Here is a 144,179-nt window from a genome sequence, read left to right on the forward strand (position 1 = left end):
TAAGGCCATCATCTGAAGGCAACTAAAGACCTAAACTGGCATCCTCTTCCCACCCAGAGGTGGCCTTAACTTAAAACAAGATGTTATGACACAACAAAACTAAAAATCTGCATTGCAGCTACACTGCATATGATTTCAAGAGCAAAAAGAGAGCTTAGATATACAGCCCAGGCAACACGCTCACATTGCAACACTTCTGAGAGTTATGACTTCAGGGTACAGGATACAAGGCATTCTCCACCACAGTCCATCTCTGCATGGGAGCAGTGAGAAAACAACATCAAGCATACATTTCATCTGTAACAATCTACATATGTAAAGTGCAGAACTCAAAAATCAAGTAGGCACATATTCTGTTTGACAGAAAAGGAAACAGGATTTACCCTCTATTCTGTGATCCTGGATGGAGTTTAAAAACTGGTGAATAATCATGATGTAGGTTAGCAGTCCCATTTCCAATTAGTCCATTCATTGTGCTGTAAAAAGAGAAAATAAAAGAAGGAATTCCTTTTTATTTCTACACATACATAGTGGCTCTTTTCATCATCATCAAAGTACCTTCATCAAAGCTTTCCATATCCCCCAACAGCACCTCACAGCAGAACACACCTCTGAAAGAAAAATACGTGTATTTCACTTATTCACTATTCATACAGTCACTTTTGATGGCAGCCAAGTCCTAGTGCCTTTCTCTTCGCTGGGCCTGTCATTTGTAGCAGTAAAATAAACCAGTACTTTCCATCTAGCTCTGCAGTAGTGCTAGGCATGTAGTAATTCCCTCAAATGATTTTAATTTTACTGGAGTGATTCCAGTGAGTGCAGAAATGCACTCTTGGATATGTACATCACCTGTTTGCTGAGTGAGAGGCAGAGGAGCTGTCACTGTACAGGAAGAAAGGAGAAACGCCATGCCCACCTCCAAAACCCCCCTATGCTGGAGCATTGCTCCCATAGTTTCTGGCTTTTCTAATCATAGAAAAGTCACCTTCAGAAGACAGGTCTCTTCTTTGCTGCCTTGAGTTTGAATAATCTCTGTCCTCTGCATTTCAAGGAGAGCACTGGTTTTCAAATCAAAATGTAAGGAATTGTGCGTTGAGTTTCCAAAGACATTCAGATAAAGGTAGGGGTAAGAATTTTGGAAATATTTTTTCCTTTCTGGTGTCCAAATTTTTGGCAAGACATTTCTCAAACTATTCTTCATCAATGAGAGATGAAAGAAAGCCACAAACAAACTTTCTGTTATGAATTTGTAAAGCAGGTTGAGGTACTCTATTTTCTGATCTAGCAAATCTAGCATATGTGATACTAACAGCCAAGTTTCCAACTGAAGAGAAGTTCTGGGTTTTTGATGGACTCAGTATCTTACTGTGAAATCATGAAATGTAGAGGGAAGACTAACAAATTGGAATGGCAGAAAAACAGACATGAATTTGGTTCATAGCTGTGTCAGAAGTTGCTCTATCCCTCACCGGCTGGTGCATACAGGTTGACCCATTTGGGTACGAAAGGAGGAGAAAAAGGCAGAAAGGAAATGTTTTGAGTTTCCTACTTGAGTTTCCTACTTGTAAGTAAGTGTTAAGTGGAAGAGCCCACCTGGCCTCCTCCTGAACCTACACCAGGAGGCCAGGGCAGGTGGTGACATTTACTGGGGGATCTCCTTAACACAGAACGCATATTGAAATTATGTCATGGCCAACTTTCAACCTTTTTTCCACTAATCTAAATAAATAAGCCCCACATGAAGGTTATTCCCTGCAGAAGAGTTCTGTCCTCTTTTTGTATAATTACTACTTACTGTAACACGCAGGTGTTGAGACACAGGTCTTCCTCTGCCCTCTGAGAGAGCCTTTCCATTGCTTCTGGCCTGAGCTCTTCCAGCACAGACCCCTCTATCCCATTATTATTTTTTTTTTAAACAAGAAGACTATTGTCTGCCATTTTAGAAGAGGGCAGTGCCTTCCTCCCTCTTCACCCTCATGAATCCCACTGCTGGCACACAGCTGTGTCCCAGTACCGTGGAAATTGGCTGAGTGTTTGCAGCAATGCTTCCTCAACAGAAAGCACAGAAAACAGCCATGTGCCCTCGAATAGACAACGCTTAACAGTTAAAACACTGCTTATCAGAATGGGGACTGCTCAGGCTTGCAGACACTGATCAAGGACATCACTGGGTGGATAAGGGAAAAAATGATTTCTGAGAATAAAAGAAATTTTGGAAGCGATTCCTTTCTTTGAAGCATATCTCAAAACAAAGGTTACAAACCTTGAACTGCTGGATCTCCCCAGCCATTTTTGGACTAGCTGCACTCAGATCTAGAAATGATCATGTTCTTTAGCACACCTTGATTTAATGACCAAAATCCATCAGTTTCTGGCTTTGTTCAGGAACATCAAGATTTGCTCATCTTGGGATTCTTTACTAGATGACAAGTAGCAGCTTGAGGTGTCCCAGGCACATCTCAGATTTAGAGTCAGTTTTTCAGCTTGACTACATTTTTGCTAACACACGGATTTACTGGAGGACAGATGTCATAAGGGAAGGCAGAGGTCTGGATGCTCCAGGAGTGCTGAAGCCAAAAAGGGAAACTGCAGAGTGTCTGTGTCTACGCTGCTGTGCGGTAGCTGAGCAAAGGTCATGTTTCTTTTTAAGCATCTTAATAATATCCTATCCTGGTTTAAGAGCCTAAATCCCTAAATGGATTGAGGATGTTTGCCTTTCAGGTGACCTGCATTTCACTGATGCTTTTTTTCCTGGCGGTATACTAGACAGTATGCATGTGACAAGACTGTGCCAAGCCCATGTCTCTGCCTATGTCTGTTCACTAACACTTGCAGTGCAAGCTCATGAAAAATTGAACTATAAGCCAAAGGATCCTCTAATTTTGCTAGGATTCTGGCAAAGGTCCTGCCTGGGGCACAAATGGACCAGAGAAAGTACTGATTGCTGAGGACAGGCAGGTGGGCTGTAGAAGGATAGTGGGGAAAGTAATTCTCAAGGCACAGGATCCACAGGTGAGAGACATAAACACAGGTTGTCTGTGAGCCACAGAGGCTTAGAAAATATTTGGGGGTTAGAATAGAAAGGTCCCCAGGACATGGCACTGAGCATCCAGGGAGGGATATTTTTAGTTTAGCTATGTTTTGTTATTACTGAAAATGAACAGAAAGTCTTTTTTTTTTTTAATCTCTGTTATTCCACTAACTGAAAAAGAGCCTGTAGGTGTTTTACTGTATTGCTATGGACACTGTTTCCAAAGACATAGTGGCAGGCTGCGAGCTGGGCTCACTTCTCCAGGTTAGCAGGGAAGTCAAACAGAGCAGGGAGGATGCAGTAGGGAAAACAAAGGTGAGTGACTCGGTAACTGCTCTGCAATCGAAAATGAGAACAATTTCCAAACACCAAACTGTGTTCGCATTTCCTTTCCTCCCAATTGCAGCTTTTAGGCTGCAGAACGGGTTTCGTATGGAGCAACAGTGGCATCTAGCGACCACAGCTAGGTGACCGTGCATTTATATTAACTCAGAAAGACCCGAGGCAGCCCGAGGCCGGAGGAGTTTGCCTCTCCCACTACAGCAAAAGTGGCTCACAGGCATGAATGGAGCAAAGGCCTTCTGGCTGGGAAGGAAATCGGTGACTCGGCACTGGCTGGAGGTGATGGAGAACGTGTCAGCCAACATTGAGGCTTCTTCCCTCTGCCAAGCAGACAAAGGCCTGTCTGTTCCCTCTGGAGAAAGGCCTCTTATCCCTGGGTGCTGGGGCCAGGCAGTGGGCACTGTTGTTGTAGCTGGGTGAAAATTTTGTAGTGCAGGGAAAACAGTGCAAAAAAATTATCCAAGAGAGTTTAGGATAAACTAGGATGAACTCCAGTTCAGAGGGCACGTTGTGTCGTGTAACTGACCGGCAACGGAGAACAACTTTACATAAGCACTCAGCATTTTCCAGAAATCATGTCATTAGGAGAGTAAGGAAAACTGCAATTGCGAGCCCCAGTCTTGAAACAACTGAATGAGTTTCACTTACTTTTCAGGTGCAAACAGGAAAGTGACAGAGGTGTATCTGCAGCCTGTCCTAGGAGTCCTGTTTGACTCCCATGTGAGTGGTTTTCATGGGACAACTGGAGTTCAGGCAGAAGATGCACCTTAGAGCTCACATAGGAGTTGACATCTACTGTTTCAGACTCAAGCTCTCTGCTGTTTATTATTCCTTTCATTCCTGGCTTCTGTGTTTGTGTTGTTTCATGTGAAGGAAGAAGTTTTGCTGCTGCAGCGTTGCCTGCAATCCTCACTGTGCATTCAGCTACCCAGGACAGCACAGCACAGCACTCATTTACTGCAGATTTTCTCATCAGCCCCACCCTGGCCAACCATCACCACTCAACGTGCTGTGCACAGCCCAGGCACTCAGGTGGCTGCAGGCTAAGGATCTGCCCCAGAAGGGCAGCCTCTGGCTGCACCATGATATGAGCTGTAGTCTGAGCACATGGGCAAGCCAGCTCTGCACCATGGAGCTTCAGTTAGCATGTCAGGCTTCACCCACAGCGAAGCATTCACTACCATCTAGCAGCAGCCTTGCACAGCCATCTGCTAGCAACATCTGTGAGCTCAGTCTCGGGACAGTGCAATCCCAGCCATGCTCTCCACAGAGCTGGTTCACATCCAGCTGGCTCGGGACACAGACCAGGAGGCAAGAGTGCCTGCAGAAACAGCTCAGGTATTGCCCTGGCTGGGATTCAAGCATCCACTCCCTTTTTTAGTGGCTTGCCCTGCCAAGGGAGCCTCAGCAAACTCCATCCAGCTGCTCCTCAGTTATCATCTCCCCTCTGCTGGCAGGCTGAGGACAGTGGCTGGGCTACAACATGGGTGGGCGCCATCAGCACAGATCAGCTCCTGGCAGACTTCAGGCAGGCCAGAGCTCCCTGTGAGCGCACTGAGGGGGAGAGGGGCACACAGCTGACCTGATCCTTCCATGTGTTGTCTGTAAACTAAATGTTTAAAAGCACAGGCATCCAGCTTGCCACACACCTTGTTTGTGCTCTTATCCCAATTGACATGCATTACCTCCCACATCCCTGTTACTACTGCCTATCCTTCCTGCTTATTTGTGGTAAGCCAGCATGGTTCAGTATGGTTTTATCAAAGAAAGACTTTAAAAGTTTTGTGGCTCTTGTTAAACCTGCGGTGAGCCAGTAACTGCTGCATGCTGTGTGTAGGATTAAGCACAGCAGAAGCTGCATCATGCAGACTGAAGGCATGTGGGCCAGACCACTGACCAGCCTGAAACACTATTAACCCTAGGTGGCATCCAATTCTGCACCCTAAAGCATGTTAAAAGAACCTCTCATTAGAACTGAGGACGAAGATGTGCTGTAGCTTTCCTTTGCCGCATTTAAGATCACTCAAATTCCAGACAGTACAAACCATGAAGTCTTCAGAAGATGACTATCAAGAAGATCCTCTTCATGCACAGCTTTTCCTACAGGGTTCTGGCTGGATTCATCCTTCCCACACCTTCTCTAGGATGCCTACCACTAAACAAGGTGATACTCAGAGGTTTCAGTCTCTAGGTGCTCGAGAAGCCCACCATCCCTCCAGCTCCAGTTGACTGACAACACTTGGGCTGAACATGCTCATTCATGGGGCAATTCTGCACTTCTTAAAGCATTTGTGGACACCGTGACAACTGCCTGCTTTGATTTTCCACCAATAAAAAATGTGAAAAATGGGAGCAAACAAAGCAACAACAAGGACAGTGATCCATTAGGATGAATTTTTGACAATCCTCCCAAGACAGCTGCATCCACAGACCTTATTTGATTAAGGGAATCTTTAGAGAAAAAATAACTGGAAACTTCTCTGGAGTTTCCTGGCTCTCTGGACCTCTTTTTAATGTTTCTCCTCAGTACCAAATGCTTTTGCTGTGTGCTCAGCAGACAGATTTTAGGTAGGTCAAACATCCTTTGGGGTACCAAACAACTCAGTATTGCTAGTTATGGGAACCAAGAAAACCGAATGTCATTTTAGACAAAATTCCCTGCTGCAAACAGCACTCAACCAATACACACAGTTGCTTTGCCTCAATTCTAACAGTCCAAGTAAAGCCCAGGTCCCTCAAATCACAGTCATTGTTGATTAGGTCTGAATCAGCAGAATTAGTATTTTATTGATGTTTCTTTCCCCAGACCATCATCTATGCAAAGCTTGCTAATTTTCCATTACTTAATCACATCTTAATGTGTCAAAAATTCATGCACATACTAGTGACATTTTGGCATTTTTCTTTTTCAGAATGACATTCCTTTTATTTTTCACTGGTTCCATACACAGCCGCATGATCTGCCACCGCTACGAAAAAATGGGGAGAATGATTCACAGTACAATTTTGAAAAGAAGTGCATTTCTTTTAAATCAAGGCAGAAACAGTTCTCATTACAGTCCACTGATTAGTGACTAAATTCTACGTTATTTTAAGTTTACTTAATGCTACAAATAATCATTATCGACAATACTACTTAACCTGAAATAAGGCAGGGGCAAGATTTGATCTATAACTGTTTAAAATTCATAATGTTTGTACTTGTATACTATCCTATATTCATACACCTGTATAAAATACAACAGTGAAATAAATCTGTCCCCACAACAATAAACAGGGTATATCGTACAGCTAAAATTGTTATCACATCCTAAAAGTCATGGGATACATTAATAAGTAGACAATCATATGGTAATTTGCAAATTTAACAAGGAATGAGGATGAGGAAATAGATACAATGGGATTGATTTGTCATTACTGTCTTTACCTCAGCTTAAAGTCAGGATAGTTTCACATCATGAGGAACTTGGAAGTACTGATGTCACAAATCAGAGTCAATGCATACAGTACAGCAGAGCTGTAATCTTTTAAGAGCAACCTGATTTGCTGGAGTTTGCTTTGATTTTGCAACCCCAAAGCTGAATGATCCACATTTAGTTTCTTTGCCTACCTGCTTACATTTATATATACACATATAAATGTTGTTTGTCTCATGGTATTTATCTGCTTTGCAAAACTTTAGTGGGGGACATGTATCAAAAGTCAGGCTTCTGAGAAAACATTCTAAGCAACTGGCAGGGACTAACTGAGAAGTAAATATTCAGCTTACAACTTAGCCATTGGTGTTTCTCAACAAGCCAGAACCATGCAGGGAACTCCTGGCAGTCCAAAGGGTCCAATCCACTAACATAGTGGCTGATAGTGCTGGATTTTAATGACAAGTGGCACCCCAAGTATCTTACTACTCTATTTCTAGAATTTTGACTTCTAAACTACTTTGGAACATTCATGTATTTTACCTACTGCTAAGCAGGCAAATATGATTTAATTACAAAACTGGTTGTAATCTAGGTAATAGTTTTACATCCACTAAAGCCAAGATGTGTCATAACATTCAACACAACTATACATATAGTTGTACCTCATACCTAATTTTGCAGCGCTGCAACTCCCCAGCCATTATATGCAAAAGAAAAGGAGCAAACCAGTGTTGTGGAAGGACTTATGTCTGCTATTCTCACACTCACTGATTTACATTCATATTAAAAACATTATCAGCAGAGGACTGCCATGGGAAGAGAAGCATGACATGCAATTGGAGAACGGTTGAAGCCACGTGGTTCAGTATAAACACATGTCCATGTTCAACAACAGAAGTGATACTTTTGATTGCGAGGGCTGCTTGTGCTTTTGTTAGTTGTGGCTTCTCCAGTTACTCAGCGTGATGAAGAAGTCTAACCAGGAGGCTGCATAACAGGTTTAAAAACTGCATTATGGTTTTGCTGCACCAGGCAGACAGTTTGTCCTCACAGGTTTGAAAGAAACAAGAGGCAGCCGTTGAGGCCTATGGGTTAAAGGCAGCTGGTGATTTTAGTATGCTTCACGCCCCAAATCAATGTTTATTTTACCACAGAAACATTGAAATCAGCAACAGGGTTCCAAAGTGCATCTTCACTAATATATCCCATAGCAACACGGGAGCACAGTTTTCAAAGACACAAAATTATACATCTGGTAGCCACTTTTGTCCTCATTAGGTAAAGATTAGGAACTTTGTGGGACACGCATACACACAAACATAATAAAATAAAATTTAAAAAAGCAATACAAATTTTGTTGCTGTCAGAAATAGAAAGTGCCATGCGGTACATCATCGCTTCCTGGTCCCGTTGTTAGCACTGGCTGACTTACTGAAACTTCTGCTCATCTGGGGAAAGTGAACAGTTGGTGTTCTTTCGGTGGGGCCATACAGCCCTAAATTCCTGGCTGTAGCTGACTTTCGAAGAGGCTTAACACTGGGGAAAGGATTGAAGACTTGTGGCTTTGAATTACCAGGCTGGGGAGATTTAGCCAGGTTTCCACTGTCTGTGGATGAAGCAGACGACTCAGATGAATGTGGCTGGCAGGACTGACTGGATGTTGACTCAGCATCACTTTTGTTATCTGAGGTGAGTTCCAGCGTTTCCAGTTTTAGCTGAACCACTGTCACGTCTGTATTGCTGCCCGTAGAGACTGCATCAGCAGACTGCTGGTCAGCTCTACGAGTAGTCCTGTCATCCAAGCTACCTCCTCCTCCAAAATCAGAATGTTTGGAAGTGTCCTCCTTTGCACCAGGACAATTTGTTTTACAGCTCTCACTCTGCTCATCTATAAGTCCTATGGTATCCCCATAGCCCAGCTGGCCTTTAGCCCTAGCAATATTCTTTCGATGAACTCGTATGTGAGTGCGCCACGGAGAGTTTAGTTTTGATTTAAGATCTTCTTGGGGAATGGGAGACATCTTCCCTGTAGCATGACTTGGAATGTGGATAACAGCATTCTTGAGAGATTTGTTACTTGATTTCAGCTTCTTTCCTAAAAGGAGGTGGTTAATCACTGGGGAATGGTTTACCTGAGAAGGGAGGAGGCTGGTAACTGGCCCTTTGTCTGAAAGAAAGTGTTTGAAAGAAGCACAGTATTGTTAAATTAATGCCAAAACAAAATGTTCCAAGGATCTATCAGCAAAGACAATTTTTAGCCTTTCTTGAAGTATAGCAAAGGTTTGTAGGACTGACTTCAAGTAAAATCACTGAATTCCTCTTACAATTTAGAGTCAAAAACAAAGCTATTCTCCCTCCATTCCATTCCCTCTCCATCCTTACTAAGTCCTAAGCCAGGAAAACCATGAGAATAAGTCATAACAAATACAGTTCCTCCATTTGTGAAATTGTGCTGTAACTGAAGCTGGCTTCTGATATCTGCACCCCCCTCCTTCATTTCTATTCCAGCTTTAAGAGGCAATTCAGTCCCTACATGAATTCAGTCATCTAAGCTCCTCCATAAGGCTTGAGTAAATACAGAATGAACCAATATATTTTTAATAGATAAAACCACACCAACTTATTATTATATCCTCTAATTCAAATCACAGCAGTAAATTCATAATTAGGTAATTAGGTGACAGTTTGATTAACCCTCAAACCCAGCCCTGCAATATGATTAGAAGAATTAGAACTGTTACTGTATTGGTTTGATTTTTTATTCTTTTTTTTTGGCAGTCCTTGGGAATCAACATCTTACTGTTTGCACTGTTTTGGCACAGCTACTGCCTTTATTGAAAGCAGATATATTGCAACTATTGAAAAGAATTTCCTTCAAAAAAGATGCTAACGTTAATGAAAGTAGCAGCTCCTACAAAAAAGTTTAGCCAGTGGGAGAGGAATAAAAGTGCAGTGACCCATCTGCAGTGACCCATCTGCATGTTTCAATGCTGACTTGGAAAGATGACTTCCAATAAGGAGCTTGTACACCTTCAGTTGCTCTGTTCAGACTAATCTCCAGATCACTGAATCCCAACTGGAGAAACAGATTCTGTAAAACAGATTGCTAAATAATAAACTAACATCCAGCCCGAATTTGAGAGCAATATCATTAGGGCTAAATAAACTGTCAGCTACAATGGAACATTTGAACCTGCCATGCCCTGATGATCTCAGGGGTATAGGAAGCTATGTACCAGCTATGAATCTATCTGCTGCTTGATCCAAAGTGTACTCATCTCCTTTTATCATTTTTTCCAGTGCATCAGTATGTCAACTCCAAGAACGCCAAAGATTTAAACTTTTGAATCAGAGAGATCAGCACAGTGCACCCAGACAGCAACAACGCTTTTAAATACCATTGTTCAGCTGGTCCCTGGGACTTAAAAATATCCCAGGGTCATCATCTTCAGATCCTGACAAAAGAAGAAACATCATCACCTTCTCATTTGCATTTTGTATGTATTAAGTTACAACTACTCTGCTATTAATGTCGCAAGTCAATCTTTCATTTTCGCTATTTGGCTAAAAGTAAAAGAGCGTTATTGGTCTTGCCTCCTATTATGAGACTGGCTTGTAAAAATCAGTAACTGAGTATGTTTTGATGTATTACCTGCTCTGATATACACATGGTGAACCTGCTGTTGCTGTTTCTTCTTTATCCTGGAATACTGCTTTTTCAGTGCATTGATATCCGTGGTCATACGCTCCATCATCATGCTGTTAAAAGCAGCGTGATACTCGCTTCGGCAAGACTCTATTGCTCCAGGACTAAGTTCTGCAATGTTACTGGAGCCCAGACTTTGTTCTTCATTCTGATCTGCATGGAGTGGGAAGAAAGTGGAGACAAGGAGTTAATTGGTATACTTAAGAGTTCTGCAGATTATCAGCAAGGCAAGACTATGGCTGATTCCTATTCTCTTATTTAACTGTAGTCTTTAATCAAAGTTGTTACAATACACATGTTTAATAAAGCTGCAGTATTTTTTAACAAATATATATTTCTAGAGCTAATCCTTAAGAATAGTAAGGATTTGGTGGGAGGCAGGGGGAGGAGTGCATGTTTTAAGAATACAACATCAATTAACAAAGTAGTGTAAAGTTACGATCATGGCTTTCCAATAACCCCGAAGTACACCAAGCCATTTCTAAAGTAATATTAAAAAAAAAGTATTCTTAAAAATACTCAGCTGGTCAAAGATGAGGCTAAAACTGCAAATCATAAAATGTGTTATAGTTGAAGAGGCATGAGGTTAAACAAATGGCCTAAGTGATACTAGCAAGAAGCATCAAGAAACGGTTATAGCACCACAGGGGATAAGCTGACAGTAGCAACCAGAGCAGCTGAGGAGCTGGGCAACTTCTGAGCTTCTCTGATATGCAACCACAGAACAAAAGAAGCAGTGCAACTTATTTTCACAGCTGTTTCTGATGCACCACCAAACTGGAACTCTGGGGTCAAGGGGATAATCCTTTTTCAAGGGATGTTTGTTTGTCTTTGGTTTAGTTTGCAATAGCAGTTTGATGTTCTGACTAAGTGCTAGCTTGAAGTAGCAGGTGGAGACCTATATGCCCTTAAGAAAGAAAAAAAGAAGAAAAAAAGACACCACAAAAATCAACAGGGAAAACTTCAGCATAAGATTCTTGTTCAATCCACAAGAACAATGATGGGTAATCATATAACTGTGTCTTCTACATCACTCTGTTTCCCTCTTTATTCATACACATTTCATTCTTTTAAACTATAGCCCCTCACAAGGTATCATAATGTCACCATCAAACACCACTTCATAAAGGCTGCTGCAAGTTAAGAAATATTATGTTCTTCTCATTGTGTTTTTCTCTTGTATCAGAATTTTGTTCTGCTTTGAGTGTTTGCAAATCTGAACATTTGTGTCCAAAAAATTATTTCAGTTGAAGGATTTGAAAAAATAGCATTTTGTCAGAACACCCTAAACCATATCCAATCTTTTTTTCTTAAATTGAATATACCCAAAATACACCCAAGAATATACTAGGCAACAAGCTGGCTGGGCTCATGACAGCTTTAATCTAGAGCTGCTGGGAGACCTCTGTACCAATGCACACAGAGTAGAAAATAACCAGGAGGAGCTGGAAACCATGAAGCACTTGGAAAATTATGATTTTATTGCTATCACAGAAACATGGTGAGATGATTCACATAACTGGAATACCACCACTGAGGGCTATAAGCTTTTTAGAAGGGATAGACAAGGTAGGAGGAGCGAGGGAGTTACTCTCTGTGTTAAAAAAGTGGATAGAATGCTCCCTCAGAGAAACAGTCAGGAACAGGTTGAGAGCCTGTGGGATACGACTAGGGGCAGAACCAATAAAGGAATAATATTGTATAATATTGTATATATGCAGCCTCTGAAATTGACTTTCAGTGCATCTTCATGGACTGCAGAAGAAGTGGTTTGTCATCTGCTGTAATCCCTATATGAATTAAAAATACCATTTTCACAGCAGCTTTCACAGTTGAACATACAAGTGATTTCTGCAGGGTCATGCAGATTTAACTCCATTTTTCAAAATTAACAAGAACGTTTTTACCTTTCATCTGTTTCTGGTACTTTTGGAGCTCCGGTGCCAAAAAGCCACTTAATGGTCCAAGACAGCCAATTGCATTGGCAATGGAGTCTTCATCATCTAGATCATTCTCTTCATCACTGTCTCTGGTTCTGCCCAGCCTTCTGACAAAGGAGAATATAAGGGAAAAAGGAAAAAGACATTCTTAAACATGATTACTACTAAACATCTTTATTTTCTTTAGGTGCATATAAGGGAAGATGTAATTTCAATATCTGACAACGATCCACTGTAAGAAGTGCATTTCAAACTCACCCTGAAAGTGAAGTTGACTTTACTGTCGCAGGGAAAGGAGTAATGTTGTAAGTGTATTTCTCCCTTAATTCTGCCAGTTGTGGGAAGGGAAACTGAGCCATGGTATAAACAGTCTAAGGGGAAAGAATATGCAGCTTTTACAATCATTCCTTTAATCAACAGTCCTACAAAAGATTTGTCCATGAACAGACTTTCATAGACACGCAGAATTAAACACTGTGCCATGAAAAAAATGCAAATAGTCTACTTTTATAATTTAGTTGATATTTCCTGTAAGAAAAATAAGATTCACTAGAAAAGCACATAGTTTAGAGTTTTAAAAGCATCTAAGGTAATGCTAGATATACAGACTTCTTAAAAATCTGCTGTACTAATTTAATATTATTATCAGTCCTCTCCTTGGCAGCACACCTGCAGCACTGAGGCATCAGGCATCTTCCAGAAGAACTATGCTTCTGCTTAAGTATTCAACAAAGCACTGACACTGTTGCAGATAGGCATGAGCAGCCCCAGCTTAATGGAGAGTGTTAATGGATCCCTTACATCACCTGAGTTATAGACTAACAGGAAGAACCCAATATTCTCCAGCTAACATTAAAAAAAAAAAAAAAAAAGAGATTTCTCCTGTCATTAAAAAAAGTGCCACCGCAACTCTCTGTATGCAAAATTGCAATGTGTAACCATTAGAACAAGACCACAAAAAGCTCTTACTAAATTTTATTTACTTCAATACTCAGAGTTAAATATGATCAATAGCTGCAAATGAACTTACTTTCAGCATTAATTTTGCTTTAGGCCATTTTGTAATAAGACAGTGTGTGTCAGCAACCAACCTGGCATGAAGACAGATCATACTCATTGCAATATCACTGCTGATTTGGTTCTATCTAATTTAGTAGCCCTTTTCTCCTTACTTTTGCACTGAAAAAAAAAAAACTTGAAACATCATTTCTCAGAGTTTCTTTGAAAAAATTAAGAGTTTTTCACAAGTTAATGTCTACTGACAGACAGCAGCATAAAAATTTCTCCTCAGCCATGGCAGGAAATCTTCCCTTTTCTTGCTCCTGTGCTAGTAAGTCACGGGCATTTTCATTTAAAAGCAAATGGCCTCAATTAACATGAAAGGAAATTGTGAACAATTTCTATTTAATTGATTCACAGACAGTGCTTTGTCTGTGCTAAATACATTAAGAAAACTGCAAACATGAATTCTGAACTGTCCCTGATTTAAAAAAGGGGAAAAAAAAATCTCCGGTGGCAATGATTTTAGCAATGAGAAGCAGGAAGGGTAATCCTGGCTAGATCACACAGGCCAATAGTACAGGTCAACAGGCTTCTGTGTGTAAGGAACTCTGTATTTTGAGCCCCGCAAAGCTTCTGAGGCAAGGAGAATGCCTTCAGAAACCCAGAGCACGAACTGAAGCTTCGTCACTCAGTGAAACTGAAACACTACTGTGAAAGACAAATATCCTCCAGGGCCTGAATGGTGATATGCTGGCAGTCTACCAGATGGGGGAATTTTATGATCTGGAGAAAGACCAGGCCCAACCACCTCCGGCCCAACATGTCTGCCTGTTTGTTTGATCTCCATCACACTTCACCGTGTTTTTGCCCATATGTCTCAACTCTCTCCCTTCATAGAGAAGGAGGTACGTCTGGAATTTATTTCTACTCTTTGTGTCAACAGCCTTTTCAGGTAACTTCTTCCATATGCTATTTACCCTTCATGTGAACAGTCAGCCTGAACTCTCCATTTACTCCTCACACCTACTGTTTTCGATTATGCTTCCAGCTTTTCCATGTCTCCAATGCGTCTTTTCCAGGTCCTGTGCAATTTCTCTCTTTTGCACACATTTTTTGCTTAATTACTTGCTGTCAGATTCTAACTAGGAGCTTCACTTGCTACCTACGAGATCCACAAACAGATTTTATGCTGGTGCACATTCAAAAATTTTTGTCAATCAGCACCTGTGATCTCACAGCAATGCCTCAACGAATCTTGCTTCTAGTTTGCACACAGATTTGGATGCTATGTGATTAATTCTGGTGAAACTGGGCCAGTGGGAAATGGCCTACAATACAAAGCATTATGAGTTTGGCTGCACGGTCTTATTTATGGCAATGAGGGACAGATTCTGGGAACACTTAAAGAGGTGAGAAAAACACCTTCCCTTCTCATCTCAAACCTCACACCTTACTCTAAAACTGCAGTCAGCTATGCTCTCAGCAGAATGCCATACAAAAGGTGACAGGCCTGTGGCTTCCAGAGGAGGGAAGAAGTTCTGCTTTTGCAAGATAGCTCACAAAGTCTTGATTCAAGAGTTGCTCCACAATGATTTAAGGTTTCTCTCTCTTTTCACTAGGAAAACAAAACAAAAAGCAAAAACAAACTCAAAAACAGACTAAGCTGCTGCTTGCAGACTCCAGCAAAAAGTTACCAGTGAATTATCATCAAATGCAGGTAACTGCAGGAGATGGTCCAAAACACTGGGCTAACAGAGAGGGATTAACCTATTCCCTTCCACCGCGGTAAACACACAGGTATACCTCTCCTTTTTCTGTTTTCTTTTCATCTCTACAGTGGAATGTTTCTAAACCTACAAACTGAACTAATTTAGCTGCTTGTAAAAACGCTTATTTTATGGGAAGGCATGAAACCCTTTACCCAAATAAACGCACATTGTTTAAAGAATCTGCAGACACCTGGCATACAGTCTTTTATCTCCTTGCAAGAGCTAAAGTTTATCAATAGGCCAATAAAATGACATTACTGAATACTGTATTTGCTTAACTGCTAGTCCTAAATACATATGCAGCCTAGCACCTGGAGTGTGCAGCACTTACCCTAAATTCACCTAAACTGCTCAGTCTGAAAAAGGAGGAAGCTGTTGGATTCCTTGCTCCTCCAATCACTCCAAGCTCTCCTCAGCTTGAAGGAGAAGAGCTAGAACTCTTTCAATGTAAGGGCCAAATATGCAAAAGCTTATCTAATTTAAAAATCTGCTCTATCAACTCTTGCTCCTGAAGCATCAGCCATACCTTCCTCTTCTAGCTCCAAAAGGCAATAGGTCTATAGAGCAGGACTTGTTTCCTAGTGGTCTAGAAGTGCCAGCTATTTTTCAGAGGCTTAAGTAAGCCTGGACAAGTAGTTAAAATACAAGTGAAAGCATCATGCAACTTTAAAGAAAAGGGAGATGATCACCACTAGCAACCTGTACTGAAATGTATAGAAAAGACAGAGTAGAATATTAATCCTTCCCCATGGCAGGATATTAATCCCTCAGCCACCTTGTAAAAAGTATCAGATGTAAGTAAAACCATCACTCTGATTCCGATTAGGAAAAAAAAATAACATTTTGAAAACAAAGCAGCCTAAATGCTCATCTTTGGCTTACTTGTCTAGAAAATCTTAAAGCAATTTATAAAAGTAATATTTTCAAGCAGTTTATCTCCTTTCATTAATGAACTGGTTCATATTTCTCTACTTTTTTCTCCAAAGCAGAAAAAAAAAACACCAAAACTATTCAAACGCAGCAGTCAGGCACGTGGTGGGACTCATATCCCCTCACTGCAAATACTTACACTGCCTACTTTTCTCCTCTAAAGGTAAAGATAATCTGGAGAGAATTTCTCTGACGAAAAGAACTACACTGTCAGTGCCTGCCTTCAACTCTATGAATGCTATCTAAACTGTAGTATGGTTTCTTCTACTCAGAGGACATACACAAAATAGGCATGCTGCCCTCCTCACATGTCTTCATTATCCATACTACCCTATAAGGAACCATAACACCTATATTAAACCATACAAGTACTTCTGACCAGTTGCACTTCATTTTTGAAGCAGAACAAAGCTATGGTAGTTGCCTTTCCCACTCCTAGAGCTCCCTCATCAGACAAAACAACTAAAAGTCTGAAAGCAATTCTTTGCTTCAGAACAGTACTTTATTAGACTATGGAAGTGTCTACTAACTTTGCTTGCAGAAATATTATCATGTATATTATAAAAAATATGCAAGCTCAAATCAATACAATCTTTATCTGCAATACTCAAGTCCCTTTCCTTTCCCAGAACAAAGCAGATATTTGTTCTTATCCAATGACATAAGTGTAAGAATTCAATGAGCGTAGTTATCTACAAATGTCTTTGTTTATAGTTCATTGACTGCCCTTCAAGGCAATTTTTTTTTAAATCATGAAGGACTCTTCTTCTCTTTCTCACTTGATAAATGCTCGTCTCCCACTACGCCTGCAGAATGAAAAGGACTCAGTGTAATAAATAACTGGCCAAAACAAAAACAAAATAAAAGAACATCCTAAAAATTATGACTACAAAGAGATTCTACATCTTGCTTGCATAGATTCAATTGCACACAGTATCACACCAAACTTTCAGCTCTCAACATACACATACTCTTTATCAAGTGGAGTCTAGTGCTTTTCTGTTTTTAATGTGTAAGATTTTCAGCTTTAACTGCAGGTCATCTGCATTTATCTTAAATTTTTATTCTTGAGAGAGTTTATGTTCCTGCAGTATCTGAATAGAAAATGTAATTCTTTAAAAATCAGCACCTGAAGGATGATTGGAGAATGCAGAACATTATACCACAATTACTCACCTGCATGAGTTCGTTGCTGTCAATCAGACTGTCTTCCAGCATCTCCTGGGTTAGCTTGCCCATGGTACTGTAAAACTCATCTGCAGTTTCACAACACTCTATTTGCCTGTGTCAGAATAAATGTTGTTTTATCTCATTTTTTTATTACCTATAATTATTTGCCTCCAAACCAAAGCTGAATTTTCTGTAATCATAAAACATGCACTTCCATGAGTCACATTAATTCTTACATTTATTGCAGTTCCCCCTACACTTCCAAATAACAAAACTACACACCACTATATGATGTCTGCCTAAGCTATACACATTCACGCATTCAGACAGGTTATTCACTCTGCTTCTTTCAGTTATAAAACTTGAGAAATAATAAATCCTGAGCCCTTATTCATCAGGACCAAAAATAAGAGTGCCTCTTGCTAAATTAATCTTGTAACATTCTGCTTGCTTGCATGAAAACAAGACTGGGGCGATTATCTTGCGCACATACACCTACATGTCGGTCAGTTTAACTGACTGCATTACAAAGCCATTATATAATATTTTATTTAAGGGTTAGAGTGGTCTGATCCAGATAGAAAAGCTTTTAAAGGCCTCATCTTCGGACCTCTAAGAATTAAAAATTAATCTCATTCTCACCAGTTCTTGTAAGAACCCATTTGACCTCCAAACAGCATACCCAGTAAAGACAGAGACAGGGACACAAAACAGAATAACGAACCACTGATTAGATAGATCAACCTCATCGTTCCTTTGCCCTTGCAACTATTTCCATTCAAAGATATCAATGTTTTGTAAAAATAAGTTCAAGTCGCCTTCAAGGGGAAAATAAATACTATCTTCATCTTGTAAATGAGAAGCCTATAGGTTGGAAAGACTCATGAAATTCTGCAAAGTCTGGAAGAAAAAAAAATTAATCCATATTTTCTTAATGTTATTTAAGTGTCTAAGAGCTAAACCCACGTTAATATTTCCTTCCTAAAAATATCCCAGAAGGAAAGAAATCGCCAGTCATCTGCTGCACCAAATCACTAGCTCTGATACCTTTACAAACAGAATGGATCTCCAGTTGGAATAAAAATCATAGTCCGAAAATCACTTTTGCTAAGATCATTATTTCAAAAAAATACACTGAATGTGCTATTTATTTATCCAAGCTTACATCATGAATTTGAAAAGAGATTTTAAAATATAGGCTGGAAAATTAAACTGTGTTTCTTCTCTGGATTTCACCAGAACAGAGAGAACTGCTTTATCTAAAACTACTCTTTGACGTTTAAAAGACCTGTGATTCTTTCCACATAGCTGTAATGCAGAAAAACAAATTCACAGCAACAACAAAATCCAAAAATGTGTAAAGGTAGACAAGGATATATCCTTTCTTCATGGCCTTCTCCATACTGCATTTTAAAGTTTGGGATTTTACGTGCTCATGTCACCAATTTAAATCTGTTGAAATGGTTGTGTCTGAAAACACTGATGAAAAAAACAGGTACAGACAGAAAGCTTCCAGCATTAGGCATTTCTAGTCATCTAATGGCATCCTTCCTATGGCTCTTAGTAAATTGGGAAAAGCAGGTGGCCTCATGATCCTGTCTCCTAACTATGGAAAGATGGGATCACAATTTTTTTGTTGAATAACTGCTTGTGGCAGAGCAGGATTTTTCTGTTGCACCTAGACCCCAAATGGACAAAAATGAGGAACTCTCCATCTGGATAATGTGACTGTTGAGCATTTGCCAATTCATCTCCCATTTCAGTGGTGGCCACTCTTCTGAGTCAGCCACTGCAACAGCTGAGTTTTCTCAGAATACCTTTTCCTTTGATAGGCATTAATTCATTTGATCTTTCACAATAGTAAGGCTTTCTTCTTCCCATTTGCTCAACAAGCAGCTCCAGGTCATTTCTGTTTATTTACACATTCATGGTACAAGTTTCTGGTTTGATTACAAGAAGCTTTATTGTTTTCACCCTATTTTTTATTTCATATCAATTATGAGAGCTATCTTATAGGCACTGCATACTTGTTTTTACAAATCATACGTATTATCTGTTTGCTACTTGGAACACTGAAAGAACTGAACATACTGTAGCCTTCCATGTAGAATACAGCTGCTGGGATGATAAAAAACTTTTTTCATGAGGACTAGAAGAAGCAGCTTCCCTTGATCTATCTTGGAGGGGAGGGGGAGATCTACATTAGGGAACAGTCATTTAACAGTTCAGCTGCTACCAAAGTCTTGATTTATATTAGCTGAATGATTAAGTAGTGAAAAATGATAGAAATAACGGGAACATAGGCAATTACCACAAACTTACTGCCTGTCTTTACTAACAATTTCAACCTCTTGTGGCTTCCACATAACTTCTTTGCTGCCCTTATTTTTAAACTGTGCATTCCTCAAGTCTCTTTTCATCAAAACAGAAGTGTGGCTGAACCTTTTAAGAGAAGTACTTCTCACCTCATTTTCAAGTCTAGAAAAATAGTTGTGAAAAGTATGAAGACTATGAGACTATGACTATTGTCACTGGTCCCACTTTTTCAATTCCCCATTCTACTTTCAGCAAAGAACAAAATCACATTCCTCTCGCAGAAAAAATACAGCGCCCCATCTTTACCTGCTCATCTTATTTGATATGATTAATCACAAAATTACTGAACGTCAGGTCTGTTCAGCTTCTGTGACCCACCTTCTTCTGTATCTCTCATTATCACTCCACTACTCTTTTTCTGTTGAGTGCTCCAAAAACTGTCCTGGGACCACACTCCTATTTCCCCTATACAATAACTTAAGGTATAAAATACAATTAGCTTATTCTTTTGGCTGTATTCTTTTAGGTGGTTTCCTGTTCATTTTTTATAAAGTGTGTTTAATTTTTTCTTTGATTACATTTTACACTAAAAATCTTCAAAGCAATGACTCCCTTTTATTTTTTATCATGTTATGAGTTGGAACATTTGTAGCTACAGCTGGTAAGTACATAGAGAACCAACCCACCTTTTATCTAAAGGTTTGGTACCAAGTAATAAAGGACAATGGGACTACATACAGCTTAATTCTAATGCAAATTATTTGTAAACGTTTCTTTCATGAACAGATCAAAAGAAATGTCTTGGGTAATTATGATGCTAATTACAGTTTCCATTAAAGATGAGTTGTATTAAACATTCCCCTGCAATGCTAGTAGCCTACAGTGTTAATATATTCCAAAAGAAGAAAAAACAAATCAAACATCCAAGTACAGAGATGAACATAAACCTCAGAGGTTCAGTCTGAAGGGAAAAAAAAAAAAAGAAAAAGGAAGTGAAGCACTGATAAACATCTCAAGAAAAAATGATGCAATTGATGAAGAAGTTTTCAGTTGAACTAACATCTGCTTGTCCTGTGTGAGTTCACACCTCCTGCTGAAGATGGTGACAGAACTCTCATTTCTCCAGGAGCACTGTGCACTTTTTGTAATGCAAACTTCTGCCACAACAACAGCCTCTGCTGAGAACTAATCTTTTATATTTCATTCTATGTAGTGATAGAAATGGACAAATATAACAATAATAATAGAAATACAAATTAACAATAATGGCAATTTTGCTAGACCGTGCTTAAAAGCAGAGAATCTCAATAAAATGTCTTTGCAGGCATTCAGAGAGAAGAACCACATTACACAAAATGATTCTCTTAGTAACCCTCAGCTGTTTTCTTACCCGTAGCCAATGGGCTTAAGTGAAAAAAATGAAGAGTAACATCTCCAGCTAGTCATCCTCAAATTGCTCTGTACTTCTTTTCCCAGAATGTTTATTAACTCCCTCTGATGTCTATGCGCTGAAAAGTCCAACTAATATTTCAGCACACCATAAAGACATTATATGTGCACAATACAAACATCAGGAGACATTTGCTGCAAGAAGGCTCAGCTCATTATTGTACCCATTCTTTTGGCATCATGACAATATTCTCTAGTATACAGTTTCTCGGAAAAGCCAGAGAAGAACATTGCTTCTGCTTTGAAAAAGATGTACATTCTCCTGGAAGACTGAGAATATGCTCTTCAGAACAACATATAAATTATTTACATTGATCAAAGCAAAAGAAAAATCAGACTAACATGACCACTTACTCTCCTAGCTTTGCCCAGATAGCCAGAGCTACTCTCAGTATAATTTCAGAGCCTTCAAAGAATACTGAATCCCAGATCTTCAGAACTGTATGGTTAGGCAGGCAAGTGGCAAAGAGGGTCAGAAACCACTGCATGGTGAAGACATTTGTAAGAGGGGGTTCATAGCCTCCTGAAATATAAAAACATAAATGCTTTAAGTCCTTTGTAATTGCTATTGTTTTACATGATGTATGAACTGCATACTGAAATTCACCTGTCATTCTAGTAAGCCCTGTTACTGGGCAAAAGTTTCTTAGCATGGAGCTAAAGAGAAGCTGAGAAAAAGAAAAATGAAAAAAATGACATATATAGTCACCATTCATTTTGCTGTGTTGCCAGAAGCTCTAAGCATCACCACCCGCTTTGAAAAACACCACTAAACATCTTTTCTTAACATCAGAAAGATTGCTTTTCCTTCTCTATAACTACATAAGCTAAAAGCCTTCCATTTAAAAAAATGCAGTTGTATTTCTGCAGAAACTAATGACATCAGCAGTCTTCAGTCCTGATGCACTGACAACTTAGAAGAAGAAACTGTTAACACATTCAGTTTTCCTTTTGGCTTGTTAACAGCTTCCTACAGGATTTAGCAGCCTGACAAAGCTGTAGCTTTATTTTCTTATTATTCTCAGAGAGCAATTTGTGCATCCTAGTATCAACTGAATTCCATGATTCACAGAGGCTGCTGTCTGTGAAAATACTTTTGAACAGCAAATGCTTACTTGACACACTTTCTTAGTTTTCATACAGTCTGCGCTGTCATGAGTTTATCTGTATGTAGCATGGTGGTACATTTTAGAAAAGATGAAGCCTGGGTGCACTTAGCTTCCAGGTGGGCGATGGGGGTGAGGAGGAAACTCTCATGAATGAAACAGCTGTATTTTGATTAAAAAAAAAAAAAAAAAAAAAAAAAAAGTTGTCTGGAGGAAATGCTATACAACAAAAATTCACAGTGCAAAGCCAGTTTTCAGGTAGTAATTCAGGAAGTAGCTCAGTTTTGTATCTGCATATTGCTAAGCATCCAGGTGAAGGCATATTAACCAGTTGCCATCTGCTCTTGCATCACAACTCTTCTCAGAACAGCTCTGTAAATTCGAGCAAGTAAAAGCAGCAAGCAGTTAGACACATATTATGAGCTGAGGAAAGAAACACTTTTTCCACGTATCTTTTATACTAAGTTGTTCATTGGAGGGGTGGCACTCCATATGTTCCATATGACATAAACTGTCAACATGTTTATGTTATGTTTGCAGTTGTGGGGCCAAACGATTTCCCTCATCTTTCCTGGGAGACAATATATTTTAAGCATATCAATAACAGAAACGATCATCTTTCACTCCCAACAATGCAAAATGCATATTTGCTGAACAATATATTCAGGAAAACGCTTCAAAGACCATTTTCAGACCTGTGCTTAAATGAAACAATAAGAAGGAAATGAGTAGCATTTTCCACTGAACCTACCTCCACTTTCTCTGTTAGCAGCTCTTTGCAGGGTGTCTAAGTGTTGGGACAGTTCAGGAAGGTTCATTCGTAAAAGATCTCGGAAAACAGCCATATCCACAGAGAGAGCACGGAGATTATTGACAAAATAACTATCAGGAAGCACCTTATCAATTAGGTAAATCATGATCTGTAAGAAGGTAAATACAATCACGTAGGACTTACTCCTAGAAAATAAGTTTCAATAACAGAAAAGAGATATAAAATTCTAAATTCTGTTCACAAAACTATAGGTTAGAGCCAATGTCAATACATGCCTCTGGCATCTCCATTAAAATGGGGAGTAATCGTCGTTGTAAGCATTCACAGGTATTCTAAATTGCCATCAGCAATCCAGACGCAAAGGCTAAGACAGCCTCTTGAAGCTGCTCAGATTTTATGAACCATTAATGACTGAAATCAATTTCATGATAAGCTATGCCCAAATTGGAAGCATCACTCAAATCAAAGGCAACTTTTTGCACTTTTGATGCTAGAGGTGTTTATGAGATTTTCCAAATTGCTGAAAAGTTCCATTATCCCTTTTCTGGTTGTTAACTGTCACAACTAGAATACTCGTCTTCTAAAGAATCTTCTTTTGCTTCTCCAAAATGCAAGATAATGTTCTTTTAAAGCATTCCTCACACATCTCACTGTGATGTGTTAGTGCATGCTGCACTTCATCTTGTCATTTTAAGAGGTGCTAAAGTAAGCAGCACAAGACAGTTTAAAGAGACATATGTTTCAAGTAAGATAGCTTAACGACATGGGTAAAAATGCATTAACTGGATGCTGTCGAGCTTCTGAGAATGAACAAATGGAGCAAATAAATATAAAACACCTTCTGTACATTAGCAGCCCAACAGGAGACTCTGAACTTCAGGATCTTAGACTATTTCAAATGTCTGCTCTACTAACTGCATTAAGAGATTCTGCATGTGGTCACACTGTATGCTCCAACTCTCCACTACTCATTGCCTCTCCAGAGAGTTCTCAATCCTTGCTAGCTCCCAAGCCTCGTCCAGAGCTACTCTTTCTCTCTCATGCCTTCTTGCAAACAGGTATCTTTCCTCTTTAGCTTATGCTACTATTTAAAATGACAAAAGCTGCACCTTTCACATCAAACCCCTTCTTCTTCTTGAGAAATTCCAGCCTTACAAAGCACACATACGGAACATGGAGAAGAAATAACTTTGTTTTCCATTCTCATTTTTGCCAGATAAGACTCATTTTGTAGTGCCAACACACCTCAGTGATTTAACTCTTCATGGCCCTCTAGGGCCATTCCATTACTTCTTCAGCAATAGGAGCCTGACACAGCTCATGGTAAGAGATGACACAAAAATAACACAGAGTTCCAAGTAACCAATTTGAAAATCATAATCATAAAAATAGGGTCATCACGTTTCCTATACCATCATAACATGTCCTAGGAGCTTCTGGATTGTATAAGATAGATGGAAAATAATAGTTGAAAGTACTGAAAAAAATTGTAGCACAAATTATTCAGAGGAAATTTTACTCTGACAAATACAGTATTTTCTTACTATTATAAGTAGCTCTCTGGAGTGGTCTAGAATGGAATTTTAAAAAGTCTAATAAATAAACCACTGTCGGGGCTATTTATTTTCATTTTATGTATTTATTTTGTGTGTTTCTACAATTAGCTTTAAAATGCAGCAGGTTTCTTAACTGCCATGTACGAGGTTGATAACAGAAACTGGAAGTTTCAGCTAAACACAGGGGTTGTGTAAAGTCAGTAGCAGTGTCATCTTTTATTTATTTATGGTCAAGCTCTCATTTGTTTTTTGAATATAGTGTGTTTTTGTTAAACAGTAATAACATTCAAACTGTCCACCTTTAGTTCAGACAAGATGATAAACAATCCAGAGATAAAGATCAATCTACTTTAAATCTTGCTCTTTTTGGCTGTTTATAAAGTTCACGCATTCATTTATTCTTAAGTTCACTAAGTAAAAGCAATCCTCAACACTGCAACAAAAGATTCTACTCACTTTCAATGCATCTCCCTCATTGCCTTCCATCACTTCCAGAATGAGTGCAGCTAAGATGTTAAAGCCCTGACAATAGCCAACAGATTTATTCCATCTGGCATAAGCCAGCAAAACTCGTTTTAATACCACTCGATCTTGCTCTGCCTCCTGGCCACAGTAAGAACTGCAACCGGTTCGGTGAAGGTCCTTGAAAGGATAAAAAAGAAGGAAAGGACAGACAGAAAAAAAAAAAAAAAAAAAAAAAAAGATGTTTATTTCCCTCCTTCCATTAGTTTTCCTGCCTGCCCCAGTTTTCCCTTCACGTCCACCCTCCAAACACATGCTCCTGAAGTTGATGAGCTTGTTTCTTTTTTAATCTGTAAACCTTAAGCTTGCTTAGCCTGTTTCTCTTCAGTAGGGTCACAAGTAAATAAGTTATCTAGAAAATGCTCACAGGAAGTTGTCACAGAAAATATCAGAAGATATCTGTGTTTCAAAGAGGCAAAATATATCAGCTCTGTAATTCCTTTTTAAGTCTTCCTCCACAGAATGGTGTTTTCTCTTGATTTTAAGGATTTTCAAAGACATCAGAAAAATGTATTCTGTGCATATTAAACAAAGGCACATGGGAAAAGTATTATTTTTTTTTTTCTATCTCAAAATCCTTTCATTGCATGGGGCAACCACTACAATGTGAAGAGGCTGAGCAGAATATCACAATTTGTTAATATTGCACAATACGGAACAAAGGATTCGAGTAGATGCTTGTGTGCAACCGCCACTAGCAGCAGCTAGCAGTTTGAAGCTAGATGCAAAACTTCTAGCAAGCATCTGCCTTCCATTTCAAGACGTTTGTTCTAGAAACCATTCAAATTTTTTACTGGGAAGTGCCTGACATTACCATTAAATTTGTGAATAATTTATGCTAGGAAACGAGTACAGACAAAATCCAGTTTTTAAACTGACCAAACAAAACAAGAGGAACTGTTTTTCTTTAAATCAAAATATAAAATAAATTCCAGCTGATTAAGTTTTCAGGACAAAACAAAGAAAGAGAAGTGTCCTTGAGAATTTAATTTAAATTATTTGTGAAAGGCAAAAGGCACTACAATGTTTTGTGTTTCATGAGTAAGATCTAACGCCTTATATTACCAAGTACAGATGACAATAATAACCAGGAACACAAGGTACTTTGTTCCATGTCCTTTAATTAAGATGATTATAGAAAATAAAGAACATCTCCTAGGTAAACAGACCAACATCTACATCACCACAGCATTATAAATCACTTAAGCTCTCCCTCAAAAATGCCCTTCGTTTTACATATAAATTAACAACCAGCTGAGAAATGTGCATAGAAAGATGCTCAATTGCTTTACTAGAAAACATAATATTGTTTAACCCCAGTAATATTTGTGTTTATTTTCAAAATCTGTATTGTAGGAACAAAACCTTACAACCATCTCCATTAGTCTGGTATGTCTCATAATTATTTTTTTTCTTTAATAGAAATTGAGGAAAACAGTTTCATTAGCTTTTTTTTTTTTTTTTTTTTTTTTTCCCCTTCAGTTAATGCTAACCAGATCAATGCAAAAGAAGGATCAAGGAAGCAGGAGAAATAACTTTTGTGGATCAAGGAGGATTTTCCCATATGCATTGGAAAGAACAAAATTTATCCAAACTCTATCTTAAATGTATATAATCGCTTTTCATTTAAAAAAATAAAATAACAGTAAGTTGTCTACCTTTACTATCTGGATGCCCATAGAGTCATCATCTGGATTACTTCTTTCATTGAATGTGAAACGCATTGTTTTATCCCAGTCAATGGCTATACTGTGCAAGTACTGATCAGCAAGGGTCAGCCAAACCTAGGAAGTCAACATAATGCATTATTTCTCAGATAAAAGATAAGCACCATGCGATGAACCTGACCAGCTTCAGCCAGCTGCAATCTGCTGTTAAGACTTGATGTATACAGGAGAAAACTATATTTAAAACAATTTTTTGCATAATTAAAGTAATACCTTGCTCCCGAAAGCAGAAAGGAGGAAAATGGTATTAAGTATCCAAACCTATGAACTGTTTACAAAGTTGCAAGTCCATTGTCAGAAACCAAGAGCCCTTCCAAGTGGAAGCCCATCTAATAGTCCTATCAGCTTTTCTAATCTTACAACCAGCAGGGAGTTCTACAAAGGATAAAACAGCTGCAGGCTTTCCTCTAACTCCACCATGGATCCATCTCCTGGAAACACAAACATGAGAAATCCAGTAGTGCTCCCTCTCCTGGAGGTCTCAACTTTCCAGAAGGAGCAGTTCCCAGTAGGAAGCCTTTGGAACTAATCTGAAATAAATAATACTTGGATCAGTATAAGTTAATGTTGAAAAAGGACTAAACTATTGGCACAACAGGGAGTTCTGAAAACAGACATTGCCCACTTTTAAAACCTGTTAATTACCAAAACAGATTATGTATGTGCACTTAAGACAAATTGTAGACCTTCATTAAACATTTGAGAAGTTCTTGAATCATAAATATACATGACAGATCATACAATGGCAACAAGTAACAATAAAGGATTTTTATTTTCAGGAAACTGAAAGAAATCATGAAAGCAAATGGGTCAAGTTTTATACCAGCTGTTAACTCCCTCAAGTGACAAAAGTAATTCAAACACTTCCCACAGATATAAACACTTAGATAATTGCAGGGGGAAGGAATTTGTAGACAGCTCACAGAATCTCAGATTTTCCACATTTAAACATGCCATCCCACGCTTCTGAAAAGCCACCCATGTAGAGGATTAATGTTTCTCCGTCTCCCAGCAGCATTTGGCACTGTTAATTTCTTACTGATGTTGTTCGACTGGATTGTCTATTTCTGCCAGCTCTGGACAACAGATGTCACATGCCATAGCGGTAATCCAGATGTAACCCTGCCCCTTCCACTGACAGCAAAGGAAGCAATCAGCATGCTGCCAAAACAACAAATATTTCCGTAATCTTGGTATCAATATCACTGGAAAACCAAGGAATAGCAGTGAAAAGCGCAGGCTGTACAGAGGTCTCCATCTCTGGAGCTATTCACAAGCTGTCAGGACACGGTCCTAGGCAACCTATTCTAGGTAGCCCTTGAGGAGGTGGTTGAACTAAATGACCTTCAAAGGTCCCTGTCTACCTCAGCCATTATGTGATTCAGTGCACCACCAAAAAAAAAAAAAAAAAAAAAAGCTGAAATGGCAGTTCTAGTACGCTTATTGAAGTGTGGGAGCAGAACTTTTCGGGAAACAGAAAGCTTATTAAGATGACATAGTTATTCACTGGAGCTGTAGATTAAAAATAGAGAATGGCAGTGGTGTTAGGATAACAATAACACAGTCTCAAGCTTCCTTCCCCGTTTTGCAATTTGGAAACACAGCAAGAAGGAAACGGGAAAGAAAATTACCTGATGCATCAAAAATATATGGAGCCAGGTAGGTGTTTTAAAAAGCTTTAAAAATAGTCTGTTGAGTAAAACTACATTTTCAAAGCTGAGATTGCAAGCTTCATTTAGTTTTTAAGAAAGTAAATACATAAACATGTATTTGTAGGCTAGGTAAGTTCAAATTCTGCTGAATTCTGCAATAAAACACGTTGAGCATAATCCCACTGGGCCCTTTCCTCCACCATCAAGTGCAATTTCCCTGCAATGGTGTACTCTACCATTCCACATCACTCCTGACTCTTAACTTCCCTTTTTAAGGGACCTGCCTTTACCCCATCAAATGTATCCAAGAACATTTCTTCCAGCATTTCCAGCACTAGCGTCTATCAACCTCACCTTCGTAAGCATGACAGCCTACAACTCTGACAAGAGTTGCTCTACTTTTAGTTGATCTTCAGCTGCTGAGGCAGCTTCACCAATTCAGATCCTTGTGACTGACAAATTGAAACAATATCACCTGCACTGCAGTAAGTTTTCTGAGCCTCAAGCAGAAAGAACCTGACTGGTGTAAATACCATCTTTACCTGTTTCCTCGGTCTTTCCAGATGCCACATGAAGTTACCACTTAAGAAGGTAAACTCGGTAAAATCCCAGTAAAATTCACACTTAAAATTTCCAGTGTTAAAAAACAGTAACAGTAATAGTGATGTTGTTCATCCTGTTTATCTTTCATGTGAAACTGAAACTCAAAGGTGATGTGTTGAACACTGCATGCAGGTCTACCTACCTTTCGCCGCCATTCTTTTGGTATGCCTGTCGGCAACCTGGCCACTGCTTTGAGTGCATCATGCCACTAAAAGCAAAAAAAAAAACAAAAACAAAAAATAAAAATCCAGGTAAAAATTCACCATTAGCTTAATGCAAAAATGTGGCAACATCTAAAATACTGCAGACACACATTCATTTCATTTTACTGTATGCTTTTCAGAGTTCTACTGTTTAATCAATTTATTGGGAAAATACAGATTAATTACTGAATAATATAACAACACTATAATATTATAGGTCACAAAGATGTAAGAAATCTCTGGGGAAAAAAAAAAGAACAAAGAAAACCTATTGCACCTTCCAAATACTATTTCTATATTCCAAACACTATCTTCATGCAGTAGTAAATAATAAATAAAAAAAAATAGTAGTAAAAAAAAATATGCTGATACGATGACAGATGCATTTTTGAACTAGGGAAGTACTTTAACCAAGGTGAGTCTGGTACTCCATAAGCCCAGATAATAATTAATCAAATTACCTGCTGAAAACCATTTTGACCTAAAGATGGCTCAAGAGTAAATTTCAATTTTGTATCAACTCCTAGAAACAAAAAGGAAAAACAGTTATGATCATAATTTTCATTTAGATCAGAAATAAAACTGGTTCAAATAAGATCACAGAACTTCAACTACTTGTGTTGAATAATCATATTTTAACCTGTTCCTGTGATTTACTGTCTTCACAGGGGATTCAAGGCATATGTCAAAAAGCATACAGAGAAAATGTTTTTTTGAGTGACATGTCCTCTTCAAATTAATGTTTTAGTTCATCACAATTCATTATGCTAAAAATGACATTGTTTGTTATTTTTACAACCATACCAGGACATCGCAAACTACCATATGAACCTTTATATCATCCATAGGAGCAGATTATGAAAGTTGTTGTACAGAATATTAGCAGATATGACTTAGAATCATAGAATCATAGAATCACCAAGGTTGGAAAAGACCTAAAAGATCATCCAGTCCAACCGTTCACCTGTTACCAATAGCTCCCACTAAACCATGTCCCTCAACACAACATCCATCCTTTCCTTGAACACCCCCAGGGTCGGTGACTCCACCACCTCCCTGGGCAGTCCGTTCCAGTGCCTGACCACCCTTTCTGAAAAGTAATACTTCCTAATCTGAAAAGTAACACTTCCTTAAAGTATTTGAAGTACAAATACTTGAAGTACAATATTACACGAAATATTAGGATCTCAAATTTGGCCTACACTGCAGCCTGACTATGGCCCCTCCTATGCCAGGACACGAAGAACAGCGACACCGGTTGTGCTCCGCTCTGCTCGGCTCCGCCATTCCTGGGTTCTTCCAATGCCGCTGTCCAGAGCCCCGGTGCTGAACACGGCGCCGCACCGTGCCCCATCTATTCAACTTTCTTACGTACAGAATGAAGCCTTCGTTTTCCCTCCATAACTTCAATCATGCATTTCTCCATACTTAAATATTACATACAGATCACAGTTTTCCTAGAATATCAATCCTAACATTTTTTACATACATATTTTAATAGTCTTTAAAAAAAAAAAAATCACTAATTTGCTAGGTTTTATGTAAATAAAATCCATGCTAATCAACTCTCCAGTAACACTCAGTGCTTTGAAGGACTAAGCCCGAGTCTGTAAAAACCTAAACTGCAGTGACATCTGCTAGTTCTGGAATATTAAATGTCTTTCAGCATTTGCATACTGACATGTGGAAACAGAGATAAGTAAATTAAAATGTGGCAATAAGCAACTTGAAAACCTTAATATCTATATATAAAGACAAAATACAGAGAGACAAAGCTTTCTCCCTGAAGGCTACTTTTTTTTTTTTTTTTTTTTTTTTTTGTAAAAAAGGAAATTCACACACACACACACACACACAAATGTCACTTAGTATTGCTGAGACCTGGGGACTGAGGCTTTGGTTTCTGTGCTTTAGATTTAAAAAACATGCCTGTCAGATTTAGAAAAATAAAAGATTCAGCATAAAACAAATGTTTTGAAAAATATTCAAGTATTAACAGATATTCCTGGAAGCAAGTGTTTATTAGTATTCTACCCCATAAATCCGGTGCTCAGCAGGGACTCCTAATACATAAATCTTTTCATAATAATTCAGAACAGTGTAACAATGCTAGTAACCTACTAAGATGAAATTGTATCACATTTGCTGGAGATGTGAAAAAGGGATTCTCATTCCCTAGCAATTTTGTGGTATCAGAGAAGCCTACTACACACAAAAAGACATTGTGATCAAGAACTCCTTTTGTTAAGGTAACAGCATGTTATCTAACATTACCTGGAATCAAAGAAGCAGTAGTCTTCTAAAATAATCATGTATTCATTTCCAACTCAACAGCCACATCTTAATCTCTTCACAGTTTTCTGAGATAAAGATCTCAGTAACAACTTATCTCTTTGTCTTAAAATCTTTTTAAAGAAAAATGCAACCAGAAACACAGGCAAGTGTCTTGACTCCGTGAGGCCAGCAAACCATAGCTGACAATTAGGACAGGTGTGAAATTACTAGAAATTAGACTAACATTGTGGTAAAACTAGACTAGACTATGGGCTAGCTCTTCTGCAGCATGACAAGGACCTATTGGTCAGGACATGTACTATAACTACAGTATTACTTCATGAAGCCGTGAAGTCTGTGGCCCCTTATTTGTTCCCAGTTGCCAGACAGAAATATTCTCCAAATCAAACGATATGATGTTTTGGTGACAGAGAAGAAGCAAGAAGCATGGGGAGTGAGCCACAGAACATTCAGGGACGGTTCATCACACCTGTTCATTTTAAAGAATTCGTATTTCCTAAAATCAGAAAATTATAATTTTTGTTCAATTAAAAAAAAAACAATCAGCAAGTAACAGATAAAGAAGCTGTAATATGAACAGTACAATCTTTTTTCCTAATGATTTCAAAGGCAAAAGAGATTGGAAAAACAACCCAGCCTGGAGCTTCTGAGGGTACATGCAGGAATGCAGCCAGCCAGGTGGCAGCAGCACCTCACTGCCTGTTACATGCTTCTCTGCATGTGCAATTTCTGCACCCTTCAATGAATTTGTCCCTGGACTTCAGAGCTTCCCCAAGGAGATGAACTGTTATCCTTATTTTATCTTCTCTTGGTTCCTCAAACCTTCCTATCTCCATCCTTTCCCTTCTAACAAGTTTTCCACCCTTGCATGTAATTCTCCTCTTGTCGTCAGTCGTGTCACCCATTTCACCTTGCCTACTCTTGCCCTAGAAAAAGGCCCAAGATGTCCAGAACTCTTCCCACAGTCCTTTCTCCCACAAACGTCCATTGTATGCTACATCTTACCACTGACCACCTTTACCTCTGCATTCAGTTGTCTTCTTCCCACAAACCTAAATTCCCCAATACCTTCTTCCCTCCTCAGCTCCCCACATCTACCCAACCCTGCCACCCTCTGCACCCATTTTCACTGGTTTTGCCCCTTTTTGCCCACCTTTTATGTCTGGGCTACATTTTTCACCATTGTGTAACATAAGCACACCTTTTGCAAGAAAGATTCTTGATCCCTTGAAGCTTTATGGGAACTTTTCTTACCAGATCCTCCACATGGACAGCCTGGCTGAAATGTAACCTGCATGCAGCTCCTGGGGACTGTAAGCACCAGAAGTACAACACAGCCCTTCTTTCTAATCAAACCAGACAGCCTAATAGCGTAATTTGGCATACTACATACTACCTCTGCAAATGACACCTCATACCTAAAAAAAATTAACCCATGTAGGCAGGAATGTGTTGGGAATATATTTGAATTAACTAACTCCACAAATACAAGCATATGTATGATTATAAGTATGATTGTTTGGCATCAATTAAATTACTGAAGGGTAGAAGAATGCCAGAATATGGCCTGTTTTATGTCCTTGTAACCTGGTCACCAGAAACAACTGCAAAAATTGTATTTGGAGAGTAATTTAAAAAAAAAAAAAACAAACTACATACACATTTTTACAACACCCACAAAACACAAGAAAAAGCAGAAATCAGGCCTATTAGCTTTCCCATATAAAATACACTATGAAACCCCATAACAAAAGGCTGAGAGAAAGAAGATTTATACCCAAATCTCAGGCCTCCCACTGCATGACCAAAGTGGAGCATACAACCATGTAATAAGCCACGTAATAAGGAGCTAAAGAAAGCACCCAGCCAAGTACTTGGATGAAGGAACCAAATCCTTGCTCCCCAGCTCCATGAAACAAAAGGATAGAGCCAAAGTCTGAGAATTTTTCAGCAATACTAAAACAGAAAAAACGTACAAAGACGATCCGTTCTGATGCAACCTAAAGAGCCATAGCTTCAAACTCACCAAGCACATAATTGTAGATTTTTGCCTGTACTTAAGAGGAGATGTTGAAACTCCTTGAACGGAAAACAAATAAATATTTTACAAGAAAACAAACGAGGAAAAGGGCTCTGAGCAGCTTTCTGTACAGTGGGATACCAAATCTGGGGACAAAAATGGCAACATAAACTACCACCTTATTGTTCCTTGCTGTTTCAGAAATAGCAAGATTCTTAGTCTTACCCTGTAATTTTTCTCTAAACATATATTTTTACCTGCAAAACCAGAAATAGCAGCCAGAGCTGCCATTAGAGCTCACTGGGATTCATGAAAGCACATCCAACAACTGGAGACCGCATAAACTTCTCACTACAAATATAAAGTGTACACAGATACTAAGAAAACCTGAACAAAATTTAACTAAGTTTATTTATTTTATTTTTTTTTAAGGCTCATTAGGCTCCCTGTTTCCATCACTCTAGGGAAGCGTGCATCCCGAATGACGTCACTGTATTTACCCACATTGAACAGCACAATGAATTAGCCTTAGGACTACAGCATTTGTGGTTGAGCTTTTGATTGCGTCCCCACAGGAGCATAAGTAACAGTGTCACTGTACAGATGTCGTTACCTGGAAGGCAGGGGTCTATGAGGGCTACAGGTAAGAAATCCCTTCAGTAACAGAAATGCCACAAATTTTTAACAGAATGTGTTTAGGATCTTATTAGTTACAGCTCCAGAAACGAATCTCAAACACAGAAGCAGTCAGCACTACACGATTCCAAAAGCAGCCTTGCACACAAGTGCCTGACACACAATGGGAAAATGACCCCTACGTATTGCTGTGCATTGCTATAGGTTTTTCCCAGGCTTACACATTTTCTGTAGGCCTAAGATCAGTCAAGAAATAACAATGCTTTTGCGACATTTAACAGCTTGACATTAGAAACCGAATCTAGATTTCCAGTACTTCACAGAAACTCAATGATCCACCATTCTGAAGACGAGCAACCACAATCTAGCCCTCGGCAAAGATCACCCCTTAGCGTTTCTGCTGAGCGCCCGTCCCCCTGGAGCACGTCCCTACCCCGCGGCCGACCACGGGAGCTCACGGGACGCCGGCGCTGATGTAAGCTGCAGAGCCGCAGCTGCGCGTCCCTCGGATGTGAGCGCAGCCGGCAGCGCGCCGCAGACAAAGGCCGGGAGGCTCGGGGAGCCGGCAGCGGGCGAGCGACGCTGGGCTTCGTCACATAGGGAAGGAAAGTGCCCGAGGTGGTGCGGGGCAGGAGGAGGAGGCGCGGGGCGAGCCTCAGCCCGCGACAGCCTCGCAGGCCCGAGCCCCGAGGAGCACCGCGAAGGCGGATCCCGAAGGCGCCCGGCCCGACCCCGCCTCGCCGCGCCCCGCACCCCGCGCGGACCCGGGCGGCCATTTGCCGCGGTCCGATGCCGCCTCCACCCCGCGCCGCGCCTACCCGCGGCCCCCATCGCGTCCGGCTGCGTCCTCCCGGCCCGGCCCGGCTCGACCCGGCCGCCTGCCCGCCCCCGCCAAGCGGCTTACGGGATTACGGCCGCGGCTCCGCTGCAATACCTGGCTCCAAGGTGCAGAGCAAGCGCGGCGCCGTGCGGGAGATGCAGCTCCGCTTCTTGAGGACGTTGCTGAGGATGGTGCCCACGCCGCCTCCCGAGCTCTGCCGCTTGAGGCATCGCCCGCCGCGCCGCAGCGAGCCCGTCAGCCGCTCCTGCCGCATGGTGCCCGCGGCTCAGCGAGCTGCCCCGGGGCTGCGGGCCGGTGGCATGGCGCGGGGGGCGGGCGGCAGCGGCTCTGCGAGCTAGCGGGGGTCTGCAGTGCGGGCAGAGGAGCGGAGGTGCAGGGAGAGAAAGAGGGAGGACGAGCAGAGGAGAGGGGAAAAAAAGAAGGTGGGGAAAAAAAAGAGAGTTGCTCCCGCCCACAATCCTAGCATCAGAGCCTGAAAACCTCCTCCAGCACCACCTGGATGCAGCAGCTCCTCACAGACATAAAGGGCGGCCCCTCTCCGGCACGGGGAGCAGCGCGGAGACACTGACTGACATCCAGGACAGGCGGAGCGGGGCCGGGCAGGAATGGCGCGGCGCTCCCGACCCCACGGCGCGCTGTCCAGCACGCACGCTTTCAGCATCCCCAAGTAAAAACAGCCGTTTGTATGATCCCAAATTACAGCCTCACGTCCCACCAGATACACTTCAAAAAGGAAGCTATTCAACAGCGTGAATAGGTGCATTTTCAAGAGCTTTCACTTGACTCAAAAGCTTCTTAAAATGTTTTGATACTAAATTTCAAGCTCTTCGTTTGATTGACAGGCAAGGGGAAGCGTTCAAAATGCTGACAGCTTTTATCACCTAAGGCAGTTGGTGCTCCAGCTGAGAGACGTATGATGGAGTTGGACTTCATGTTCCCTGTGGGTCCCTTCCAGCTGAGGTTATTCTACAATTATGACTATGTCACATGAGTCAGGCTCAAAGACCAAGCTGCCCAAAGTCTGAACCCAACTGTCCATCACTGCAGCTCTGGAACAGCAACTTGCTCCTTTTATTAAACATGTCTGCCAGGTGCAACATGGAAACGGGCAACAGATAAGCAGTAAAGCCAACTGCATAAAGGATACCCCAACAAAACAAAACAAAAAAGCTGTTTTTAAAAATCAGTTATAGCTAATCTAGAAGTTAGAGCTATATCTAGAAGCTACTTTTATTTTTGCAGAGTAGTGTGAATTTGTTCATGCCTCTTTAAATATCTGGTTTGGTTCTGCAGAGAAGTCACTACATTCGAGCTGCCAGCTTGCACTCTGAACAGATAATTAAGTCTGTGTGTCGGTGGTTCTTTTTTTAACAAAGGTGACACTTCCCTGCTGATGTAGATGATGCAAATCACTTTATTTCAGTGCCAGCTGGAGATGATTTAGTGGTTAAAGCATAAAATTTGAAACGAATTAATCTCACTAGGTATACAGATTGTACCAGTGGGACCACAGCAGAAGTACTTACATACAGAAATAACCACATAATCTGGTATTTTTCTCTTCTTCCTTGGCACCATATGCAAGTAGTACCACATCTTCTTTGATCATTCCAACACTGGCTAGCTCAATGCTACCAACCAATGGCCAAAGTCAAAGTTTCAGGACATGATTAAGGGTATCCATACTCAGTCATCTCACCAAATCGGTGATAACAATATCTTACCTCCAATTGTTAAACAACTGCAAGTCAGCTCTAAGAAAGACATCAATGCTTAAATGATGAAGATAACCAGCTGCTTTGGTACAACCAAAGTAAGAGTACAGAGTTCTTGTTACTGTAGTTTCTCCTACTTGTCATCTTGTTGCTGCGTGAAAACCCAGAAACAAACAGGACAGTAATTCTGTGACTCAGAATGGCCACCTTCTCAAGGACCAGCACACCACTAAGGGCACTTGCCCACATGGCAGCCAATTAATCCAACATTACTCTTAAGAAAAATGCAAAAATGAACTTTAAGAGACAAAATGAAAAAGCCAAGACATACTAATGGGTTTGATGACTCATTGGATCATCAGCTCAAATGGATTTCAGAGATAGGGCTAAGCCTCCCATTATGTATATACATACATATTTTAAGGACAGGAGTGGAGCTTCTAGAAAAATAGATGGCATCTTTTTTAACACTGATCAGGCAAAACCTCTGATTTGGCAGTTGCAAGCATTCTCTGTCCCACTCCCTGGAATTGCAGACATCTAATCATGACACTGCATGCACAGCTTGTATAAGTTTGCCATGGTCACCATTAAGTTGTAAATAGTCTTCAACAACATGGAAATTTCAAAGCGCAGAGAGAATAAAGCTCACAGACAAATCACCAGCTCCAAGCTGGGGTAAAAGCAACAATTTAAAACCAAAGATATCGCCAGTCACCATTAATCTACATTGCTACACAAAGTCATAAAAGGCTGGCCACATTAACAAGTTCTTAGCTACATTACCAGCAAGCCAGATGGCGTTCAGAAATGATTAATAAATAAATAAATTCAAGAGCCTTGGCTAGTCCAGTTACTTCACCTCTACATACTTCATGATTATCAATCTGAGCCTTTACTTTTCCCCTTTACTACTTCTTTTTTATTTGTAGTTCATTTATTCCCTCCCACACAACACAGTCACTTTCTGAAAAACCTTTCCTCCTCATTTTGTATGTCTTTGCAGTCTCATCACCACCTGCTAACCATGCCTTTATAAACCCTGAGGATATCTCATAAGAAATCCTCCATGACAAGTATAACTTGCTCAGTTCCCACAGTCTGCCTTCTGGTGAATTGTCCTATGACTACCATAAGGTTTTGACATTGAAGAACCAACTCTGCTCTATTTACCTTACTCCTCACCATTCACCATCCCACTTCCCTTCTGTCTGCACTGGGATAATGAGTTCAAGATGCAGCTAGAAAGGGAGAATAAACATCAGCAGTGACAGAATGGGGCTGCAGAGCAATCTTGCAATTAAAGAGAAGGATATATCCTTTTGCACAGAGCTTTAGCTACTCAAATCCAGAACTCAGGCATACTTCACTGGTTCTTGTACAACATGCACAAAGAAGACTAAACATAACCAAAAGACTAAAGGTCATAAGCCATTTTCAGCTGGGTCATTGTTATTTCATGCGTTTCATATCCCTCCCTTTATTTCATATGAAAGCATAAAGACCTTTCATAATTCTCATTTGCACCACATCTCTGTAAAAGGTTAAACAGTTAAAGTCTGGGGAGAAAGCTTGTTTGCCATGCTTTGGGATACCTGTGTTAGCAAAATATTTAACCAGCAACTTTTATTTTATAGGAAAATTGTATAGAATGTCATGCTTTTTTAAATGTGATGAAAATCCTTTTAGTACCTATACAAGTATTTACACAGATGTGTTTAAAAGCAGGAGGTGGTAGAACTGTACTGCATATATACATGAGAAGAAAGGCAAGTTCAAGGAAAGTTCCAGTTTAAGCCATCAAAACAAGAGGCAGGAAGGTTTAAGAATGCCCTGCATTGTATACAATGTCAAACAGCAGGTACTAGAATACCTTCCTAACCTCTAAGTGGAATTACATTTCCCACTAAGTTAAATATTAAGCCTCAAATGTGACTTATGCTAAGACCTTTTCTCTCAACAATTTTATGCATTATTCAGTCATCACAGTTAAAAAAGCAGTTCAAAAATTTTTATACTATACTTCATCTCAAAACATTTTAGAAACTATGTTTAGGCAGCATCACTGCATTAGCTGCCCGTACAACGATTACTAGATGGCATGTACATATCAATAATATAATGGAAAATACGTATTACAATAACAGGTAAAAGCTATCTCATTAACCTGATGATAGGCCAATTGCCTGCGAAGGCATTATTATTACACAGAATTCTGTAACAGTCCACAAAATATAACCGTAAAATGTAATTCCATTACCATTTGGCTTCAAATAGCTGAAAGAGTAAATCAAGAAATTTGGAATCCATACCAACACACATTATGATGTGCACTCTAATTCATCATGAACTTCAAAGAGAAAAAAACAACACTTTCGAATTGTAGTGTCTAGGAGAAAACATGTGGAGTGAAATGAAATGCACCCACTTTTGAAGGATAACAGAATAAGACAGTTTGAGTTCTCCTAGGAAGCAAAACTATTTTAAATACACTTATTCCATTAAACCATCTTCTCCACTGGAGCACAACATTTCTATCCTATCCAATTCTACAGGAGTTCTATTATTAAACAACCATCCTGCCAAAAACAGTATGTTTTTGCTCTATCCTAAAAGCCACTCTCATCTAATATAGGCTCTTGAACCAAGCTGAAGTTAATACTTTAACAATGCCATGACAGCTTCACATTATGATGTAAAACAAGCATAATTCATCTGACAACTTGAGAAGAGGCTTTTGGCTAGCTGAATCTCTGGCACTAAAGGGGCATGGGTGCTACAGCAGTGCTGTGTCCTTGAACACGAGCTCCTGCCAGGCGGCCTAGCCCTTCTCTCACCCCAGCCTGCATCTTCAGCATCACCTCTTGCACTGGCAGTACTGCTATGCAGGCTCTTTTTTGGATTTCCTACCTCAGACAGCACAGGCAAGCAGATGCTTTGATGTACCAGCTGGCTGCAACTGCTGTGTGGACAACCAAGCACAACAGAGCCTGCAGGACTGCTTTGCATGGCCACAGTTGCACAAGCATGGGAAAAAGGAGCCTATGGGTAGAGGAGGACAGATTCATTTTACAATCACAGGAAACATGTTGTAAACACAAGAAAAAAAAAAAAGATTTTGGACTAACTGTCAGTTCTGTTACTAAGCCAATCTCTGTTCTCATACAAGTCAAGCAGGGTTATCTGCTTTGGACAAGGGATAATGCTGGAGTCTGAAAAAAAATAGAAGTTTTGCTATTGTCTTTGTGTCTAGTGAAGTTCACCTTGTGTACTTTCCCTAGGTTGAGCTCAGGAAAATAATTCAGTGTGTTGACACACCATTGTCAACACAGCATTAATATTTTAAGGTTTTCCATTCATTAGTACTTGGAAGGTAAATGTGACAAAAGAGTCCAGGACCTCGTTTTGTCCTATATTAGATATCATAGAAAGAAAAGAAGAAAAAAAAAAAAGAGTGAGAGCCAATCCTTGCTACAAAGGTATTCAGTGCAAATATAAACTACTCAACGGACAGGAAATAATATCTATCATTTTCAGAAATGGAAAATCAAGACTTAAACGATTAGTCTCAGGAAGCGTGCAGCAGAACTGAGAAACATATCCCAACATGCTCAGTTCTAGCCCAGGGCTACCTCTTCCTTTACACTGCACACACCCTTCTTGTTTTTCCCTACAAAAACTGACAGCTTAAAGAGTAAATACTCTTTAACAGTGCCTTATTTTGAAGGAAGCCCTTAACACAGCCCACTTGTTCTTGGAGAAATTAAGGCAAAGTAGAGGGAATCTCAGGAATTCTTAGTACAGAGCTCACTGGCAACAGGGCTTTGTTTATAGCTGTCTGAAAGAGAATATTGCCTGCATGTCGTTTAGCTGTATTTACCGAGGACTGAGTTAGAGAACATAATTAAAATAGCACCATTTACTACAGTGTGTATTTGGAAATTAATCCACAAGACTCCTGTGGTAAGAAGCTCACAGAAGTATAAACACTACAGGGTCCTTAAGCTTAGTATAATTGGGACTGGGCCAGGAAATAACTTCAGATCCAAGATTACTAACTATGATACTTGGTATTTTTTCTTGGTCATTCTCCTGCTTTCCCCAGTCCACACTATCCACTCTTGCCTTCCACACTACATGTGTATACTAGGGCATGAAAGGCAAAGGCAAAGAGAAGGTCCCTTCAATATAGCCAGCTCTCCCTACATCACCTACCCACAAATGTGTGTTGTAATTTATCTTTTTGGAGTGAGGGACATTTACACCAGAAAGTTTATTCACAAGTTGAATCATATTTATCACACACTGCTTCTTGAAATTTTTGGCAGATAAGTATGCCTGGGAGGTATGCCAAACTTTTGCATCAATGAAAAGACCTCAAAAATCATCTGTCTTTAATGAAGACACCTGCAAATCAGTTGTGGAAGCAGTTGCTAGCAGAATGGGATGGAGCTGTGATGACCAGTTTCCTACGTAGAGAGGCACCACACTCCTAGGCAGTCAGTCAGTGCAGCTAAGACTTCCTGAAGGCCCCTTGCTTCCCATACTGTTCTCAAAGTAGCACAAACAATGCTTATGCAGTTGGATCACGTGTGTGAGAATGTGGAAGCCCTCAAAAGTATCACAGGCTGCTAAACCAAAAGTACGGAGACACTTGTAACCCTCTTGAACCCATCCATAGCATCTCCCCATTTGTAAAGATGTAGTTATTTCTACAAAAATGGAGCAGCAGAAAGACCTGGCAGCCGTGCAGTACCAGGACTCACTAAGGCAAACAACAGAACTGCACATTTATGTCTCCCCAGACCCACACAAAGACACCACTTTCCTGAGTCCTTTAAAACCCGTCCCCAAAACACAATCACACTGAAAGCTAGGAATTACGTTAATATTCAAATGCTATAACAAATTATTAACTCTTCTCACCATGTCACCAGCTCTCACAATCACATTATTTAAAAAGTTCATTTTCTGCAGCATCTGCAGTTTCTAGACAAAACCATTTTTGAGGACGGAAAAATTACATTTGCTGATAACACAGCAACACTGTGCACATAATGACAACAACCCATGCCAATGGGTTAGGTACAAAGAGTGACCAAACTCATTCCAGGCCCACCAATGGGAAATGCCTGTTCCCAGAGTTTAACACAAGAGATCTGAAAGAATTTCTGAAAAGCAGAAACCAAATTATGCTTTGTAAACATCATACGCCACAGACCAAAGGCACCTCAAATATATTCAGAAAGAAAAAAAAAAAAAAAAAAGATTACCTAATGTTACCAACTTGATGTGATTTGAAAACCTTTACCTTAACATAGTGTGCTGTGGCTGCTCTGACAGGACAAGGCAGAGATTTAACTCAGAATTGTCCTTATAGGAAACAAAAAGACTTTTGAATATATGGTTGCTTGATCACAGGACAGTAATAACTTAATTCCCCTTATTAAGCCAGTAATAGAGGGCAACATACTTGCACAACTGAGTAAGCCTGACTCTAACTCCGTAAAGCTATTTCTACTCACCACAGCACCCATAAATTCTAATTCTGGTCTGCAGCACTGTATTAGAGTAGGTGCTGTACAATCACAGAAAGACAGTCTGCCTGCTTTAAAAGAAAGAAATAAAAGAAAACACAGTAGCATAATACAGAGAGACAGTAAGATTATATTGGTAAGCATAATGGATAGTAGCAGTAGTCAGAATATAAGAGATGCTATTGCATTTCTGTAGGCTTCACAGTAGAAATGAGTAACAAAGGAAAAACCTGAAGGAGGACAACAAGGTGGCACGAGGTCAATAAGAGGGCCAAGGGATTACATTTTAATCAACTTCAAGGTGGATAAACACCTATAAGAAAACCCCAACACATGGGGAAATTTAGAAGGTGCTTGTTTTAAAATGCTAAGTGAAGGATGAAGGATGAAGGTGTGACAAAACCTGGAACAGTGAACAGGAAATGACAAATAAGTGACAATACTAGGTTGCAAAGAGTTTTGTATGTTAAAGCAATGAAAGCAAGATGATAACTATATTTTTGAAGACTTTAAGAGAAGCAGAAGCACATAGCACACATAGAAACACCTATGCACCAATACTAAAATACAAATGTGTCAATCTCAAACTGAAGTCTTCAGTTAACTCTTTGTATATATCATGTCTTCTAAAAGGGCTTAAGTATACTCATTAAAAAGAGTTTGGGAAGCGTTCAGTGTCCCAAATGCTTCCAACTGGCTCTTAATCAGAGAGAAGTGATAAGTCAGCAATATGGATCTTTTCATGTTGTGAAATACAAGGAAAGGGGAGGGGGAATTGTGAACAACAGCATTCAAGTTTATTTTTTCCTAATTAGGTGCAACTACATGAATTCATTCTGAAGTCAACACTGCCATTTGAGGAACAGAGCGACCAGTACTGTCCTGATGAAGGACAGAAAGAAATCCGTAGCGAGGCAAAGAGCAAAAGTCAATTTATTTCACTCATCTCATTTATGCACTGGTTATAACAGTAAAGCAGATCACATGCAGTTACATTAAGCAGATATTTGCATTTCATGAGCAAGGTTAAAGACATATCATGCAGGCATTGCTATAGTAACAACGCATTTTAACTGCAGTAGTAAACAGCATAAAGTCTCATGTTAGCCGGTGGAATAAAAATCACAGCAATGCCTTTGTGCCCAATAAAATATATATGGAGCACATTTTAGCTAGAATGTCACAGCAGATGCCTTTTTTGTCAGAGAAATTATCTGCTTCTACTGAAACATAATACTATTTTCATAAGGGAAACACTAAGAAAAATCACTGAAGAGGCCTACCTAAAAGTATTGCTGATAAATGTAAGAACTAAGAAATGTTCCCTTACTTTTCCAAATGATGGAAAGCAAATGCATGTCTTGGACAGTATACACAGCATACAGTATACCCCAGAATCCCACTTCAAAGTCACATGATCGTTTAAAAAAAACTAATCACCAAATAAGCAGAAAATATTAATGTAATACAGTAAAAAGAATACAAAAAAAAAATCATTTTGACAGTTTTTGTTTGTAGTCATGTTTAAATATTTACAGAACAGAGTTCACAGTATATTGCAGGCTCTCAGGTCTCAAACGGGGGCGCTCTTGCCTTATTAGAATTTGATTATTTGCTTAGCATCTAACATAGAAATTGAATATCACAGTATGAATTGCCAACTTGATTGATTTCAACTGCTATTTCAGAAAAAGCAAGATTTTAATCTTCCAAACAAAAATAATGAGAGCAAAACCAGTATGTCTCCAAGAAAAGATTTGTTCACAAAAAGAACACTTTCAAAGATCTTTGACTGTAAAGTGACTACCTAAGCTAGAAAAAAGACTAAGCAAAAAATGCCTTTGCTTTGGGCTGTGAAGCACTGTGGAGATAGAGCCATGTTTATATATAAAGTTTTTAGATAACATTTCTTATCTGCAGTAATGCTAAGGACCTGCATCAAAGACCAAGCTCGAAATGTGCAAGGTATTCCGTATATAGTTAGCAAAAAAGACACACTGTCCCCAGCTGCCCCTACTTTCTAGCAAGGATCCTCCCTTTCACAGCATGTGGCCTCCATGGATGGAGTTTCAGTAGAGAGGAATGGAAACAAAACCCTTTCTGGGGTTGCAGAGGAAAATGTTCACTCCAACAGAAGCTAATGGATTTAGTAGGACCACAAATCTTGATCAGTCAGAATGGAAGTCATCCAGCACTCAAGACCTTTGATTGCATATACATCAGTTGCTGCTTGCAGATGCCACTAGTCCTCTAAGAAATGTAAATGTTCCCATTACATTTTGTTTATAAATGAAACTACTGCAAGCTTTCAGACCACATAATTCCCTTCTCCATCTACCACGTGGGCCATAACTTCACAGAGAACTTCTGCAACTGCCAATAAAGGAAGTGACTAACATAAAACAAAAGAACTTCAAACTAACTTTGCGTGTCCCACTCTTATTATAAATTTGTTTTCCAGGAGGGCCTCTCACCATTTGTTTGTTCAGAGACCAGCTCATTAAATTCCTGACTTCACTGGGCTTCTCTAGGTATTACCACAGATCTTTAGAACTAATTCCTCAAATTAATATTCTCTTAAAAAAAAAATAATAATAAAATCAGCTATATATACTGATTACCTACCCACTCTGACTTCCTTCAGTGGATAACTATTTCTCCTTCAGGAACTAAGGCCCACTGTTGCTGTCAGTGATGACTAGTTGAGGCTAGAAACCAGCAGCAACATATTGAAAATAAATCCTTCAAACTGCTACCTATCAATGATGCCTAATGCAAGCCAAGAACCACAAACTGTACATGCTTTGTATTTTGGCAACATGTACTGTATGGATGACAAGGAAAGCATTACATTGATTGGTACCAAGTTGTTACAATTTTAGAGAGGCATATAAACTTATAAGTGATTTAATTGCTAATAAAACATAATAGAAGGTTTCAAATTTTAAAAGGTTTCAGATAATACTAATAATTTTTTCTTCTTTTACAAAGGTGTTACAGTAAGATGATGTAACAAGGGGATGTAACAGACTTCACTTCTCTGGCAAATTTCAAGTGTATACAAAGAGCACTCATCCACTGCCCAGCAAGTCAAATTCAGCTTATTACTAACTTCAAGGAGCAAAACATTTTAAATATGAGGAAATCTCCAGAGTAGCATAGAATTATAACCAGGAGTATTGATCTGAAAGGACTAAATTCACAGCCCACTTTTTTAACACCTCATTTTTAAATTCAAGCTTATCTCACAGAACTGCAAAAAACATAGCTGCTAGGATTGTCTGATGCTTCAAAAATCAGTCTATTCCTAGCACTAATTATCCCAAGCAGCTGTTATCCTCCATTTGATCTACAATATCCAGGAAATCTCTTCTTCAAAGACTAACTCAACTGAAGAACTTTTTGTGTGTGATATTCAGAGATAAAATTCACTTATACTGCTTAAACGCTATGCACTCTGTTGAACATTTTCAATGAAGCTCCATTAACCTTCCTGAAAATTCACAATAATTTCCAAAATAAATAAATAAATACCATTTCATTAGGAGAAAGAAGAATGAAGAACAGCAAGGTTAACAGTACTAAAGTATAATCCCTAGAAGAATTAAAAAGTAGGTACTGCTAAACTAGACAACTGTGAAAGACTATGCACACAATCTAACTGCACAGCTTTCTCTCAGGGTATTTCCAGCAAAAGATTAAGGATTGTATCATTTGAACTATAGTTAGGTAACTGACACAGCCACCCATCCTGTGAGCTCACGTATACAAACAAACCCATACATCTTGAACGCTCGAAGTTTCCCATGTCAGGTGTTTTCACTACTTGCAGGTGCAAGAGTAGATCTGTGATCAGATCAGAAGTGTCCAAAGGAGGTATGAATCATGACTGCTGGCTATCTCCATCACGTGCTCCCAGCATGCGTCATCCCTTCTCACATGGCCTTTTGCAGCACTGGTTGTACAGCCAGCTTCCTCTCAAATTCCCCTTTAAAGCTGTGAATTCCTAGTATCCCAGATATCCTGGACACAGCAAAGCTCATGCCTACTTTTAGTTCTGCTGTTGCCTGTGTTACACAGAGCTGTGGGCTGAGCCCTTTGCTGGGCCAGGGCACACGCTCCATTCCTTCCAGCCCTGCCTGGCACTCCCCTGCCCCAGGCAGGCTGCCTGGGTTGGAACGACGAGCTCAGCTTCACACTGATCCTGTGCGGAAGTCAGCATCTCAGCTCATTTAACCACAACATACTCACTGTGACTTTAATAAAAACCTTGCTTTTCCAGTTCTTCAGGGAACTGTGAGGCCAATCAAACTTCACTGCAGATGAAGAATCCATCTCAACACACAGAGAGAACAATGTTGCCTGACAGAGTTGTTCCTAATGTCACGATCGACTGACTAGGGACTGCAGATGATGAACAGGCAGTTCTGACTGTTGTCAGCAAACAACAGCATCCTTCCTTTGGCTGACTGAACAATCTCCTTAGTTTGAGCTGATCCAGTACCACCTCTCTCAGTTATAGCTGTACTGAAGAAATAAGATGTCACTGATGTGAGAACCACTTTGTTCAGACAAATTCATATATAGCTACTACCAGAGCATTACTTGATAAGGAATCCAAAAAAAAGAAATTCAGCTGCAATAATCTATCAGATTAGTCTACATTTCTAATACTCAGCAAGCATTTTATGTAACAAGTACTATCCAATACATCAACTTCTCATGGCACAGCTGTTGTGAAAAACAGTTCAGCGCACTCAAAATTCTATGTGCATAACAAAACTAATCCCAGGAGGTCTGCTATCGCTTTGCAACAGGAACAGGGCTACAGCTACACAGAAGAATATGGAAAAGGCAGCAATCAACCTTAGTTGTATGCACATACAAAATAAATACATTCTCAGATGTAGCACTAAGTCAAGCTTTTCTTTGCTGTCACAGCTGCTAACACAATGACAAAGAATATTAATATCCTGTAAGAAACACTGTATGACAAGAATGTGTCAGTGATCCTGCAATCTATGCATTTACATACAGAGCAGTCTGCACTTCTGATTGCAAAATGGGCCTACATTCAGCAGCAAAATTATTGTTTACAGAAAGATGCACTGAATTCACTCATCATATCTATAATATGCAATGAAGTATTTATTCTGGTAATATATACTGTAGCCACATTCAGCTGTTAACAACCCATCAGGTTTCTGCATCACACAAAAACGTTGTAGGGCTATTTTAATGCAGTTGGGTACGATGGTGAAAGCATCAACCACTGCTTGGATGGTGACTATTTATAGGGTGATAGCAGCAGAGATCAACTATGAGACTGTACTATGTGACACTGTACACACAGATCAATTTGACATCACTTTACCCCCACCTCAGAAGTCTGTCATTTCCCAAGGCAAGTATTCAAAATGAAGAGAAGAAAGCATGCAGATATATGGCTCTAAAGTTTGCAGGCCCCACAGCCTATACAGAAGGGGGATGTCATGGTTGTTTGACCAGGTTTTACCGCACTCCATCGGGTGAAGGCTGGTTATCTCCTAAACTATGAGAGCTGGTAACTCCTAAACCATGCCTGGTACAATATACCATCAATCCAAAGTGCCCGAAAGTGTATAAGCCTAGAACTTGACCAGATGCCCAAGGTTCATAACAAAAGCAATCCTCCTGGATCCTGCCAAAGCAGCAGTCAAGACAGTTTTCTTAGCTAAACTCTGAAGGAGCCCACAGTAAAAGCCCTTTCTGAGAAGTGTGCAGATTTTAGCCAATGACAGAACATAGGATAATAAAACATCAACAGGGACATATTTTGAATGCAGGCAAGACATTTCAGTATTGAGAGCTAGGGGCAAAAAGGTATAGTGAGGAATACCAGACACAGAAAAAGTAAGGATCTATATGCTCTCCAAAGAGACAGGAGGAAAACATATGGCTTAAGAATAAGTGTTAACTGTTCAGCTCCTAATCCAACTTGGTAACCTCAGTGCTGAGCAGCCAGAGTGAACTGCAGAGATGGCTGAATGTATATTCCCAGGAAAATCTCCAGTAAAAAGCTGGTTGGAAACATTAATGGAAAACTACCACAAAATGCCAGCTCATGAAGAGCAAAGTCCTTCATGACAGAGTACTGTATTTGGGAAAATAACAAAACAAAACAAAACCAAAAAACCATCATATTTCTAAATGCTAAAAACATAATTTCATTTTGACTCTTTTTGAAATTAAATGCTGTAATGTCTAAAAAATGGCTCATTACATAACATGAAATGAGAAAAGGCAAGGACTGTCAAAATCTCAACAAAGCATTTCAGCTCAAAATGTAAGCTTTCAGAATTTTGCTTCATAAGCAGTTGACTTTGTGAGTGGGTGTTTCATTTCATGTTGGAACAAGATACTTTTTGTTGCTGCATTCTAAAAGTGGAATTTCACCTAAAGTGAGGATTCCAGATTGTGTACTGCACTAAGTATTATTTTTTGCCATCTTCTGAATTTGATATTCTGCAAATGTACAGACCATTGGAACTTTTGAGTTGGGATATGATGAAATCAGAGGGTAAATCCATCCTCTCACTTTTTAGAGAAAAACAACAACAAGATGATTTCCTTTTTAGCAGTAGAAAAGGAAAGAACTTCTTCATCTCAGGAGTCAGTAAACTGAAATTAATCCCAAAGTGGCCTTCTAAGGGATGCCAACTCTGTACAGTCACGATTTGCTAAGCCTGGCAAATATTCCAGTCAGATTCCTTACAATCTAGAACTCATATTACAGCTTTGTTTTTACAGTGGAGAATATCAGCATTAGAAGATGGCAGTCAGCTTTTTACAAATTACTGCAGATTAGCCAAACAAGGGCTTCTGCAGACTCACACCAGCACAGATCAACCTGAAGAACTGGCCGGAGACAACAAAGTGGGATAGTCTGTCCCCACAGTGCTTACCAACACCGCCGTTACCAGATGATCAAAGATGTCAACATTCATTGCCTACCTCAATTCTGCAAAAGATCTGTACTATGTATGCACATCCCATCAACAACACAAATACACGGTAAGTCTGGTAACTTAGTTGATAGTTCTCTAGAATAAGAAACATAGCATGACAAACAGTGGCACAGCACAGCACTGAGCCAGAATATTCATAGAATCATAACATTCATTTGCAGCTCAGTTAGACTGCTTCCTCTTGCATTGCTTCCCTCAGTTTCAGCACCCTGGCTGTGCAGTTCACCAAATACCAGTTCCCAGATCCTATTCTCATCAAAATGAAGTAATCATGTAATTCGCTACCTAAAAAGTCCCCAGGATTATTCAGGTTCTGATTATTTGTCACCCTTTAACACAGAGCTAGCACCTTTTTTGTGTTGATAGTTTAAGTAGCTGCATTCAGTACTAAGATAGCAAGCTCCCAATAGTATTTAAAAATCACAATCACTGGCCTTGTAACAGTGAACATCCTGTTCAGTATTCCACACTGCTGGTACTGTGTATGAAATCACTCACCCTTCTATCTCACAGACTCACTAACAGTTACCTAGAATACATAATCTAATGTTCATTATCAAATACTAAATATGACATACAACTACTTACAAAAACATTTTGCCATGACCTGGTGCATACTAATATAGACATTGTTCACAAGTAATGCTTCTCAGACCAGGCTCCTGTTGCACTGGATTCTGTTGCTCTCAGATTTGACAAAATCTTGGCTGGCTAAAGATGAATGAAATGTGATAATCAAGTGCCATTTAATTTCACAGCAGCATATTCACCATTATTAGATCCTTCTAAGGATTCTCACAGCTACCAACCTCAACAAGCCAAGCTCCAGCATCCTGAAATACAGGTTCTCTCCTGTCCCATTACTTCACTTTCTACAAACAGGACATAGATCAGATTATGAAATCTTTACTAATCTTTACTTCAGCCCACTTCCATACCTTGAGTCATAAGTAGCATAGAGCATCTTTGCTCTATAGCACACAGGTAACAGTTTGTTGACAATCACAACAGTTAAAAATCAATAAAAATATTCAATTTATTTACTGCAGCAAATATGTAATGCTCCAATAGGGAAACTGACTGTAAAGAAAATTCAGCCTACACTTAGCAACAAGGACATGATTCAGCAGAGGGTTGTTAGAGTTAAGGCAGTATGGTTGGGTTGCGGTTGGACTTAATGATCTTTAAGGTCTTTTCCAACCTGAACAATTCTATGATTCTTTGATTCTACGAATTTAACAAACACCTGGAAACAATCATCACATCTTTAGGATCATTATCCTGTTTCTTTCCCATTTCTCTTTCCCCACCAAAAAGCTTCCCATGGGGAAGGGATGAAGTAGAATTAAATTAAAAACAATTCATTAGGAAAAACAAGAAGCAACCACAGCATTTCTTAAAGTATCAAATTCATTAACATCCATGAAGGATTGAGACTGGTAATGTAAGTACACAAACATTGACGAGGTGCAGAGATAGACTAATTTGAGGATGACTCATGTGAAATGAGACTCCGCAAGAAGTAAACCTCTTATTTTAAGTGTATCAAAGGAGGAATGTATTTTTGATAGATGAATTAAATAGCTATTGCTATAAAAAAGGAAATCCATCTGGCTTCAAACATCGGAGCTACTGAGTTAAATTTAAAATTAGTCAGATTGCAACAGGAAATCTAAAGAAGAGTTGGAGATGAACACAGAAAGCACACAGCCTGTCTTTTAATTGCAAATGGAAATTGCAATACTAATACTTTTGATTTTTAATACAGAACACTCTCCTCTTTAATATACATTTTAGATACTAAAGTGAGGAACAACTCACAACTAACCAACTCATACTACTACAGTCTCAGACAAGGCTTTGTCAGTATCCTCTAAGTGAGATTCCTACCCTGTAAGAAGAGCTCATTGTAGAGTGACCATAACACACTCTCAGCAAAGAGTTCATAGCCTGGCCATCTCCCAGAGAATGCAGAGGGTACATCACTGAGGCCAGGTAACAACAGTTTGCACTACTTTCTATTGAGGCTTTCTATTGAGGTAAGATGCACTCAAAGAGATCAGAGCATTGCTACTAAGTACGTACATAAAACTCTGAATTTATAGACTCCAAAACACTCAGCTCTCATTATCGGGAGCTTCTCAATAATCTCCACAGCCACATCGGAACTAACTATCAGTTCTAATTAAGATATAATTTGTCACTATTTTTTCCAACTGCTTCCCATATGAAACCTAAAACTTTCCTTGTAATGTACATTTATTTGCCTCTTGTGAAGCTCTTACGTTCATGTTTAAGGAAATGATACAAAAGCTTCCAACCTGCAAAACCCAAAGAGACGCACCTCAATCTCTGTGTGAAATAAAATATGCTGTCTCCCCCTGCTGGCTCTGCATTAAATCAAACCACTCGGAGGGAAGGGCAGAACAAAAAGCAAATATTTAGTGCCATCCTAGAGAATTCTGTATTGGAGCCAATATTGAACAGCAGAATAATAACAATCTTCAAGCTCAGTTTCTAAGTACAACAACAGAGTACACTGTGAGACACAGTTAAAGTTATTATAGGTATCATAGCACTAAACAAACTCTTAGTGAAAGATTCTTTTGAAAATATCTCTTCATCAAAAATACAAGAGAATATTAATGCACGTTGTGTTAATACAACTTCAGTTTTGTATTGAACCAGATTTAAGCATCTGGATGTTATCCTAAGGTTAATTTGACTGATGTTCTACCTCTACACAGAGATTTCACTATGTCAAGACAAAAAATATACGTGACAGCAGTGTTAACAAACAACAAAACTCTACGTAAATCAATCAAAGCATCACTATATTATTACAAACACTGCAATGTCAGAATTAATGACACCACAGGTCAAAGATTCTTTTTTTCTTGGTCACTAAAAATATTATTTAGAGAAAAAAAATATTTAGCAACTTCTCCTTAGTTATTTGAGAAAAATTTAAAGGGTTTAGGCCAGCAGAAATACTCACATTTTGGGGTGGGACGGAGGTGAACTTTTTTTTTTTCAAATGTTCCATCATGTGAATTGTTTTTTTCAAAGGTGACAGGGAAAAAGTAGATCTTTTCTCTCTTAGCTTAACAGTTTTGTTGAGATTTTAGTACTTTACACACTCAGCAACTGCACTTGTCACCTGTCTAAGCTATTACCTTCTCCTATGCTCTCATTTCTGCCACCCTCTGAGAAAATGGAAATGCGGAAGTGCTACGAAAAGAAAACAGGAATTATCTTTCAGATGGATCAGCTCTCTAGTCTGGTTCACCACATACCACACAGTGGTTCCTGCCTATTACAATGCAGGAAGACAGTTCAGAGGGAAGAATAAAAGGTTGGGAGGAAGAAAACCAGTTGTGCCTGCAGTTGGACAGCTGCTGATCACCTAACAGCTCAAAGGCACAACTACTGGAAACTTGTACACCTATTCCAAAACAAATGTAGCCATAGCAAGTCATTCAAAAAAACTCCAGTGGCTTTGGATCAGATCTTTACATAAGAAATAACTAAGTTTTGGCTGTCTTGGGATACACAAGTCTGGATTTTCTGAGCCACAAGCGAAAGTTAACAAAAAGTTTAACAAAAATCTGCATGCCCATGGACTGATGTTAGACAATAAACTGTTACCTTAACGTTTCAGCTGCTATCTCAAGTATTGCTGGCAAATTAATGGAAAGGGGTATTATGTTTAAAACACAAGTACAAAAGTCTCTGAAAATTGTAAAAACTCATTCGTATTTAGGATGAAATCCCACATCCCTCTGACTCAAAAAGTTTCTAACCATACAAATGAAATCAGGATGTTCACACCTTCAGAATTCACAGTCAGCCCTCTAAATACTTAAATGCATGCAAAATGAAAATACTCTTATTTAAAAGCAGGCTATAGCGTATGCTTAATGTTGAAAACACAATTATCAAGCTGATGTTGATGAAGAAAAATAACAGGTGAGAAGTAGAAATACACCTGAAGTAGTACATGTCAGCCAAGATCTTTCATGCTATGCTTTAAGTCAACCAGAGGAATGTTTATAAATGCTTAAAAATGAATAGACCTGTAACTAAATTACGTTAGCACATGCTACTACAATGAGATTCTTTTAATAATATTTTACATGCACCTCAAAGCTCCTACCAGGCATCTCTGTGAAGTGACCATGCTTTATTTACTGTACCTGAACATTTCTGTACCTGTCACGCTGCATGTTAATAAAAAAATAAGACAGGAAACAGGTTATTTTCACATGTCCACTCTGAAGGCATATTTTCTATCTATTTTGACACATAACATTACATTTTTTCATTTTAGCAGCACTCATAAAAGCATTTCAGCATGCCTTTAGATGACAATTTTGCCAAGCCTCAAAAAAGGTTTCACTGTGTTGGAAGAAAAGGCTAAGCAATTAAAGATCAGCATTTCTCCCCTTTCCCACCTGTTCCCTCTGACACCTCCAAACACACATGTGCTGATAAAGATGTCTGGGGAAAGTAGGTTTGTTTATACTAATGCTCCTCATCTTGAATCAACTCAATAGAAAGGAGTAGCACTCACTACTAACAAAATGCTGAGAAGACCGTTGCATTTGCCATCTGTAGCTACACAAAGCTGTAGCTACAACAGCCTATCCAGTCAACAGCTCAAATCAAACTGTGCTTTGCCAGGTGCCACAGACACCACTGGAAGCCAGCCGTGTAAGAAACAGCACAGTCTGGCTTCATGATTTTAAATCAAAGGCAAGGGCTTAATTGAAATACTGCCCACGTTAATGAAATACACTACTTACACTAATACACATGCAAACAGAACAGCACTTACGTCGTTTCTGGGAAACTGCCTGTAAACAAGCGGTGACAATGTCGCAGTTCTTCTGGACTTTATGCACAAGCCTGTCTTTCAGCTTCAGAAGATGAAGTAACTTCGCGGATTGAACAGAAATTCTGTAATTCAGTTCCCGTTTTATAGCTGTCAATTCATCCACATCTGCCAATAAACAGAGAAAATAACCTCAATCCAGGCCAAAACATACATAAGAAGCCTATTGTAGTTGACATGCAAAGTTACTTGCCCCCAAGGCATTTACAAATGCAAATTTCCCATATACTGGAAGATCTATTGAAGGGGACCATCCCTGATTACAAACATTTTCAAGATCTGAGCCACAGTCTCCAACGTTCATTCAAACTGAAGTACCTCAATTAGTTGTGCAGTGTATTAGCAACCATATTGTGATAAATCGGAACCTTCATGACAGATGCAGCAGAATACATCTCGATTAGCACAATCAGGGGGTACGTTTTATATATAGAACACTGCCTGGGAAAAACATGCAAAAGGAATAAGTAACTGGCAATAGACAAAGGAAAATGTTCAAGAACACTGCCTGCAAAGCTAGGGATGCAACTCCAGGATGAGCTCTAAGTGGAAAATTATTTCCACTAAAAGGCAAATGATGTTGCTTCAGTCAGGGCCTTCACTATTTCCACCGGTTTCAGTGGCACCAGAGCTCCCAGCTCACCAAAATGACTCAGTTTACTTCTAGTGCTCCTGCTGACACTTGTGCAGCGAGCTTTAGAGATGTGGGAGAGAGTTTTGGGATTCTCTCCTCTGCGCATCCCACCAGTGAAAGTCTGGGTTTTGCCTACCACATGCTGACCTCTTCAGCTCTTTGCTACAGAACAGCCTGGTGAAATTTGCTACTGCTGTCCTGACAGCTTTCTTCCTGAGAGTGTTCTCAAACCCTATTGTTTTCAGTCCAACCACACCTCTCAAAGCTGAAAGAAAAATCAATCAAAAAAAATCCGTAGCGCAGTAATCTGATCCAGCGAGCAAAAAGTTGATGCCTTCAGGAAAAGCTACTATTAGTGGGATGGTGATTGGCTCATACAGCAAAACCTTCCTCAAAACTCTAAAGAGCTTAAAAAAAGGACAAAGTAGGCTGAAATGCTAACCAGTTGTGGGATGGGAGAGAACGAGGTATGGCAGCAAGGGCAGATGCTGGCAAAAACAACTCCGTATTCTGCAGCAGGCAGCCCATCCAGATCGGTCCCTGCTGCTCAATCAGTACCTCCCATCTCTGGGATTGGGCAAAGTGATTTCATGCAACATCGTACCAGGGAATAAAATTAAACTGTATTCCTACTGACATGGACAGTCACCACAAAAGCAGTGAGGTGAATTTTAGCCTTTCTTGTTCACTCCAGTTAGCTGTTCCTGTAAAAACCATTAATTACTGTTGCAGCAAAAGTCCTAAGTTCTAGTTCTGGGACATACATTCCCCATGGGACATACAGAACACGAGCCCATATCCTGTAACATCGGGCTGAATACCATCATCTCGTTAGGAAGCCAAACAAGGAAGCAAAAAGCTGTTTGCACAGCCTGAGAAACTGGCATGTCTATTCACCTCCTGGTTTCTGTCCTTGACAGAAACAAGGATATCCTGACATCAAGAGACAAGAGATCTTTGTATGGTCCTCTTCACCAGGCTGGCTTGCGGCTGCAAGTCCCACTCTTCAGGAAGCATTCACTGTCACAGCTACAGGGGCATTGTGAGCCCCTTGACAGCTTCATTTTGGTTCGTTTTTATTTTGAATTCATTTTGCTTTCCTTGGAGACAAGTTTACCTGCACAGTAAGCTGAAAACCGCAAAGCTGATGAGAATGACAAGAGCCTGAAAACACGGCCAGCTTTCACGGAGGAAGGAGGGAAAGAACAACAACGGATGACACCCGTTCCACCTGCCGCAGGTGAGCCCGCCCCGTCCCTCAGGCCCGGACGCAGCGAACCCCGTGCCGAGCGCTGCACCGAGTGGAGGGGAGCGGCCCGTACCTTTCAGCCGCAGGTACTCGGCGCGGCTCGGCCGCTGCTGCCGCAGCTCCCGCAGGACGCGGGGAGGGGCGGCCACCTCGGCGGCGCTGTAGAGCTCGGTGAGCAGCCCGCTGACCAGCGACGAGGTGCGGCTGGAGCGGCCGCTGCCTGGCACCTCCTCGTCCTCCTCGTCTTCCTCTTCGGCTAGGCTGTCCGCGCTGCTGCCCGCCCGGCCGCCCGCGCCTCGCTCCCCCGCCTCCATCTTCCGCGCCCGCTCGGCGGCGCCGAGTTCCGGGCTCGGCTCGTTCCACGGCCGGCCGGAGGTGGCGGGGGGAGTCCGGGCTCCGGGGCGTTCCCCGCGGGCAGGAGCGACGCGAGGCCCTCCCCGCGCACCTCGCGGCGTGGTAGAGCCCGCGGCCGGGGCCGCACCTGCGGGCATCACCTACCGCCGGGGGAAGGCGCGGGCAGGGCGGGGGGGGTGAGGAGCTGGGTGGTGAAATGCAGCGGTTGGCAAAAGTGGTATTCAGAATAAAAAGCTGCGCTGTTTGTTACGGCAGGTGTTAAGCTGTGCAAAGGTATAAAACTATTAGGGAGCGTTCAAAGGAGGGTGCGGAGATGGAGAAGGGTCCGTGCGACGGGCGGCTGAGGTTCCTCGGTGCGCTCAGCGTGGAGCAGAGGGGAGGGCTGATGGCTGATGGCTGCAGCTCCTCGCAGGGCTGAGCTTTGCTCTATGTGACAGAGGCGGGGCCCGAGGGAACGGCATGGAGTTGTGTCAGGGGAGGGGCAGCTGGGGGCTGGGGACAGGGTCTGCACCAGAGGGTGGCGGGTGTGGAACGGGCTGAACAGGGCAGTGGGCGCGGCGCCGAGTTGAAGGTGGGTGTGAACAATGCTCTCAGGCGCAGGGTTCGGTTGCAGGTGACGCCGCGCGGAGCTGCAATCGGAATCGATGACCCCGGCGGATCCCCCCAGCTCACGCAAGACGCCCCGCACACCAACCGGCGCCGCTGTGGGCGAGGCGCAGAGCCGCCGCACCGCCCCCGGCCCGCCCTGCAGGGCGGGGCGCTGGGCAGCACCTCCCGCCCACGTGACACCGCTCCCCCCGCTCGCCCTGGTCATATGCCGGGGGCGGGGCAGGCCCGCGCTCTGCTGCCGGGGCTGCGCTGTCGGCCGCTCCGCGACGCCGGGGTCTGAGCGACGTCGACGCATTCCGTCCGTCCGTCCGTCCCTCCGCCCGCGCGCCCCCGTCGCCGCACCATGTCCCGCTCCGCGCTGGCGGCGCTGGCCCGCGGGCTGGTGCTGGCCGCGCTGCTGGTGCTGAGCCCGGCGCGGGCGGCTCGGCAGAGGCCCAACGTGGTGCTCATCCTCACTGACGACCAGGACGTCTTCCTGGGCGGCATGGTACGGCCGGCCGGCGGGCGGGGTGGGCGCCGCGGCGCTGCCGAGGGGACGCGGGGATCGGGGCGGGAGGCCTCGGGGCCGTGGGCAGAGCCGGGCGGAGCCGCGCTGAGGGCCTGCGATGCCGTGCGGCCCCACGAGTGGGACGCGTTGCGGTGGGCAGCTTCCGCAGAGCCGCCGGCGGAGCTCGTCGTGGCGAGGCCCGGAGCGGGGCAGCGTGTGACCGCGCTGTGTGAGGCTGCTCGCCGCTCTGCCGCTTCGCGTGGTGTCCTCGCGTGTGCAGCTGACTGCTCGGTGCCTCTCTTGCAGACCCCCATGAAGAAGACCAATGCCCTCATTGCGCAGATGGGAGTCACCTTTTTAAACGCGGTAAGTGTTTGCCTTAACGCCTTGAGGTCCGAGGTGTGAGTGTGTAGTTCGTGTTTTCGGTTTCAGAGCCTGTGAAAGTGCACGCTTTGCGTGTTGTTTTAATCCTGATTCAACGCCTACCTAGTTTTAGGTCTCAGAATCGAGCTCAAGGTCAGAGGCTGAGGGGCAGTTTTCACTTCCTAAAACCATTCGGGCTGACTTCCTCAGACTGCGCAGTAAAGCTGCCTGGTCTGTTTCTTCTGTTTCTTACTGTGAGCTGAGAAATGTTAGAAGAAGCCACTTGCTGCTTTCTGTATGTTGAAATCCCACTTGGCTCTTTTTGTGTTCTAATATGTTGTCAGCTGAAATAAGAGCGTGAATCAACTGGTGAGCACAGTGTTTGAATGGGTGCTTGCTGCTGCTTATCTGTACTGTGCAAGTATGGGATTGGAGAGACCAAAAGGCAGTTTCACCCACAGCATTTCGCTTGTGGAAATACTTAAGGTGTCCTTCTTTGTGTCCCATAAAGTGTGTGTTTTGTTAATTTTTAAAGCCAGTGAGCTCTTCAATCAACCTGTTATCTGGTATTTTAAAACTGCAAGTTTTAAGGAAAAATGTTTTTCAGTATCAATCCCGTCTCTTTTGTTCCTGTTCTTTCTAGTATGTTCCCAGTGCACTTTGCTGTCCCAGTCGTGCGAGCATTTTAACAGGGAAATATCCTCATAACCACCACGTTGTCAATAACACTCTGGAAGGGAACTGCAGCAGCAAGTCGTGGCAGAAGATACAAGAACCAAACACCTTCCCAGCACTGCTCAAATCAATGTGTGGTTATCAAACATTCTTTGCTGGAAAGTACTTGAATGAGGTATTTTGCGCTTATATTTTTACTGCGGCGCAACGCGCTTGCCTTTATCCACCTTTCTAAAATGGCTTCTGGCTTTGTGTGTAATGGATATTGAATCCTGACCATATTTCAAATGATATTACTTGGATAAACAATTCTCTGAATTCACCGAAGCAGGGTAAATAACGTGCAAAGTTGAGATCTTTAACTTAGCTTAGTTAAAATCAGATTCTTAGTTGCCTGAATTTTTTTTTAAAGTTAATTGTGAAAGGATGATAGGATCCACAGGCATCTTTCAGTGTGTTTGGCTGTGTCACTTGATAGGCATCAGGTTTTTCATGACTGTAAGAAATGGTACATGACTGGCACATGGTAGCTATGAAGAATATCATCAGGCCTGTAGCTATGAAGAATATCATCAGGCCTGCACCAGTCTGGGGAAGATGTCAGATTAATGCTACTTAAAGAAAAAGAATAAACTTCTCTCACTATTTGCAATTGATGTATTCCCTTGAACATGACTATTTTCTTTTTAGCACTTAATTGCTGTTTTAAGTATTAAATGTTCACTGAAGCAAGTTTATTGAGAGAGTAGCTAGTATCAGAGCTCTTGACAGAGCTTACTCAGCACTTTGTTATTAAATCATTTTTTTGTGTGCTTTTTGTTGTTGTTTTTTTTTTTTTCCTAAGCTGTGGTTCATGGTAGCTTATAGTAAGCTTTAAAACTTTTCCCTGAAAGCACTAAGATTTGTTTTACTTCTAGCATAGAGGAGTTGTATTTGCAGTGACTTAAAGTTCTTAACAGCATTATTTTCCTTGTCTTTTGGTGGAAAATGTTGATGGTGTAACAGAATAATGGAACATGAGCGAGTATTCTAGCCAGGCACAAATCTGCCTCTGCTGCAGTCAATGAGGCAGCTGGGGAAGGGAAGTTTATCTGGCTTCCTCTGAGCATCCCTTGAGTCAGCACCATCTCCTGTCCCTCCAGTTTGGGGAGCCGTGTAGATGTGAGAGGGCAGGCTTGAGAAGATGCATTGTGTTGCTCTGAGGCACCCTCTGTTTTGGATTTGGCACTGATTCAGCAGCCAGTTTCCTTTTTTTGCTGTCTTAAGGCCTGATTGTTCTTAATCATTTGTCTCTAAGATGACAGCTACTAGCACTGATTTAAGTTCACACTGACTCTTCGTACAGAGTGATGGAGGCTGTCAGTCTACTTGAGTTTTCTTTAGTCTCTTAGCTGTTAGCACTAAACCCAAGTCTGTCTTATTGTGTACATTCTGATAGTGTGTTCTTGCATGTTGATGTACTGGATGTCCTGCAGATCTCTGTATGATTTCATGTGTGGACTGGAAGAGGGAATAAGATTTAAATATTATCATTGAATTCCAGATTTTCATTGACTGTCTTTTTAGTTACTTTAACCCTTGTCTCTCTAACAGCCTGTAAATATGCTTTTACATACAAATATATTTGTTTTTTTTTTTCTGTTCTGAAATTTAATTTGACTTAATGGTGTTTCTGGCTAGTGTTGGATAAAGCACATGAATATGAAGCATAATCTCTAGCTTTTGTTTGCGATAACTGAAATTGAGTCACAATCTGTCTTTTTTTCAGTATGGAGCAGAGGATGCAGGGGGAGTAAGTCATGTCCCTCCAGGATGGAGTTTTTGGTATGCTTTGGTATGTGATTGTTGTTAAAATACTTAATTTTGATAGTTTTGTAATCCAGCTCATGTTCTGAATTTTGCTGGTCGTGAAATAGAGAGCATGGAGCATCTAACAACTTAATGCAGATCTTCCCTTTCTTCCTCTCTACTGCATATCAGTCCATTGGCTTTCACAAGGGCTGCTTTTACTGAACTGCCTAGGAAAAAACCTTGGAATGTAAAGCCAAAGCAGTGCAAGATAATGCTGCAGCATGTGATGTTGTTGGGGCTAGTTCTGAGGATTCTTGGAGTGTCCTTATGACAGATGCTTGAAACCAAGTTGACCGGTGTTGGGAGTTCTGATTATTTCAAGTATCTTCATCGTGTATGTTGCTCTACATAAATGTGTGTAACTTTTCATTCTCACAGGAGAAAAATTCCAAGTACTACAACTATACTCTTTCGGTAAATGGCAAAGCACGAAGGCATGGTGAGAACTACAGTGTCGATTATCTGACGGACGTACTGGTAGGAAATTCTGCTACATTCTGTGTTACAAAAAGTGCTTATGACCAAATAATGCCTCATGCTGGGGGACTGGGGAGGGATGGTAATGGCAGTTTAAGCTTCAGTAGTTCATAAAATACTGAATGATTGCATTGTCATAGCACTAGGCAGGCATCAACCAGCAAAACGAGATTCTGGGTATGTTTGAAAAATAGGAAGTTTATGTGTAGAAGCTATGGAAAGGAAATATGTTCCAACAACCTGTTTTCTAGCAGTAGCCTCGCTGAGAGGCTAATAGTGACTGCTGTGGTATGTGAGGAATGTGATGCATACAGGCAGTGTCTTAAATTACTTCATAGCAGGCTGTATTTCTTTACAATAGACAACTTCTGTAGCAGGTTAACTGCATCGAGATTTCAATAGGAAGTGTAAAAAAAGAAAAGTGACTTTGTTTGGTAGATGTTGTGTGTATATCAGTATCTTATAATCTTTAATTAAATCAAACTGGTAGATTGAATATATAAAAGCCTAATCTGCACACCTTAGATTGGGAGGGCAATAAATGTGCTTTGTCAAAATGTGTAGTTGACCCTGAACTTTAACTTCTTTATTCTCTATAATCTTAAAGAAGTAAATAACAAAAGCAATAAATGCATAAAATACATAAGTAATAATTACAGCTTTCCTTATAGTTTTCTTGAGGCCCTGTTTAGCAAGTAGCTTGGATTTTCTGTGGATTTTTCTATTGTATTTTCATCCTCCTCATCCTGCCTCCCAAAGTTAGAGTCTTAGGTTAATGCACTGCTGTAGTGTATTACATGGCATTGCTAGGAGCTCACATGCTCAGGAAAACGTTCCTCTGAAAAGCCTCCTCGAGCAGTGAGTTTGTGATCTTCTGCTGACTAGTGAGGTTCACTGCCAGTTCTTTAACCTAGACAGCTGCTTACCAGGAACAGAACTGATTGATGTTTCTCAAGGCATGGAACAGCTGTCTGATTAAATTTAGATTTACAGTGGCTAAAGCTGGATTGGAATTGGTAAACCAGAAGAGAGGCTATCCTGTTACTGGTATTGTACTGGTCTTTTTGATCCTTCAGTAGCTCATAAGCATTTTGACCAAGATTATATTTGTGGTGGGTTGCCTATTGATACACCAGTGTATTATGATGAATTTTCAGTGTGTTGCATTCTACTCTCTGCCACCAAGAATTCCACTTTCTAGCTATGAAATACGTATTTATCATTTCAGGTTAGTGTTTCAGTTTAATTCAGTGGGTGGGCAGTGCACACCATGTGAGTGTTGCCAAATGTGCAGTGACAGAGACCACCAGGAAGAGCAATAAGTAGCTTATGCAGAGTTCCTATGTTACTTGACCCAGTGCACAATGTCCTTGTTCTGACTGAGGACATGAGTAATTGAGTCTAGTATTGAGAATTTGAACGCCTGGATCAGTCTGCTGCAGCCCTTATATGCTACACTGAAAGGTTCTAATAAAATCTGTTCTGAGTTTACCTCTCTCATACTGGTTTGTGTACTTAACTGTTTTTATCCTTCCTTAAGTCTGTCATCATATAGCTAAAGTCCAGCCTCTATTGCTTATATGTGGGAATTAGGATGGGAGGAAGACAAAGTCATATTGGCAGGGGGAATTCCTAGCATTTCTCCAGTTGTAAAGGATGAAGAAGAAATACAAAGAGGGATATATTAATCAGAAAGGAAATGTTGGAAAATCCAAATAGTAGAGAACTATCCAGCAAGTAATACCTTTGAAGCTTTAATTTTAAAGACTGAATGAGGGAAGGCAAAATGAAACTCTTCGCAGTGTTTCCCTGAAGTTGTATGTAGACAGAAATGAAAATGAAAGTGCAAAAAAGTGACATGAGTGATTGGAATCTGTTGCTGTGCTTCATTAAAGCTTCAGGCTTCACCAGCAGAAATGTGACACTCCTTAGAAACTAAGGAGCTAGCTGTGGAATGAGCAAACCCTGTAAGCTGTGGAGATGAAAGACTTTTTCCTCAACTTTGCCTACTTCAGAGGGCAGCTGAATCTGACAGTATGTGATCTGTCAGGCAGGAGATGGCATCTGAGACCCTCAGACTGTATTGAAGTTTCAGTTTTACTTGATAAGGGAAGGATTTGGGTGGATTCTGTTGATGCTTGAAGTAGGCACAGTGGGATGAAAAGCTGGAGTTATCTTCTACATCTTTTTGATGAACTTTCCGGTGTAAGCAAAGGTCTGAAGTAGAATGCTGTTCAGAGATGTGGCACAAATAACTTCTTCAACACTTGGGATTATTTTTATCAGGAGATGCAGTTTTGAACACTTGTAGATGGTAGTAAACCACCTCAGAAACTTATTATTTGCCCAGGCTCTAAATGTTATATGTGTGTAGTTTGGATTTTTGAGTACTGTTTTCCTTTAGAATTAAGACTTTTTTTTCTTTAACAAAACTATTCACAGGCTAACATGTCGTTGGACTTCTTGGAGTATAAATCTAATTTTGAACCTTTCTTTATGATGATCTCAACCCCAGCGCCACATTCGCCTTGGACAGCTGCTCCACAGTATAAAAACAGCTTTCAGAATGTCAGTGCACCAAGAAACAGCAATTTTAACATTCATGGGAAGGTAAGCTGTCTAGCAAGAATTTGTGGAGATTACTAGTTGGTGAGAGCAGTAAGCAGTGATTCTGACTTGCTTATTAAAATTAAAGGCAAATTTAAAAAAAAAAAAAAAGGTTTGCCCTCCTGGCAAATCTGCTTCTACTTGACAAGTTTTTGAGGCCAGTTAGAAGACTTTGTGAAATCATAAAACACGGGGCCTAGAGTCATTAAAGACTTTAGTAATTTGGCTTTCATTCGTTGAGATAACTTGTAACCAGAATTGATCAGCCTGGTGTTACACACTTGGGGATGTTTGTGACAGGCAGCATCTTCCCTGCTGCCAGTAAGTTTTAACCATATATGGTCTAGCTCAGACTAATCTGCTACTCGCTCAGCAGTAAGTGGAAGTGGAAGTTCTAGACAGTTGATCTGCTGTTTTATTTTCGAATACAAACTTCACCACTGTTCAGTGTTCAATCCATTCACTTCAGGATTTACTCCTACGTGGAGCCCAGTGAAACCACTTTTGAGCTCGCTGTGGCTCATGCAGTCCTGGGTGGAACTTGCTTTTTAGCTGAGAACTATGGCTTACAAAATGACACTGTGCTTCAGCATGATGTAAAACTTTGAGTGAAAGGGGAGAAAAGAGTTATGTTTTGATGTAGTGGAAATTGGAATCTTTTTGCCATATAAGTTTGTTAATTTTGTCTTAGGTTCCATTGTGAGAAGTGAACACTTTCAAAATTCTGAGCTAGGAATAAGTTGACCAGTGAAGTCAGCAGCCAGCTGAAAAATGTGACATGGAAGTTCCCTTATGCGGAGCAAAGGCAAAAGCTCTGCGTATGCCCATGAGTCTGTCGTCTTGTTTTGTGCTATAATAGTTGGTAGCTAATTCCTGTGAATGCAGCAATCTTACTAGGTTTCAAAATAAGAACAGACTAGCACCTTCCTAGACATAAAATAGCTACAGTCATTAGCAATGTGCATTTCTAATTGGTAGTGTTATTGTCTTGAAGCCTGACTCTTCCTTGAGCTCCACTATTTTCTGGGGCAAGTGTAATTCCTACGAAAGTAGTAAACATACACATAGACACTGAAGTCATTGGTGTTGTAATGTTTGCTAAGCAAACTTGCATTGTGCAGTCGTGCGTTAAACAGTCTTGATTCCAAGTCAATATTTCCCAGCTTCCTTATGTATGATGTGGGCAAGAGTTACTGAAAGAAGCCATATAGGTAGAATCTCTGCATAAAGAGTAAGAATTGAGTTCTTCTATTGTCTAGTAACGTGCTTTTTGCTTAAGATCCTCAGCTATGGATTATACCAAGTGATAAGTGGCTGTCTGGTCTCCCAAGCAGGGCTACTGATATTCCAGATGAGGTGTCCAACTAAGCTGTTCTGAGAAAAGTTGACCAAGATTTGTGTCAGGTATTTCTCTTGCATGGATTGTTTTCCCTGCGAAGTCAAAGCACAGCTCTGTCCAGATTCTGCTGGCAAGATAGCGTGTTCTGTCTCAAGGTCTTGTAGGCTTTCTTTCAGAATGGGGCATCAGGAGGCAGCAGGTTTGGTGAACAGCTCTGTATATAATACTGTGAAAGAGATTTAGCAGGGGCTGACAGAAGTGAATGTGAGGATGGTGCATCAGTGTGGAGTTGATTGAAATCAACAAATGTCTTTAGGCGTTGTGTGAAACTTCTCAGACTTACGAGAAACATAGGAAGAGAAAAATATCCAGAGAAGAGGAATTTTCAGTTTTACCAAGTGACTTATCAGTCTGAGTTGCACAGCGCAGTTATCCTGGGGAAGAGCTTTCCTGAGCCCACCTCCTGCAAAAGGTGGCAGGTGCACAGGTGACAGTGTCAGCTCCATCTTCTGAAGAACTTCTGCTGAGCTGGGGGATAGCACGTGTTCTGTCTTTCCTCACTTCTGAACTCCTTTACAGCTGCTGCAAAAGCAAGATCTGAATAAAGTGAATTAAAGCAAACTGGTTATGAAATTAGTTTTTCATGCCAGAAATCCTTTCTTCAGTCTGCAAAACAGAAAATGAGGAATTGAGTAACTGCAGAGGGTATGAGTCACTTTGTTGTGAGTCCTTGAAGTCCAAACCCTTTCCAGTCATTCACTTGTGACAAAAGGAAAGTTGTGTAACTAGAGGCTCTAGAGAAGAGTGACCAGCTAAATATAGGCTCAAGCTCAAGGTGGCAAGTGGATCATCTCCAACTTCCTAAATGAAAAATTATAAAGCTACACTGACATAACTTTATTCTGCTCCCCCGCTAATATTAACCTTTGGTTTATTCACAACAGACTTTTGCTTGTATTGTGTAGAGGCTGAGCCAGTTCAGACCAATGCTTCAGGATGTGAGAGTGTAACTTTTTGTAGGAGTTAAATCATCTCTGTTACATGGGGGAAGTGAGCAATGAGGGGAGAAGGGCAAGAGCTGTTTCTGGAACACAGAAATGAGTCCAAAAAAATGCTTAGCCCTTTAGCAAAACAATCACACTTTTTCTGGAATTAAAAAAATAAAAATCAAACTAAAAGCAAGGGAAGCAGAAACTACCTCAGTCTGTAGCCTTGGAGTTCATAGGCTACCAAGAATCTGTTAGTGACAGGTCTTTTTTTCTCACCTGTCAATAAATCAGGTAGTCTTAATTGCCTTTGAATTTCTACCCACCTCTCTACTTCTGTTAGTATGCTCACAAGTATGAATTCCCAAAGAACCACACTTAGACAGCCATGTCCAATCTTATAATGTGCTCAATCCCTGAGTTGTTTTTTTTTTTTCTCCCGTTAGTCTTACATCATGGAGCTTGCTGGATTTTTGGTAGCTACTGAAATGTTGTGTTTGGGAGGGCCTTCCCTAGCAATTTTCACAAACTTCTTTCCTGGGCTGCTTTGAAAGCATCCAACGCAGGCATAATGGAGCTGTAGAATGGTCTGTTCTTGCCACTTGGGTCTTACATGAGCTAAGAGCAGAAAATTGGACTCGGGTTATTTTGATAGCGTTCTCTAGCTGCTTAATAGCAATCATGATCACAAATTTGTTATCAGTTTAATAGAGGTATAATAGTTGACATAAAACTTTTCTTCTGCACTGCTTTTTTTTCTTTTTCAGAACAAGCACTGGTTAATTCGGCAAGCAAAGACTCCAATGACTAACTCTTCAATACAGTTTCTAGATGATGCTTACAGGAAGAGGTAATTTTTGTTTCTTAAGATAAAAAGTCTTCAAAGGTCATAATACATCTGACAGCAGATTTCGAGTTACCTCTGCTAGTTGTCTGGCATCCATCTCAGCAGACCTGACTTTCAGTTTACTTTCTGAAAAGAAGCTTGTAATTGACTTCCAAAGTATTTTGCCTGTAAATCATAGGAAGATGAGTCATGCTTAGTATCTTAGCTGCCTTTCTTTCAGTGCAGAATATATATGAAATATTATCAATGTATTGGCCAGCTAATCTCATTAACGTTGGCTTTCAGTCTGTTCTGTCTCATTATTTGCATCTCTTTAGGTGCAAATATCTGTAATAACTGGCCAAGGCAAGTGCGTGATTCCTTTCTATAAGGGGTAGGATGAATGTGAAGGTGTAACTTGTTCCCTTTTTCTTAATGCAAAGAAAGGTGTTTCCCTTGTAGATTAGGCTTACATTGTAGATTTCTTTGGAAGTTTTGAATTAAACACTAGCTTAACTAACTTTAAATGTTAAACTCACTTCTGAGCAGTTATCAGGTACTAGCCTGTTGCTTTGGAGATGGAAGACCAAGGTTTTTGGGTTTTCTTTTTCCCCAGACTCTTGCTTTACAAAATGCTAAGATAAAAATATGCAACCAAATCTTAAATTAAGCCTGGAGACAAGAAGAAATAACAATTGAATAAGTCCAGTTTAAATTCAATATAATGTTAGCCTGTGGAAGTCTTATCATTGGATTCTCAGCAGCAGTGTCAATAACAGACCCCGAGGCAAGGGAAAGAAATAACCTTTGGCAGTTTAAGGTCTTTAGTTACATTGCAATAGTAGATCCTGATACTGCATGGGTGATACAAAACAAGTGATGTGCTGTTCGGGCAGGAAGGATCCCAAATAGAAAACTAAGTTATTGGCAGTCTTGTATTTTAGTATTAAACATTAGATATGAAGAAATAATAACATGACCTTGCTGAAGGACTGTTTGCTGCTGTGTTGCTTCAAAGTTACTCCTGGCTGTCTCCAGATAAGATTAGAAGTAACTGTCACTTTGACGTCTTTCTCAGACACTTCAGAATAAAATCAACAAGAACTGAAGACAAACAGTTCATTTCTATCTTAAATTGCAGCCTCCAAAAGTACAATGCAATGATCTATGAAGTTTGTTTTCAGAGACTGTGAACAAAATATCTACTTCCAGTGCATTCACTGTTGATTTAAAGCATATTGTGAATGCACTACTAGTCAAAATTCTGATTTTTTTTTTTTTTATATGTTTTTACATTTACTTTCTTGTATGAATTGTTTTGTTTCTGTTAGGTGGCAAACTCTGCTGTCAGTAGATGACCTGGTAGAGAAGCTAGTGAAGAAATTGGAAAACCACGGGGAATTAGATAACACATACATCTTTTACACATCAGACAACGGCTTTCATACTGGTAAGCTTTTCACTGCTTACTGAATGCTTGTAGAAGCTTCAGAAGTGGCATAGCTTCTCACTCTTGTGACCATTGCAGAAAATGGGAACAGCAACTGTGGAAAACTGCAGGTATGAGAAGTACAGATCTGAATTGCAAAACATCCTGCAGTTGTAATGTAGGGTGTTTGAGGGATTTGTGTCTTTTTAATTTTCAGCGTTGTCTGTCACTGTGAAATGAGAGGAAGGATCTCTGTTCTGTAAAGCTGACCAGTAAAAATCTGTCTCAAAGACCTGTCTGGAACATGTTGCACAAGTGAAAATGTGTTATCCAAGCTAATAAACTTTGAATTATGTCTTACAGGAGCTGACAACTTCAAAATATCTTCTGCTTTTTTAATGAAGCAAATAACCTCTTCTGGCTGCTTAAAATTAATTGCTGGAAATTGAGTAACAAGCCTTTCTAAACATTGAAGAAGACGCTGTCTAATTCTCTTTCTTCTCCAATACAGGACAGTTTTCTTTGCCAATAGACAAACGGCAGCTGTATGAGTTTGATATCAAAGTTCCATTGCTAGTTCGAGGACCAGGGATAAAACCCAATCAGACAAACAAGGTAAGTGAGGAGAAAATACAGCTTGACTTCTGTTGTTTCACTGTTAACCACTTCAGGTAATAGTTGGTCAATGAAATACGAGGTGGTAGGAAATGCAAATACTCCATTCTTATTAAAAAAAAAAGGCTGTACACCCTTGCTTGAAGCAGTAAATTTAAACATTTCAGGAGTTGTGGAGATCATTTTCTGGAGATTCTAGCATTGATTGTGAAGGTTACAGGTTCTGTTAGCCTATAAAGATGAAATTAAGTAGTTTTTAGATGTACTTAAAACAGAAATCTCATCGGTATATTTGCTAGGTCCTGGTCTTCTGAGCTAACAGTTCTCTTCACCTTGCAGATGCTTGTTGCAAATATTGATTTGGGTCCCACTATTCTGGATATTGCAGGATATGACTTGAATAAGACCCAGATGGATGGAATGTCACTATTGCCACTGTTGGTAAGCAGACAACCAGGAATAGTAAGCAGTAATAGGGATGATTCTTCAAAGGGAATACTATTTCCTTGAACGGACTGGGTGGACTTCCAATCCATATTCGTCTCCTGTTGGCGTTTTCACACAGAACATTGACAGTTTATTGGGGAAAAGCATGGGCATACAGTTTAAATGCAGGTGTATTGTAATGACCTCTGGTCATTTTGTAATAGAAAGTTGTCACGCTTTGACTAATCCTGCAATTTGTAAGAATTCCTGTTCTGAAGGTTGCATGTTTCTGTTTTGCAACCTTCCCTACCTTTTCCTTAGGACTTCTCAGCACAGACACAAGGAGAGTAGATTGTTCTTACTGCGTTTTGCTTTTCTGAAGAGCAAGCATTTCTCAGTGAACTCTACAAAACTGTAGGTGGTTTCATAAAGTAAAGCTGACCTTTCCAATAAGTGAGCAGAAGCCTACTTAAATAAAGCTGCTTGTAGTTTATCCTTTTAGTTTTAATTAAATTTAGTCTATAAATTGAAGGCAGCTTACTTGGAAATGTAGATCATCCAGATTTAAAACAGTGCTTTGCTATTAAAACCTTCTATCCAAACTTTAAGCTGCTCTTCTGATGGATGAGGGTGAAAGGTGTCTGTTTAAACTGACAATCAAAAACGTGGAAGATGTTATTTCACTGTGTATACCTGTGGCAGCACTGTGTATTAACTTTAAACTACGTCTCCTCCCTCTTTTAAAATGTATCTACAAATAGAGCAGCTTAAAATGTAGTTGCTTCTTAAAGCTGTTTATCTTTTCTTACGCCAGGGCTATCTTTTGCATCTGTTGTGGTCATCTGATACAAATCAAAGACAAACGGCCTCGTTACAGGGCTCCTGTCTGTAACACTGTAGTATCCATACGGCTTACTGTTTGTGTTACGGCTTGGTTACTTTTGAGCTGAAGGTATTATTACTTCAGTAGCTTTTTCTTGAAGGTTTGAGGTAGGATATATTTTGTTGGATCCTTGTCTTTCAGCTACGCAAAGAATTCTAATCTAAGGCTGAATGTTAGTTTAAGACTGACATAAACTAGGGACCACAACTCGCCTCGTAAGCTGTGGCCATTGTCCGTGTTATGCAAGGCACGGGAATCTTCTGTTTCGTAGTACATTGAATGCTAAGTCATGTCCTCTCCTCCTAGAGAGGAGACAAAAATGTGACATGGAGGTCAGACTTTTTGGTGGAGTACCAAGGAGAAGGATACAACGGCAGTGATCCTACCTGTCCTGGCCTTGGACCCGGCGTCACGGTAAGTAGGACAAGAATGTTACATTAGAACACAGAAACTGACTTATCTATTCTGTGGATAGAAGCAAGCTTCCAGTAGGAACTAGCCCTGTAAGTGCTGTGCAGTATTAAAGAATCAGAAGGAAGCATCCAGCCATGCAGAACTGGTGTGTGCATATGACCATATAGAACAGTCACCCTTTCAGTGGGAATCTCTGGAGACTATGGGCTATACAAGTATCTAGAAAGGTGTTGACTTCAGAAGATGGCTGGCAGGGATGTAGTCTTCCTTCTGTGGTTCCAGTGGCCTCCTCACACTGTTCTTACTTTCTAGCTGTTGGTTGCTAGCTGAATCAAAGTTTGCTCTAAGTAAAGCATGCCCTTTGTGTTGTATTTAATGTGTTTTGTGCTGTTCATTCAGTGTGTATACATTAGCATCCCAAACAAAATTAATTTAATCATTGTGAGTTCACTAATAACGCTGTCTTGAATTTAGAAGAGATGATGTTTTGCTTAACATCCCCAGCAGAGACTGAAGTGTGTTAGACTAAGATCCTGGTGTTCGTTAATTAACTGCAGTTGGCTTGAGCTGGTGTAGACTCTGGGGAAAGGATTGCTAGTTCATCTTTCTTAATTTTAAATATTTAACTGCTTACTTCTCAGCACTGCTTCCCAGATTGTGTCTGTGAAGATTCCTATAACAACACGTACGCTTGTGTAAGGACAATGTCAACTTCCTGGGATCTGCAGTACTGTGAATTTGATGACCGGGAGGTGAGTCCACAACAGGCATGAGCTGTTCCCAGCTGTGCAGGTGATGATCTACAGTCTTGTCTGCTCTAAATGGTTTGCATAACATATTCTGAAAAGCAGACGAGCGTTACTTGCAGAGTGAGGTATTTAATAATCAATGAGAATGTTTGAACAAAAGTTTGTGCTGAGGTTCTGGGAGGAAAAAGAGGGTGGGGAAGGTGGTATAGTTTAAACTATCATTACTGCCTTCTGGCGTCACCTAACAGCCTCTGGAGAGCTGTGCTGGGGCTGAGTTCATTTCTCAGTCTTAATTTCATGTGGCTGATTCCTCTGTACAGCTGATAGATACTTCTGTTACATTGCACCTCTGCTGTTCTTAAGTTCAACTCTGCTCATCAGGAAGAGCTGAAAACTCAGGCTAATCATTTCTCCTCTATTGCCCACTTGTTTGTCTATTCTGGCCCAACAAGTGTAAGTTACAACTGAGAAAGGTCTCTAATGTTGTTTGGGAGAATGTGATATACAGTCCCCTGTCCAGAAACTATTCAAATCTCATTAGTGGAGCACCACCTCCATGCATGAAGCATGTGGTTTTTAGGTCTGATCTTTGAGTTCACTTGCATGCAGTTGCTCCAGAAAGCATACTGAGGTTGAGGCAAGTGTTCTGGTCACAAATTCTATAAACTGCAATGTCAGCATGTGTGTAGTGAATGTATAAGCATCAGCTGTCCCCAGTTACCATGCTGCCACACACAAAGTTCTAGTAACCCGCAATAAATGACTTAAACTGGGACAGTAAATACCACAAGATAGTTTTTGTGAGGAGACAGCAGAAAAGACGATAGGAAATCAAGGTAACAGGTCCTGCACTCCATTGGCTGTTGAATTTCTGGGTTACTCAGCTTAGCTGGGTCAGCTGAATTAAGACAGCAGTACAGGAAAGATGCAGTGATGTAGCTTTTGAAACCTTCCAGTAAACCATCCCAGAAAGCTTGTTACTAAGGTCTGTCCTGATGAATCTTTATCACAGTTAGACACAACTGAGCCAGTGTTAATCAACATCATCTGCAATCACAATGTACTGGAGCACAGACAAAACATCAGCTGCACTCTTAAGATATGTTCAGCTACTGTTTGTCCCACAGAATGGTTCAGAGATTTAATGTACCAGACACCAAATCTGCCCTGAAGTTGCCTAGACAAATCTAGTTCTTTAAGTATGTGCACACACAAAAGCTTTTCTTTCATTAGGTCTAAACATTTCTACTGAGAATGCTTTGTACATGCAGTTAAGATGTGCCTGAGTTCTGACAACTGGCAGTACATAAGCATATGTATATAAAATGGTGATGTGATGGTCATGAACTAGTATTTTAAGATCCATTAATGAAAAGACAACCAGCTTCCCTGTGACTTTTTCCTCTGGAGTCGTAGGCTGAAGGTGGGGGCCCACATACGTATATGAAGTATCTACCTATATTGAGGCAGCTGAACATTTTAGATGAGAGCAAAACTCTTCCAACAGCACTACAGCAAAAGTTTAGCTTAACATACATTCTGACCTCTGACTGTTTATTCACCTGGCTGCATATTGCTTCTGTACGAGTGTGCCACATTGCAACTGAAAATCACATTTGAGATTATTTAGGAGGATTATTTGGGATATTATTTTTGGGGGATTATTTGGGGTATTATTTGATTAATAGTATATAATGGTGGTGAATGTTAATTAACATTTAGGACTTCAATACAGTACGGGAACTTTATGTTAAACAGGTGTTTGTGGAAGTGTATAACCTGACTGCAGATCCACACCAGATCAATAACATTGCCAAAACAATCGATCAAGAAATTCTAGAGAAGATGAATTACCGATTAATGATGCTGCAGTCGTGTGCAGGAGCAACTTGCCGTACACCTGGAGTCTTTGATCCTGGGTAAACACTGTGTCACTTCGTAGTACTTTTAAGTATAACCACGTATTTTTAAAAGACTGAGCTTTCATAGAGGTCTCATTTATGATGAGACAGAATATCCCTGGCACGTATACTTCTGTTTACTAGAAATAGTTTGATGCTTATCTATCTTGAATGCTTAATCTCTATTTTAATTGAACCTACCAAATGTAACTTGATGGCATTAATACTACTACTTTAATCTTGTCAGCCGCCATTGACTTAGCATAGCTAAATCTTGCAGCTATTTTGAGTAGTCAGGCAAGTGACTTCAGGTTTGCCTGCAAGCAACAAAGAGCTCTGCATATTTCTGTAGGCAGGGATTTTCCAGATATTTGCTGTGATTATTCCTGGATTGTTCCTGGCTGTTAACAAAGAACACTTAGCTCAGGACATAAGCTGTTCATGCTAGAAAGCTGTTGGAAATAAATTGGGCTTCTTCAAAATTCAGTCAGCAGTCTTTTGAACTGAGACTTTAGGCACTGTTTAAAATGTTCCTATAGATGGGCTGCATAGGTCTGTAATTAGAGGCAGCAAAACCTATTAAAAGGCATCTCATGAATGTTTAATGTTACACATACTGATGTGCTGTTGGTGTGTTATAGCTCGTTTTTATTTCTCTGGAGAGTATAACTCCTTAGCTGTACGTTGTTATGATTCATCTGGTAGATGGAGTGTCACTGCTGTATGCTATTCACGTAGCATTGTACCAGAGCTATTCTAGAGATCAGCTGTTCCTAGAAATGCTTGTTACCATGGACTAATTGTAGCTCACACACACTGTTTCTTTTTGCAGGTACAGATTTGACCCACGGCTGATGTTCAGCAATCATGGTGTTCGGGCTCGGAGGTTTTCTGCGCGGTCCTTATCAAGCATTTAAGAGCCTCTTGCAATCAGCTCCCACTGACCAATTTCTCCAGTGACTGCAGCAGGTCTGTCTCTGAAACTCTCGTTGATAACAGCTGGAAGACTTACTGGGCTGTTCAAACCATGTTTGGAAGAAAAACCCTTGTCTTTAGCTGGTTGCCTTGTGCAATATGTATATTTTACAGCTGACCTGTAACTAAATCATTAGACACAGCTAAATCTCTCTTACTCAGATATTGATTACCACCTTTGTCTTTCAAGTACCTTTTCATACTCCAGGCACAGAGGTGAATCTATGGCCTATGAATCTGAACAGTTTTTGTTCTGAAGAAATCAGTAAATGCATTAGTTGAATTGGGTTAGATAGGCAGGTGCTATTGCACAGTAATGCTCACCTATATTCAGTGTCACACACTTCCCTGAAGGCTGTGTTTATGGATAGATTTCCTGTGTTGAGCTCAAAGCTCTTAATGACAATACAAACTAGCCCAAAACAGCGTAGGGAAGGCATTAGTCAAAACTGTAGGATCTGACTAGCAAGAGTCATTTGCAGAACTGAACTAAGTATGCAGAGTATCTTCTTTCAATGAGACCACTTTAAATGAGACCAATGAATTTTGTAGATCTGCTTTGGTAGCTTGCAAGCAAGAATGTAATTTCAGCCTCCTAGTTTGAAATGCTGGATTGGGTTGATATGTACTACTGAAAAAACTCTTAAGATTTAATATAGGCTTCCTACTGTGTTAATCAAAACAGTGTTGGGACTAACAAGTACTCAAATAAGCGTGCCTGTGTTTTGAGCTAACTGTTAAATCTGTTTCAATACATGGAAAGAAGTATTACTAAAAACCAACACCAACAGGGCACAGCAATAGAGTTGATCTATCTCTAACCTCCAACTACCTGGAATTTTCTAACATATCAATTAGATTCTTGAAGTAAACTGTTTTGAGAGAAAACTAACTAAAGTAAGTAAATCACTGTTCACTAGAAATTAGAGGGCAATTTTAGGCAGTTTAAGTACTTCATAGTTTCTTTTTGGTTGAGACATAACTATACAGAATCTGCAGTAAGTGGCCTTCACACCAAAGGACTGCACGTCAGACATCTGACTGGTATGTTATCATTTAGTTTCCCTTTGGAAAGGTGATATTGTCTCTTCAACTTTCTGATTAGGCTCGTCTGAAATGCAGCTGTCACTTGTACCCAAACTTGAATATCTTCCTAAATCTTGAAAAACACCCGAATTTGAGTAAGAATGTAGCTTTTCTATATATTATTGGCAAAACACTCTTCTAGAAACGCCGAATTGTTTGTGTTCTGCAAGACAAATTCATGTTGCATATGTGTAAATCAACTGCATTATCAGGCAAGATAATCTTTCCCTTTTCAGACAAACCATGACACAACTCTCCAGTTTTCACCAGCTATTTTAGATCCCCTCTCTAAAGAGGATGTTTTTGATTTCTGTTGCCTGAAGCCTTCTACCAAGGGGGGGGAGAAAAAACCTAACAAACTAACTAGGCAATGAAGTACAACTGTATCCTAACTGCAGAGGTGCACATTCCAATACACAGATCTGCACACAGATAAAAGTAATGCTAAAATTCAGCTGATATTTCCTTTTGATTCTGAAGCACAGAAGTTGCCTTTTATTTAGCTTAGCTGCAAACTTCTGTGATGGTGTGCAGCTTAGGTTTTATAGGGCTTTTATTTCAAATCTAACTCAACATTTTAAATCTCTTGAGTGACCAAATATTTAGAGACAAAATGCTTGAAAGGTAACTTCTCAGCTGTAGTATCTGTATCAGTACTGAGGTTTTTGGCTACTCTTAAACTACTTACATGCTTTCAGATACTCAGGACTTTATTTCCTCCATTACAGTTGTAGCTTTATGTTTTTCTCTTTGTTTTTTAAGCCTGAGGATTGTCTATCAATATCATTTAAACTCTGCTTTGACTTTTAGAAACAAAACCAAAGTTCTTTGTGCTCTCAAGTGTTTTCTTGCACACTGAGCTAAACCTAAGGTTCATTTACTTAGTGTCTTGCTTAGGATTGGTTTTTATTTAATCTTTGCCTTGGTAGCTGTCTGGAGGCTAGTATAAAACAGTTTGCTGTACACTAAATCCTCCATAGCCCTATCAAATCTAGGAGATCATATGTCAACTTCCTACTGTTAAGTGCAAGTAATTCATGTTATGCTTCTCAGTAGACTTAAAAACAGAAAAATTTTGGGTACAGATGTGTAACACTCAAAGTGATCTAAAGCCATAGTAAGCAAATCTTTCTTTTTGAACACTTTACTTTTTGCCTAATAAATAGCATGGAAGATGACAGAGTTGGTATAGATATAAAACACCTGATGAGACAGTTGTACCCAGGTCAGCACTTGTGCTCTCTGCATGCACTATGAACAGTTGCCCATCTAAGTAGACTCAATAACTTTTCTTCTGCACTCAGTGTCAGGGAATCACACAATACCTGGAATCTGTCATAGGTAATAGATGTCATTCATTTGAAATTCAGAATGAAATGAGTCAGTCCTTGCTCCACCAAGATAGAGAGAAGGGCTGGTCAGGAAAATAACTTTTCACTTTGGATAAAGATTCAAGAGCTGTTCAGCAGAAGCACTTAGTTGAAGGAAGAAACAGGAAAAAACAGCTGCCTGGCTTCTGTAACCTTAGGGGAGTTTGTTGTGACTTGTCCTGGATCTGTTTCCATGAATAATTCTGAGACTTTGAAGAGCCCTGAATGAACAGTATTAATTCTTGACTTAAAATTATTATGAAGGAACTTATAACTTGCAGCCAGATCTGATTCCCAATCAAATGGTTTTTGTGGCTAAATTGTCTTCCTTGGATGTTCCACTTTGTATGCAGTGTGATCATAGCTGTATCCATACCCTGGTACCGAAGGCGTTTGTTTCAAATGAAGGGGCCTTATTGGTGCAGAGTTGTGTCTAGGTAAAATGTGATTTATTTTTCTTATAAATCATTATTCTCAAAAGCTGTGAACTTTGATCTGAGCTGGTAAAGCAGATGGTATGCAGGGAGAAATACAGTTAACTTTTACATTATTCTGATACAAACCATGTTCTGTGTCATCACTCTGGCCAAAGTGTGCACAGCCAGTGCACGTTCACCCAGTGTAGGCCCAGCATGCTGGTCTTCTGTGTGGAGAGTAGAGCTGTAATGCAGACAGACATGCAATCATGTACTCAAAGTAGGTACAGTACCTGTTCCAACAAGTCAAGATTGACTGATTATACATTATTTCAACTACTTTCAGTTTTACTGTGATTCACTTGAAGTGATTTTTATTTGTAGTACTCTTCTCTGTATGTGAGCATTCTTTGCTGTAGCGTGTTGTGAGCATACTTAATTTCTGCTGTTTTGAACGTTTGTTTAGAAAGTGCCCTTCCAGAGGACCCTGTTCACTGCTGCACTTTTGGGGAAAGAAAAAATAAACTGCCTATCAAACTTCTTCCCTTTGTTACCGAATTTCAATTAAACCTTTCCAAAGGATCAAAGTGTGTCACGTGTCTAAACTGACTTCCTATTGCTAACCCTGTGCTCTGCCTACTGCCGCATAATGTGAAGATTCTTGCTAGTGAACTTTGATTGCAGTGGATCCTCTGTAGTGTTCAGCAAGAGAATGCCTGCCTGCTTTGCACAAGGAAGAAACGTTGAGGTGAGTGAACTCATCTAAAAGCAATCTGTCCTTTCCCATATTACCTTGGAAACTGACGTAGTTGAGTACACGGAAAACTTGGGACTGAACAGATAGTGGAGAAACTGCTGTTTGTAATTAAAGGCAGCATGTTCTGCCCTTTGGCAAGAGGAAGAATAATGGGCTTGGCTTTTTTTTTTTTCTTTCCTGAAGTGGGAACTGTGAACAAACAGTAAGATGTGCTACTTCCCATCACTTCAAAGTCCCTGTTACAGAGTTTGAGTCCTTGGGTGATTCTGTACAACTACTTTAAAAGTACATACATGACTTTTCTGGACTATACTGCAGGGTGATTTAGTACTTCTCACCTTTTCAAGTCTTCTAAAAAGCTTCTAAGGCTTCTATGAAGTCCTTCTCTGCTGTATCTTCATCAGTGCTTCAGTAGTCTTCCACTATGTAGGGGAAAATATTCAACAGCTGCTTAAAGGAACAATTCAATGTCTTTTGTTGTTTCTATTTATGAAACCTTGACAGCTCCCTGTAACACCCCAAGAAAGGGAGTTCTTGTAGTACCTAGATGCAAATTCCCATTCTGCTTAATGATTTTAGTGGTACCCACATGGTAATGTCACTTGGGCTCATGAACCTTTCCAAGGTGCCTCCTTTATTATTTGTTATTAATGATAAGCCATGTTTATGAAGAACACTGTAGAATGATGGGAGTCACCTGTTTTAGAAAAAAGAATACTTGGAGAAATTGTGTAACTTGAAAGAATTGGCAGTGCTAATACACAGTTTTTCAGATGCTGCTTTAGTCAGATTCAGCTGTTTAATATCACAATGATATCCAATGGATGTCTTCTAAAGCTGACAGTCCTGTACCTCATCAATTTCAAAGCACATTCTAAGTACAGTCACTACCTGCTTGCTCAAGGTATGACTGGTGCTTGGACCTGTTCCAGCTGCCAAAATAAACCTCTCTTCTTTAACGAGCAAACAAGTTAACGTGAAAAGGCAGCAGAAAAAGTGTAAGAGTAGCTTTGAAAGTAATGTCTCCTGTCTCTGGCCTCATGGTCTACAGACCAAAGTGAGAATCCAAGCACAGTTGTATCTGGATGACAGTGCTGTGTGTGCCCAGTCCCTGACTGGCTGTCAGCAGCACACAGTGGTGCGAGGTCTCTTAGCTCTGGGAGTGTTCCTATGACTGATTGCTCTCCAACTCACCCGGTGATCTGTATTTTTACCCAAGCCTTGCTCACGTTTAAAAATACACACTATTATTTGGCAGCAGGCTTTAGAAGATACTCCATAGGCATTGTGCCACCCTTCTGTCCTGCTGTTAATTAAAAACATGGATTCTAACTTTGTCCAGTGGGTACTTACACCAGAGCATAAAAACAGATACGAAATGTCTGGCATCTGCCTTCTCACAGCCATGGAAGAATGTTACAAGCAGAGGGAGAGATGCTTGGGGTATCAGCTGTCAGGTCTAGACATGATTATTGCCCAGGATTACTGGCATAAAGAAAGCACCTGTTTATCTCAACAGAGAACTTCACAGCCACTATTCAGTGCAGTAATTTTGCCTGGGAAAAAAACAGAGGCTGAACATCGCTGTCATCAAATCTGCTGGCACAGCACTGCCTCCCTGGAAATGTTGGCCACAGCTGAAATCTCTGCTCACATACCAGATTCTGTATTTAAAGAGGGAAATCTTAGCCTCGTACTGCTATTTTCTATCATGCTATGTAGGCTATGATGCTATATTTAGGTTTATATAGTTACTGCAGGAGAGTTTTGTGCTGCATTTGTCTCATGAGTACTTGTGATAAAGGCAAAAGAGAACTACTCCAGTTACTCATAATACCCTCTCTTACTCATACAGAAAGCAGCATTTATTTACATAATTCAGGCACCATCACTACAGGCTCATTCATTTCACCTGATAGAGTCTGGAACATTCCAAAATTCAGGAGAGGCCCTTGGTAGAATTAACACACTCAAGGAAAATATCACCAAACCCAATTTTTATACAGCACCAAAAACAAAGTCAGATTTTGAAACAGTGTCTGCAGGAGTAGTACTGGCATATAAAAATATGGAATCAATAATTTGGGTTGGAAAGGACCTTTAGATCAGGTTGAAGGTCCCAGCCATTGAGCTGGGACTTCCCAGTCGCTGCCACAGGGGGACATGGACGGTGCATCCCAACTGCAATCACTGCACTTTGTGAAAGCTGAAGAGAAAGAAGTGGGAAAGAAAAAGTGCAATAAAAAGACAGTTTAGGAAAGTGAGAAGGAAGCAGCTTTGAGGAGGAGTTTGCTAAGGGTGTCTCAGTGCAAACTGCTGAGCTAGGTCCCTTTCTGCCCTATGTTGTGACAGCTGAAAACACTTATACTTTCAACTTGCACAATGGCAAACAAGTGATGCAGAGGATGACCTCTTACCTCTGCAGGACACAATGTGATGATGCGTGTTCACCACCACCAGAGCAAGAGTTGAGTGAGCAGCTGCAACACCCCAGGACACGTTTGTCTGATGCCTTTTCACCCCCCAATGCATGCTCAGCACGAAGCCCGAGTCCATCAGGACCAGTAATATTTAGTGCTGCGGTGCCTAACAATATTCCTGGACTCAATGCTACTACTCAGGCTTCAGCCAGGTGAAATGGCTCCAGCTGCCCACAGGTGTTCCCTTGAGTCAGTGGGAGTTATAATCCTTATGAGTCCTTCAAACTTGCGATATTCTATTGTGGGTTTGTTATTTTCCCTCAGTAGCTCAGTGTCTTCCCTCCAAGTTGCTGTTGAGAGTCAAAGGTTGGATGAATGGGGTGCAGTGGTGCACATGACTGTATCAGCATGCAGCAAGATGAAGTTGGTCAATAACTAAGCAACGAGTAGCCCTTCTGGTGACCACCTGTGGATTTCATAATGAAAGACTGTCCTGCCACACATCAGCCACAAGCAAACCTTATAGATGGGAAAAGTCTTTTGAGGTACATGGTAAATAGAGCATAGTGGACCCATGACACGTATCACTGAAGAACAGGAATTCATTATGTCTGGAGTTGGAGCAATAAGTGTTTTGGGTAACACCCATCCTACTCAGTGCACGCAGACTGGCAACAGCAGAATTCAACTGGTGGTTTGCAATGTATCCAGAGCCACAAGAGGCAGTCAGAGAACGTGTCACATTTTTATAAATTAATTTATATATAAATTAATAAGGAATGATCTTAAGTACAGCGTTAAGTGGAATTTCCACTTATCCTGTCAAACTCAAGTAACAGAAAGAGTAGAAAGATGGGATGGACTGATTAAACAACAAATTGAAAAATGGTAGTGCTAATTGGGGAAGAAACTTACAGAAGGCCAAGCAAATGTTGAATGCACATCCGTTCACACCAGTGACCTGCTAGGTAGAAGTTTGGAACAATTCCCTATGCTAAAACACCAGCAGGACAATTTCAACAGCATGCCATGGCATCTAGGAGTGCAGATGGGAATTCAACATCAGTCACTTGGAAAACACTTCAAATGTATTTGACAACTATATCCCCTGCACTGAGGAATTCAGCAGTTGGTGCAGTAAGAAGTTGGTAACAAACAAGTGAAACCCAAGCAAGCCAAAATCAACCAGTGGAACCAGTGTATTCACACAACCACCCACATCAATCTTACTTTTTGCTCAAGTGGCAGTAGGCCGTATCCAGGAATCCGGACTTGGGTGGAACAGACTAATGTTTGTTTTACAGATGGAGACACAGCCCCACAATACGATCACTGAAGAATCTATGAAGTTTGTCTTCCTATACAATTGCATGCATGTAACAATTCTGCCACACTGCCAGACACGCTCTGTCCCAGCAGCACACAACTGAGGATGAGGGGCTGTGGGAGAGCACCTGTCACTGTCACCTTCATCAGCACCAACCTGTTCCTCGAGGGACCGCTGGGGCTGGTGACCAGCCTCAAAGGTCTGTCAGTGGCAACAGCAGAAGGAGGGAAGGTAGCTGACAGTCTTGGAAAGTTCTCTTAGTCTTTAGCTGATGGGAGGTTTTAGGCAGCAGGTTGTTTGGAGCCAGTAGTGAGACTGGTGCAAAGGCCTGCTGCTGGACTTGCTCCTGTCCCAGCCACTCCTCTCAGCATTTTGCAATTTCTGAGGAGCAGAGATTGGCTGGAACCTGCCGGGTCCAGCAGATCTGCCATGTCAGCTTCATGTTCAGCACAGGACAGCTGGAGCCACGTGTGGGCCATGGGAGGCCTTCCCACGCTGGTGCTGGGTCAGGGCTTGTGTGTTCTGCCAAAGCACCACGGCGTCATCAACAGCAGAGGGAGCCTGCTGATGGGTGAATCTGGCCTCAAAAACACCGACTTCATCAGCAAACCCAGCGGCTTTTCCAGGAATCTGGTACTTCAGAAAGATGCGTGCTGGTCAGATGGTGATTTGTTTTTATTTCTGATCACCACTGCACCTCCAATATTGCTTTGATACATCCCGACTTTCATATCAGCCAACCTGGGGAGCCAGAGCAGCTTCACCAGCTCTCTGTCCTTGTGAGCCTTTTCACGAGTGCAGGTGCAGCACATGCACACTTACCCTGCAACCTCCCTGCACTCACTTCTCCCACACAACTAGGCCAGAGGATCTTGGGCAGTCAGGAACACGGCTGGATTTTCACCTTTTGGATTCACACCAAGGTCAAAGGAGAACTGTTATTTTTCTTGCCCTCTAATAAAAGCACAGGAGGGACCGGAAGAGCATTACAGCACACCACCACCCCACAAAGACACAGCCAGCCTTGCATACTTGTGTGGCACTCATTTCCACAGCACAGGTACCATCCTGATTACTCATGGAGGAGCAAGAAGGGAGTTCCCATTTCACTCATGTTCAGCCCATGATGAGGTATTTGGGGGGGAAAAAAATAAATCTATTTAGTTGTGCTTGCATTATTCTTTATCAAGAATATTGAAGTAAATTGAAGTAAATCACATACTCCTGTCATTCTGTATAACTGGGAACATGCACACAGACACTACATCTCCTAACCATGACCCAGTGCCACAGAGAAGCCTCATCCAGTATCCAACCATCACAACACGAACTCCAGATCATGGGAAAATAAAAACGTACCACATAGCAAAGTATTGCCAACTTCAACTTTAATAATGGAACCATCACTTGCCATTTCATTAATAACTTTTAGGGGAATAAAAACTTCCCTATAAAAATAAAACTAAGCTTGTCAAAATTATAAATAGTTTAATGCTTGTTTGTCTTTAAAGACATATATTTTAATGTTTCCCTGCATTTCCCTCCTCCCACCCCCCCTTCCCCAACCATCTGATCATTCTGGTACCATCACATATAGAAATGAAAACAGTTCTGCAACAAAAGCTTTGACAGTTTAATTTGATGCTAAAATTAAAAAGAGAAAAGGTGGCCAGGGATGACCATTACTTTTCTTTAAATTAAAGCTGTTGTAATTGCCAGTGTGTAAAAAATAATAATAATAATAATAATAATTAACCCCACACATGACATCTTACAATAATTAACCATGGACTAAGACAAAATTAAAATATAGTAAGCCGTTTTGGTTCTTGCCCCTTCTCCCCCAATTCAAAACTCATAGTGCATACAACACTGATTGAGGTTTTTGGCTGAAGTAAATGTAGATGTGCCCACTTAAAAGACTGATAGTTCAGTTCAAGTAAAAACAAAATTCACATATTTTTATACTCCACTTTTAGACTCAAACAGTGTTTAAATCCGAGCAACAAATGGTTCAACATTAACAGCGATTATGTAAAGATTACATCGTTACGAGCAGGCATATAAATAAGTAGATGTTAACAGAATACTCATGGACATGCTGCTGCTTCATAGAAAAAACAAACCGTAACAAAACAGAAAAGCATTCCCTGAACCATTATAAAGTGTCTCACTTGAGGATAATGTTACTAACTCACACATGCACTACAATGTTACATGTGAAATTAAGGAGAAAAAAAAAACAAAAACAAGATATGCCATATAGATACTTTATAGTTAGTCCTACTTTTCATTTCTCTTAACACTTTAAAACATTATGATTGTCAAATTCTTTTTTTTTTTTTTTTTTAACCAAAAAACACCTGTGAAGAGTTTCAAAAAAGAAGTCTAAGGAAAGGAAACAAAGGCACAGTTACATCAAATTAAGGTGATGACCAGAAGCATCGTGGAGTTTCACACAGTATCCACTAGATGTCGCCAAAGTTCTAACAATTCCTTGGGAATTCGAAATGAACATCCTAGGAGCAGAGGAAAAAAACCCACCCAAACAAAACGAAACACAACTCACCACCAACTTCTGCAGTTCCTCAGCCCATAGCACTTCCCCCACCTCACCTCCATTATATACAGCTCATTTCCTCTCTGGCGTGGTAATGACTGGATTATGGGTTACCTGACCTGCCTTATGCCTCTATTGCACTCCCACTTCTTTGGTTTCTTTCCAGCGTGCTTTTTAGATAAATAACTCTGAAAGAACCACAATTTTATTTACAATAAAGTAAAATGTTTTCTTGCTACATTTTTCCTACATTTAAATCAAGTAAATCAGCAGTCTACAGAATTTGGTAATCAGGTGTTCAATTAAGGATTTGAAAAAATATGAGAGAGAAAATCTTCCAATTACTAAAAGCAAGAGTTGCTAGGATTGGTCACCAACACAGTCAGTATAATTTAATTTTCTGTTATGCTGGAAACATGAATGAGAAACTCTTACTTCCTTTGCCTGACTGAGCCTTTAACAGATGAGGAAGCAGATGAAGCTATTTTTATCTCTCAGATACGACAATTCAAGATTATCCAGCCTAAAAATGGACTGCTGAGCCAAAGGAAAGATCTGACTTACAACAAAGACCAAACGCATCTGCAGTTATAGCTTGGATCTTAAACACTCACTAGGATGGGTATTTCTCACAGAGTTTTACCTTAGGTAACATCCGCATTTCAGAATTCAAGTAAGCAGCCACTTGGTTAGCCTTGCTGCGCTTCCCAACCCCCCATTACACATTTATGGAACTAGCTTCTCCAATTGTGACCTCTGTGCAGCTCCACTTCCATTCTTATTCAGCTTTTGCCTCTTTTTCCTTCCCAATTTTTCTATCATCTTTATTTCTTTTCCAGTGTGGATTTATGAAATTAAGAAGCCCTAAAACTTAGTCACAATATTACAACATCCTAAAACTTTACTCTTGTAGAATTAGTATTTTAACTTTCCTCTGTATAAATACTATTTCTATTTAAAACCAGTCCTTCTCCATCAGCTATTACACTTTTCCTGCCCTAACTCTAACCCTCTCTTCAACTTTCTCCTTACCTTCTCTGGGAAGACTACCTGAAAGCCTTCCGCAAATTTCACAGAACAAAACATAAGGTCTCATATGCCTTCCATCTATAACAGTTCTCTCACAAATTATACAGTAACTATTTGAAACCAGAAAGGTAGTGCAAATCAATTTCATCTCAAAGATAGTGCTCCAACTGATTATTTTCCAGATAGATTTATTCATTTTTTAAACCAATCAATTTGCACCTCCTTACTTGTAAAGCTACCATTAAAGCAAAGAAGAAAAAAAAATAATCTTATTTCATAGCATCCTAGTAAATTGATTACAGTTTCACAGCTTGCACCAAGATTACTTGGAAAACTCTCTAGGCACACAGAGGGTTGCAAACTGATGTACAAACATGCAGAATCCCTTACACTTGTGGGTGCGAGATGCTAAGTGACCTGGCTTATGGAACTAAGTCTATAGCAAAATTCAGGTACCCTAGCATCACAAAACAGCCTTCTGAATAAAGAAAACTACTCTTTGCTGCTCTTTTGTACTTTGGGTTTGGCATGCTATACTGACATTTGGTTGTGTGCATTTTTCCTGAGTGTGCTTTGGCCCCCTTTTTAACCAGGTTTCCACACCCCACCAAGGGCTTCTTCAAGTTTGTCCCTGTAAGCTGCGTAACGCTTCTTTAAGATTTGCAGTTGCTCGTTCTCCTCTTTGTCCAGTATACGCAAGAAGTTTTGCAGTTCAGGAAGGCTGAAAGCTTCCCACTGTAAAGACAGAGAGAAAACGACAGATGAAATAACAGGAAACGCACAAAGCATTTATATACACACAGCATCAGGCACCCTACTCGCAAATCTTACCAATCTGAAAACGTTTAACTCTTTTATGCTGTTTTCTGTTCTGAAAGCCCTAAAACAGCAGGCCAGCCCAACCACAGACTAAACCCTTATAAAAAGGGCAAAATAACTATCAATGAGAAGAAAAAAAACAAAGCGTCCCAAAAAAACCAGATCATCACGTCAGCGCAGATCAAACAGGATCCCACTCATCCACGACGTTAAAGGACCAAAAAGCGGAGTGTAACATACCATGACCTCTCCAGTCTCGTGCTCACGTAGAACAAAACTGAGCATTTCTGTCCTGGGGCCTGCCACCAAACGCAGGTAGAGGGGATGTTCTCTGTCGGACAGCTTGCATATATAAACTGCAGGAGAAGTGACAGAAATTAACCATCTTTAATAACGATGTTTGACATGTTTTGAGTGATTAGTGCTGGCCAACGTTAGAGATTTGCAGAGATCTGCACCTGTAGCCACAAATTTACACATTCTTCAAGCTCTTTTTTTTAACAAACGAGCTTTAGGGATGGCAGCAGTACAAGGCTAAAATCAAATATGAATGAAGCGGCTTCTAGTCAACACAGGATCTGAATGTATGCGGGGGTGGGAGGAGGAAATACAACACAGCTCTGTAGCTATAAATAAGTATTTAAAACATCACAGCTGTGGTATCATCATTCTGAAACTCTTTTTTTCCAGACAGCCAGAAACATCTGAGCTCCTGAAACCGCTGTCAATATCTGCCTACTGAAGGCAGACTCTTAAATGTACTAACACAACGCTGGCAAAAAGTGTTTTTCCACTGAAGATAACTTCTGCATCTTTTGGATTTCCAAACACGATATACATCTAACTTTTTCATCAGATGGTTCAGAGAGCATCCCATGCACCAAGTATCACACGCATGCCCACAATGCTCATCACTCAACAGCTGCCTGTCCGAGCAGAGACTGCAGGTATTGCTGACATGATGGTTTCTCTTTAAAACACCGTCCTGTAATTCAATCTCACAGGTCTGTAGTGTTGAAATTTAGAGCCTGATAAAGGGGCGCTTTAAATGAACACACTGCACAGCAAGGGAGATCCACGCAGATGCTTCAGTGAGTTCTCCTGACTTCTGTGAAATATCCCCACTGCACTGACTCTCTTCTTGCGCATGCTACTTTTCCAAAGAAAAAAAGGTAAGAGCGACTAAGACTGCCACCTCCCTCCATCTTTTTTTCTTCCACCCTGTTTATTTCAAGTGCTCCTTCCTCTAGCATAGATCCCCACACATCACTTTGTCACCCAAATGTCCTAAGTCTAACCTTGGTCTTCCTTGTGACAGCGTTTGTAAAGTGCAAACTTTGCAGGGTTGTCAGCAACAAAAAACTTTTTGAGCAAGGCCTCAATAACTTCACGGACAGTATTGGTGCTGCTGATGTGAAGTGTATTCACACAGTCGTTCGGCAGGTAAAAAGCAGTTTCGTTATTGCTGTGAGCACACGTTCCCTGGCTGGGAGAAGACTGCACAGTGATCGGTCTGCATAGTTCCATCTGAACTTTGATGAAGCCAGTGTAAATCCCATTTGAGTTCTGCAACAGGAAGAGAAACCGCAAACGCTTAAAATCAGCAGTGAACAATTGTGACATGTCAGTGGAGGAGGAAAACTGAAGAGTGGGAGATCGCAAATGCCACTGTAACACACGACACCTCCTAGGAAAGATTCCCTTCAATAATTCATATTACTCAGCAGAAATACCAGCAGGAATAAAATTACTACCTGCCTTAACAGTAACAGCTGAGCTCTACATCTATAGATCTTGACTACAAAGTATAAAAGTCCGTTAGCATGTATTTCTAACTATATATTTGAGGAGTAAATAAAGAAATTAATCTCCCTACTTTTCAGCTGCACTTGTCGAATTATTTTATGGCATTTAAATGCTCAAATCTTGTTGCAATTCAAAAATAAACAGAATAAATGTTAATCTAATGAGCATTTTCAATTATTTTTCCTGACTGCATCTGAAGGAAAACAGCAAAATTGTTCACACGTTACTGAGCTAGAGAACTTGTGAATGTGAATGTTATTATTATGGTCTGGAGAAGGTCAGACTGAGCCCTGGACCTGATACATAGTACTTGGAAATTAGAAATCTATCTGCATTCAGTTGTCCATATAACGTGCATGGAAAGGGCAGCAGTAAGAAGTCTCCTTGTGCTGAAAAGCTATAGGACTGCTCTGAGCATTAAGTCTCCTGTAAGAAATATTGCAAGTTCTTGCTTCTCTCAGTTGTTTGTGAATCTGTTAAAGAGATGCTTGAAAAAGCATTTATAAACCCAAACAGAATGAATATGTTCTTGTTTACCAGCTGAAGGGTTTTCATCTGACAAACTGACATCTTGGTGTTAAAGAGGAATTTAATCTTAAATTCATTTCAAACGACACTCAAATTTGCTTCTTCTACAGTTTGTTTCCATTCACATAAAAAAGCGACACGAATAAAAATATTCCAGATGTAAGATTTATTTGCAGATCTAAGAAAAAGCCTTCTACAGAGTCATTAAACCAGGGATGGTTTTGCATGTAAGATGCTAAGAATAAAATGATTCATTATTCACTACGAAGTTACCGTGCAATTGCTCCTATTGTAAGTTACAGAAACCCTATGCAAAACTTACCAAGGTCATCTTCAATTTATCAGTGACAGATGAGTTATAGCTTTGTATCTTCTCTTTAACTTCTTCTTTACTGAGATAAACATGTGGTTCGGTCTCCTTCTGATCATCCTTCAACAACAACAGCAGAGAGTGGTTTTAGAAAACAAAATAAAGAACGCTTCTCTTACATTGTGGGATCTGAGCCATCCCAGTCTGGGTGACTCCACAGGGCTCAATGCACATTAACCATCTGTACAGCAAAAGAAAGGCTGAGCAAGTTAGGTGAGTCAAGGGGAAAACTTGGACTGAATGGAGATGGTTAAATCAACACACCCAAAGACACTCGTGTCACTCTTTTGCCAATTGTTTTCACTCAAATATTTATTAGGGGTATGTAAAACAGCTCGATTTGCTCATGTCACTGCTATGCAATACTGTTAAGAATACAGCTGGAATTTTTGAAACATTACTTAGGGCACAAATGAGTATTTCTAAACAAACAAAGAACACAAATAAAAGCAGCAGTGTATACTAACAAGTAACACCAGCAGTCCCAACGTGTGCCACAAAGACAGCAGCATCCCCACATCCCAGCCTGCATACGCTCTGGGGGACTGACTGCTATGTGAGCCATCACGAGTCACGCCAGCTCCGTAACGTCACACCACAGCCACGGCTTTTCCACGGGGAAGGCCCTATTAGATTTTCAACTGCTGCTTTTATGAGCTTGCTACGGATTTTACACTCAGCAGTAAAACCAATCCCTGGAGTTGGATTTTATCCAACCAAACATTTGTTCCCAATCCACATCACTACAGCGAACAGCGTTATAAATACATTCTACCACGAGCACCAACGCCATATATAGTCTGAAAGAGCTGCAGCTCTCAGCTTTAACGACGTAAGACATCGCTTAGAAAGGGAGAAGCGGAGGCCTGAAGCTTTGGGATCCATCTGAACACAGACATACACGGCGGCCATACAGAGGAGAGGAGCTCCCTACACACATGCAGCCCTTGGGACATCTGTGCACAGCCGGACAGCGCTCTGCTTTGCCAGGATGATCGCAGCCGGTGTGGAACTGAAAGCTGACATTTCCCAGAAAGAATGTGCAAAGCATTTTTCTGTCTCCTAATTTAAAACCGGCTAGTTTTAGCTCTGTGGGGCTTAGCGGTGCTTTTCCTATATGGTGTTTTACTAAATGACATGTTGGAGCTGACTTTTCTCCCATAGCTATAAAAAGAAAGGCGTGATCTGAACACGCTGGGAGCCAGAAACCTTAGGCTCCTATCTGGACTCAAATGCTGCTTTCCTGCACAACATGGGGAACACACCTTTACTTCACTGATGAGGAAACTGAGGCAAAATGAAGACCGGCCGCTCAACCCTCCCACCAGCTCCTTAGCACAACTCTCACTAAGTGCACGGCGTGCCCTGCACAGCTGCCAAACCCCTCCTCACTATTGCAAAACACCAAGTTACTGAACGTCCTCAGAATCCAAGCCTGCAGTCCCACTAGAGAAATGAATCTTTCTTACTCCTCTATTTGTCATCTTCCCCTAAACTGCCATCAGAGTTACAAATACAACTTCATCTAAACTTCTCGCTTCATCTCCACAGAGGCTCTTACACCGTGCAGCATTCACTTTGAGAGCAAATGAACAAATGAAAACGAAACAGTATTTTCTCTAGTATTTTCTCTTTCTTTCTTGTGCCTAAGCATTTTTGTTTTTTGTTTTTCCTCTGAAATCAAAATAGGTTTTGCTGCTTTAGTGCTCAAAATAAGCAGTAAAAGCAGTAACACAGAGCAGGTCCGGAACTATGGGCGTTATGAATACCATCTTCAAAGCATGTGAGAACAGGCCAAGATCCAGCCACACAAACGTGACAGAGCACTTACTGCCTCTACATCTGCTTTCACAGACCCAAAGCTGAAACCAGAAGGTTTCCGTGTCTGCAGCTGCAGACAAGCCTCTCAGCACAGATCCAATCTGCTAACACTTTTGATAGTAAATTTCTAGCAGTGGACACCTCAGCTTTACTATTTGCCATTATTTCATGGACAACGGACCAAGCAGGTGCCTCTCTTCTACTTCACTGGAGCCAACTGTTATCGTTAAGTGGTGCAGCTGACACACAAGAGGGAAGGAATGCTATCCAGATGGATCTGTACAGGCTTGAGAAGTGGGCCTATGCCAACCTCATGGAGTTCAACGAGGCCAAGTGCAAGGTCCTGCACCTAGGTTGGGGCAATCCCAAGTACAAATACAGGCTGGGTGGAGAATGGCTTGAGAGCCATCCTGAGGAGGAGTTGGGGGGTGTGGATTGATGACAGATTCAACATGAGCCAGCAATGTGCTCCTACAGCCCAGAAGGCCAACCGTATCCTGGGTTGCATCAAGGGAATTGCGACCAGTGCATCGAGGGAGGTGATGCTGCCCCCCTGCTCTTGTGAGATGCCACCTGGAGTACTGTGTCAAGTTCTGGGGCCACCAACACAAAAAGGACATGGAGCTGTTAAAGCACATCCATGAGAGGGCCACAAAGATGATCAGAGGGTTGGAGCATCTCCCCTGTGAGGACAGGCTGAGAGAGCTGGGGCTCTTCAGCCTGGAGAAGGCTCTGAGGGGACCTTACAGCAGCCTTCTAGTACCTGAAGGGGGGCCTGCAGGACAAGGGGAAATGGCTTTAAACTGGAACAGGATGGATTTAGACTAGATATGAGGAAGCAATTATTTATTATGATGGTGGTGAGACACTGGAACAGACTGCCCAGAGAGGCTGGGGATGCTCTCTCCCTGGAAGCATTCCAGGCCATGCTGGATGGGGCTGTGAGCAACCTGGCCTCGAGGGAGGTGTCCTTGCCCGTAGCAGGGGGTTGGAACTAGATGATCTTAAAGGTCCCTTCCAACCCAAACAATTCTATGATTCTGTGTAATCACCCAAACCACCCACAGCATCATCATCAAGAGAAAACACTACTCACAAAGAGACCACTCCCTAGTCTTACCTATGACTACCTTGACCTTTGTTTCAATAACGTCACACTGACTTCTGTGCACTTCAAGAGCTTTAATCTGGCAGAAAGGACTTTCAATAACCGGAGATAACAAAAAGAGTGTATTATAAAAGAATTAATGGTACAGGGCAAATTCACATGGCTCACAGCATGTAAACAATCTGCCTACGTTATTAAGAGTTGGAAAAAAAACTAATCCAACTTGGTAAACATGCTAGATAGCAATTTGATTAGTTTAGAATAGATGCAACCCTCTGAGAATAGCCTATTCCTATGGGCTGTCTAGTATCCAGGCACTACGTATGAAAACCAAGCCCAGTTCTGCTGGACTTGTTCTGGTGCTGCCCTAGGGTCAGCTCTGCAAATATTAAACAGGAGACCACACTGCTGGATGCTAAACATTTGATAGAACTAAATGCAATTGCAAGAGTGGGTTTGAGGAGCTGCAGGTGGTAGCTCCAGGCTGGAGGTGAGGGGTTGGGAAGAGCTCAGTGTAATGCCAGCCTTCCAGGTGAGGCTCCCTGCAGAGCTGCAGGCTGCCTTGCATCACTGAGAGAATCACTGCTCCCTCTGAGCTAGGAAGGCTTCCCTGCTTGAACACACAACTGGAACTTCTGTCTCCTCACACTGATACCAGTGGCCAGGCAGTTTTGGCCAAGTTTAGTTCAGCATGAAGAAGGAAAGCTGTGTTTACGCAAAAGCTGAGAGAACTTCACTCTGCACATACCAGCAACAAACATGGCTTTACCTCATTTTCTGAGCAACCAAAGACTGCCTCAACTAATTTTAACAGTATAGAGATCATGAAAAAGTAGGGACTGGGCTTAAAGCATTAATGAATAGACCCCAATCTTTTCAAAAAAAGTGCTACACATAGCAAGCAGAAACCCTCTTCAATTACCGTTTTCAGCCTAATCCTCCACTCATGACCAACAAAAGACCACAGAGAGTGAGAAATGGTGGACAGCCAACACAGATGTCATCCCAGCGGGAAAACCAAGCCCGGGACCTTCATGACTGAACCTAGAGAAACACTTCCACTCCCAAACTAAAGCTCAAACACTCCCGCTGCACACACATCAGGGGACAGACTCCAACCAAGCAAGCAGAAACTCTCACCTGCCAGACACCACTGCCCATGAAGAATCATGTCAGTGTCACACAGACTGAAGTGACAGTGAACTCTCCATGTCTGCCACCAGGAGAAAGTCCACAAAAGAACATCTAGTGAGCCCTCCATGAACACAAAAGCCTTGGCCCACTGGGTCTCAGCTGTGCTCAGTGACTAACATCAGATACCATACACTGATTTGAGGCACCTGCGTCTTTCATTTTCCCTAATTACACATGACCAACATGCAAGAATTACTCCTTGACAAGACAGTACACATTTTTCCCCAAACCTGAATTGCTCTCAGCATGGTGTGGCACTTGGCTTTTGCCATACAGCTTTGTCTAGCCATGTCTTCAGGCAAAAAAATAAATCTTTGACCAAAGCACCTTAGCAGCTGGGGGAGGGCTTGGCAAACTATGACTTATTTCCTCCTGTATTTGTCATGTCATAACAAGGACTCGCCCAAGGAAAATCCCTCTGATATCTCTGCTTAGGTTCAGCAGATCAAATTCCACTGTGATATCTACCACCTGTAAAAGATCTTGAGTGATCCACCAGCAGCAGAGTAACAGCAGTAACAAATAAATCTCTACTGGGCTTTGCAAAATGTTTGCATTGTGCTGTTGAGGAAGGTCCATAAGCAGCTGAATTCACACGTGTGCAGAGTGAGACTGCTGGGAGAGCAGTTACTCCAACCTCACCAAGGTTAAATGGAGCTGAAGGGAGGGAAGGCATTCAGAGGTGAGATTGGGATGCCACAGCTCAATACATGTGACCTGTCCTTGTGACATTTCCACCTGTCTGGTGAAAGGAGAAGCCCGTCTGCATCACCTGGTGGCTCACCCAGCCCAGGACAGAAGCCACTTTTCCGGCTGTGTCCCTCAGAGCCCAGAGGCACACTCTGCAAGCCCAGGCACAGCTCCTCTGGGAGCGGAATGCTGCAGCCCAACTACTCATCCCCACGTCTACTCGGATGCAGCCGATTCATCTCCAGCACCTGGTGAGACACCCAGTATGCGTGTCCAACACAATCTGCATGTTGGGAATTGTGAAACTGTCCATCTTCTAAAGACAGGCCTGATGATGAGTTTCCTGGCATGTGTCACTGCAGAAGCACAACACAGCACAGCAGTTCCTGCCGTTCCTTCTGTCAGCTTAGGTGCTGCAGGGCCTAGCAAGACACTTCTGGGTGCTAGAGTTAAAAAAAAAAAAAAAAAAAAAAAAAAAAAAAAAAAGAGAACAATAGACTTACAGTGTGTTATTTTGGTAAAACACAAAAACTTGAGCAAGGTTTTCCATCACCTACCCAGATGATGATCTCAGCAATGGCAGCCATGTCATCACACCTTCCTCCCCCCAGCCCTAATAAGTGTGTTTTCCTCATCAGAGCCCTGTGTCTCCTTGCGTTCCCTGCTTCTCAGCCCAGCACAGATGGGAAGGATAAAAACTGATGTCAAGATAGCTGAATGCACCAGAATCTGCATGGAGGACTTCTTGGGGTACAAAATGCTTCTTTAAGTTCAACCTATTAACTTCCTGTGAATATCACGCTGCACTTCCCAACTCTTAACAGCACACACCACTGATGGCCGTTCATATTAAAACTATTCCTCAGGTCAACTAAAGCAGCTCATACTCAAATGAAATTCCTAAGGAACAGCTGCCAGTGAGAAGGAAATGAGGCAAGTGCTTCTGTTTCCCCACGGGGAATAGTTGGTCTTTCATTCAAACTCATGAGGCAATGTCTCTTCACAGTTGAGCCTCCTCTCAACAAAAAAGGCAGAAAACGTATTTTTTTCTTCCTCCTTTCCATACCCCCACTTTTATTTGTGTGACAGATGTTTAGAGAAGAATCCCTGTCTTTCTAACATGTATACCCAGTACAAGGGCCTCCGGAGAGCAGTTCTGTGTGAATCCTCAAGGAACACAACAACAACAAAAAAGCATAGATCACAATTAAAATGAACTGCAAATCAAGTTGCAATCCCAAAAAAAGAAGAATCACATCACATCTGGGACTTCCATAAAGTTCAAGTCCCACGGTTACTGCCAAAGCTTAGTCTTGCCTGCAGTAAGAAAGCACTAACCTTAACAGCTAGCAAGCTGCTATGGAATTAGGCTAGGAAAAAGCCACAGCCAAAAACCCTGATGCCTTTTTCCTCAGGATCTTTGCCTCAAGATGGATGCTCAACTTCCCCAACTTGTTTTTAATTTACAGGGGAACACAACAAGCTGCCTCTCCTCTAACTCTCCATTCTCACAAAATTTCTAGGAACTTGGCACCTTTGAGGAATGGGGAAATCAAGCTCCTCTTAAACTTCTGGCTTGACAGACAAATGAAAACGTAATGGACAAAATGTACACCTGTCCCAGGAATACTGTAACACTGTTCTAAGAAGTCTACACAGAAGGCCTGTGAGAGCTCAAGCCAACTTTTAAGCAATGGCAGTGCCTATCTCCTGCCCTCACACATCCTATTAATCCCATGCATAGAGTGAAGCCTGATTCAGCCGGAAGAGTAGAGATGCACTGACCTGGATGATTGTGACCAGGAATTATTTTTGAGTTAAAGTACTGAGGCTTTGACAAATGAAAAATGCAACTTAATCTACATTTTAAAAAAATTATATATAAAGTCTTGTTTAGTTAAAAAAAAAAATGAAACTAATGCAATTTATTTATGTTTGCATTAAAGAAAGGATTTAACTAACAGTGGTACCATAGAACAAATAACCTAGTAAAGAATATGAGAGAAAACACAGTAAGGGACTTCTGATCTCAGTGCAGTTGTTACTTTCACAAGAAACTACTCTACATTTCCTACAACCTGCCAGCACTCCCACAGGAAAGAAAGAAATTGAAACCCCGCAAACAAACATCTTGCTTTTTCCTCATCTTAACTCTCACAAGATCAAAGCAGCACTGTCAGCAAGCACAACTTCTTCCATCTGAGAGCAAGTGTGTGCTCCGAAGATGTGTCCTCTTTCCATAGAAAGCCTGAGAACCAGAGTGGAGATGCTGGTCACGCCTGTACACAAATGGTAAGACACACCAGCAGCCAGAAAACTACAGAGAAGACAGACAACAACAAACAAACAAAAACCTAACCAAATCTGAAAACCCTAAAAAACGAACAAAAAAGACGCAGTTCCAAGCTTGACACCCTCTTATGTAACTGCACCTCAAAATGTCTGTGTCCTCCTGAACAGGCACACACTGTTCCCAGGGTTAGGGAATGCCATTTTCTGATGGGATGGATGATGTGGGCAGAGTAACCTCTATATCCTGTTCAGTGCCTCTTTCTTTCTGAGCTCAGTGTGACCCAGTTCCCACTCCCAGGTCAGTGGCACACCAGCCAGGAAGCAGTCCAAAACACTTTGTTTTTCTGAGCAGGCTTGGCTCACCCAAGTCTTAATTATCCTAATGGAGCAAGAAAGAACAACCTGCACCTGAGTAAGAACAACTTGCCTTCTGAAGGCAACAACAGCAGAAATGCCCGCCTGGGCCAGGTGTACACAGTCCATTCAGCCTGGTATTCAGCCTGCAACAGCAGCAGAAAAGAAGGCTATTTCGAGAGAGCACGTGAGCCTTTTCTGCAGCCTCTCCACTGGCATCCACAACTGTTTCAGCAGGAATGCAGAGGGTACCTCCCTTCTGAGTGCCTTTAGTCTCCATTTATGGCCCTGCTGTTGAGGCATGCATGCAAGGCCTCTCGGAACCTGCCGATACTCCCTGTGTCTGCACCTCCTGCAGAAGCGAGTTCTGGAAATACACAAATGCAGTGTGAAGGACTGTCATCTGCTTCCAAGTGATTACTGTTGAGACAGAAGGAAGCTTCTGTTAGGCGTAACGGGTGCCCCCTTAATCCTAACACTGCAAGACCTTGTGAACCTGAATTTCATATCTGCTTACCCATCACTCTCATGATATTTTTACGACATAATCGCATGCCTCCACAAAATGAGGTGTCCTGAACTCTTCAGCTTTTCCTCCTAACTCACCTGCTCCAACCTCTCCATTATCTTAGAGAAGAACAAGTAGCTCCAGTGTGCCCTGAGATACAGTGAGCTGGGATGTATGCAGAATGCACAACAGGTGCACCAAAATGCAGGTGATCGTTAATAACTTCACCACTGTGAAAAACCCTTAAGAAAGTTACAGCATGGTTTCTCTGCCAAGGTTCTTTCATTGCGGTCAAAGAAAGCCACGGTTTATCATTTTGGCATGATTTTACAAGGTACAGACATTCCAGCCAATAGGTGCTTCTTAGTTGCAGTCTATTCTCAGTTTTTCCCAGAGTACCACCACACAATGCTGGCTGGCATGCTAACGAAAGGGTACCAAAAAGCATTATCTTTCTTGCCCAACGTCTCTGATGTAAACACTCTATGTTTATAAGGTGAATAGTTTTAAGCAGCAGAGAATGAAAACATGGGCTTTAACTAACTTCCCTTTATTCATTCTAACAAATTATTTTCCGTTAAACAGGAGCCATATAAAAGCAGGTCACGTTCAGGCATTGTGAAAGGAAGGTTGGAAAAATAAATCTATTTGTTGGTAACATTAACACTGCTGAAGTTTCAGCTAAGTTTATCATGACCTCACCTCTGAAAATCCCTAGTAACAAAGCCTGTCATACCCTATAAGGCCATACTTTAACTACTGGCACACAACCCAGTTTTTAAAAGGCGGTCATTTGCGTAGACTGAAAACCAACCGTATGAAGAATAGTCTCTGAGGCCTGGCATTAGTCTGTCCAGCAAGAATCAGCAGATCTAATGCAGATTCCTACTCTGTTTTTTTTCATATTATGACTTATTTTAAAAGCAATACATTACACAAGTTAAGTAACATTTCACAGCTGTGTCAATTTGCTCATTACAGCTAGTAAAATGAGATGCAAGAAACAACGCAAACAATAAGTAACCTCTCTCCTTCAGGTCTCCTCTATAGAAAGTGCATGAGCTTTAATTGCTGGCTATTTAAGGAGATAAGGGGTTTAATCAAGTATAAAGGGACAGCCCGCATCTTTAAGACCTGCACAACAAAATCTAGCTTTCAACAGACAGCTGGAAAGCTTATACAAGATACGGCATAGAAATCTAATTAGTATATCTTGAAAAGAAGGTGAAGTACTGTCTGAAAACCAAACTATTCATCCAGCTAGCAAATCAGACAATTAAGTAACATTAGGACCTGGGGTCATTATACCATAGTATTTGCATGCAAACCTGAATTGCAAGAATCCAGCAGGCTCCATCTACCAGGATGCAGGAAGAGGCTGCTTGCACTGACAACCCTGCAGTCTTCAAATGCAACTATCTACACCATGTATCAGAACTGGCACTGGAAAGCTACTTGGGGAAGCTTTGTGGGGGAAAAGCCAGCCACGTGCCAGGCAGAGTCGTGCTGCTTTTGCCCCCTGGCTATTGTCAGGCCTCTCTGCACCTCAATGATGCAGGTTCAGTTGGTAGCCTCATCTGGGGCTGGGTGCCAGGCTGGGCTTCTGTGCCATTTTATCTTCAGAGCAAGGTTCCCCTCCCAGGTCCGTTTGGGTAGTTCACAGACTGGCTCATCAAACCCTTTTTTAAGCCATCTGATGCAATTTGCTTGTGTCAAGCAGACAGCAGCTTCATACCGAAGCCCAGCTGCAGGGCTCATGCTGTGGCAAATCTGAACATGGCCACAGTCCCACCAAGTCAGTCCATTTTGTTTGGATTTGATCTATTTGAAAAACAAAACTAAACAAAACGAAACACCAAGCCCTTAAAAGCCACCCAGCAGTAATGCTGACTGAGGAAGCATGACGTAATACATTGCCTCTCCTGAAACAGCACAACCCTGACAGGCAGCTTTCCTCATCAGACCTTGCAATGAACACAGACAGCACTGCTCAAACAGATGCAGTTTTTCAAGCAAGCACTGCCCGTGGGGGTGAGTTCCTTGTTGAGGAACACACTGTTCCCTGTATGGAGGAAGTACTGGATCTCTCTCGGTTCATGTGGCACTGACCTCATATCTGAAACTCTTCCGAAGGGAAGTCCTCCCCTACGACAAGGGCTTCTCAAGAAATCCCACAAAACTGAAGAAGCACAACTATCTATTTCTCAAATAAAATCTGCATTCTGAAGGCCTCAAAGTCCCATCATAATTTGGAGAGAAAGCTGTAAGCAATCTCTGGTATCTTTATTGAAGTATACATTCTCTAAGCCACCAAAGAGCTGAAGTACCTTCTTAGTATGTTGAATGTGATCATGACAAAGCCTTCATATGTATTTACTGCCAACTTACATAACTGCTGCTTTATATACATACATCAGATAGTAAGAGCTAAACCTAACCCCACATACAATAAAGTTTTCAGTGACAACAGCTCTTTTTCAGCAGAAAATGAAATGGAACATTGGGAAATATTCTTACACTAACACTATCTCTTGCTGTGCTTTGTATGAGTAACTCCACACAACTTTCATTGAAGCGCTCAGGAGTCACCTTCAAAGAAGCTCCCAGTCTCTTCAAAGAGGATCCAAATTCTGTATTTCACAAAAAGCAAACAAAAGGAGACGCCCCGGCAGACTAACCTGCATGAATGCTTTTTCTCCTTTTACACTCCAGAAAATTTAGATCATCTGGCACACTTCATTAACAGCTAATAGTATGAACCCTCCTGTGCTACCTCAATATTAGCATGTTTTATTAAAAACAGGGTAGTAGTCAAAAGACATATCCCAGCACAGTCATTAGTACAGCAGACAAGAAGGTAAAGGCAGCAGGAGAGGGTTTCTGGACCCCACTATTCAGCCCCTCACCACATTGGCACATCCAAGTGACCTCACACTCACTAAGGTAAGGTGTACCTCAGATCACTGTACTCTGAGGAAACAGAGCAATTTATGCATCTTTATGCCATGAATAAACTCATCAGTATGGTAATGATAACCTACTTTCTGAGGGCTTTCAATCCCTTGTTTTTCTACTGTCTGTTCAATCAAACTGTTTCCTTAGTTTTGTGGGGTTTCTTGAGGAGCATGTGGTAGGGAAGGGCTTCTTCCATTCAGAAAAGATGAGCTAAGAGAGATCCTTACCCGTTCAGGGAACTGAATCACAAATTCAGCTGTACACTTGAACAGGCTCCCCAGTACCTCCGTTTTGAGCAGAGAAAGACTGACAAAAGGACAAGTTCCTTCACAGCTCTTACATTCTTTAAGGAGAAAGACAATAATCTCTAATGGCATTACAAAAAAAAAGGAAAACTACCACAACCTCATCTAACTCAACTCTTTTTGCAAAAATACACTTGCTGAATAGTAGGTGGCTGTCTACTTTCAGTATGAGTTTGTTTCTCTCCAGCACTTACACATGCATTTCTCCCAAGTAAGAGCTCAAGCCAACTGGTTGCCTCAAGTTCCAAAGCATCCTATTGCAACAAACACTCCTGCGCACATTCTCAGCTGAACCAGCACCATGCTAGACTGGTACTAAGTACCACAGCTCACGTTGCTTCCTGGTCTGCCATGAGCATGCTGCTCCTCCTTGGCAGTTCACAAGTCGTATCTCAGGCAGACAAGTGAGTCACTGCAAAATACGAGGGCAATTGCCACCATCAGCCTTCATTTCATTTTTAATGCCATCAATAAAACAGCAATGCCCTGTGGAATGCTGGTAGGGCATCACGGAGGAGAACAGAACAGGAGGTCACAATGGGTAGACTTCTGTGGGCAGTGTGAACAGAAGACTTTAAACTGTGCTTACAGAGTACCCCAGTGAAAGAGCTTGATGAACCCAGCTCTTCTGAGAAAGGGTCAGGAGAACAGCCCTAAGCCTATGCTGGAGAAAATGGCTTGCTAGCTCACAACCTGATTGCATGGCCCGTCTCCAAACACAAGCTATTTTACCATGCTGGAGAATGGCCACCAGGAAACCCGTGAAGGGGAAAAAAAAAACTTACAGGCTTTGTTCTTAAGCAGCAAATGGGAGAATGTGTTGATTCTACCACAAAGTTCAGAAGTTGTTCTTTTTTCCCTTCCAAACAGCTATTTCCCTGCTTTTATGGGCAGGATGTTACAGGCACAAGGAAATGCTGCTGTTACTCCACCTTTCCTTAGCCCCAACTTCTGTTTCAGGAAACGTATCATGAAGCTCACGAAGACACAGGATCTGTTAGAGCTGATACACACACTTCAGGGGGAGGGAGAAGAGAGTCTTCCAGATTTTTTTCCCCACAGAAAACTCACTTACTTAACATTAAAGAGAATGGGGAGAATGAGGACCCATCACAGCCTCCAACAAACACCCTCAACCAGCACACATGGAAAAGTGTGGGTCATTTTGCAGACAGGCATGGGATAAGCAGAGTGCAACTGAATCAAAGCTCGTTTAAATAAGCAACAAATTCCACAAGGCAAAACCGCAACTGAATTGCTTTTTTACTAAGACTTTGAAATACTGTTTTTAATATTTCCTGTGCTTTAACAGAAAAATATTGTCCTAACCTAAGAATCCTGACACTTGTGTTTTTAGGGGGCAAAATAAAGCAAGTAAAGTGACACAAGTTCCATTTTATCAGTAGAGCAAAATTTAAGTATCATAACAAAAAATGACTCAATTGTAAAGAAACACAGCATTTCCCTATAAACTTTTAAAGTTACTAAATAATACACAAAGCGACCTCACAATTGCATCAATCAATACACCAAGGAAAATGCAGTCAAGGGGAACTTCCAACTTGAAGAGTTGGAAGAAAATGAGAGCATACCTCTAACTCCTGAAAAACACAAAAGCATCAGTCCTGTAAAGAGACCAGTCAGTTTGTGCTGACCCTTCTACCGAGAATATATAAAACAAGCCCAGCAACAAAGCCCCTCTAACCACAGACCTGTCATGTGGAAGGGAACTCAGCCTTAAACAACTGAAACAAACCTGTAACCATCTCATTTTCTTCTATTCCCAGCTTGCACAATTTGACCAGAAGATCGAAATTCAGTCAAGCTTTTACAAACAGGTATTTTGTGTAACTTAGTTACAGAAGCTCTTCAAATTATCAGAGCTTGTAGGTTCATGTAAAACACTTCTGTAATGCCTAATTGCACAGGGCAGTGGAGGAGCACCGCCATTTCCTATCCAGTTTCTTGTCCAGGCAATACTGTATTAATAAGGCACAACACTGGGAGCAGACCTGCAAGCTGCAGACAGTTGAACATCACAAAGTATTCAGGGATGAGTTTTTTCTTCTCAGATTTATTGGTGTTGTTTTAGAGCTCATTTAGCATCCAAACAACAATTTCCTTCTCAGTGAGCTGTATAATGAACACCAAAAGTTGCAGTAGTGTACTAAGTATCATGTTTGCATATAAATTACAAGGCATCGTTGGTTCTGGGAAAGTTCTCTCAAGAGAACTGAACCTGGCCCTTTACTACTAGGACCACCAATTAATAAGCCCTAATTAAATGAGTAGAGTTATTCATGCAATCATACTTTATCAGGATTATTTTTTAGTGATTCCTAATGAAATAAGCACAGTCACTTACACAAGGCTCTGTAAACGTACCAAGGTGACACACAGACAAGCAGATGTGCACACAAGAAAGGCATGTGTTATTTTTTAAATAAAAAAAAAATAACATGGCAACATCAAAGTATGGAAACATGGAGACTTAAAGGGAGTTCACTACATGCTTTTAATCAAATGTTTCTTATGATGCAAAGTGGGAAGAAGCCAGCTGCAGCTGGCTATAGTATTATAAAATCAGCATTTCAGAAAAAGAGCAGGGGTAATATAAACAAGCAAACTACAAAGGATGCAAGTGATGCTAACAAAAGATAATGCTGTGGGGAGTACAACTTGCAATGCCACCACACCTTCTAGTTTTGCTTCAGCAAGTCACATTTTGTATGCAATTTCTCAACCCAGTTCTTCTTACTAATGTACATTATTGGAAAATTAACAAGAGCCCCAGACATATTACAGGCTTCACTAGACTAGGAAATACCACACTTCTAGTAAGCCAGAAGAAGCTTACTCTTAAGCTAAGGAAAGAGGCTGATCAAAACCAACACTATCCTGATGAAGATAGTGATACAAGGAGACTCGTAGTCCCAAGCACAGCCACAGAATTTTACTGGAAATGAAGCACATCTGCTCCCAGTCACCCTCCCACAGACTCACAGCGTCACAGGCAGCAGCGATAGTACCCAGCAGAACCTGGCAGCTTCCTAAAGCACACACTGTGCCCAAAGCCATGCAGGATGAGCCTGGGCAGATGCTCACCTTTTCCAACAGCTAACCCTGCATAGTGCCAGCCACAAGGCTGCACTCCTTTTCTGCTCAGGACCACTCAGGCATCCACCACTGATGGCTCTCTGCCTTCCCTGCCGAGGCAGGATGCCCAAATTCCATCTGATTTAAAACACTCTAAGTGGAACTGGTGGTGTGCTCTGTGGCTGTTCCCTGCCCGAGCACCAGCCCCCTGCAGTACCTTGGTCAGGACCCGCTGCCACCAAAAGCATTCCTGTGTATCAGGATTTCCCACAACCTGCACTCCTATCCTTCTGCAACCTCCATGCAAGCTACTGCCTGTTAAGCAAAGAATTTGTCAGCACAACTGGAGATTCCTGGGAATATCAGCTGTAAACTGAAGGCTTAGCAGGCTCTTTCTAAAGCATTACAAATGACAGAGAAGCATTATATCTGCACCCATAATCTCAGCATTCTTGTGTTTCAGTTTAGAGTAAGAGCTATATATCTACTAAGAGGATGTTTCGAAATGCCAAACGATTAGGAATGCTGGCGACAGGCACTAGATCTTCACATCAGCTTTTCTAACATTATCAGATATTCCAGATCTGACTGCTTCGGTTCAGAAAAAGTCCTCCTTCAGGAAAAGCTATTGCTGCCTTCCACCACAACAGCTGTCTGCAAAACGCGTTGTCTGACCACGTCTAATGCCTCACTGCTATTTGTGTCTTGATTCAAGCAGTTTAAATCATTGTGTGCTCCTTGTAGCCCAGCAGCACAAATATCACTGAATAAATCCAGTGCAGGATGAGGAAAAACATAAGAGGAACTGAGTGAGCAGAACCATCCTCATTTAGGTTTATAAGCAGCAGAACACAGCTCCCCCCGCACCCATACAGACTTAGAAACTCCAGCATGCTTATTAGAAATAGGAGCCATCAAAATGCTGCCACCTGGCCCCTCCAGAGGCCTCTAATTTACTTTCTCTGCAGCTGGATAATTTCACTCCTGCACTCAAATCGGGAATGAAGAGCATTACAAATTTTGCCATGAACACACATGTAGTTTTAAGGAGAAATGTAGAAATGTTTAATCCAGCAGTCTTTAATTACATGCTTGGAGAGAGAAGCACTGAGTAAGCTATCAGCCTCTCCATAGACTTGAACAAGACCACTCAGAGAAATAAATGTGTATGTGTGTATGTAGGGCTATGGAAAGCTATTATCAGCAGTTTCAGCTCCCATTCACGTGTCGAGTTTGCAAGAATGACTTGAAAATATCATTTAAAAAACACAAACCACTGTTTGAATGAATGAAGCTGTGTGCACAAATATGCAACAACTGAACTGCAGCACCCATTTTTTAGTAGACTTTAACTTCGATCATCAGTGTTGATCATAGGTTCACAGTACTACATAGAAAGAAGATATTTTCTCAATCTGCAGCCACAACTGCAGTAGAGGGAGAATGTGCAGGAAAAGGCTATTTTGTCCACAGCAGAAATTTGGTTGTGCGTCTCTGGAGCAGCTGAGCAGCTACAGCATCTGGAAGGACAACAGGGAACCAGAAGGGAAAAGCAATGCAGGAACAGGAATTCAAGGCTATATGCTGAAGGAGATCATACAGCAATGTTTCATAAACAATGCTTAATTCAAGGACCACCTTTAAATTATTGTTTAAATAAGTAAATGCACAGATTTTACTGCTTTACTTGTCTTCTTCAACAGTCTAACAAAGGCTAAGAAAAGATCATTTACTTAAGTATCGAAAAAAAAAGTATTGCTTTGCCTTGCACTCCACACAATACTGCTTTCCTCATGCACTTGCAAACAGGAACAGCATTTTCATTAAGTAACTGTGACTGAGAGGTTGGGAAATACCCCAGCCTGCAAGGTCCCGGACTGCAAAGCTGGCAGCAGTCCAGCGAAGGAGGCAGGAACCTCTGGGATAAATACTGTTCAGCAGAAACCGATCCCAACCCTGCCCTGAAATGGAGTTTTAAGCACAAAAGTAGTCACAGATGATCACTAATGGCAGGTTCTCTCCTTTTAGGGAAGCTGCTTTGAGAGCAGTGAGGATTTGCTGGATCTCACAGGCAGGATCTGTGTGCTGCCAGCTACGGGAGGTCTGTCAAATCCTAGACCTAACCAGATCACAAGTAGAAAACTTTTCTTACAAACAGGGGAACAAAAGGGGGGAGCACACAGAGCTGCATCAGAGCACCCCAACTGTTTCGTTCTTATTCCAGTCAATACAGTGAGACAGGAGGAGACATCTCCCATCTGTCAACCCCATATTTGTCAAACCATGCACCCAAGATACTGCAACTCTTGAAGTGGCAACCTGAGGTATGGCAGAAAACCCATCCCACAGTACCAAAATTGCAGCAGGTGGTACCTCTGGTCTAGACAATGAATCCCACCCCACAGGCTGACTTGGTGTTGAGCTGAATTTCTCCAAGCTCTGTTGCAAGCACTGCTGCCAAGGTATCTGCACTCACACCATACCTTCATGGACAAGTTCTGGTCCTGAGCTGAATCCCAATGATGCTGCTAGCAAGAGGCAGAATCAGAAAACAAAAAAAGATGGGGTGCTTTTATGTGCAACATAGTTAATTTGAGGAATCCTGTGCCACAGCACACTGCGGATGTTACAAGTTTACACGAGTTCAGAAACAATTAAGATAATTCACGGAAGATCACCTACGCTGCAAATCTCCAGAGGCTGGGGAAACACTGGCAAAACACCACAGTGTATATGCCCTATCCTACTCCTCCCTTGGCACCGACTGTAAGCAACTGCCAGACAGGATACCAGTGTAAACAGCCCTCAGTTTTGAGCTCCCAAAGTATCATGTATCATAACCCAAGATATAATACCGATGCATCAGAAAGAGCAGGCCCTGAACCACGGCCAGGCTAACCAAACACAGTCTTATACAGAGCCTGGGACATGAAGCTGGGGATCACGTACTCAACTGTAATGCAGAACGGGCCTCCTACTGTCTGAAACATGAGCAGGAGTGCACTTGTAGATGGGAAGATTCTGTTAATATGTTATTACTGGAAGGCACGTTCACAAACATCTGTGAAACACTATTGGAAAAAAAAGTTCATACTGAAGTGATTAATTTTTCTTTTAAAGCGAGCTTTGAGTACTTTGCAGGAAATTTATGGCCATATGACACATATTCCACAATCACAAAAAGGGGAAAGACTCATCAGGATTAGCACCATACGTTCTGTGTACTGGATGAGGAAAACAGCCTGTGGGAGGGATGCTGGCAAACAACAAGGCAAATAAGAAACGCAACGTAACTGAAAGACTGGAGAAATAACTCTGGCTCTTCCAAGTAGTAACAACTTAGCTCTCCAGTGTCTTCAGAAATAAACACACTTTAATGCGTTAATTCATACTAAGGTTTATTTTAGTACCTAGAACATCCAATCCAGAACAAGAGTACCACTGAGCTAGGATTTGTCAACAAACAATGAAGACTACAAGGAAGCTGCACACTCAAGGACAATAAGATGTTTGCAGATGAGAACAGTCATGCTTGACTTTACAGGACAAAGCCCTGGCATATACGTACTTCATATCCCACCAAAAATTCCTCTAAACTACTTTTTTAAAAAGATTTATCATAAACTAAAAGACATGGGAGCTTCAGCTTGAATGAAAAATTAACAAGAACAGAAGAAACACTGCAAACAGTGACCATGTTTTCTCACTGCACCCATAGCCTCTTATTAAAATAGCCTGCAGTAGACATAACTGTTTTAAACCATTTATTTCAAGAGCGCCTCTCTTGGGAGAAGGAGTTTATTTAGCTTTTCCTCACAAATTCCCTTAGTATATTTTCCTGCTTTACCACAGAACTCTTAGTTATTACCTATACTACTGCTTATGATGAGACCCTGTTACAGCAATTTGTTCCTTACCTTTACTGAGGCATTCCTCTCAGTGTTGCATTCACACATCCTCCAACCAGTAGACATGACGGGAGCTACCTCAAACTTACCTAGACTCAACACTCATCCCTCTCCCGTTCAAGTTTCATTGTCAACTTCCAAGTAGGAGTCTTCAATCTGAAGTCATAGTGTTTAACTACTAAGAGCCTCTTGGCTGGTTTCAGAGCTCTATCTGAAGGCAGCAGAACAAGTTCTCTCATGCCCTGTCTGAGGACAGCGAGGTAATCCCACCACTTACTGAAGACATTTTAGAAAACAACTGTTCAGGGATCTCAGTTTAAGGGAAAAAAAAAAGAAAAACAAAACTAAGTGACTGTCTCAAGGAAAATGTGGCACTCCAAATAATGTGACAAGCTCCATGGCAGCCAGCTCTTGCTTCAACCCAAGAGCCAGATACGAAACTATTACAGCTGACTTTCATTTTGACAGGTCAAGAGGGATCTGCAAATCCTACACATTTATGGAATGAATCTATCTGGCCAGGATAAAATTAAAAGCAAGAATTACCACCTCTGTTCACAACCTTCAAGGAGAAGAAATCTGTACTTCCTAAGATCTGACCTTCAACTCAACTGAAACTGAAACACAGAGCGGAACAAGGAGAAATGTAGGAAGTTAAGCCTACATCATACATGACCTTATCTAAGTAAAGATACCATGTAAAGAGCAACCTAAAAGAAAAATGGGTTGAACTGCTAGCCATCTTGCAGCCAACTGCTGCAAGAGATTAAAACAACAACAACAAAAAACCTAAAACCCACCACTTAAAAGTATGATAAAAGTATGAGAAGATAAGGTATCTGGTCAAAAGTTCAAGACTACATTCAAGTTTCATGGGGTAATCAGATACTGTGTGGAACCCAAAAGCACAGGATACCCTTCCTGAGCAAATGAAAAATGATCAGCTGGAAACTAACAGGGCAGCTTCTGTGTTCCTGGGTACTGGGAGGACCAAACCCTGGCTTGGGAGGTAATCCTCAGTCAATTCTTCAAATATATAGCCTGCAGCTAATCTGCACAGCTAATCCCCTTCTTGCAAGATGGATCTTCTCGTAACAGAAGTGAATGCTGATGAGAGAAGAGAATGGAGATCATACAGTATACATTGCACACGTTAAAAATACATACAGACTCTGCAAAAGCCCACACGCACACTTGCCATTTACCACATGCTCCCTAGCCTGGGTAATAAAGCAGAGTAGTACTGGTAGAGGCAAGAGCTCCATCTGGCACCCCTGAAAAAGAAAAGTGAAACTCAAAGCTGCAGAACAACAACACAAAGTCAACCTCCCTTAGTTCATTTTTATATTTTTTCCAGAAATTTGCATTGATGAGAAAGCTGGATGGATGGAGAAAGGAAACGTTTGGGTTTTTTTGAAAGTACTGTCAGAAAAAAAAATCCACCTAAAAGAATCTCACCACCATCTGTTGCAATTTATAGCAAAGATATATTTTAAACCATGCAATCCCCCGAGACATGTTCCTACTGACCCCTCTTGTATGATTCAGAGAATTCTGCCTTGAGTAGCACGAATATAGAACCACATCCCAGGGAATTAGATAAGTGGAAGAAACATCTTCCTGAATCATCTGGAATCAGTGACAATTTCTCAGCATTTTGCAAGTTCTGCTACTGCCCTGATTTTGTTACTTTCCTACAATCCCTGGGCTGAGGAATGCATGGGGAGATGATAGAACATTAACTTTTCTCAAACGCCATTAGTATCTGTACAATGCTGCCCCAAGGAGCTGCCAGAAGGTCTGAAAGTCAATGCGTCCCACCTGCACTAAGCATAAACCCAAACACCACCCAGATGATGGCTGCTAAAGAGACTAATGGGGAATTTCCACACCTTTCCTCCTCCTGAAGGCTTCTAGGTAGGAGGCTTCTGCCACATTTTGCTTTACCAGTAGAGCTGTGAAGATGCTTTATGGCCACCCATGGAGCTTACCAGTTACCTCCTTGGAGCAGAACTAGGGAAGTACAAATGCAGGTGGCTCAATTTATGATGTAGTTGCACCAATATGGTACAGGAGTGGAGGCTCCTGCAAGTTCATCTGGTTGCAGAAAACAGTAGCCTATTAATGTAGAACTTCTGAAAGACAGACTCCATGCATGCAAATTAGCTGGTTGTCCCAGAATACCAAAGTGTTAGAACCGAAGTGCAGATGATTGCCTGACCCACCTCAACAGGGACTGAGAGAAAAACAACGGCATTTAGAGGAAGGCAGCAGCTACAGGGAGCACCCAGGGCAGCTAGCACCTGCCCAGGAGGCAGGAGTGGCACAACAGCACCGAGTAGCTGTTATCTGACAAGTGGAAGGAGTGGCTGTGGGAGGTTCGGAGATCACAGATATTAGGAAAGTAGAGCAGGGAAGAGATGAAAAGGGCTGAGGGGCAGACAGGCACTCAGCCCAGGCTGAGTCACTGCTGCAGAACTGGGGAGCCTGGGTGCAAAAAGGAATCCTGCAGCTAACAGCTGCTGCATCTAAGACAAGTGTGAGTAGAAATCATCCCAGGAAGCAAAAAAAAAAAAAAAAACAGCCAAGTGGGAATGGGAAAGAAGCATGAGGAGAAGGTATGTGTTACTGCTGTGAGAGGAAAATGAACACAGCCACTATTTCTACAGCACGGGTACCCCAATGCTGCAGGAGTTTCCAGTGCTCTTGTGAAACCCCAATGACTTGCTGTGCCAAACAGATCTGTCACCCAGGACAGCCTCTGCGCCCAGGCAGGGGAACACCTCAAAGATGCCACAGCTACTTCTGTTATGTCCCACTGCAAATGCTCAGTAGTCTGAGAAATACACATACTTCTTCTCAGCTCTGGTTAAGTAGTTGCTGTAGAATGAAGGCAAAGAAACAGATACCTCTGACTTGCAGCCCTCCAACATTCAACGCAATCCCAGCAAACCTCTGCCTGTGCCTGCAGCTTACCCTGCTGCCTGGTTTAGCACAACATCCTTTGATCTCCCTCCAGCAGCTGCTGTCTGCCTGCCCCTTCCTGGGACACCCAGAGCTCAGATGTAAGCTACAGCAGCCCATAAAAACAGCACTTCAGTCCTCCTTTCTTTCAAGATAAACTCGCACTGCATAACAAGCAAAAGAGGAAATGGAAATAAAGGAGAGCTGATTGTAACGAGCTGGCAGACCAGCAGGTCAAGCAGCTCCTTCTCCTTCACTCAATAGTCTAAATAAAAAGAAAACCAGAAACCAGCGAAGCTTGGTGACCTTGGGGTACCAGCAAGAACACTGAAGTTGGTTACTGCTAGCTAATAAAGACAGAATGGGTCTGTCTCTCCTCACTGGTGAAAGCCAAAGAAAAAAATGAAGCACCTTTCTGTCGTTAAAGTGATTTAAACTGCATGATAAGAAGGGAATCAAAGATGCACTTGAACTCGTCCAATATCCTCAAATATCTGGAGGCACTTCTACACGGCACACACTGCGCCCATGTGCGTCTCAGAGAAAGCTGTCAGGTGTCACTGATGAACTTCAAATTAAAAGAGGACAAGTCAAAAGCCTGGCTGTTTCTACTGCTATGCATAAAAGAGGCTTTGAAGAAAGCAAGCAGTCAAGTCCACTTTGTTTAGAAGTACTTGCCACCATAGTTTAGCCATTTTAGGAAGTGCTTTAAAAAAAAGAGTAAGATAAACAGAGTGCTGAACTTGAGGCTTACAGACCCTTAAATGCTTTTTCCAAATTACCTTTTGTTCCAATACCACATTCAGCAGGGCAGAATACAAAAAGGCTTTTCTGAACTTAAAAAACATGAAGGCTGATTTTCATAGGTGTCAAGTGTTTGCAGTTGTCATCAACCCCTTCTGAAGGAATAGGACAACAAAGGGCTGTCAGTTACACTGGAGAAAAGAAAAACCCTTTAATCCCTTCCATAGAGGACAAACCTGTAACAACAAAATGTATTTGCACAGTAAAGTCTAAAAGGACTATGAATGTAAAACTTAATTCCTAAAATCTGGCTGTTACATTGAATAACATGCTGCGCACAAAACAATGTTGGAAACCAAACCTTCATTAATTGCTGCAAGTTTAATGCTAGTGTATATTTCATGCATTTTAGAAAATATTTAAACTAGCTTTGGCAGACAAACCCAGTATGTCTACAATAGACTTCTGCATAGCGCAGATTACCTGTCAATTCTCATTTCCTGACTACTGAGCAATGAATGCTTAGATTTCAACAATTAAGTACTGTTTCTGCCTGATTAGCTGGCACTTGCAGTGGCAAAAGTGAATATGAATACATGGAAAACACTGCACGATGCCTATGCTTTGATTTGTGCTTGCTTGCGTTTTTAAAATAAGAGACATTTCCTGCTATTTTCAGCATGTTACCAACTGTCAGTTTGATTTTGCTAAAAGAAGATTCTTCTTCAGTCTGACACTTCGACTAGCCAACAGAGAGGTTGGACAGCACTTACAAGAGCTGTCTGTAAGATCACGAACGCTTTGACAGATCAATTAGGTGTTAGAATATCAATTCAGACTTGCAATGGAAGTCCCTTCTGGAAAGGAAATTAGATTATAATCCATTAGATTTTTCCAGAAGAATGATAACACCTTCAGACATGAAGCTGTGCATCTAATTTAAAACTTCTCAATAGCATATCATTCAAAATTGAATGCATCATTGAATTTTTTTGTTGCTCAAGACTTAAGAGCCACACTGTACCACTGTGCAGTGTAGCGCATCACTTTAAACTAGCATTACAAGACAAATCTGTTTCTGTGGGTTTGTTTTTTCTTTTACTATTGTATGGTCAACCCTCTACTATGGGGAGCTGGGAGGGGAGAGTAGGGCTGTTTGCAAAAGAGAGCAGAAGCACAGGCAGTGGACAATCTGCTGTAGACAAACCACACAAAGTGGCTCCATGTTCTGAGACGGCTGGTACCAAGCTGCTGCCAGCAAGCCCAGCTCCTCCACGGACACCAAAGCACCCTGTGATGCTGCCTCTGCAAAGAGCCATGGTGCAGGAACTGGCCCACACCTTTGCCAAACTGCACCCAAAGCACATCTCACTCCAACATAACGCACTGTCACTGGCAACCCAGAGGTTTCAAATGGACATACATCTCTCTGCTGGCAGAAGTGGCTCTGCTCCCTTATTTCTCCTAAAGGAACCATCTTACTGGTTCCTTCATCTTATATATTTCAACCTCAACCAAAACACAAGAGAGGGGCTGAAAGAACCAGCGTTACTTTGGACAGTATGGCCATTGAGTCACATCATGCCATGCTCTTCATGGTTGTTTGTTTCATGGAGTAACCACTAAAGTCTTATCACCCAGAGCATTACATTTTCCCAGGTGTGACAAACCCAACAACATACACCTTCAAACTTGGACAATCTCCATTTTCTTCTCATCCAGAGCTGACAGTCTCACAGGTGACCTCTGCACCCGTGCACAGCCAAACTCCTGTGGTTTTGACAACTCTCTCTCACCTGTAACACTTCCGCAGTATGAAGACACATCTTTGCAACCAGAGGCAGCAAGCGTAACACATGCCAGCTCTCCTACAAGCAACACCTATGGTTCTATTAGATTAGCAGCATTCAAATTTGGACTTGGAGCCTACAGTAAAGTAGTATGAAAAAAAAATCTACTCGAGGTGATACGAATGACTACGTGCCTTTACAATGTTACAAAAATCACTCCGTTCCATACATTCCAAAACTTTCATATGCTTACCTAGAGAGGCATATGCTTAATGAACTTAAATGGAATCTCACATCCCAGTCTTTGACTATTAACATTAAAAACAACCGCTGCTGGAAACAAGGGATATGCTTAATCCAGAAAGTATTCTAAAACTGCAGAACTACAAGTGTCATGCTGTGCTCCTGCATTCAGAAGTACTTCCTTTACTAATCTTTCTCACCAGACCCACTGTTTAAAATTTCCTGCTGCGCTTCATGCATTTGCCTACAATCACTTGTTTATAAGCCACTGCAGAAAAAAATGTATTGCCATAAAGAATCAGTCATCTTATGCAACTGATTGGACGTGGCAATACAGCAACAAATCCTCATTGTGAAAGGCAGCACTGCTACAAAAAGAAGGCATGCAGAAGATACTGAAATTCAGCTGAATGACAAGCATGAATATTCTATTACTGTATTCCAAATTGCTTTCATGTTTTATGGTATTTCTACCACTACTACAAATCCAGCCACTTTCCTCAACAGGCTCCCAGTTTACTGCTACCCTACAGAACAACTAAAAGTAAAGTAGGAATTTAACTTGCTTCCTATCGTCTTGCTGCTAAGAACAAACACTTGTCATTTGCATGATCCAGCTAAGACAAGTAACCACCCTCTTACAATAACAAAGAACTCAAAAGGAATCCTGTTTTCCAAAGATGGAAGTGGCAAAAGCAGTGAAGAGGAGAAAAAAAAACCAGCATCCTTTGCTCTGACACAGAGACTATGGCTTACAGTGAAACCCTACATTGTACATCAACTGCAAAATGAAGGCTTTGGTGTTTTTTTTTTTGTCCTTTTAAAATATAGAAGATTGCATTAAAGAGAAGGACCCCTTATATATTTGCTTGTAAACAACATTTTCAATCCTGTCTCTCCTACATCAATTGCTGAAAAGAAAAGAATGATGAAGTTTCACTCAGGTCAGATATTTGGAAAGAGAGACAACTCACTCCCTTTGCTTTAAAAGATCGCTGTGATTAGGATGAAGATGGATTCGAGCTTCTTCACACAGGATTTTTCAAGATTTGCTTCACCTGGAGGTAACTGCTCTGTTGAAGTCCTTTGGTCTCCGCCATTCATGGAGGAAAGGATCTGCACACAGATCATTCCCACAAGGTAATCATGGGTTGTTCCTAACACTGAGGACTGAGAACAGTCTGAGCTGCTCCAGAGAATCAGTCCTCTGGAAACAAAGCACCTCACTTCCAAAAACCATCCCTAAATCCCACTCCTTATTGGAAATCATCTCCAATATCACATGAAAGTTCTAAAGTGCTATGAGAGTCAGGGAAGAGCACTCAGGGAAGGAAAGTAAAATCATGGAATCAAAAGCCAGCTGCCTGCTTGAAAAGAAAGCCAAATCCTTTGGCGTTTATAAATTCACAAAAGATGTATCGGTCCATTTTTATCTTTGCCTTGTGATCGGAATGGTTAGTGGAAAGCAGGCATTTGTAATCCAGCCAGATTCAGCCCATTGCCAACGCAGCCACCCCACGGGCTCCCAGCTGAAGCTGCCCCACAGCCCTACATGGGGCCCAGTAGCACTCCAGCCCAGAGAAATACTTTGGGGCAGAACTGGGCCAGGAAGGACATTGAGGACTAATGGGAAAAGAGAGGAAAGGGGTAACCTCTGTACTTCACGAAATACAAATATGTTTGGTAAAACATTACTGTCAAGTGCCATTCACCAGGAGCGTTCCCAGCTCTCCAGGACTGAATTCAAAGGCAGGCTGCACTCCCTTGCTGGGCAGGAGCTGGAGTGTCTGGGGCAAGAGCTAGAAGTCTACCAAACGCCACAAGGGAGCACCTCACCGTGCACAGGATGCTCATTCCTCCCTCAGCTGGCAGCACCACAGCACTGCTGAGGGATTCACCCCCTTCTGTCACCTGCACCAGAGGGGAGCAGAAGGACGGAGGCCTAGAATGCAAGCAGGAATACAAATGGCAGATAGTGCTCCTGCCATAGTCCCTGCATGAACAGCCCAAGCCGCTGCTGGCCACAGGAACACAGGGTTATTTACTGAACCCTGAAAAACTCTCAGGTCCTGCTTTGTTCTAAAAGAGCAAGGCTGTTCTAAAAACATTTTCTGACTCAAACAATCCAAGGTCAGGGACAGCATCAGCTCCATTTAGTAATGGAAACTCCTCCCGTAGCTGCTCAAGGGCAGCAAAAAAAGCAAGAAGTCTGTGTACAAATGAACTAACAAAGCCTAGTTTACTATGGTCTCTAAGTGCTGGAAGACTTTCACACGGATGGCTACAAAGGGGCAAGCTGGGACTGAAGTATTTTTCCTCTGTACGAAGCTGCAGAGCTTCTCTCAGGTGGATGCCTTTATGCCTGGCATTACACCTGCTGCCACTGCTGCAATGCTTCTGGTTGGAACACTGTCATGGTCTCTGCAAAGCCTGCTCATGGCTTTATGGAAAAACTGCAGGAACTTTCTGCATCCCCACCCCTTTGTGAGAACGAGCAAAGATGTCCCATGTTTAAGACAGGGATGGGTTGCAGAAGTCTTGCTGCTCTAGAAAACAGAGCTAAAAATGGGCAGCCAGGAGAATTTGAAGATCCTACTGTCAACAGCAAATGAGGACACCTTGTGTGATCCTCAGTTATCCTTCTATCCAAGCAACGATTGATTTTGAAGCAGCTGCACGCCACAGCCAAAGCTCTGCCTGTCACAGTTAAAGACAGTGTAAAATCAAGTGTATTTCTGCCATCTGTGCTTACACTCAACTTGTTCCATGCACAAACAGCTTTTGGCTGGCATAAACCAAGAACCCTGCACAAACACCACAGATATATCCAACGAGTTTCTTGTCACCATAAGAAGTTAGCTTCAGAGGGTCAGAAACACCACTGATGTAACAGTTTGTAAAAATTGTAAAAAGCTATTGTTATATCCAGAATTGGACACAAAAGCACAAAAGTAAAGTTTCACATGCACCTCTGCAAACTTCGCAAGTATTCAAATAAAACCAGAGAACGATTTATTTTGCTCAGTGAATTAATCTTCCTCCCAGAGACAAATGCAAGATAAGTCACCTTAAAATGAGCATGTTGTATCATCAAGGTAGCAGACTTTCAAATCAGAAAAAAAGACACCATCAATGCTCAAGGCATAAGAACAAACAGGAACTGAAGAGCAGAACCTCCTTGAAAGGGGAGATTTAATTGCATATCCTTTGTAGCAGAGGAGAGAAAATTTGAAACGGGACACAGAGCTGCCATTGCATGGGCATTTGCTAAATAGTCTGTATATTCTGCTGTGCAGAATAGTAAAAAAGAATGCAAGAGATAAGCACTCCAGACTGCATAAGACTTGGACACTGGCCCAGAATTCAGGTCATAAGCAAAGACTCTCATAAGCAATGAATGGTGCCAGAGCAAACACTTTCATGCAACTGGCCTGCATTTGTCTGTCTAGCAAAAAATCAAATGATGGGTGGTTTGTTTTTTTTTTTTTCCTTTGTTCTGGCAATCAAGCAATACAAAAAGTTCAGTTAGTGGTAAGCAGCCTTACATTTTCCATCTTTTACTCACTTCCATAGCATATTGCTATATGCCAACATTCAAGCTTTAAATACCACTGTACTTTATGTACTCTGGTGTGTTACCTTTAAATGTAGAAAGAAATGTTGTTGGTTTTTTTTTGTTTGTTTTGTTTTTAATTTCATACAAGCTCTCTGAAGGACAGCCAAAGCACCCTGAAGCCTTCTGGAGAAAAGCAGCTGGGATCCAGCCTGGCTGTAGTCTGATAAAAGGAGCTCCAAGGTCAGCCTGAAATGACACCTGAACTTTGAGTATTCCCTGCAACCTGCAAAGAAGTCAAGGGATGAGTATTAGAGTGGGGTTGCCACACTTGAGCATGGAAAAATATTTTAACAACCTATCTATTATCAGCAATTGTCTTCAAACCCCACAGAAGAGCAGTCAAAACCTAGGGATTTACAGTTAATAATTACCCACAGTGTTTATGAATAGGCTTGCTTAACAGATGTCTGCTAAGTGGTATTAGTAAGCATCATCTGAAAAATGATGTGCAACCAAGTTTGTTTTTTTTGTGATCTCTTCAGCCATTGGTGCCATGAAGAAAGAGATGTAAAGGAACACAAAATAATAAAGATTGATTTGAGCTCAAAGCCAACTCAGTCAGTCCTGACATGAATGAAAACAAAACAGGCTGTAGAGGAGAAATGACCATAAAATAAATACAAGCAACAACAATAACAAAAATAACAAACACCTTTTCTTATATGTAAGCTGCTCTTGTTTAAGTGCTGCTGTTTGTATAGCAGAGATTCATGGCTCCTACCCACCACCCAGCTTTCCTGCACTGCTTCAGAGCTCCCACCAACCTATCACCTGCAACGCTGCCCTACACCACCTCCTTCAGACACCAACCTTGCTGAGGTCAGCTGTCCAGAGCCTCGTTTCCATAAAAAGCCTCTGCTTCAGTTCCAAACAGGAGCTCCCCGAGCCATCTTTCTTCCTTGCTCTCCAGCTGTCTGGCCTCCCTTCATCAGGGAGGCAGAGCCCCATACCTTCTCAGCCATACCTTCCCATACCATCTCAGCCCTCCACATCACAAACCAGAGCACAGCCAGCTTACAGTACTGACAACATCCTCCACCTGCCCAGGCTCTCACAGATTCCTTGTTTTCCTAACCAACCTGCCAGAGCCCTCTGCAGTGCTGCACAGCTGTGGCAGCAAATCCCTTGCCAGCCTCCCCCCTTGCTGGTGTTGGCACGATGCACAGCGATGGGAGCAGAGGTCACACCAGGCAGCCAAAACCACACAAGTGGGCTCCAGGCTGCATCTTCTCCAATGGTGTTGTCCCCTTTGTCCAGAGAGGATGTTTAACTCTTCACGCAGCTACTGCAAGGAGTGAAGCTCAGAGCTGGGACAGGGAAGAAGGAAGAAGCCAGGGCCAGGTGATTTCTAAAGGTCTCCTTACCCTGACCAGGACATGCTGAGTCCCAAGAAGGCTTGACACACAAACGCACTCCAATTCAGAGGCTGCTGATGGTCAGTGCTCCATTTCTCAGCTCTCAATAAAACACAAGGGCCTTCATAATTAACTCCTAGGGGATATTACTAATTGTCAGAACTAAAATTCATTGCATTTATGTCTAAGTTTCTATACCCTTCCTCTGTGACCCTCTGCATTATGTTTATCTACAGGCTGAGTTCTGAGACTGTTAGAAAAGAGACAGCCCTCCAAATGCTCTCAGGACTCAGCAGTGTCAGACAGTGCTTGGTTCTCCTGTTCCTGGTGGTGGCACCCAGTCCACTCACTGCCTACTTGTTTTAAACAAAGCACCTGGAGCAGATTCATGTATTTGTCGAAAGAATACCTAAGAGAGCCAGGAATAGAGAAGACATCTCCTGTCTAAAACAACCAAAGCAAGAGACTAGATCCAAGCTGTCAAATAATGAGGTATCACTTTGTGTATATTTTTAAACTTGGTATTTTCTTACACCGATAGCATGTACAGCTACAGTATTTCCCATGACCCCGACTATACTAGTTCTATTTTTCAACTCCAGACTTGCCAGACAAAAAAAAAAAAAAAAAAAAAGGAAAAGAAGACTGGTACAGTTGCCTTACAGTCTGATCAGAAGCTTACTGAGTGATGCTCTCCCTCTTTGAAATGAGCAAAATAAATGATTAAACAGTCAGGAGCCATTAGGCTCAAATGTTTGTGGTTAATGAAAGATAGAAGGCTTACACAGCCAGCCTTCTCCCCTTTCCTTGGTCTAACACCCTACTGTCCTGTGGAGCTTCCACTTCCACAGCAGTAGCTCCTTTTTCACCTGCATTTCTCTCATGCCTTTTACTCAGGTGAAGATACGTTTTCCTAGAGCAGTAGTAGCATCCAAAAAGCTGCCTATACTTGGGAAAATATTCCTAATTAATAGAGTCATAGAATGGCCTGGGTTGAAAAGGACCATAATGATCATCTAGTTTCAACCCCCTGCTATGTGCAGGGTCACCAACCAGCAGACCAGGCTGCTCAGAGCCACATCCAGCCTGGCCTTGAATGCCTCCAGGGATGGGGCATCCACAACCTCCTTGGGCAACCTGTTCCAGTGTGCCACTACCCTCTGAGTAAAAAAACGTCCTCCTAATATCTAACCTAAACCTGCCCCATCTCAGGGGAGACATGCTATAACCAATAAAGTCCAATATACAACAGTTAAGTCATGGCACAAAGTTGATTTCTGTGATAATTACTAGAAGCAGACAGTTTCAGCACTAAGACTTGTTACAAACTAGCATGAAAATGATACTGATGATACATTCATCAAGTAGGTTAATAAAGCCATGCCAACCTTCTCCCACTCCAGAACTGTCAAGCAAAGGAACCTCCCCACAGTTTTTAAAGCACAGGAAATAGTGCTACGCAATTCTGGGCTGGCATGATATTTGAAATGTATTTTGACACATTTAAAACAGTGCCCTCAACCTTATCCTCTAAATGGATGAACTGGTCTATAAAGTCTGCTTTAGGGAACAATTAAGAGAGGAATCCAGAGCCACTGAAAATATGAAAAGCTAAAAATACACAAATACATTCATTTTTAGCATCAGAAATCTGGAAGTAAATCCAAGTTTACATTGCAGTCCTTTTCCGTTTCCTACTTTGTTACAGCCTAAAGCATAAGCAATTTTTCCCACTGAGTAAATTGTACTACTTTCTCCTTGCTTATCTCTTTCATTATCTCCTATACATTTAGAACAAACTTTTCCATCTTCTGCTTACCCAAAGCATTTCTACTGAGCACGCAGTTAAGAAATCCATCCCAGCACTCCAAAGCACATCCTCCCTGCAATTTCTGCTGAGGCTCTTCCTCGGAGCAATCCCAAAGCACAGCTCTGCCAGGTAAGACAAGCCCAGATGGGGCTTCCTGAGGTCCCACCCTCCCCACCTGTGCATTCCTTCAGCCACTTGCACCAGCACAGCTCCTTGTGCAGCCACACAGCAAGCAGGTTCAAGGAATGGGTCTGCCTTAAAACTAACTTAATTAAACTAACGCTGCAGTGAAACCACACCCTCTGCTCAAGTGATGGCAACCATGCTCTAAAATAACCCTAGACCTGTCACATTTGCATTTTAGATGCGTTGCCAAGATGTTACAGGACACAATCAACAGAAGTAGGATGAATTTCTTTCCAGTAGGATGAAATTCCTTCCAGTACTTGAAGGCAGCATATAAACAGGAGGGAGAGCAGCTGTTTACATGCATTGATAGTGATAGGACAAGGGGGAATGGTTTTAAACTGAGACACGGGAGGTTTAGGTTAGATATCAGGAGGAAATTTTTCACTCAGAAGGTGGTGACACACTGAAACAGGTTGCCCAAGGAGGCTGTGGATGCCCCATCTCTAGAGGCATTCAAGGCCAGGCTGGATGTGGCTCTTGGCAGCCTGGTCTGGTGGTTGGTGACGTTGGGCATAGCAGGGAGGTTGAAACTCAATGATCACTATGGTCCTTTTCAACCCAGGCCATTCTATGATTCTATGAATTGCTCCATAATAACACTTCTATCCTGTGAGACATCATTTGTTCTCAGTTCATGGGACGAGTCTTGGGGAACGGATAACTGGCAGTGTTCAGCCCCCTCTACAAAATGTCCAAACAAGAAGAGTATCCCAAGAGCTGCACATCAGGCTTGTGCTCTGACCTTGGGTGCGTCTTGATAACCAGCTTACCTCTAATTAGCCATGTTTTTACCAAAACATTTTGTATACATACACTTCAACAAAAGTGGAGATGATGGTGAAGATAAGAATTTGAAAGAAAAAGCTATATACTGAACTACAGATAACCCATGCTGACCAGCATAAGAGTTAGAAGACTTTGTAAGAATACATAATAAGTCATAAAACCCCACGGTGTGAAGAACAAAGAGGGAACAGGGCAAGTGCTACTCAGGGAAGTACATCTTCATACATGTTTGAAAGAAAATAGAAGCTAATTCCAGTTCAAAGTTTCAGTAGGGCATCAGCACAATATTTCAAATGTTTTTGCTTACCTTTTAAGTATTGGGAACAATCAGGTCAAAGTGCTGCATCCCTTTGGGAAAGCAGCACTGAGAGGATAGGGGAAGAGAGTGAAAGATTATCTGGAAATACCTAAAATAACAGTTCCTTCCTAAACTCATAGAACTACAGTGCTGTTCCCTGACTGCACTTACTACACTGTAATGCTTCATGCCCGCACAGTAACAAAATGCCAGTGCTACTACCAACAACAGTATTGTTATAATTCTTCAAATAATTAACACTGCTCTGCTGTCTCTTGTACTCTTGTCTCAGTAACTACCAAATGTGAAACACTTGGAGAAAGTTGTTTGTTGTTTTTTTGGTTTTTTTTTTCCTCCTCCATCTTCTACATCTATCTCTCAAGATGAAAACATACGAATAATTACTTAAGTAAGGTGTTAAATCCAGGTACCACAGAGCACCTACCCAAAATCCTCCATAAAATGTGCTCACAACTATACGTATAGCGCTGCAAAAGCTGTGTTACACGTCATGAGATTTTTCTGACATACGCCACAAAGGCTTTCAAGCAAGCTCACTTTAATACACAACCCTGATTCAATTTTGAGGCAAGGGGGAAAGCAAGAGTGGCATACCAACACGCTTAAAGATGCGTTTCACCAAGCTGCTTCAAGAGCAGTTTCAAGTTATGAATCACAAAGAAGTTTGCCATTAACTTTTGAGTGTTACAGGAAATATCACCAGGTTTATTGACTATTTCTGTTTCTACAGAGCATGCCATTTTGTCATCTTAAGAGGCAAACGCCTCTTAATGGTCTATTATCTTCACAATTCAAAGCTACATCTTCATATTCCGGCGGTAACTGGAACTTCAAAAACGCCTCAGGGAAGAAATCAGCAAGCTATTAAAACTAAATATGCTTTGAAGAACACTTGGGGTCTGTTTTAGTGGGTGGAGAAAAATGTTGCTTTTAATTTTTTTTTTTTAATTAAATCAGCTGTGAGTTTTAAAGTTCAGAGAATCAGAAACTGCTTTGATGTTCCACTTCACATAATACCAACCTTGTAGTGCAGTATAAACAATCATGTTCCCACATCTTGAGATAAGCCTCCCGTCATGTGAACATGCAACTGAATCGACAGCAGCTGCCAACTTAGACAAACCCATCAATTCTATCCATGAAACAAAATAACTTGTGATATTATTAATCGTACCTCTATGCTCTAATAAATATATTTCCACGACCAGGCAGATGCATGCTGTAAGAAGACAGAAATATATTAAAGGCATTTTGCAATTTCTGATCCATTGGAAATGTTTGTGACTTACTTAAACCCCTTGCTAGTCCTGCTAAGGCATCTTAACACCTCTGTTTTGGAGAAGCAATGGAACACGTGGTTATCTGAAACACTCGGGTATCTGAAACACTCAAACTCTTGCTATGATCACCACGCTAAGGGTCTTTGCCAGGACAGTCCCTGAAGCTGCTGAAGGGGAATGATTCTTTCCAGAGTGCTCGTTATGAGAAGAAAAATGAAGTTTACCTTAGAACTCAACTCAGCAGATCCAACACTGCTCCAAAGAGGCTTTCATGCTGCCACTGCTGCCATTAGTACACTCAGCACTGGCAGCTGAAGAACAAACCAAGCGATGGGAGCAAGCCAAAACAGCAGTGTGCTGCCAAGAGCTTCAGTCACTGAAAACCCAGCTCAAGGAGCACAGGTGAGCGCAAAGCATCTGGTGACAAAGCACAGGATTAGCCTCCCAAGGAACCTCCTTGTGATTCCATGATCAAAGAGAAGTTAAACTGATTTGCATTTGCACCACCTGCTATGTTTCGCAAGAACCTTGCTTGATTTTCTGACAGCTGGACATTTCTGTACTGTTATTGTTTAACAGACACCTTCATTCTCATTCACAACTTGAGAAATGTGTAAACCAGGCATTACTTTCCCTATATGTTATAACAAATGGGCTGTCATAATGTCAAGGCACTGACCATCGCCCTATGATTTAATAGACAAAAGAGGAAATCCTGATGCAATGCGCTCCCAGCATCCAAGCCACTTCATATTTGACATCCATTGACCTATGAAGTGTTACTGGGTTTTCTTTTCACCTGAATATCTGACGTTTAGCAAGGACAATGTTGTGCACGCTGTGACAAGGGCTTAAGGCAGAAGAACTGCCCATTCTGTGTGCTGGCTAATTAGCACTCAGCCTAATGCACAATTTAAACTCTCACCGAGCTAAGTACATCAGCTGTCTGCTTCATTTTACAGAAGATCAAGGATTTGGAACCAGGGTGACTAAAAACTTCAGATCTCACAGCCAAATCCATCTTGAGAAGTCCCTCTGCACACAGGCTTAAGGTAGTGGTAAGGGCACACCCTGGTTTTTCTTTCTTTTTTTAATTGCTTACACAGTCTAGGTAGATTTTTCATGAAAAAAAATGCAACTGTGGTAGAGAATTTAAAATCTTGCAGAAAACATTCTTCAGTCCACTTTGATTAAAAGATGGTGGTTCTGTATCAGTTGTGTTTTACATTTTATTCATTTTAAGACACTGTAAAATACCTTCTACACACATCAGGGCCTGACAGAAGTTCAGCAGAGTGGATAACATGGTCAGCTGAACACTAATACCTTTTTTCAAATTCTGTGAAAACAAACTTGTTCCCATGAAGGCCAAGTCAACCCCCAAAGCAATATTTTGCAGCTTAGATGGGTACGTTGAGAGAAGGTATTTACATTTGTCAGCAATTCTGGTACAAACCACAGCAGTGCAAGCAAGTCTTACACTAAAAGAAGAGAAAGTAATGTGTATCCCAAAGAATATAACAGTTTCCCACATGGCCAGGACCCCGAAGAACAAAAGAAAATACCACTGCATTATGTAGAGGAATATTTTTTTTTATACTGTCAGTCATGGAGCCCTTAGAAATAAACTTAGGGAAGGCAACTCTTCATGCACTTAATTCAATGAGAATAGAAAAATGCAGCTGAAAATAATGTGATGGCCTACTTCAGAGGTGTATCGGACGACATCCAGAAGCTCAGACCACCATAGGTACATACATTAGTGTCCTACCACTTTGGTGAACCAAAAAATAGCTAAAGCAATTCAATGGTATCATAAGAGTTGCTTTCTCATGGAAATAATAAATCATGTTGGCAAATACAAAAAGAAATTCCAGACTGAACTCCACAGTGGTGCAACTACATGAAAATGTCTTTTCCAGCTACTGTGAATCCATCCCCTCCGGTGCTGAGATCCACTTAACAGCTCTCTAGCAGCAGTTAAATGGTTTTCATTACAGAAAGAGTTGATTAGGACTCCTGCCATTAGTCATCATCCTATACTGCATATTCTTTGAAAGGAAAAAAGGTGTATTCTTAATTCAAGAATTTGAGGGCCCACTGAATATCACATTAGGCATTTTGATTATTTTAACCCAGCCTGATAACCGATGCAAAAACTAGAAACTTCCTTCTATTATATTTCACACCAAAATCAGCTCACAAAGCCTTACATTTTTAAGTATTTTACAGTTACAAGGCTACATTTTATGTAGACACTGTCAAGTGATGCTCTGCTAAATCAGGCTCTGTGCAAGCTGGGAATATCATGACACAATGAAATATTAAGTCCTCCTTCATAAGGCAGAGTACTTTTCTGCAGATTACATGGCAGTCTGACTACTGCTCATATCAGGTCATCTGCACAGATGATTCTCCCATGTGTGTTTGGGATTCTTCTGATGCCAGCCTTTGTGAATGGCACGTGAGGCAGCAACTACTTTAAGTGTCAACTTTTGATTGAACAGCCCATTTCTGTCCAGGACACAAGACATCGCTCCCACGTGCACAAATGTGAACAGAGCGAACAGACTTTTTTTTATGCTTCTGTTGGAAAGAAGTGGGGAGAGCATTTCTAAGGTAAGAACGCATGCAGAGTGACAGAACAAGGGACTGACTATGCCTGTGCTGCCAGAGGACCGGTTCCTGAAGCTGGCCATGGCACAGACTGCTGAGTTCTCCAGGCACAGCCCAGGTTACCCACCACATGTACTTCTTGCTACTATCAGCAAGCTAACCAGAGCCACACATGAAAATAAATTTCATAAAGGGTAACATAAGATGCCTGTCTATGCCTACGCTACAGAATCTTTGCACACAATTACTTATTAAAAATCGTAATACTGAATGCAAACTGCATCTGTCACACACACGCAAAAAAGCTGCACTGACTTAACGCTGATCTCAGTGGCACTGAACACTGAAGTTCCTCATTTCAGACACCAGGACAAACAACACAGGTCAATTCTCCCAATATACAACATGCCATCACCATATTTTTAATCTTTTACGCAGTGCCGAAGAATATGCCAGTTCCTGCAGACATCAGCTCTGAGTTACACTGAAATACCTGGTGCAGTTGTTTACACAGCTTTCCCAGATGCTTCTCAAATGAACCATGAAGATGCTTTGCAATTAAATTATTAACTCAGAGCAACAACAACAAAACAACCCTCATAATCTTAGCCGATATATCTGTAAGTGAACATACTAAATCAAGCCACCTGTGGACCAAACAGCAAGATCTTCAATTTTGTTCCCGGTGAGCAGAAATCTTCAGCAGAGAGCAAGGAAGAAAAATCATTATCTAAATAAAACTTCTAAACTAAACTCTCCCATGTTGGCAGGCTATCACGATCCGAGGCACAACTATGCACAGGAAGTGGCTGAGAGGAAGCTCTCTACAAAAAAGGTTACAATCCATCAATAGAAGTGTTAAGATACTTCTGCACTATTAACCAATACAACCTGTCCCCAAAGGGACAAGCCAAATCATGACCACATCTGCTTCTTTGGATATAAGATTAAACATTTACTTAGCTATTAAACAAATACTACCTTCAGCCAGAGCAGAATTTGATCTTCAGTTTTTGTTATTACTAATCTGGCTTTAAAAAGATCACATGGATCGGATGCCACAAATACAAAGTACAGTGACTGTACTGTGCAGAAATGTACAGCATGGCTAGACTGTACCTGCACACACCTGGGGATGAAGTACAAGACAGAAAACAATAAATGCAATCCTAATTAGGGACAACAGGGATGACTATAAAAGATTACAGACCATAAACTTACTTTGTAATTTGTTCCTGCACGTACAGCCAATGATTTTCTACTCTGCTATTGTATATAATTTCTAAAAGAAACGCAGACACCATTTTCCACAATTACTTCACATGGAATCGTCAGAATTTCCTAGATGAAGAGTGAGACTGAGAAGCCATCAGCAGCACACGGTAAGTGATCCCACGTGAGCAGCACTGCCACCTGAGGCTTCCTCAACTGCTGCCCTATGCAGCACAGCAAACACACCTCCATGTAAGGGAGCACAAATTCCACTCCAACACACGCACAGATTAATAACTTGAAAATGATCTTAATTGCTACATAAATCACACGTGGCTACTTCACACAGCCAAATCATATGTCCACAAAGGAAGTACTCTCCTCAAAACTGACTGCAGTATTTCATCAGCCTTGCAAAAGTGCAAGTACAACAAAAAAACAAAAACCACCAAAAAACCAAAAGGGACAATTACTCATCCCAAGTCAATTTGTACCTGCCTACAGGACTGTGTGCTTCGTTACAGGCACCTACGCAAATGCAAACCCATGACAGTACAAGCAGGGCTCAAACTGCACTGGATAAAAACATGCTGAACCAGCTTCAGTCACACCAGAGTGTTCCCTTCAAGTCTGTGGGATGCACTGGTTTTAGGACTTTCCTGAATGCTGTTCTCAAAATATATAGAATGATCTCACTTTCTGAGAGCAGAAATATAATATATATATATATATTGTGTGTGTATTCTATAAATCTATAACATCAAATAATATATAGTCGGAGAATAACCTCAGCTGGAAGGAACCCACATGGATCACTGAGTCCAACTCCAGCTCCATGCAGCATCATTCAAAACTAAACCCCATGTCTGAGAACATGGTCCAAACGCTCCTTGAGCTCCAGCACTCGGCGAGCTCAGCGCTGCCCCTCGGCTCCCTGTGAGGAGCTGCAGCCGCCATCAGGCCTCCCCTCAGCTTCTCCGCTCAGCGCTGAGCACACCAAGGAACCTCAGCTGCTCCTCATATACCTTGCTCTCCAGACCCTTCTCCATCTTAGTAGCCCTATTTTAAAACCATGTATTTAAAAAACCATCCTGATCCATCTTTTCTTTTTTTCCAGTTTCCCTAGTAGAAACTGGGAGATCCACAGAGGCTGACTGGAAGGCTGCTTTTGATCTGAAGTATACATCTAACTGTGACAAGCTGCAACAAATACACCGAATAATAAATACTGCATGTACAGATAAATGCATCCATGCACACAAACCACCACAGTCTATCTAGGAGGAAGAGCACGCAGTGCACAGCTCTGGCCTGATGGGTACACGCTGCTGAAGTCAGCAGAGACAGCTGCCTGTCTGTAAGAGGAGAGCTTAACTACAGAGATCCATCACTCTGATTTATTCCTGACACTTACATTGCTTGGCTTCGTTTGCAAGGTTATTGTCACTGGCAAACGCTGCATTACAGATCTATTGCTTCATTTAAAATCCTCTGTTAATCGGTTTACTAAGAACTGTTAATCCAACGCTGCTGCCGCTGGCATTTCACACAAGGGACAAAATGCAGTATTGATTTTTACTTCATTTATCTTCATATTTTTGCTCTTTGGCCATGGCTAAATATTAGTCAGCAAGAATCTCTTCCAAAATGGTATTCTGATATCTTCTCATATCCTTGTCACAGGTCTGTAGTTGACATAAGAAATGATGAAAACAGGTTACCAGATCCTCTCCTTCCTTTCAAATCATTGTCGGTTGGTTGTTTTATAAATCTACTTACTGTATGCAGATGATGCTGAGCTCAGTTGCTCTGCAGCACATTTTCCTGTATTCACCAGACTCCTCAACTTAAACAGAACTCGTTGCATCTTGCACATCTGCTCATACATCTAAACAAGTCTCAATTTAAACATTCCAATCCATAAGGTATACAGGTCCTGATGCTTTCTGACATCTGGCAGCTTTAAATTGCAGCCGTTCTGCCTTTCTGCACTCAAAGTCTCATTTTTATCCCAAACTCAGTTACGTTACTAGAACTCCAATCTCAAAACACCTATACAGAGCTACTGTGCCCCAGAGCTCAAGCAGGTGAACAAAGGCTAATCTTGACAAAGAAATGACCAAAAAAAAGAAAAAAATCTAGTGTTTATCTGGTGATATAACATCAACAACTGAGCCAGCAGCCCACTGCTGGTGAACCAAAATCTTATGTTAACATAGAAATACTGCCCAAGATATATCTCGTACTGTGTGAATATAATAGACTAAAGGAAAAAAAGAAAGAGTAGACACCCAGCCTGAACAGTACCTGCAGTGCTGCTGTACTGAGGACACTGAGATGGCTGAACTCAAGAGATGTTTCAGTGACTTTAACTCCTCCTGGGACAGAACATAAACTTGCTTCTTAATTTTTGTGCATTAGTAGTTCCCCACTTCATACCTAAAAACAGTACGTTTTAGGTAAGTCTTCAAAACATAAATTAATGACCATACAAGCCAACTGTGCTGATAAACCAATGCACAGCAATCAGTGTTCCTCGGCGCAAAGCACATAAATCCCCTCTCACCTCCAGAGGCTGTCAGACGTTGGTAAGTGGCTTGGGGCTCCGCTGGGAACAGCCCTGCTCTGCTGAGCTCCTTAAGGCACAGACACGGTGTCAGCCACTCATAGAGTGGGACAAAGCACAAGAGAGTGAAACGAGGACTGCTGGTTTATCCTGACACTGACCAAGCCTTAAAACAGGCACGGTCTCCATGCTGCTGGAGCATGCTTCAAGCCTTAACTTTCAAGTGTTCTAGCTGTGACAATGTTTATCCCATAATATTCACTGACTGTCAAATGGATTAAAAAAAAAAAAAAAAAAAAGAATGAGACTGGATATTTTTAGTTTTATTTTTTAAATAAGCTTCATGACTACACGTCAAACACAAATCTAACCTCTTCGGTTCCAAACAGAGCCTATAATTAGAAACCTCATTTGTTCTGGTCGTCAGGAGAGCTGTTTTCTCTGGGGAATGTTGTGGAAAGGAAACCCGGGAAGGGCTGTAAGAACCAAACAACATGGAACTTCTTAATAACAGACACTGCTAGCACAGAACCATGCCAACTACACTTGAGTAGTTACAAACAGCACTGTACCCCAAGAAACTGCTTTCTTCCAAAATAAAGCGCTTTTGTCTCTCTTCTTACTGAAATGCCAGAAGCCACTGTGCAAACTCATGTGGAATAGATATAAAAGGGTTTCTGCATCCAGAAGTATGTTTTTCACACGGATGCCAGCTCATCCACTGAAAACAAAGACACAAATCTTCTGCACTGGTAGCAGAGCAAGACGGTCACCTCACTGGGATGAGCCTTTCAGCCACTGCCTTTTGCCTCTCCTCTGCATGGCTCCTCTGCTCTCTCACATCCGGCTTCCATTTCCAGCTTTCTTTATACTAACTTCCTCTCCCACCCTCATTGCCACACCTGCAAATTCCACTGAAACACAGAGGGGTGGGAGAAAACAACAACGGTGTGGCAGGGTAGCACCCCAAAAGGCTGAGCCCCAAGAAGTTGGGCTCCTGACACAGCGCAGGGTCAGGATGCCCAGGAGGTGGACCTCAAATGGGGAAGGACAGCACTGAGCACAAGGCAGTCAGCACAGATTGAGGAGCAGCAGGAAGGTGCGTGCAACTGCATTTTTCTTGCTAACATCTCTAGAGAGCACTGGGTGAAATAGTAAAAAAACAACATAAACAATAAAAGTTCTTCTTTTCTTCTTAGAGAGAACAGCAGCATTCAAAAGTCAAACTTTGTACCTACATGATATTTTACACAGCACTTCCAGAATTCAGCCATTCTGCGCACACACCACTCAGCACTCAGATGCCGAATGCAAGATTTGCTCTTTCCTAACAACCAGGAGCCCATGACCTGCACAGCACTGCCTGTTCCTGGAGCAGAACTTCCCCAGAAGCAGCCTCCTGTGTAAGAGACATATCTCATCAGGGGATTCCCTGGGTACCTGCAGCCTCCCAGTGGGAGGATGGCTGGGAACTAACCCACAGCAGCACTCAAAAACCACCACCCCCCACGCTGTGTGAGAAAGGAGGAGGGGATTGGCGAGGATTTACATCAACACTGCTAGGAGTGGGAGAGCATGTGGAAGTGGCCTGTGGAAGCGCAGGAACACAGGCAGGAAGATGCACTTCCCTGGACATACGGCCAGGCATGCAGGAGCAGGCAGGACTGTTTTCACTTTTCCTGAAAAGATGGGGGTGGGAGGGATGAAATAGGGAGAGAAAGGGGTCAGCTTTCAAAAGTTTGCAAAACATCTTCTTTTGGTATTTTCTCTGGAGGGAGTGGACGATTTCCAAAGGCTTGATTATACAGAAGCACGGGTCTGATCTTGCTACAGCTTTTGCGCATGGATAATTTCACCTCACATGAGCAGTCACACTGGCACGACAAAAATATTTACAGTTCCTCCTTTTTCATTTAGTAAATGAGTCACTGTGAGCACAAAAAAGGGCCACGTTCAGTTTAATCCAGTTGAAAAAAGTTGCTCGTATTTGGGTGACACAGATCCAAGTTTGAGATCTTTCAGCTTCGAGTCTGCATCTTTAATTGAACGAAGCTACAAATGCTGGATTGCCAATCTTCATTTCTCCTGCAAAAAAAGAGGGTTGATAGCCCACTGCACTGCCAATACAGCAGAATTCAATAAGACTGAAAAAAATGAGCTGAACACCTCAGCCCCAAAACACCCCACTGCCTGCAACACTCTGTAATGATTTTAATGCTTCAGGTTTTTAAAAGCGGTAGAAAGGAAGAGACAAATCTTTCCACATCGTGCAGAAGATTTGGCAAAGCCCGAAGACACTACTACTGAACTCATATATCAGAATCGGTATCAAACCATTTATCCTGTCTCAGCCATAGAAACTGAGACACATAAGTCCATTCCTCTCCATTAAATGGAAGACAAAAATTCACAAAGCTTCTTTATTTCCATTTTTCCTTCTTTTCTTTGGACATACATACAAAACAAGTTAAAGAGCTACCACTGGGTAGTTCTGCAGGCATAGCACACCATGAGCTCCAAGTTGTAACCAATCACTGTGAGAACAGGAGAAAGGAGGAGTTAAGACAAGAATAAAAGTAATTGCCACCACTTTGTCTTAAGCAAGAGTAAAAAAAAATACCCTGCAAAACTTTGTATAGTTGAGAAAGACACAGAAACAATAACTAATAGCTCCACTCTTTCCCCTTTGCTCAAGGGGACATTGTATGCATTTTTTGACTAAACCTCAAATACAAACCAAAAGTAACATCCTCATACATACAAAGAGTCTTATTATGATTGTTATTGCTGGAAGGGGAAACTCACTCTTACTGGCCACATGACTGTTGAAATCTACATTCAGCATTGTTTGGGGATTTTTTTTTCTTTCTTCTCTAACTCATTAGATACAGTGCAGCTGGCAATAACTTTATAACTAGAAACATTTAGCTGAGTGTTTCTGATGCTGCAGAGTCAGCAATACAGATGAATTTGTTCCATGCTACCCAATGCATACTTAAACACACACCCTGCAGCATCTCACCACAGCACTCTTTGGGGAAACACTACCAGACCAGAATATCAAATTTTTGTTCTTCCTTCACCCCTTGATTGAGAACGTTAACATCACACACAGCGATTTACATGTTTGCACAATCCACCACTTACTTAACAAGTACTTGCTAAGACAACTCATGCAGCAGCATTACAAAGCAAAGGAACAAGCATGTTTTTAGGACCTGAATCAAGACCTGGGGCCTCTCACATCCCATTATACAGCAACCACCCACAGTCTGGCAGCACTGAGGTATGTGTTCACACAGCACTGCGACACTGCAATCTTCTTCTGCAAGGGACACCTTAACGCAGCCTTTCACTACTTACAGTAGGGTTATAAGAAAGAAACTTCTTACAAGGGTATGGAGCAATAGGACAACGGGTAATAGCTTTAAACTGAAAGAGTTGGTCTAGATATGATGACAAAATTCTTTACTCAGAGGGCCATGAGGCTCTGGCACAGGCTGCCCAGAGATGTGAATGCCCCAACCATAGAGGTGTTCAAGAGCAGGCTGGGTGGGGCTTTGGGCAACCTGGTAAAATGGGAGATGTCCCTGCCCACGGCAGGGGATTGGAACAAGGGTGGGCTTCAAGGTCCCTTCCAACCCAAGTCATTCTCTGCTTCATATGGGCCAGGTGGCAGCCAACTCCAGCCAAGCAGGTCAGATAAAGTTCAAGGACACTCAGCAGGACCTGCCAGCTTTCAGAGTCACTGGAATTCACAGGAAGCTGAAACTCAATGTGGATGAGAAAGAGATGACCTCTCGGGAAGGGAACCACAAGCAGCACCCTGGGGAGGCAGCAATGATATGGTGAAATCCTGGTCCCAGGATATCTGCACAAGGAGCAGATATGGAGCACCCAGGCTCAGGTGTAGGCAGAGGGTGTGCCCAGGCACCCTGCCAAACTCTGTGAAGGAAACCAAAGCTCAAGAAAACTCTGTGCACTTCCTCAAACGGGAGCAGGAGTTTCCTGAGGGGTGGTTACAGGGCTCAAATTTTAAGTCAGTCACAAATGAGGAATAAGTTGTGGAACCTTGGAGAAACAGAAACCAAGTTTGGCTTCCGCAGCACGTAACCTAGGGGAAGGGCTGTGGGCAACCACGACTCTTGATAAGCCCCACAGATTGATCAGAGGGCACCAGGCTCAGCCAACTCCCTAGCTGAGTGGCCACGCAGCAGGGAAAACACAGCAGGAGTTGTACAAACACTGACCAGAGGTCTGAGCAAGCAGTAGGAGCAAGGCAAGGGGAGCCAGCATATGGAAAACTGACTCATCAGCTTCCAAGGATAAAGCCATGCTTAGAAAGAAACGTTGCACTTCAGAAAAGACAAACAAGAGGGGCTGGGCTGCTTCAGCTAAAGGAGCAGAGCGTTTGCCTCGCTGTGCTGACAAGAATCGGAGGTTCTGCTCTCCAGAAGGGAGTTTTGCTTGGCTGCCCGAGTTCCCCAGCACTTCTTGCCCTGCGCTGCCTTATCCTTCTTAGAGGTGGGCATTTTAGCGCTGACTACGAAGGGCTCGGGTTTTCCGTTGTTCTTAATCAGCTCTTCACTTCAAAGTCCTCTTACAGCCGATCTCCGCCGAGCACTTCAACCACTCCACCGCGGCCGAGGGCCCTTCCCCGCCGCCCGGACGGCAGCCAGGCTGCCACGCACCGCACTCAGCGCCGACACGACGCGCACGGCCCCGCCGGTTACTCGCCACCGTTTAACCCCATCCCCAGCCCGCCCGTTCAGCCCTTCAGGAGCTATTTCAGAGGCTGCAGCCCGCCGCCCGCGGGACCCCAGAGCAGGCGGGGGAGCGCCGAGGCGCGGCGCCCCTTCGGAGACCGGCGGACACGTGGAGCGCGGGCCGGGCCCCGAGCCGGCGCTCGGCACTTACTTGCGGGGCGGCGCGGGTCTTGCCCGGCGGCCTCCTGAAGAAGGAGGTGCGGGCGGTGAAGAAGTACTCCTCGGAGTCCTCCTCCTCCAGGCTGCTGTAGCCGCTGCTCATGCTGCTGGTCCAGGTCATCGGCGACTCCTAGTGCTGCTGTCGCTACGGGAGGGGCCCGGCGGCGGAGAGCTCCGTCCCGGCCGCCGCATGGGGCCCCGCCGCGGCCGCTCCTCTCCCAGCGCCGCCGGGCCCGGGGCGCGGGAGGAGGAGGAGAAGGAGGAGAAGGAGGAGGAGCCGCTCCCCGGCTCCCGCCCTCCCTTCCTGCAGCACAAGTTTCCGCGGGGCAGCGGCGCGCCGGGCCCCGCCGACACCTCTCGCTTCCCCGCCCGGCCCCGAGGAGCTCCGCTGACGGCCGCCGGGGCGGGCTGGAAGCGCGCGGCCGGAGATGAAAGGCCGGGCGTGGGCCGCAGGTCGCCGGAGCTCCGGCTGGGCGCTGCCCGCCCCTGGGCCTTTCAGCGAGGAGGTGGCCGAGGGGGCAACTCGCCGGGGGACTTTGCCCTAATAACGCGTTAAAAAGTAACCTCGGGCGGAACGGCTGCGAGTCTTTCTCGGTTTGTTCTAGGAGAACTTGAATTTAAACTTCGCAGCTGGCCGCTACTGCGGCGCTGCCTCGCCCCGCCGTGGGCCAGCAGAGATAAGCGCGAGGAATCCATCGCCCCGGGCTGCCGTGCGAGCGGCGCCGCGAGGGCGCGGGGATGGGACCGCGGGCAGGGCAGGGACCGCCGCGACCGCGGCTGGAAAACGTGCTCAGAACCAGCAGTTCTGGGATGATGCGGGGCATAAACCGCGCTCGGCCATCGGAGGGGGAAGTGGCGGACAATGCCTGAAGGCCGGCTCGCTCCGTAATTACCTGCTTCGGGTTTTCTCATCTCTTCCATTAATTTATGTAGAGCTGGTCGCTGTCAGCGACAGGATATTGGCTTTAAGGCACGGCTTCCTCGGCCCGCGCAGCTGCCCAAAAAGTAGACCTGCCTTTCCTGCAGGGCCTAGGCCCCGCGGTGCTGATCTCATGCCACTGATCGCAAGGGGAAAGTGAGCCCGGAGCAGGGCCCGCAGCCAGGGCAGGGGGTGGGAGTGAGGGCAGGAGGCATCTCTGGCGGCAGCAGCGTGGACTTGAATTAGTTTAAGTAAAGCTGTGTGTCTACCAAGCTGTGTTCTAATGCAGCGCTTTGTAGTCTTCGTGCTCAGCCATGTATGTGCCTGGGTTCCTATTGCTGATGTCTCCTTTCTCTCTTCTCTGTCCCTTCACAATCTGGTCAGAAACTTCTCAGAAGGAGTGGTGAGGCATTGGCACAGGCTGCCCAGGGAGGTGGTTGAGTCACCGTTCCTGGAGGTCTTCAGGAAACGTGGAGATGTGGCACTGAGGGACGTGGTCAGTGGGCATGGAGGGGATGGGTTGGTGGTGGGGCTGGATGATCTTGTGGTCTTTTCCAGCTTCATGATTCTATGATTTCTCACCAGCTGTGTGCATGCAGCTCATCCTGTGCCCACACTCCAAAGGGGATGGAGTCAGCTTTGTGCTCTTTCTGCATCACCCTGCATATCAATGAAGTCGCCCCCTTATCAGCCAAAACACTCAGGTTGAGCACTGATAGCAGTCGGTCAGTCCGGAGGTGCTATCTCCTCACTTTCCTGTCAGCTTGGCTTCTCCCAGGTCTTCCTAAAAATTTGGCATCTGCCATACTGGAAGGCAGCATAGCTTTTGAAAACAACTGATAGAGTTTAACAGAGTAGATGTGAATGTGTCAGTTCTTTAGCCCACTTGTTGGAACTGGAAAGCTCCCCAATATTCAAGATAGTTTTAAGCATAATGCCAAGTTACTTGAATGCAACTAAAAGTTTTTAAAACTCTTGCTTTAGACAAATGATCTTTGTGTTATGTGGCTTGCTAAGACCAGAGCCTTGCTGAAAAGAAGTCCCACTAGAGATGTGCTGGATTGTCCAAACCCAGCTTCCAGAGCTTTGGGGTGTAATGCTCCTAGCTATGATCGTGATCATAGTAAAGGTTTTTAGAGACTTGAGTGCACCACTACATGGGATTTTTGTTTTCCAGCTACAAAGGTGTTCTAAGTGTTACCCGTTGGCACACTTGACCGACTCTCAGCAACAAAAGGCATTATGTACACAGCCTGTTTGCTTAGTCACAGCCTCAGAACTGATCATGTGTGGGTGGACCATCAAGCTCACAAACAGGACCAAGAAGGCAATAAGCTGCCACAAGGGAGCTTCTGTCTGTGCCAGATCTGTTGCAAGTTCCAATTTATGACAACAAGGCATGATGTTCACCTGTCCATGAAGCATCATTTCTATTGATAACAATGAAAGATTTCCGTAGTAGTTTTCTCCTGCTGCAACAAAAACTGATGGAGAAAGTACATCTAAGTTCTTTGTAACATATATTCCAGTATGAACTCATTCTTCAAGCAGAATTCAGTTTTTGAGCCTACTAATTTTGACAGTGTTTCCTGTTTTGTTTTGTTTTGTTTTTTTTTTTCAGATGTGGCACTGAGTCAAAGAATTCACATGAAGGTACAAGCAGATGAGATACCTTTTAATTTTGATTTACATGGTGCTTGCAATAATATATGCAAATCCTATTATGTGTTTTCCAAGACTGATGTTTAAAAATCAATTGGTTTCCCTATCTTAATATACAGGTATATTTTTTAAAATGAATTTTAAAGTAGTCCAGGTGATCTCAGCTTGTAGATCAGTCATTTCAGTATAGTACATTCTAGTCAGAACTAAAAGACTCAACATATGTAACCTTACAGATTGCATGACACTCACTGTGCTTTATGAATGTAAGATAAAATCTGCTAATTTTTCAGGCCTACGTTTTATTTACAACAGCACCAACAAGCACAGATTTTCCTTCTGAAGCACAGCAATCAATGTGTTGTCACTTGAGATACCGCTGTCTGGTCAAACACCACCTACATCATGATAATCAGTGTCATATACCCACTAAGACTTCCAGAACCTTTAAAAGGAGAAGTAAGTCCTCTTCAGACATGTCCTCTCCATGACTACTGTCCTGTATTGCAACATGGACCAGGTGGGTGCTAAGCATCAAGGCTTTCTAGCTGGGAATTGGAAGGGGCTCCACATTCCACTGATGGGACTGATGGGCAATATAACACACTGATGCATGGATTACACTTCCCACGTGCATTTTAGCATTCCCAGGCAAACTCTGCCCAAATTTTTAGGGTTTCTCCCTAGACAAGTACTTTTCTGCCTTCTGAAATGAATTTATTCATCTTACTTAGGTATGATTCATCCAACAGCCTTTGTTCATTAGGTGCTGCACTGAAACCTCCAGACTACCACCAGCCTTGGATTATTTTCAGTCTCCTCTGACAGTCCTCTTAAGTAGTAGTCAATGAGCAAAATAACACTGCATGATGTAAACAGGGCAATATCTGAAGATTAATTTAGTAATAAAGTTTCTGAAAGCATATGTGCTTTTAAGGAGCATTAGTGAAGCATTAGGTAAAAACAATGAAGTTAAAAGCTAGGAAATATGGCACGAGAGAAAGATTTAAAACACAGACAAGCACTATGAGGCTTTCAATCACTCATTCCAAGAATTAGTTCTATGAGAAATAAAACTGGAAGTAGCTACCATGTGATCACACAGGGAACTGGCAAGAAAATGAAGATGCTTTTTTATTTATTTTAATGAACAATGAAGTAGCAAGCAGTGCCACAGATGCACCTATGAAGAAAACATGAATAACATTTTTAAAATTTATTTAATAAAGCTTGATGACACACACAGAATGTCACAGTGTTTTTAAATTACAGCCCATTCAAGCCACTAGAATGTGGTGGCTCAAGTACATCAAGCAAAAATAGTAATGGGCACTCTAGGTTACAGAACAAGTTTAATGAATATTAGCACAGAGCAATCACAGGGAAGGTTAACTTGTGTGATATGTAGATATTTGTTGCTTAAGGGGAGCAACAATATTTAAAATCACTATTAGATTCAAAGATAAAATTCAGCTTTAAATTACTTTGTGGTTTTGGAGAGTCAATTTAAAGAAATAAAACATCAGGTATAGCTTTCCAGGAAAGTGAAAATGAAAGCTAAGATTCCTGAATGGCAAAACAGGTGTGGATAATTTTATTAATTTGGTAAGGATTGGACTCTCAGCCACCACAGCTGAAGTAGTACTAGATACTCAATTTCATAAAGGCAGACTTCATCTGAAGACCTTGCAGTTTCATTTGTCAATTTGCATTAACAAGTCTCTTTATTGGAGAGATCACAATTCCAGATGAAAATCTGTTTGAAGGGCACTTTCGAGGGCAGTTGAGTAAATGCATCCACTGCTCTGAAGAAGAACCAAGGTCTGTGTAGCATCCCCACAGACCTTCAGCCAACCTATTCTTCGAGCAAGGTGTGGTAGTATGAACACTCCCTTGCAGGTCATCTGTTCCAGAGCTTTTTAGCTACCTACTGGAGTTAGAAAGATTCTCCTGCCATCTCACCTAAAACCTTAACAAAATTGGAGAGAGGGAGAGAGGGAGGGGGAGATGGAAGGAGGGAGGGAGGGAGCGCGCAGTCCATTGCGGTTTTTATATCAACCTTTTGGATATTCAAAGTCTCTCATCATTCCCCTATTCTCCTCTTCCCCAGACTAAACAACACGACAACAGATAAAACATGCTACAGCGTTTACATTAACTCCATCAGTGATTGCATGGTGTTTACATGTTTCTAAAACATCCCCTCAGCCCTCTGACATATAAACTTGGAGAGCTCAACAAAATGGGAAACTCAGCGAGCATTCACTCCACCACTATGGCTGCTTGGCTGCCATTGCCCAAGACACACTGTTCTGTACACAGGCCTTGGACCTTTCTCCAGATTTTGACCAGACTGTTTCAGAAAGCACTGTGTCAAAGAATGAGGAAAGCTAAAAGCAAGATGTGGATTGGGCGTGGGGAGTCCTGTAACATTTTCGACTGCTTTTCTATTAAAATACAAACAGTAGTGTGGAGACCTCAGGAGTAACTTACATGGTTTTCCTTGGCCAGAAGGATAATGGGGAATTAAGAATATGCCACAATTTCAAATATTTTTAGAACCTATTAGCCTGTGAAGTACTAATGTGTGACCTCAGTGTCAGCCAGAATGCTGATGGCTTGGCAGGTTTTGCAGCCAGGCTGGGTGCAGCCGCGGTGCTAAGGCAGGAGTCTGCAGATTGCCTCCTTTCCTGCTTTCGCCAGTATTTTGCAAGAAGAATTCCAGTAACGACCCTAGTGGCATTCATAATGACAACCACTATGAATTTGCAAGATGCCTCTTGCCTCCGGTTGCAGCAGGAACCCTTTTGGTTGCTCTGAAGCCCTGAGGTTCTCTCTCCCCCTCATTTTCTGCTTTCACACATCTTGGCAAGTGCTGGCTCTGATCCTGTACAGCCTCAACCATACACACAGCTCTACCCATGATTAGTCCCTGAGGGACATACTAAAGCTTCGAATATGCGTAAGACTGAAATCAAAAAGAGTTCCTACTTACCAACACTTTGGATTTGGCTTATTTGTAACATTTTTACAGCAAAATATAATTATCCCATGATGTTCATTCTGCAAATCACGATTTGTGTAGCAAAAAATGATACAAAGACAAGTTGCAGAGGAAGAAAAATAGTCTGTAACAGAATATAGCTTTAAAATCAAAATAATTAGTTCAGAAATCATGTGTTTTTAGTTTTTCTAAATTCCAGCTGAGAACAGTGGTAATTTCAAATGATCAAAGCAAAGCAATAAAGTTGAAATAAAACTGACACAGAACATCCACTCAGGCCCGCAGTTGCCATAGACCAGTAAACTTTCTGTTTACTCATTTCTCCCATTTGTCTCGAATTAATAGCTCAGCTCTGCTTAGTGCCACTGGCAGCACTGACAATTACGCTTTGATTCATACTTGGTGACTTGCTAATTCAAACAAGGGCACTCCAGCCACACAGGCGCATGAGTACAGGCTGAAAACAAGCAGGAGCCAGTTCTGCAGCCTCCACACCCTGCTTCGTGAAGAAATGGGACGGGGCCATGTACTTGCTGTGACAGATACAACTTGAGGCAGTGTTACCTGGAGTCCTTTCCCAGCTCCTCAAATTCATAATTCCACCTGACTCATAAGTCCCCTTAGTGCAACTATTTCATCCAAAGTCCTCAAAATGAAGAGGACATCTGGAAATTAAAGGTAGCTTGTGGAATCTCTTCCATGCTCTTCAGTTCACACACTAGATCCCAGTCCTGGTTAGAGTTTCTTGAACGTTCCTTGAATATTCTGGGAAACTCTTATCTCAAAGAGACTAAATGTCATTGACACAGCTAAGTGGGATGGCATGGATTTGCATGATACAATACTATGAGTACAGCCCTCGCCAAGGGGCTTTTCTGCTGTTTGAGGACACTGCCATGGGGTTTGACCTCACCACGTGCCAGGAGCACTGAGCTTCACACAGCTCACATTTGTCCCAAACCCACCAGCACCAATGGAAAGGCTCACAATGCTCATAATGTAATTCCTGACCATGCCTGCATGAACTTTTCTTCCAGGATACTCATATTCCTATTAGGCAGAAATGCATTCTGGAACAGACACATTTGCTAGCAATTTTCCTTTCTTTTTCTTTGTTGACTACAAAATGCATGCTTATACAGGCACTTTCTTGTCACAGATGTAAAAAGGTAGATTTTACACCACAGATGATGAAAATGTATGTCATATGTCTGTCATGTGTTTACTCAGAGGGTTTCAAAGAGCTGTGCAAATATAAGGGAGTGACTCTCTGTACTGCTTCCTTTGTCTTCCCTTCCCTTATCCCTTCCCTTATCCCTTCCCTTCCTTTCCAAGGCCATATTTCTGTGGCACAGACAGACCAGGAGGGGTGCCAGTACCAGTGTGAGCTCAAAGCTGACAGCCATGTTACTGCATCTGGCAATCTGTTCCCTGTGGCAATGGCCTTTCTAGCTCACGCCATAGCCAACCCCAACAGTGTCAGGTCAAAAGTCTGGCAGCATTAGATGTAGTCCAATAGCTCCAGCTCAATAAAGAGGTGAAGAATTCAGCCCCACTGGCAGAGTCCCACTGGTGTGAGGAGTCACATGTAAATATAAGTAAAAGTTGACATAAAAGAAGCTTGGAAGCCTGGGAGTGCTGTCATCTAATTCCCTGTAAGCACCCCTGCCTTGCCAGGGTAAGCAGCAGAGCTGCTGTATGAGAAAATATAATCCTGAGGAAACATTCTGTAATAAAGTGTACAGACATTCCCCCATTTTTATTTTCATCCTAATTGCTAACAGTATGTAAAAGTACTTGGGGCAGTAAAATTAAGTAGGAACTTCTGTTTTAAGTATAGAAACCACAACTGTGGAAGCTCAGCATGCTTGTGAATACCACGAAAATGTGAGCCCTAATGCACTGTAGCTGCAATCTGATTCCAAGCATCTGTCCTCTAATGGGTAAATCCGTGGGGGAAGGGGCCTTCTGATCAGGGAATAAAGTCCACATTCTTATTTCCTAGACAAAGAAGTTCTCCTGTCATCCTCTAAGAGATCTCAGTTTGCCATTTTAGTAGCAAGCTTGACTGCAACAGGTAGTAAAAACCCTCTAGAAACTGCCCCTCTAAGCTGAGGGCTTCCTAGAGGAAAAGCTGCTAATGCAAAGTAATTAATGTTTTTTCCCCCTTATTTCTGCGATGATGCACGCAATTAACATTTTTCACATTTCCAGTGTGACTGCCTCTGAAAAGATTAGCTAAATCTTGCCTTTCACTTTTGGTCCATGTCCCACTGATGCCCTGTCCCTGGAGGTGTTCAAGGCCAGGTTGGATGGGGCCCTGGCAGCCTGGTCTGGTATTAAATGTGGAGGTTGGTGGCCCCGCATGTGGCAGAGGGGTTGGAAATTCATGATCCTTGAGGTCCCTTCCAATCCAATCACATTCTGTGATTTACCAGCCTACAAACTTCCCAGTTCTCACCACTGCTGTCATGCTCCTCCACCAGTGCAGGAGACAGGAGGGCAGGGGCCCGAAGAAAACAAAGAGGCAAATTGGCCAAAGTAGAAAAGAGACAAACAAACAAAGGTAGCACTCTGAACTAAGAATCATGTTTTGCTATCCAGAGTTTCTGAAATTTTCAGAACAGAGGGTCAGATTAATTTCTGGGTGCAAAAAGAGCACATGCCTAGGAAAGATGGGATGTATGTTTCTAATTTTGAAGGAAGGTTTAGGGAAAAAAAAGATAGATATACGAAAAATGTTTGAAGGAAACTTGAGGGAAAAGTACAGTAGATGAAAGGGCAGCTAAAGAAAGCATATGCATCAAGGCTGAGAAAAAAGGAAAATATGCTTCATTTTTTCTTTCAGAACTGTGGAATGATGTACTCATCTTGAATCCATAATTCACCCGATGTAAAGTCAGTCTCCTGTCTCCATACACAGTGGGAAGGAAGGGGATGGGGGAAGTGGGTGTCCTACACCCTGAGAAGCCCAGCTCGTGCGCTGGGAGAGGCTTTGTGCAGCTCCTGCGCTCCTCTCCCCACGTCGTAACATGGAGCAGCAGCACACGCAGGGAGAAAAGTATATCTATGTATATATGACCAGAAGAAAGAAACTGCATTTGCAGGAGCAGCTTCCCAGCCCAAGGGAAAGAAGCTCTTTATGCATGTGCCTGCTGCTGCGTCTGGTTGGGCTGTAGGTGAAGAGGTCAGGGCCCGAGCCCTGTGCTGATGTGGGATACGTGGGGTTGCTTGCTGTTATCTTTTCCATTAACAGAAAACAGTGATGCTGTAAAAAAAAAAAACACTAAGGGGACATATTTTGGCCTCAAAGACAAGCACTCCTCAGCTAGGCAATGCCTGCTCCATGACTGCCTGTGGCCCTGCAGCCCCGTGTGCAGGACCTGGCCTAGCCCCTCATTGCTTCTCTGGTCTCCAGCACTGGTTGGATATGGGTCAGTACCAAGGTCACAAAGGAAGCCATAAATCTGGCATATGATACACTTCTGTCTAGTTGTTGATAGATAGCCTTCTATATACAGCATTCATAAGATGACATAGAATTTATAGAAGCTGTACCTACATTATCAAATAATTCAGCTTCCCCATCCTGTCCCAGGGTCGGGTGCTTTGACAGTCTGTTTTATGCCTCAGTTCATTGCTAGACCCCCTCTTTTACAGTGAATCCATGCATTCTCTTCAAAACAAACCAGATGTGCTCGGGGGTCATGAGATCCAGAAACCACCCTGAGGTGGCAGTGGGACACCTCTCCCGGGAGCACTGCCTGCAGCCATCACATCTGGTGTCTGGAGGGACATGTGTGTGGGGACAGTGCCTGCCCTCAGGGTGAGGACAGTGCTGAGAAATGGGTAGCAGAGCTGCTGTGCCCCTCCTGGCTGGAGGCTGGGGGTCACTGCCTGTCTCCAGCATAGTCATGGCAGGCACAGAGGCTGTGCTTGGTTCTGAGACTATGCTACAGCTACTGGTTACTTAGCTTTAAAAGCAAACTAATTAATTAGATGTTACGGTCATTGTGAACATTTATATTGTTAAACTTGTTTTCCAAAATCAGAAAAGAACCACATAGTTCTTACAAAATAAATTTCTCATTCATGAATTGCAGATGACTGTTCCTCACCGTGATTTGAAAAGGGAGGCTTCCAAATTTCAGTGCTATTATCATTTGGATGGAGAGGAATGGAGGATGAACGTGTAAAAACAGGATTTACGGTGCAGTGCTTTCAATGTGAAATGTTGCCAGCTGCGGGCTGTGACAAATTCTAGAGCGATCCTACAGAATCAGTGGCTGGTATTTTCCCACCGCAGCGATGTCCAAACATGGAGGTCATGGACACAGATTGATTTTTTAAGGATGTAGAGAGCTGTAATGAGCTCCTGGAAAGCGATATAAAATGTCAGTGGTAAAGGAAGATGAACTCAGAAGCAAACTTGTAACTGTTATCCCATCCTTTTTCTTCCAGCATGGTCAGAGGTTTGAGACACAAGCATTACGGACACACCACTGTCAGGAGTGAGGAGGCTGCAGGTGAGACACATGAACCAGGGCTTTGCTGGGGAGCAGGTCACAGCTCAGCACCGCCTATGCACAGTGACCCATATTTTACAGAAACCCTTACCGAATCCCAGAATCACAGCAGTTGGAAGGGATCTCTGGGGATCAAGTCCAACCCCCTGCCTTATCTTCATACAGAGCTGGGGGAGGAGGCAGCGGAGGTGCAGCAGATGTGTCCATCCAGTGCTGTTTGCGGCCTCTGACTCCAGCACTCAGCGCAGAGCATATGCTGCACTCTCCACTTGAAAGCCAGCTTGGAACGGAGCGGAGCGGCACTGTGCGCGGTGCCATAAAGAGGCAGGCATGGAGCTCCATGCTGACTGGCTGTTTACCCTAGTGTCCTACCACAGCACATAAGTTATAATCAGAGGAAGGAAACTCCTCGGAGATCTGAAGGCTTTAATTGTTTCAGAGTGCAGATGGTTTGAATTACAGTAAATCAACACAGCTCAAGGTCAATTCATAGTTCAGCAACGGCTGCTTCAACAAGTGAGCTTAGTTTGCTGGCACTTCTGGGGAAGCTTTAGCTGCTTTGCTACTTATTTTACTGACATTTCTGGGCTTAAGAAGCACTGCAACAGGTGAAACCATAGGGGTGTATGTTGCCACAGACATTTCCTCTATGCCTTATACCAGGCAATTTTTAGAGCAGCTAAATATAGCTGGTTTCCACCAACATTTGAACACTTTGTTTCTACATGTTTTCTTTTCTGCTACTAACATAGAAATGCTCTGTACATGCTCCTGTACAATGCTCCTGTCAATGCTCCTGTCAATGCTCCTGGAGACTTCACCCACAACTCTGGTTTTCTTCGCCATGCTGAGAGCTGCCCCACAGTCACCCCAGTGAGAGATGAGGGTTGGGCACCAGCAGCTATTCCTGCCCTTGTCTGTCCAT

The 144,179-nt window shown here is 41.8% G+C and overlaps 3 protein-coding genes across 3 annotated transcripts; 1 reads left to right on the forward strand and 2 right to left on the reverse strand.

Moving 5' to 3' along the window:
- Window positions 1–8,183: 8,183 nt before the first annotated feature.
- On the reverse strand, window positions 8,184–35,260 carry TBC1D30 (TBC1 domain family member 30; the record flags this gene model as incomplete). Its single annotated transcript, XM_079547460.1, has 12 exons — window positions 8,184–8,959; window positions 10,445–10,651; window positions 12,406–12,545; window positions 12,697–12,809; window positions 17,316–17,421; window positions 21,429–21,597; window positions 22,932–23,100; window positions 24,965–25,150; window positions 26,689–26,814; window positions 29,155–29,220; window positions 29,677–29,738; window positions 35,101–35,260. 12 exons carry the CDS (start codon window positions 35,258–35,260, stop codon window positions 8,184–8,186), a joined length of 2,280 nt encoding a protein of 759 aa, XP_079403586.1.
- Window positions 35,261–57,349: 22,089 nt separating this feature from the next.
- Window positions 57,350–73,951, forward strand: GNS (glucosamine (N-acetyl)-6-sulfatase; the record flags this gene model as incomplete). The annotated part of the gene is made up of 14 exons (XM_079535165.1): window positions 57,350–57,493; window positions 57,800–57,859; window positions 58,500–58,706; window positions 60,300–60,365; window positions 60,761–60,859; window positions 63,302–63,469; window positions 66,559–66,641; window positions 67,949–68,067; window positions 68,558–68,661; window positions 69,001–69,102; window positions 70,277–70,384; window positions 71,026–71,136; window positions 72,892–73,052; window positions 73,867–73,951. 14 exons carry the CDS (start codon window positions 57,350–57,352, stop codon window positions 73,949–73,951), a joined length of 1,617 nt encoding a protein of 538 aa, XP_079391291.1.
- Window positions 73,952–85,559: 11,608 nt separating this feature from the next.
- RASSF3 (Ras association domain family member 3) lies at window positions 85,560–133,264 on the reverse strand (the record flags this gene model as incomplete). The annotated part of the gene is made up of 5 exons (XM_079549843.1): window positions 85,560–85,709; window positions 86,034–86,149; window positions 87,092–87,359; window positions 88,450–88,557; window positions 133,136–133,264. 5 exons carry the CDS (start codon window positions 133,262–133,264, stop codon window positions 85,560–85,562), a joined length of 771 nt encoding a protein of 256 aa, XP_079405969.1.
- Window positions 133,265–144,179: the final 10,915 nt, after the last annotated feature.

The sequence above is a fragment of the Tetrao urogallus genome (genome assembly GCF_951394365.1).
Source record: "Tetrao urogallus genome assembly, chromosome: 1".
NCBI classification, from domain to species: domain Eukaryota; kingdom Metazoa; phylum Chordata; class Aves; order Galliformes; family Phasianidae; genus Tetrao; species Tetrao urogallus.